This window comes from Colius striatus, chromosome 3 (genome assembly GCF_028858725.1).
Source record: "Colius striatus isolate bColStr4 chromosome 3, bColStr4.1.hap1, whole genome shotgun sequence".
NCBI classification, from domain to species: Eukaryota; Metazoa; Chordata; class Aves; order Coliiformes; family Coliidae; genus Colius; species Colius striatus.
This window is the reverse complement of record NC_084761.1, coordinates 93,866,464-93,995,945: the sequence shown is the minus strand read 5'-3', so window position 1 is coordinate 93,995,945 and position 129,482 is coordinate 93,866,464. Positions and strand designations below refer to the sequence as shown.

The window sequence follows — 129,482 nt, the reverse complement described above, 5'->3', positions numbered from 1 at the left end:
TTTCCTTCAGCAGCACTAAGGTGACAGAGTTTTGCTTTAGGCAACTGTAGCATATTTAAGCTTTTATTTAGAGAGGAAATTGCTGCTGCTCTGAGCAGTTCCCACTTCTCCAAACGAAGCTCTTTGGAAGTTAATCGTGCAATTCACTCAATTAAAGAGAGCCTCAGGCTCTGCCCTGGGATTCTTGCTGGCAGCTGAAGGATTCATTTTCCTCCACTAATTAATCTCCAGTGAAAATGGTGCCAAATCTCCCACTCATTAAGTCAGCACAAAACTAGCAGTTGCTGGACACCAGTACTTCCTATCACTTCAGGAGCACACTGGTTGTCTTTTAAACTACTCTGCAGCACCAAAAATCAAATGTCCTTATGAACTGGGACCAGCCTCCCTTACACCACAACAGCCCTGAGCTTCCCCTTCCAGCTCACAGCATTTCTTAGTGTGGGTGAAGGCTTGAGGAGGGGACAGAAGGCACAGACAAGCTTAAAACAAGGAAGACAACCACTACCCTTGTTCTAATTAGCGTAATAATTGATTAGCAGTGTACTTAAAGCAAGCCTTTCTACTGGCTGAATTGCTGGCAGCTCCTTCACTAGCGGGAAGGGGCTTTAGGGAGGCTTTGCAGCCTGCGCTGGGAGGTCCCTGGCTCCACACCAAGGCTGCTAAACGAGCTGCTCAGCAGCCATAAACTAACTGCCTTCTTGTTCCTTTCACCTCAGAGGTAAATCAAAACCTTTTCTCCCTCTAGGCATGTGAATGGGAAGCCCGATACAAAACCCAGGAGCCCGAACAGACACAGATAAACATCTGCAGCTTCTGGATCATCCTCTGGGAGCTGTCACTGCCTAAGCCCATCACCCATGTTACCTGTAAAGCTACTTCCCAGGCACTGTACCCCAACAAATCTGCAAAGACAAGCTGGAGCAGAGACACAGAGCAGCAAGCAGGCTGCACACTGAAGCTCCTTCAAGGCCAGGCTGCATGGGGCTTGGAGCAACCCAGTCTGGAGGAAGGTGTCCCTGCCAATGGCAGGGGGTTGGAACAAGGTGAGCTTTAAGGTCCCTTCCAACCCAAACCATTCAGTGACTGTGAGGTTTCCAAACTAATTCCCGAGGCCAAACACCATCTCTGTTCCCCCTTGACAGAGCTCTGTGGTTCAGGCAAAAAGAAACAGCTCAGCCCTGATGCTGATGTGTATCAGTGACAAGCTGATGAGAAATGAGGTCATCAGCTGGATCTTTGCTCAGGGAGGGTGTCATTTCTTTCCAAAAGGCAGCCAAATTTGAATTTGCCATGATATGACTTCAAAACCAGTGTGGCACTTGACACACCTTCCCTATGTGGAGCCACAGAGTCTTCTTGTTTCATCAGATGTAACACGAGGCTGCACTGAGACGGTAAACACAGATTAAAAGGCCTTCTTAGGTTTTCACAGACCTGGGGACTAAGGTTTACTGTCACCCTCTTGCTGTGCTCGTTCTGCTGCTAGCCCCACTTCCACCAATGTCAGCAGGAGTTTTGCCTGGGGAAGGAAGGTGGGGTTTTCTTTCTTCATGGATGAAACAGTGGAGTGGTAAACAACCAAAAAAGGTGTCTCTGTCACTTGCTTTGTTAAGCAGGACTTTTAGCACACTGACTTGGGACAAGGGGTGATGGGATGAAGCTGGAACACAGAAAGTTCCACTTAAACATAAGAAAATACTATTTCACTGTTGAGGTGAGGGAGCCCTGGCACAGGCTGCCCAGAGGGGTTGTGGAGGCTCCTTCCTTGGAGGTCTTCAAGACCCACCTGGACATGTTCCTGTGTGACCTGATCTAGATGACCCTACTTCTGCAGGGGGGTTGGACTAGATGATCTCTAAAGGTCCCTTCCAACCCTACCATTCTGTGATTCTATGTTGATTGGCTACAATGAGCTCTGGTTTTTCAGCTCTGTATTTGATGTCAGTATTTGTGCCACACTTGCAAATAAAGAACTGAGAAAACAAATAAACCAACATTCCCAGTCAAAGTGACATCTGATTCTTTGTTTCAGTTGCTAGCCTCAGAAAAGCTAAAATCCTTTGTGAAGATAATAAATGAGGGCTTGAGGACGCTTTGGGTAAGCAAAAAGCCAGTGATTTCTATGCCAGCCTGAGCTTTAGGATACCAGAGCTGAGCTTTCCACAGCCTACTACACCCTAGAAGTATTTTCCCAATGGATTTGCCAGATGGGCACCATAACACTCTCCCCTCCTGCCAGGGAGATGCTACTGAGGCAGGTGAGAGAAAGAGGTGCTCAGGTATTCTTGCCAAGGGGCTGATAAAAACCTGGAGGGGGGATGGGGGGGGCAGGGGAAAGGATGAAAGAAACCCTTTGCCAAGTCTCCTCCTCTGCAAACAAGCTGAGGACAGAAACTGAGGGAGAAACAGAGTTCTTCCCAACTTCTTTTTTGTGATACTTAACAACAACCACAGTGAGGGACTGGATGAGCAGATCCAGACAGCAGCAGGCAGATACTCAACAGCAGCTACATGTATCTATAGATGCCATAAAGAAAACAAACAACTGGAAAGCATTAACACTGAATCAGCTAGGATTTCACAGACTTTAAGGAACACTAAGACACACTCAGTGTATCAAGGGTGACCTCCTTCAACGCCCTGGTGTGAAGCTGGGGAGAAGTGAGGGTCCCTGCACACCCGCAGTGCCCACTGCAGTCAGCCTCTGACATACAGCTGCAGTTTGACAACATGAAACAGCTTGGTGAGGAGATCTGCTTCTATGCAGCCCAGGTCCATCCTTCAGCCTCATTTTTCATGTGTTTTGGTTATGTAGATCAGTCCACTCTCATCCCACAGTCAGCTCTAATCACGTGGATGAAAAGCTCAAACCTTTTTACTCTCTCCTCTGAGCATGATGTTTATGATTAGCTTGTCCAGAGCCTCTTGGTGACTTAGTCTGAGCTAAAAGCTTTACTTACAAAGCCTTAACTCACAAAGCATTTCTGCAGAACAATTTACAAGAGGCAGGAATATCTCTAAGTCACTGGCAGCATTCTCTACAGCTCTCTCCTCAGCGTTCTCCAGCTTACTCTGGGTTTTCACACCACACCACGCTCCTGCAACCCAGGCTGTCAGGCAATGCTCCTCCTGGTCTGGTACTAAACCCCAAACCTAAATCCTCTTCCGAGAGGCTGTCTTCACACTCCCACGGTGATGTTCCCCTCCCACCCCAGCTCTGGTAAGTGGTTTTCTAGAAAGAGGTGACATGATCTGACCCCATAAATCCATTTTTGCTTCCCTACAAAAGGCCACATTTACCATGAGAAGCATTTCCTTGAAAATGCCCTTTCTCCAGCACAGTAGCTGCATGTGGCATATGACACACACCCAGATTAAATACATAACTGTTAAGCACTCATCAGAAAACCCAGGAGAAGTGTTTTTCTGCATTTCACTCCCTGTAAGCTCTGCTGTTCTTTCAAATCAAATTATTATTTCATGATCCACAGCTTCAATGTTTTGTTTCTCATTCTACTGCTGTGAGAGCCCACAGAGGTCAAAAAAAACCACCCCAGGATGTGAGCATTCAAAATCAAAAAGCATTTCAACAAGATGAACACATGTACAACAAATTCCTCACTACAGAACCTGCATGGAATCCTAATGCAGGAGAAACAGAGCAAAATATCACCCAAGCAATGTAAAATACATATATTTGGGCATGACTGACTAGTGAATTTACTAATAGCAATGCTCCACTGTGCAGTGCTGCACTAAGACCCTGGTCCTGCAGTGAGCTCAATGCAAAGCCCTCCTGACACTGCAGGTGAATCCCTACAGCACTGACAGTGGCAATTACCATCCTGAGTACAGCACAAACTCTACTGCACAGTGGAGGGTACTGATTTTGGGCCTGTAGCCACTGATCTCTTCTAAGTCCAATGGCAAAGCAGGAGGGCTTTGGGATGCCTCCTGCCTCCCTCTCCACACTCTTCATGCTGAACCTCCAACCCTCGTGCTACAGATCACCATTCCCATAGCACCTGGGCTACACCCTGCTCAACACAACCCCTGGGAGCCAGTGAGCACCCAGGAACGGCAAACCCAGAGAAATACCATCACACAACTGCCTGCAGTAACTCCCATCTGCTGGTTCAAGCTCTGCTTCCACTGCCAGGTGCCTCAAAAGAAACCAAAGGGGAAACCTCACATTTGATGATAATTGGGAGACTTTGTTCCTAAAGTCCTGAACCTGGGAAGCTCCCAGCAGGTTCAACAACCCCAAGAAAGGACTGATTGCAATATTGGTGTCTGCAGAGCACATGCCCTCTTTAGAGGGCATGTCTCACAGAAAAGGAAAGTCTAGGTTAATGAACACATTACAAATTCTGCTGCCTGCCAATTTCTGGGCACTGTCATCAGAGCTGTGAGCTGAGGGCATGGCTTTTCACTGGCTCTAGTCAAGCTATTAAAACTGCATGACTGTTCCTGAACTCTATTAGCAGCTTTCAGCTTCTTACTTGCCATCAGCCAGGCATCATCTTCAATTCCTTATCTTTGTTCATGTCTTTGCATCTCTTTAAAACACAGATCTCGGTGGTTTCTGGTTCTGATTCTTAGATCTGTAGAGGAGCAAAGGGATGTATCACCCAGACTGCATATTAAGCTTGGCTGCAAGCTGCATACCAAGTATCAGTAGAAATATAACACCACTCTAACAGATAACATGGCTTAGCATAAAGGTACTAAGGAATTAAAAGCATATCCAGCTCTCCACTTGCTGACTGTGACACGGATGCTACATGTTCATGGATTGGGATACTCACAGGCTGAAAATTGTTCACCTGCCTCTTCTTACATGGGCTGTTCTATTTGTGAACCCCTGCAATTTAGGTAAGTTTTAAAAACACACCAAACGCACTGGACTGAACTGCTCTGGTTCAGCATTTCCAATCCAGCCAGTAAAATCACCCTGCAGAAGGTCAGAGGAGACAGAAGGAGGCAGCCTGGGGCATGCACCAGAATGAGCACTTACTCTTCTTTAAGCACTGCTCTGAGTTTCACATTAAATACTCTCAAAATGAGGAACACCTCCAGGGCAGACACAGCCCTGAGAAGTTTGCTTCAAAACACAAGTTTCCCCAAGACACCTCCTGCACCTTCCAGCATTGACATGGCATAGCTCCTCAGAGTAAGACCTACACACAGTCCTGTTCATCTTCCAGTTCAGCTGTAGCCAGCACTGCCCCTCAGGTTTAAACCTATTAAAAACCCTCAGCAAGGCCTGTTAAGTTTTCCACTCACATGTAGGGCTGAGGAACAATATTCTTTATAATCAGCTTAATAAAACCTGGATCTTCTTCACATTTACCTGGCACTCCCCTACTGATAAGCTACCAAAGCTGTCAGGCTAACACAAAGCAGCTGGGAGTTGACACTTCATGGTGGAAAGAGTAAGTGCTGATTTACAGTTCAAGCATAACCTCAAGTAATAAAGAAAAAAGGGTGTAAGACAGTCACTGAAAGCCCTGTGAAGCTGAGGGAGGCATCAGATGCCCCCACAACACTGAGCAGCAGCAGCACCTGTTGCCCACTTGCTGTGAAATATTTTCTGAGGGATAAAGCATTCTGATGTGTTCCAGATAACTAATACAGCCAAGATCACCCTACAAGATCCAGTAACTGGATTAGTCAATTGAAGTCACTTTGTCTGTCCAAGCCAGTACTTGACAGGTGACCTGTCACCACGAAGGCACCCAAGTTCAGCCCCAACTCCTCAGACCAACACCGTGCTGCACCTTGGGCAAGTGCTTGGAAATCACCCACAGAAACCACCCCATTGCTGCTGTTTCTGCAGCATTCAGGACAGACAAGCAGAAGAAGATGAGTAAAGAATCACAGATATCTCTGGAAGAACAGTAAAGAGACAGTGAAATATGAATGACCTTCCTGTAACTAGGTTTCTTCCTTCTGATTAATCTGAAATGAGATCTGTTTGACATGCAGGGTCAGCACAACCCATCCATCATTGGGTTCCCATCCCCTGATGTGCTGAATAAATGGAGTACACACATTTGCTTCTGTCATGGGACACCTATCACATCTGCTGGAGTTCCACATTCTTGGAAACCTCATGTGTAATTTAGAAACCCTGGAAAATACTGGAATTGACTCTCAGTTCTGAGGGGAGAAAAAGTCAAAGTCAGACAAGATAGCTGTGTGTGCATATTTTGTTCTTCTACATACAAACCACAGAATGGTGGAGGCTGGAAGTGACCTCCAGAGATCTTCCAGTCCAAGCCCCTGCTAAAGCAGGTTCCCCTCGCTCAGGAGGCAGAGGAATGTGTCCAGGTGGGTTTGGAAACCTCCAGAAGAGCCTCCACACCCTCCCTGGGCAGCCTGGGCCAGGGTTCCCTCACCTCAACAGCAAAGAAGTTTCTCCTCATGTTCCAGTGGAACTTTGTGTTGCAGCGTATGCCTGTTACCCCTTGTTCTGTCACTGAGCACTGCAGAAAAAAAGACTGGCCTCATCCTCTGTACAGCCATCCTTTGGGTATTTATAACATATATATATTTACAACATGAGGTGGGACAGTATTTCTTTTTATCAAGCCACTGTAGCTCTCATCTGTCTTATGGATGATGTTCGAGATTTGAACTGAGACGCTATTTGCATCCTGCCCATTCCTTTTGTTTCTTTAGCCAAAGCAACAGAAAACCCACAGCCATAACCTAACACTTAGGAAAAAGAAAGAAACCAACAGCAGTGTCATTGAGTCTGAAAATAAACCTGAGGCAGAGGAAATGAAGGAGTAAGGGGACAACCACGTCAAAGGCTGAGCTGTGCTCACTCCAGGCCTGGGCACAGCACCCAGCAGCTTCAGTGCCTTGCCCCAGCCTGCACTGCAACTGTAATCTTTGGCCACAGTCAAAATAACCTTCTAGAATGGGGAAAATCCTTAGTTCTAAGGTGGAACAGGAACTAGACAACAGGACTGAGGCTTTTGCATTTGAATACACAGGTTCAGCTGCCCTAGAAGATCTCCTGTAAGTTAGTGTGCTCTGAAAACAGCAGTTCCTGCACATAGGCCTGGCAGGATTCAGCAAGGGCTTGGAGCAAGCTGTAAACAACTCCAGTTTCCCTACAGAACTGCTCATTTAATGCAAACATGAAGTCAAAGGATATTAAGTCATTCTTCTCTTACTTATGTACACATTTTTGCAAATCACTCTTCTGTTGTACATAGTAGGGTTCAAATGAAACTCTGAATAGTAATGTAATGCTCTGTTACAGCTTTACTCCTACAGACCATTCCTGCCACTCTTATTTTGTTGTTGTTCTCAAAGCACCTTTCCCTACACTATAGTCTTCTACTCACAAAAGTGTAAGAGCTGGGATAGATTAACAAGTGTGAATTTCCCCCCCCTCTTAGAGACAAGTCAACCTCTGCAGCAATCAGCACAGAAAGGAAAACAGTATCTTGCAGTAGCCAAACTTCACAAGGAAAATCTAGTTTACTGTGTTAATCTCTGAGTGATTATAAATAGTTTCAACCTTAAATTGTAGCAGCAGCCATCCTGTGAAAATCTGAGGAAGAATGAATGTAACAGGATGGAGACAGGTGTAAGTGAATGAGGCCCTGAAGCTCTAACTCAGTACAACAAGCAGCTCTCACTGCAGCTTCTCCACACGTTAATTAACCTGACTTACAGATAAAAGATTGAGATCAATACAGTATGTTTCAGAGGAGAAACAGTAATTTTTAGCCATGTGTACTTGCAATGGGTAGTGCTGAAGCCACTTCAGGAAAAGACCTTCCTTAACAAACAAGTACTTCACAGAGCAGCCACTCCCAGCAACCATACCAGGAGGTGAGGGCACGAGCTTTGTGTTAATGACAGTCCCAGTCCTATCAAAATGAGTGACTGAGCGATACTTTTTCATGATCAAAAAGGCTATGTACTGCTTTCATTGCCTACTATGTATCTTTAACATTTGATTGTTTTCTACCACAAATCAAATTTGAACCCCCCTCCCAAGATACATTTCCTACTGAAGACATTCCCTGAACTCCAAACCCCATTAATAACCAAGGAAGCAACACTAAAAAGCCACTGCTATGGAAATTGGATTTATAACCATCCATTATTTTCAGAACATCTATAAGCTAAATCTTTTATACAAGCACGGTGAAAAAAGTCTTGGCTTGGCTTAAGGCACATCTGCATCACGTGCTGGTGCCCTTTGCTGCTGCTCAGCTGCTGCTATGCCATGTTTTACAAAGGAGGAGGAAGTATCAGTTGCAAGCCCAGTACAGCACAGGCAGAAATGATGCCATGATCTCGATATAGGTGCACATGTGCTGAGCCTCTTCAATTTTGATATGCAGCAATCTCATTAAATGGCATTTGCTGCACAAAGGGATGAGTTAAAGGCTTCAAAGTCTGGTCCAAAAGTGTAACCTCAGATACCACTGCAGCTTTAAAATCAGATACTTATTTTACTGTAGATAGTCTCAAATCTTGTTAGAGAAAATCACAGAATCTTAAGAGTTGAAAGGGACCTTAAAAGATCCTCTAGTCCCATCCCACTGCCAGAGCAGGACCACCTACAGTAGGTCACACAGGAACTCATCCAGGTGGGTTTTGAATGTCTCCAGGGAAGCAGAAAATACATGTCTATGAGGTGTTAACTATATTCCAGGTATGAAAACTTTAAATCTCAAGGTATTATTCACTTTTCCCTGTACAAGCCGCTTTCTCTAATAACCAGAAGCATATCAGACAGTAGTAGCAGACAACTTGCATCACCTCCAAGGGCAAACTGCATGGCTGCAACGACCCAAACGTAGACGTTTCACGGCACCCACCACGACATCCCACTACTGGGAGCATACAAGCATCCTCCGTTGACTGCGAGCATCACCTGGTGGTGGAGCTGCAAAACTGCAAGCAATTCTTTTTAAACAGACTGTAAACTAGGAAAAGAACTGCATTTTTCCTGGTGAAAACAGGTGAGTTTTTTCAATTAGCTATGGATCTAAAGCGAAAACACGATCACTCCGTGTTAAAAACATTCCAACATGTAAGGTGACTGTGTAACCCCTTGTCATTTAATAACTGTGCCATCCCTGTACTCTAGGCAACTGCATTAGAGGCACTTCCTAGTGTTGACAGCAATGCCAAAACATCAGGAGAACAGCAGAGAAAAGATGCAGCACTTACACCTCAGGGTGGGGGTTTTCAGGTCTTTGTTATTATTGGTTTCTTTTAAATACTTCAGATACCACTTTGTATGAATCCAAAAGCATCAAGCAGTTCCACTCCAAAGGAAAGGTTAAAAAAAGAACTCAAACTTCAGCACGACCAGGAAACCTAGATGGAAAAGAATATCCTCACCCGTTTATTGTTGATGTTACCACTCGGTAACGTGGTTGGTTTGGACTCAGTGTGAATACAGTTGGAAGCTCTGCAGAAAAAGAACTCAAATAAAACTCACACACCTGTGTTTTTCACATGTATCAAACACATCCAAAAGTTTAGCATTTGTGTGTGCCTTGACTCGCTCTCCTCTCAAGGTCTCTTCAGGGAGGCCCCGTGTCCCAGACGTGACCAGAGTCCAACTCCCGTCTCTCGTCAGGCGACGTACAGATTCCAAAGGTGGAGGTTTCTCAAAAGCCAGTCTTCTCTGTAGTGCATTGTGCTAGTGCAGTCAACCAGTGTGTCAGTATTCAAACATAGAAGCTTGGGGCTTGGTTTGGGTTTTAACTCCACAATACAGAAATAGAATGGTACATGTAGCTCTGCATGCCTTACGGCTGCTTGCCCTACTATAGGACACTGCAATAAATACAAAGATATGCACACTAGAAAAGATTTCACTGCCATGACCTACAGCTCGTTTAGGAGTACAAATTTACCTAGTCAACAATCTGACAGATTCAGCAGGAAAAAAAGAAGAGAAAGAAATGGCAGTGGCAGTAATATTCTACTACAAAAACAAGGCTAGAAGCAAAGTGTTCAAGCTACAGAAAACTTGCTACCTCTTAATATATGATGTAGGGCCCAGTTCTGCCAAGTGCAGAGTTGTGATCAGTAGATTGCACCAGAACATGCTTTTTTTCCCCATTTCACAATGAATACTTCTACAATTTATTTGGTTTGGATAACTGTTTATAAATAGCACACTATCATGACTATTAAACGATACAGCAACATGACATTTATAGCCTAATCCTGAATACAAAGTTCAAAGAACGTGACTACAAAGGCCAGAGAGCAAATGGCATCGACTAAAAGCATTTCCACTTCAGAATTTATTGAATGTTCTCTTACACAAAACACTTCTTGATGGTGAAACCAAAGGAACAGGATTTCCTACTCATTCTCTGCTCCGGTATTAATTTAGCCACGCATCACCCTTATAAATTAGTGATGGATTTTAACAGGTAGCCCCTTGGGGCTATATATTTTATATACTTTATATATATGCACATTTACTTTGAATTCTATGTAAAAGTTGAACAAAAATGTTGGAAAGAAGAACTCAGATTATATCACAGCTTCTTCAGCCAAAAAAATACAAATCAGTTTTATAACCACTATTCAATTTATCAAACTTTGTGTGTGTGTGATGTAGTTACCTTTAATTATGTACACATTACAGGAAATAAAACCTCTTCCACAAACATTCTCTAAGGTGACAGTTATTGATAGAATGATGGGAGTAATAGCAGGAAGAATATGAAACAAATGGGGGTGATCGAGTTCTGCTTTTAAAAAGTAAAAAGTCACCATAGAATTAAGTACAAAAACCTGCATTGAATGACAACTGCTGGTGTAGTAACTTGATCAGGTATGGAGACCAAGAGTATAGTAAAGCCCTATGGTAATAATATTTCTGTAGCATTTCCACTTGGTATGTATCTACTAAATGTTGGCAAAGTTTCTGTAGCATTAGCTTATACAAACACAGGAGTCCTCAGTCTGCTGCATAAAACGGAACAAGTGTGGTTTTTAATTCTCCTGAAATGCACCTGAAATCCAGAGTGTCACTTACAAACTGCATAATGAAACTCTTCTTCAGAAAAATATCTGTTTGGCATCTCCAGGGCTCTGTTCCATCGGACAATAGGGGCATTTTAATCTGGGGACAAAGACAACGTGTTAAAATCGTGGCAACGTGCAACAACTGAAAGCATTGAGTGGGCAGTGATAATCCTTCCTCTTCTTTCCCCTGTAGTGTGAAACAAATGCACTCTGAAGATGTAATGCTTTGCTCTACTCAAAGTCACCTTTAGAAGAGAGAACTTACGATGCTTTTTCTTCTCATTATATTCCTTCTGGCCTTTCACCCACACCCTCCTGAATTATTGATTACCAAGAACTTACTCTTCATGATTCATTTGTTCTTTCTACTTGTGGATAACTTTGTTGCATTTTAGCCATTTTAAACAGGCTGGCAGCTTTCACTTTGACTTCCTCAGCATCCAGCACATTTTACTGTCTGGTGCCCAAATGCTGTGGTTTTTATAACCCACTTAGATCAGCTCCTGCAGGCTATGACTAAAGAGGTCAGCCTGGCCTCCCTGCTGAGGTCTCCACTGATATAATTCCACTTGCCTACAATATTTCTTCTAGCATTGATCCATTTTCCCCATCTCTAAGTTCAGGCCTTTACACCCTGACCTGAGTCCATCCCATCGGAGCTGCGCTGTCACTAAAGCTGATCAATGGAATCGGTGATCTGGGACAGCAATAACACAGCAGCAAGTTTGCTGGCTTAAACTGTCTGAAGCCACTCGTGAGGGCTCACCTCCAGGCTCTCCCAACAGGGCTGAGAATGCAAACATCCCTCAGCAGTCCCAGCCACAGCTGAAACAGTCACTTCTTTTCACACCTCATTTCGCAAAGCAACTCACAGCTCTGAGTTAAGCTGTCGGTCTCCACCAAAGCTGCACATGTTCAATTCAAACTACCACTGGCTCTTCCTCAAGGAAACCTGTGTAGCTTGCTCTCTCCTATTTCCTCCTTCCCAAAAGCCTGTAGGCACCCCACTGATGTCTCAAGAGGAATATTTCCACAGTGGTAATTCAGCTTCCTGCTCAATTACGAAGACGTGTTTCCCCAGAGGTTTCATTTTCTTTCCAAAGGGACGCTTCGTGCATTACTAACCTCACTCCCAACGAAAACCTGTGTGTGTAAAAGCCTTTATTTTGAATTTCAGACAACAGAATGGCACTTACAATTCAGAAAATTACTCTGCTCATTGCATTCCTTCATGTAATCTCACTTTCTACAACATCAGAGGCTATACTAAGCTTTTCTCTGGCACATCAACCTGGGATTATCTGGCTTTTAAGTCACTCCCCAAGATTAACAAGCTTCCACCAATTATGTAATTATGGACTCAGTTTTCCCAAATCCCAGTATTCTGGTCTTAAGATTTGTTCCTGTCTGTACATTGCTTTAAATAAAGGAATGGTACTTACTTGCTGCCATTAAACATTTTATTCAAAGCATCTCTTGATATAATATGACCACAGACTAATTTCATAGGTGGGTTGTTATCTGTTGTTTGCTGACGAAGAATGGGGCAGGCAAATATGGAATGATACCAACACTTTTTACCAAGGTCCACTTCAATCTGTGAAAGAAATTAACATAACCATTTATCATGAGAAACTGCATTTCCAGATCATTATCCTTCTAGGTCACGACCCTTACTTACTTAAGGGATTTCACAAGTCAGAGATGAAGGCAGCAAAATCCATTGTGTGGAAGCCTGACAATTTCCCAGCCAAAAATACTTAATCATGACCTTAAAATAGTGATTCATATTGTTTCTCTCCATCCCCAAACAAAGCAGGGTATTCTGCCAAAGGGACAAGTGCATATTTTAGTGCAGATCTATGCCCTGGCAGGAAAACTGAATCGGTGACCTAAGATGATTTTATTTGCTAGCCAATGACTTCCAAAGGGGTTTAGATGACAGATCTAATAGATGACAGATCTAATAGATGACAGATCTAATAGATGACAGATGAAACAAAACCAAAAAAACCCAAGGAGAAAACCCCTTGGATTATGTTATAGTTCCACAGCTTCTGAAAAGACTCTCCCAGCACCTACGTGTCATATCAATAATGAAACTAATCAGAATCATAGAAGGCACTGGTACAGCATAACTCCAGCTATAAGGACAAAATGATTTCAGGCAGTGACATCTGGCAGAAAAGAATGGGTCTGTTACTTCAGGAATTGATTGAGAACTGCAAAAAAAATCAACAGCTTCTGTACCTGAAGCTCTTGGCTCTGACCAGTCTTCAGTTCTATCAATGTAATCTTTTTATGCTACTTAACCTCTGTCTTTACACAATGAAAACACGGCTTCCCCTCTCAATACTGCCTAAACAGCACATGTTAGAGACTCTCAGGTACAGAAAAATGCAGGGAGGCATATATGTATTATTAACTGAACTGCATCTGACAGCAATCTTTTCCCAAATGCTCCCTAGCTAAGTAGTCCTATCTCAACAGCAGGGCATGAACCTGTCACTCTTGAAGGTTACGCTCTCAGTGTTGCAGAAAACACGGCTGGGAGAAAGCCAACACAAAATACTTCCACTAGACATGAGCCTTCCAGCCACAGACTACCTCAGCTCATGTCCAGTTTGCACTAAATAGGTTTTCTTTCTAAATCAGGAGCAGGCCACTGGAGAACTGCACACACCCAGTAAGAGCTATAAAGGGAAATTGGGGTTTCATAACAACCGAACTTCAATTCAGCTGATATAAGTGAGTTGTGCTGGAAGCATAATGCACCCAATCCCAAAGCAGTTCCCCACTTCAGTAGCACTAATTCTTTCATCTCCTGTCTGCCTGATAAAGAGTCAGTACAAAGCAACTTCTGGACAGAGCTCAAGCCTAACTAGGGGACATGAATGTGTTTCAGTGGGGTGCACTTCCCAGTTTTCACAGAAACATCTCACTTGTTCAGTGTAAGGCTAAGTGGAAGGTGAGAGCACTGTTTTATTAAGGTCATTTGACCAAGGACTTTTTCAATGTGAAAGGGGATAACAAGAGAACAGGGGAGCAACTAAACTGAGATACACAGACATGATGAAGACAGTAACAAGAAGCAACCTTGTCAGTCATACTAATGGACAGACCATCAAGAAAATGCAACCAAACAGGTAAGAATGGAGACCCAAGGGTCTCAGAGGAGAGGGGAGAATCAGGAGGACTGTGACCAGGGGAGACTGGAGAGGAATACAGGGGTATAAAAGGGGCCAGAAAGGCCATGCCAGTATGTAAAGGTCCCTGAAGGTGCATTTGATTGTGAATCTGGAGTGGTTCATATGTGCCTACACCAGTGAATCTCAGTCTCTATCAGCCAAAGAGGAGGAAAGTATCTTGGCTGTCTATGCTTTTGTTTTATGCCAAGTCCTGCACGTGGCTGCTGCTGCAGGCAGCGTGTCCATGGCAGCCTGTGTAGCTGGTCGAAGGGGGGCCCTTTGTGTGTGTATCTGCCAGTCACACTCAGCTTGGCTACTGGCTGAAACCCACAGGAAAGCAGCAGGTACAGGGGCCATCAGGGCTCTGCACAGTAGGAAGCCCTAAGCCTGAGAGGTCATGTGTAACACCCTTTAACATTCAGCACAAAAACAACCTGAAAACAGCATCCCCCATGAGAAACCTGCCCTGGGATGGCTCTGCATCAACTCACCGGCAGCTCATCCTTCTGGTTCCAAACGCCTGTGCACTGCCTTTGTTCAATAACTGCCTTGATGTTGATTAGAGCTGGTAACGCTACACAACCTGCTGAAAAACTGCAGCAAAAGGAAACATTAATATAGGGTGCAAGTGAGGAGAGCAGCACTGTTCATATTGCTACTTTATAGATTAGCTGGGAGACAAGAGTACTGTACTGCTTCATTCAGTTCCTCCTCCTCCCTTCAAGTATAACAAGCATCATATCAGTATATCAGTTGACCTGCATCTTAGGCTGAGGCCCTCATGTGCTATATTCTAGGCTGAAAACAACAGTTACTCCTGCTCTGAGTCCTATAATGAATCCATTTTCTATACCACCTACTTTGATTTTGAGCTGTACAGGAGGAAAACATTGTGTTAGCTTATATAAGTAGTTGTTTTCTGAACTATGGAAGCATGCATGGAGTCTAAGAGTTTCCACACAACCCACATGTACACACAACTCATAATCCTTTCATTATATGTAATTACCATATAAAGAAACATGTCTTTCCACCTTCACCTTAAATCAAGAAAACAACCATGAAAAAAAGCATGGAAAGGCAAGTGAAGGAAGGAAAGCACAGCCTGTAACAGGAATGGCAGTGTCAAACTGACCAAAGGCAGTGTCCCAATCGTTGAGCTTGCTCTGGGAATTACCCATTACCAGAACTTACCACACTATTTTGAAATAGCTCATGATGTTACAAAACAAAGTATGACACAGAGTTTCCACAAATTAACAGCTGATTTGATGGATTTCAGTCTAATGACAGTACTATAGGCCTGGAAATCAACAGCAACAGAAACAGGATTTGACCTTGGTATCAGCCTGCTTTGTTTCTTTGGCAGATTTTTTTGGACTATTTGTGCAAGTTTTATTGTCTACAAAGTCATGACCTTCCTCTCCACTCTGCCCCTCCAGACACTTGCTTTTATGTTTCTGCAGGAACATACTGGCTAGTTTACTTGGGAGGGATGTGACTAAAATGCCCTATAGGTCTCACAAAAATCATATCCCTCACCTCCATCTGGTCATTTTAATCCTTTATGCTTTGGGTTTTGGTTATTTCAGCCCTGAGATAACTTGTGTTCACCCCATGGAAAGTTTAGACAAGAAGTATTTGTAGAAAGAAAAGCATTACTGTACAATAACATCTTGGGAAGAGCCCTTTAAGTGTACAAGTTAAGTAGTAAATTCAAACGGTGTCCTGTAGTTCTTCAAGATGCTGAACCACAACCTCCTTCAGAAGGAAAACAACAGCTTTCCTACTGACTCCACAGAGTAAAGTGGGACCATCAGGAATGTACTGGATTAGATAAACAGCAGAGAAACCCATCAGCCTTAAAAAAAAAGGTGACCACTATTTTCCAGCAGGGATTTAACTTCAAGCTGGTTTAATTTCTAAAGGATTTGCAGTACTCAAAGGTCAGGTCAGTTTAGAACAGTCTTGTTTATGACAAGAATATCAATACCACCTGTACAGTAATCACATTGTGGGGCAATCCATTTCACACCAGACACAAAGCAAATGTCCAAACAATCCAGACAGCAATAACAAGGATTTTCCACTTCCACTTCATGGAAAATCCCCTTCTTGGCCCTTTGCACTGAAAATCACATTACAGCATCAGTGTATGAGCAATTAAAATGTAAAAAGACTGCTGTTAACAGCAACAGGAAAGAGATGAAAACCAAAAGCCAGGGACAGAAGTTTTAGATATCTATAAGATACACAAACTGGATCTCACCACATTTATTGTAGGAAGACAAATAATCTGAAAGTGTTCCCTTTGTTGCTTGTGTTGTGTTTTGTGACCAGAGGTGCAAACAGGAGAAGTAGGAGGCTGGGTCATTTTAAGAGCTCTAAACCTCTGTGCTTACACAGAGGTCTAATAATAGTAACATGCAAACAATGGGGGGGAGGGGGGAAGGCAAAAGGTAGTAAAGCTTTTGCTAAATAGCAAATCTATTCCAGAAAGACACATATAATTTCCTTTCTATTTAACAGCCCAAATGAAAATGAGAACATCAGGGGAGTCTATCAGGGGAATTGACATCCAAAGGCTAAATAGAGGCTAATCTGTTTTATCTTCAGAAAAGCTAGAGGGAGATTAGGTTGGGTTTTCTTCACATTTCCAACAGCCTCCTACAGATTTGCATTTTGTTAGATTAGCTACTGAGCTTGAAAAGTGCCTCTTTCTTCTTTGCAAATGAGGTCCAGCAAACAATTTAGCAGTTGAAACCACAACATAACTCTTAAGCATTCTTCTGAGGAGAAGATGGGTAAAGTCACACATGACCTAAGAACTAAGATAATCAAATGCTGAGAGGATCATGGGCATAGTTTTGGAGGATTTTGCAGTTAAGCAGTAGGGACAGTTTTCACACATTTGCTGTGGGAATAATTGGCCAACCGCCATCCGCATCTTTCTGACTGATGTCTAAACTACAGAAGCCAAATTCCATCCATGAAAGCTTCCTCCTGAGCTGTAAGGGTGCAGGGTAAACTAACCTTTGCAAATCTTGTATGAGCTAGTTGTAACCCCACTCCTCCTTTAACACCCCCTAGATCAGACTGCATCTCAAAAGTTGTTTCCTCTTTCCTCGACAAGAAATAGAAACTAAAACACTGTGTACTTGGTCTTAAAAGCAAATGAAAACCAGCATACCTAACACTGAGAGGTGATTCCACTGAGAGGCCCAGAAGAGCACAAGCATCCCTTGTGAAGATGTCACAGATGTCTGCCCACTGGTTAGCATCTAATAGATGAACGTACGGAGAGTTCTCTATTCCTTGCCGCAGATACACCAGGCTGCCCATCAAAACCTGAATATCTGAGAGGGATCAGCAACAGTTACACTTATTGTATGCTACAAATAAAAGCCAGTGTCTACAGTTGTAGGTTTTACATGGAAAACAGGTAAGACACACACCAAATCATACCCAGCCTCACCTCTAGAAAACACAATTACAGCCATCACCAAACACACACCTACAGCTACCAGAGCTCCAGCCCACTACGGATGGCAGGGGACTGTCTGCTCCTCTATGAGCACGACATGCTGCCCATCAATTTCCTTCAAACAGCTTTACTTTTTTTGTGGGATGACACACAGAATACCCTAAAAGTGAGTTCAGTTTGAGATGGTTCATTTAACTCACACACTCATTTTTCAAAAGTTTCATTTCTCTTTGTAATCCCCCACGCAGCAGAAAATAGCAGATGACTATTCCAAGAACATTTCTGTGCATTTTTAACACTTTACCCTGGCACCAAGCCTATTCTAGATGTAATCTACATGTTATTTAGAGAGTCAAAAACCTTCCATTTAAGCAAATGTGCCAACATATTAAAATATCAGTTTGTGCCCTCTTTAAATCAAATTAAAAAGAGGAATTAATCCCAACTGTAAGGATTTGGGTTATACATGTTAAATACAGAAAAGAAATGGAAAGCCTCCTTCAAAATGAAAATAATGGAATCAAACATGTTTGGAGCTTTATGTTTTACTACAAGGTGCCACATCCAAGTGCTTTAAATCCCTTGAATGTGACCAAAAGCTTACCTTTCTGATGATTCAGGGCGAAGGGCTGGAAGTTTTTTGCATACTGAAGTGCTTCTCTTTGATTAGCTGTTCCACCCATCAATAAACTAATGAAGTATAATCTGTGCAGTTTAAATTCCAACGAGCTATTCTGTGCCATAAGCATTTCTCTGTTGGATACCGCCCACCTAGAAGAAACAAGGAGGTACAATGGGACACGTCACAAGGGTAATTAAGTGTCAGCCTACACCATATGAAATTATTACCATTATCAAACATCTATTTCAAGGAGAAAAATGACTGTTCCCTGAACTTCTGCAAGTTATCCAGAGCACAGAAAGTGACAGGACCCTTTACAAGCACAGAGCTACACAGAGCACACAACACATGAAGAATGGTACTTTTGGTGCTGCTGGACAGCTTAAAACCTCTCCAAAATTCAACACTCACTGGTTGGAAGACAAGACTGAATTAGGCACAATATAGGGTAGAAATAACAAGAATCTACCATATTTGGATTAAAACCACTCTGAATCTTAAGAGTCACAGGCAATCTTCAGCTGCACGTCGAAGAAGTTTGGCCAAGCCTTTTGAGAACATATTTTCCAACTTCCTCATTCCCCAAACATTTCCTCTAAGCCACCACCTGTGTGGATGTTGCCCTGGAGGGGGGAAGCACGCCTATGGGGGGCCTTGAAGATGGGGCTTTATTAAGACTTTGCCATGGGTGATACAGAGGAGGGAAATCTGTTTAAATATCACACTTTACCCTGATTAAACTTTGCTTTCTGTGTTATTTTTAACTTGGAATCACTTCTGGGTCTTATCCACCGTAACAGCACTAATGCTGGTTTGTTGTTTCAGTGAGGTTTGCTTCTTTAATTCAGTTTAGTCAGGCCTAAATAAATTCAGTCTTACTCTTATAACTTCAAGTTTCAATGTTCTTCAGGACATCTGTTTCTCATTAGTGTTAATTAGTTATACTATTTGCACTGTGGGGCCCCCATTAAGCAAAGAGCTTTTCACTTTTCAGCAAGGAAGTGAAGTAGTCTCTGTTCCTTAAAAAGAAGGGGTATGTGAGGCTTCTGTTCTTCTCAATCAGTACTAAAATAAGAGCATTAAGCATTCTTACAGCGCTGGCAAAGCCTTCAATGCAAGTTAGGCTTCTGCATTAAGATGGAGTGTTAACAAGCAAGTATCTACTTTCAATTTGTTGTGGTAAAAATGTCAGGAGCCTGACTTTATTAGCAAGTCTTTGTAATGACAGCATTAACCTTTCAGTGGTGAAAAATGTAGCCTTTGAACTAAGAATAAGTCCTAGTGTCCCCCATTCAAGCACTTTCAGAAGACTGTCAAGTCCATAAACTCCATCAAGAGGGCAGGGCACACTCACTAACCATGGGCTGAGTGGTTTGTGTGGGGTTTTTGTTTAGTTGGTTGGTCTGGGTTTTGTTTTTGTTGGGTTGTTTTTTTATGATCATTGTCCACGGTTTAAATGAGATGTAGTGGCAACAAAGCTCACTCCCAACAGAGAAAACAAGAGCCTGAAGGTAACAAACAGACCAATAAGTAGCTGAATGACAACAAAAACTACTGTCAATAAACAAGATGACTAGTCCCCAGTCCCATTAATGAGATATCAATCTCTATTGCATCAAAAGAGCCAATATTCACAACCACATGATATGGCACTTCATCTTGGAAAGATGGAGCCTATTTTTCCAAATTAGCTTTCAGGCAGGCTTTCCATTTTTAGCTCTTTGAGTGGCAGCACAGACTTGTATCAGAAGAAAGCAGCCACAGAAGTGAGGCCTGAGGTGTTTGGTCTAGGATGTGCTGTTCCTGTTTCCAATGGAAAGACAAAAAACTAACAAGTGAGGTTTAAAACATCTGACCTACATACTCTGTCGCCATCCAAAATCATTAGTAATCACAACATCTCTCTCAAAATGATGCTTTCAGAGTCTCTGCACTTCTGAGACTCAAGTCCATCTGATTTTTTTTTAAGTTTATAGTATACAGTATATTATTCAAGCCACAAGTACACAGAGCTCTCTTTTAGCTCTCACATAGGATTTAGTTAAAATGAGTTTCACAAAGCCTAGCAAAGAGGAGATTAAGTTTAAACTATACCCCAAAGGTCCCAGCAAATACCAGGACCTATGCACCTTGCTGCTTTACAGACAGAAGACAATATCTCTTCCCCAGGAGACTACAGCCAAAAGCTTTGAACCTGCAAGTCGTTCCTACCAGACCTTCACATGGAGATTCACCAGACAGAGCTCAGATGGGCTAGAATCCATCCAGAAAGAACCTATGGATTTCCCTTCCCATCACCAAATTACAATGAGAGAAGTCACTGGAAATTAATGGGATCCTGTGGAGGTACAGAGATGACAGGCTTAGGGTGTAGGGCCAGACTGGGCATCTAGAAAGTCAAGTAGCACACCCCACAAAAAGAAAAGTGTTCTGGCCAGCAGTGTTCTGTACATGGAATTCTGAAGCTCAGCCTTTTTAAATGTTGGAACTTGTATTAGTAAGAAAATCTAACAAAACTACAGTTAGGGTCTTTTTAAAATCAGATACAAATATTAACTTCTTTTTATCACCATATGATAAAACAGGGCTTTGAAAGTCTTTTCCCAAGACTTGTTGATGTGACACCACCAGGGATCAGGAGCCACCCTTGTGTTTGCCTCAGTTCCAACAGCCAGTTAAGCCAAGCACCAACTGCAGAGCACTGGCAGAGCCAGAGAGACTGGTTATTGCTTTCATCCCAGCCTTCTGGAATTTTGCATGGGTAAACTCCCCTTCCTGCTTCATGATACTGTAATTAGTTCTCCTTGCTTCAACCTCACTGTCAGTAGCCACTTTGAGACTGTGGGTTTATGTCCCTAAAGCCGTATTTACTGATGCTAATTTTAGCCATTTATCAGCTTTTTGCCCAAAGAGAAGTGCTACCCATTAAAGCTTCTCTCATATACAGACTGCCCCTCCAGGAGTGGTTCCTCTCAAATACATGTGTCTGCTGGGAGATAACATGGGAGGTACCTTCACTAGCATCAGCAGTTCCGTAGAACTACCCAGCATTTAAATGTATCAGTTACCATCTAAACTGTACAGTTTTGTCACATTTTGATCAGCCTCACTACCAGCCACGTTTTTTACATAAGCATTGCTATAAATAAAGATTCTCTTTGTCCAGCAGCAGGCAAAGAGAAGCACTGAAGAGTTTAAACAGAATAAACATTATAAACAAAAATGAGACAGGGTGGGGGAGGGAGGGCAGCATACAAACTGTGCTGACAATACACCCTATTCTCTGTCCATTCAGCTGTCTTTGGAATAAGAGCTCTTTGGAAGAAGGACTATGCCTTCTCCTTTGTTGGAAAAATATTTAAACACATTGCAGGAACTACAAGACACGACAAAGTAGCAACGAGTAAGGCAGAAGGCCTAGCAAACCGGGGCTAGAATGACTTTAGGGACTTGAAATGAATGGATACAACAGCAAGCTACTGTTCCTCAGAGAGTATCCTTCACAATAGCTATGTTTCTACTTGAACTACAAGAAATAAGTGGTGTAGCTGACAGTAAAACCTGTTTCAGTTGTAACACCAAGCATTTCAGTGTTGCTTCCCTTTGATTAGCCAACTCCATAGTGATAAACCACCTGAGCTCTCCACCTGTGTCACTATATCCAAACACCAGCTATTTAGGTCGAACTTTGCATGACCCAGAGGCATAATCCAGGATTTAGTTTATGAACACAATGGTTGATATATCAGAGCATCCCTGTGCTTTGCTTAGATGACAATGAACTGTGAGGTAGCATATGTCTGTTGGTTCATGTGAAGGGAAAGGAAAATGTTTGTTAATATGAAAATGTAAATAACTACCATGATGCAAAAAAGGTATCTGAAGTATATGAATTATACTCTGGAATGAAACACAGAAATGTTGAATTAGCTTTTGTTTTACTGATTCTATTTTTAAAAACTCACTTCAAAGTTGTTCTGGGATTTTTTGTTTGGTTTTAGTTGCTTTTTGGCAAGGGAGTGGGGAAGTGAACAGTGGGGGTTTTCCCCCCCCTTACTTCCAAGACCAGTCTAAGCTTATCAAAGCTCTCTCAACTTAAAAAGAACAATAGGTTGAAGGTTTGGGTAGGGTTTCTTATTTTTAAAATACAAGCTACTCTGCAATGGTACTGTGCAGTTACATATCCACTACTGTAAATGATACAACAGGAGACAATGAGATACTTCATCACCTTTTCCTTCTCACTGTCACTTTTAGCACCAGCTTACAGGTCTAATGGTTGTAAAGTCTACTAAGGTCATGAAAACATCCTGGGTCTAAGGTGAACTGACAGACTTCAGATACTCCCAGGCCTGGTTTGCATCTGAAAGTTCAGCATTATCCACTGACTCCCATTAACTGGTCAGAAGAAATCTCACTAACAGATCTCACTATCAGTCCTGGCTCTCACCTGGTGTTAAATCAGCACCTCCCTGGCAGCAGCAGACTGCAAAGCACACTACTACCCTTCCACTTCCTCTTCCCACCCTACAGTCCCTTATCTGAGTGACTTGAGGAAAGAACTTTGATCCCAAGACAAGTTCTGATCAGCCCAAAGGCTCAGTGAAGGCAAAAATATTTAGTGGCCCTCAACACCTTTAATGAGTCCTGGTAGCCTTCATAACTAGACCTTTAGAAATAAGGTTCACTAATGACTGAGTATAAGGCTAAGTGCTACCATGCCAGACAACTCTTCAAGTGATATTTCTTCCCAAAATCTTAGATCACAATCACCAATGACTCAAGTTAATCCTTTGTCTAAGACAGAGAGCCTTAGTTAAGCAATGTCCATGGGGAGGGATGCAGAGGGGACAAAAGCAGAAAGAGCTTCCCCCAGTAACTAGATGTCTCACAGGACAAAACAGACACACACCAAAATACACTAAAACCAATATTTAAAGTGAAAAACTAAGGATTTGTTAAAAGCATTCAAAAAAAAGGGGAGAAAAGAACTGAGCAGACTCACTCTAGTGCAGGTCTCAAAACTCTAACTTTTAATGCTTCCAATATTCGATTTAACTCCACAAATGGTTCTTTTTGACTTTGATCTATCGATAGACCAGATTCCTGAAAAAAACAAAGGCAGTTTTTTAGCTAAAGCATTAAAAAAAAAGCCAATGGAATTCAACTGCTGTTTGTCTGATAGTTTAAATGTTCATCTGGAACGTTCAGAGCAGGACACTGGCACAGTTGGTACCATTCGACACCCACACTTAGCATTACCTGACAAAGTTCCTCGGCTACATCCAACATGCCCTGCCGAAAGAAGTGCTCCACCATCACCTCGTTGAGGATCCTCTGGCTGTCAGCCTGCCAGCACCCATCTATCCCCACGCTGCTGATGTCAGAGTCAAAATTCTGAAACAGGCAAATTAACAGTTAATAAGCTGGAAAAAAAAATACACAATCACCCCATGTGAATTTTACTTTAATTATGCTGGACACCTGTCTCCACTCCAATGCCACCTGCCTCTTCCTCAAGTCGGCCCTCAACTACCTCCTGTTCAAAGTCATATATATCTGTAATGTGTTTCTTTATCTCCTGTGTACAGAAGAAGTTCTTTGGCTTGCTTGTTCCAAGTCTGAATATTATCCCCTAGAAGGAATTACACTGACAAATTGTGGAGGCTCCTTCCTTGGAGGTCTTCAAGACCAGCCTGGACATATTCCTATGCAACCTGATCTAGGTGGGACCTGCTTTGGCAGAGGGTTGGACTAGATGATCTCTAAAGGTCCCTTTCAACCCCTACCATTCCATGATTCTATGAAATTACCAGTCTAACCAGCAAATTAGAAATCCAGTTAACTAATCAAGGAGTTTCCAGACCTCGATGTAGTTTTGAAGGAAGAATCTGCAGAAAAGGCTTTTTCCACACGTAAAAATTGAAAACGCGCAGAGAACAGAAAACAAAATCGCCTACACTAGGATCAAAACAGCATTATCAGTGCATCACTGTCACTACAGCCCACCCAATTAGAAGTCTTAACTAACTCAAGAGGGTTTTTTTTACATAGCTGGGGGTTAGACAATGCTGAAAAAGGAAAATGTCACTTCTCTCCACCCCCAAACAACAATGAAATTCAAATCTCTGAAGACTTCAACATCCCAGCAACAGGATAAGCTTTGAAGTTCTGAGAGATCTTTTATAGATCTAACCTCACTGATCCTTCTGCCATGTATTTTTAGGCCAGTGGCCTATGGACACATTCCAGGAATAAGTAAAAATCTTGTCACAGGGACTCTTTAGCGACACTTGGAACCGCTTGGCACTGTGCCTCTTGGCACCAGGAGAGCAACACGTATTCTCATCCAAGACATAAAGCAGGATTTGAACCGATAACATGTTTTATGATTGGGGCAAGCAGGTTAATTGGAATAAAAACCCTCAGCCATTACATAAAACAAAACTCTTGGAAAAGAAACCAGAGTCTAGAAGTAAGTTCTTACTGTCTGATCCAGTGACTACAGCCAGAGTTTGGTGAACACAGTAGTGCTTCGGCTGTGACTCTCTGACCATCAACAGTCCTGTACAATTTGGGGCCACTGAGCTATCACAAGCATATAATTCTGGCAAAGAGCCACAGCATATAACACCAAGTTGGTAAGAGCCATCTTCCAGCTTTGCACTGCCTCTTCCTTCTCTTTGCCACCTATTAATTTCCTTCATCAAGACACCTCCACATCTCCTTTGATGCTGTTCTGTCACTATGAGAAAGGGACAGCCTCCTCATCTCAGCGTGCATGGCTTGAAAAGTACCACCCTGGTCAGGTCTCTCAGGAGACTTTCAGTGGCACATTAACCTTAGGCTAGCAAGTCATCTCTTCCATCTTTCAGAGATGGCTAAGCAAGGTGAGCAACTAAATAAGAATCATAGAATGGTAGGGGTTGGAAGGGACCTTTAGAGATCATCTAGTCCAATCCTCCTGCAGAAGCAGGGTCACCTAGATCAGGTCACACAAGAACATGTCCAGGCGGGTCTTGAAGATCTCCAAGGAAGGAGCCTCCACAATCCCTCTGGGCAGCCTGTGCCAGGGCTCCCTCACATCAAGAGTGAAATAGTTTTTTCTTATGTTTAAGTGGAACTTTTTGTGTTCCAGCTTCATCCCATCACCCCTTGTCCTGTTGCTAGCTACTATAGAAAAAACGGGATTATTGTCATTCATTGAAGGCTCACATTTAAAAACATTTTCACTTGGGTGTCTTAACCTGTGAGCTTCTTGTCACACTCTACTCAGCTTTAAACGGTATCTTGAAACAACTTAAGCCTCCTGAAGACTAAATACTGTTGTTCTTTGTGCCAACCCTTTGAAACCTTTAAGGCTCACCACCATTACTGATTTTGGTATTGCTGTCCAAACACCACTAGCAGATAACAAATCCATGGACAATATATTATCAGAGGCAGTATTGAGAATACAGAAGCTTGCTTTTGTTACTTAGATTCTGAGGAAGGGAGCATCAGTAATCTAAAAATAATTAAGTTGAAGTTATTCTTCTGCAATTTCAAGTTCTAGGAATGTACAATCTCGAGAAGCAGCTGTAAACTTCTGGGCAGTTACCAGCCATTAGAGCTGAAATAATGCTTTAAACATCATCACATCCTTTTCATTGCCCGGGGGCAGAGGAGGTTGAGCCACTTACTTCAGCTCCTTCACAAAATCCACATTTTTCTTCTGAAACGCCAAACCTATGAGCCTTGAAAACCTTTTCAAAACCCCATTGTAAATGTGATGTTTTAAATCCCAGAAAAGATGGCAACAATAAGTCATATAAATTTCTAGAGGTGCTGTAGATTCAAAGTTACACTATATAACCTGAGGATCTCCATTTTTTTCTTCCCCTTGATCTATTCCCTTATCAACCCAGTCTTGACCAGGTTCATTCAGTAACTTTTGGGGGTTTCAAAACAATTTCTGAGGTCTTTATTATATGTGGGATTCTATGGCTCTGCCTCCTCTGGGTCCTGAGGAGCTTCAGGAACTGACTGTACATATCACAGTGAGTGACTGTCACATGTCAGAGTAAATTACTGCTTGCCTCTGGCTTACTTATTTCATAACTGTCATGCATGCATGATACACTGGTGACTACACATCTCAGTTTTGTTTTCTAAATGCTAGCAGTATGCTAACTGATAGCGTGGGGGGTTGAACAAGATTTCAAAAGTTGAAATCCATTCTCTAAGTTCCAAGCTCCAGAAAGGTTGTTTTGTGCTTCTCTGTTTTCAATGTTAGAAGGGTGTCAGTTAATGTTGACAAGATACAAGCCTTGTTTTAAGAGATGACTATTTACGTGCTAAACACACCAATGATAACAATGTAAAGCACTTTGCTGATAATTGCTGAAATGTGAGGACTTTGAGACCTGCAGCACACAAGATGGACCATTTTAACTAACATAAAACCTTCCATGTTATTAGTAACAACCTGCTATGAACAAGGATGATGATTAAAGACAGTTTTATTCCTCAGTTTCTCAGCTGAGATTATTTTGTGCATTCCTTCTTCTGGACTCTAACCCAAAATACAAATAAAATACATTTGTTTACCCCATCTGTTCAGTTTGTTGGTAGAAAAGTTCAGCTTTCAGACTTTGTGTTTATCTTGCCATGCTCTTCACAGCAATGGAATTACATGTTGATCAGCAAAGGTTTTTAGTTTGGTTCTATACAAGTTTTTACAAGAAAGGAAGACTAACTTGGGTAAAAGTTTGCTTTCCCTAAACAAAGATTGGATTGAGATGTTGGGCCTTTAAAAACAGGCTTAACATTCAGGGAAAACCATGGAAGAAGCCATCATTTACTCCTCTTACTTTCCTGAATGAAGGCATTTAGCCACTACTCAGACAGACTGCTGTTAGAGGAGTAAATATTTAGTAGCCCTGTCAAACATGCTTAGAGATGAATTAAAATCATTCCAGGAGAATGACTGATTTTCTAGGAGATTGATGAGTGAGATACCTGGTAACAACCTGAACAAGGACATGAGGAGTTCTGGAAGCAGAGCAAATGCCAGTACAATAAAGGAAAAAATGGATGCAAACATTTCCTTTCAAAAGAGAAAATGCTCTTTGGAAGAAAGGGTAACTCTTCCTGATCAGAAGCAAGGAATCCATGGAGAACTACTGTGAAAAAAGGCTTCAGCTTATTAGATGAACTTTCCAGGAAGCATTCCCTAAAAAGCAACACACAAAGTTTTGGCATTTCAGACTTCATATTTGGCATTTCATGGTTCATATTTGATGCCAAATTTTAACTCTTTTGTTTTTCAGATGCTTAGGAGCTTCTGTTCTCGGAGTGAATCGTGCAGGCAGACAAATCTAGTTCCCATCCAAGTTCATCAGGAATAACTACACTATCTTAGCCACCAATCAGACTAAACTTTGCATACAGGTATAACCCTGCCTCAACACTGGAAGAAACAAATTTAACATAAAATTTGCCATAAGCAGATTAATACAAGTTCTTTTAAAACCAAAGCTCGTTAAGTCAGAGGTTTGTTGATTCTACATGTAACAACAGCTGTCATTTGGATGTGTCACATGTAATTTGCACCGGTATTAGCATGTTTCCCAATCTCAAATCAGGCAGTATAAAATAATGAGCTACATTTATCTGTGCCTCAGCACATAGAGCTAGGAAGACCATCAGCAGTGTTCCAGAGATGTTAATCTGTCTATAAAATAAATGAGGATCAAGGCAAGGGCTGTGCTGTTTTAAATTGTAACCAGCAGTTTAGTTAGGAAGCAGTAGTAATTCACCCAAAATGTGTTGGGAATGAATTCACTACATGCATTACACTTAATCACTTCTATTGGTTTAAGCTTATTATGAGGGCAATTTCAATAGGTTACGGGATGCCAGCAAAGACTTTGTTGGCAGATTTCAACCATATTTTCAGTCAGCAGAGGAGAATTGCATTAAGTACATATGGAAGATCTGCTTCAAATGGCACTGTCCAGGGAAGCATTAAATACCACCAGGATTTAAACATCACACAGTCATCTGATAAACAGGCCAAGGCTTCAAGGCACATTTTCAAGTAGTTCCCTTAAGATACTACACTCAGGGAAAACTAATAAAGTCCAAACTACTTGCATTAAAAAGTGTCAAACAAAGTTCATATTTAAGGAAACAATCATAACTGATGCTCTGAACTTCATAAAAATGCACCCCTCATTACCAGCACCAGTTCCCACTGTTTCTATTCTTTTAATGTAACCACCACAGACATTAAGCAAGACTGAAAACATAGAGGAATGAGCACACTGAATCCAGCAAGTTTTTTAACACCTCACTGTAATAGCCCTTCTGACACTCAACAGGCACTGAGCAGATTATCCTTTCCACTCTTTTACAAAGCCACACACTTGCTATTGTTTAAATGCTTTTATTTACAGTTACCTTTTTTCAGACACATAGAATAGATACATTTATAAGAGCAGGACAGAAACAACACTGGGAAAACTATGCACATAACTGAAGCAGCAATTTGGAGATTAGACTCACACCTAAACTTTATTAAGCTAAGAAATATCCAATCACCAATTTCTATTGAATATTCACATCCTCTATATACAACCCAGGGCTGCTCTATCTCAGTATTTAAATGAAAAAGATATACTCAAAGCTGGAAGTCTGTTTGAACAAAGTCCCCTTGCTAAACCAGAATAGGAAAGTTTCAAACTTAGGGCAAGATTACACAGATTTAATTCAAGCTTCAAGCCAGTAATAAGGATGGAATTTTACTCTAGTTAATTGGTTTAGATACAGCAGCAAGGATTAGAGACAGATGCATCCTTAAGCTTTGGATAACAGTGACGTTTGCATGAAAGCTATTAGGAGCAGGGTTTGAGTTCTCCATGATGATCAGTCATAGATATAAGCAAAAAAAAAATATAACAGTTGCACAGACATTCTGCCCAATAATGCAGAATCACATCCTTTGTTTCTTCACTGCACTACTATTACATTATGCTTTAACAGAGTGCTGTTACTAATAAGGATGAATGAGTATTCTCTAATGCTGCAAAAGTCTTTGTCTAGATGAAAAGATTCATTTACTAGCACCTTCCTTAGCAGGATTATAAAGTGCACCTCAACCCAAAGGTTTAAGCCCTATCAGCATAAGCACGTTCCAATATGAAACTGTGACATGATAATGTCCAAAAAAAGAAGCAGAGACAAGACACCTTTCATATAAAACAATTCTTACATGAAAGTGCACACAGATGGAGAAAAGCACAGCCTGAAAGTTCCCATATAGCACCATTTATCACAAAAAAGGAAGTTTAGTATCATTTCAAAGAATTAATATCTACCTATGAAAATATATCCAGATCTCATTTATTCTTGAACCTGAAATTCATATGAGAATACCTTATATGCAAAACCTTCAAAGATAAACTGCCTGACCTTATTATTCCTTATGGCACAGACACTGATACTATGAGAAGTGGAAACTACTCACATGAAGAACACTGTGTGTTAGCAAACTGAGCCCTAAGAACCACTGATGCACCCAAAACACAAACAAACTTTCTTTAAAAGTTGCCTTCTAGAACAAAATGCCACTTTTTAATTATTTGCTTCTGAGAATTAACTAGAGATTATGTATATACATATAAACACTATTTCTCATTGAGACAGATTCTGAAGCAAACATTTTGCTAAACTGATAACACATGCTATTTCTAAGTCTAATAATATCAGCAGGGAATGTTTTGTCAGAAGTGATTTGAGCTGTGCCAGACGGAATACTCTGTGCACAATGAGTTCTGAAAGCAGGTACTGTGCACCCCACTGTCTTGCACTGCCCTGAGCCCACGCTTCTGTAATTGACAGGAAGATTTAATTAAGATTAATTGCAACATAAATCCAAAGTTTGTAAAGCAGAGTACACATCACAGAATACAATACAATCAAAACCCAATATAAATACCTTATCAATGGCTTTTCCAACTCGGGATACACTGCTGTGAATGTCTTTATGATCAGAGGCCAGTTTTTGAACTGTGTCTTTTATTCTTTTACAACATTGGGTCATAACAAGTGAAATTGTCCCTGACAAGTCTCCATCTTGATCTAGGCAAAAAAGAGAGGAAAATTACTGACTTTGTTACAAGCAAATGGTATTACAAAATCTCTCAATAAGCAACAACACATAAAGACAACAAATGGCAGTAAAGAAAGAAATGCAATCTAGAGAGTATTTGGAAAGCAAGATCAGTGTAAATGAAGGGAGATGTGCAGAACAGAGCTCCCTCGTGGAATCAGGAATCCATCCGGGTGCACAATAACACTGAGCAAGTGCAACAGTTTAAAAAATTCATGTAAAGATCTCATGTGTCACAGTCACAGTAGATTAATAAACACATCTCAAAGTAACACCCCAATCCACAAATCTCATAGGATATAATAGGAAGCCACCAAACAGGATCAGTTCTCTTTCAGACAGTTCCCTGAAGATACAAGGTGCAAGCAAAATTTGGATTAACAAAGGCCCAGTTCACTCCTGCTCCACAAGCTACCAAATTCTATCAGATTCTGTTGGTGTTTGAGCTGTAAGAATCTTTTGCTTTCCAACTTCTGGAAATGACTCTTAACAGTTCAGCCAACTGGTCTCACATTCTCCTCCATGGATGAGAAACGACCTGTAAAGGACCCGACTGAACATCAAGTTCACATTTTGTTAGAAGATTTATTGTCTAGAAACTGGGATCTTTTTAAACTGCTGTCCAACCAACAGGTCCAATGCTGTATCACCCATTCTGTGATCAAAACAATAAATGCAAAAGGTTTACAAGCTCCTGACCACATCACTGCACTGAAGAGTTTACACTCCTCTTGCCTCAACTCAAACAAAACTCTATAGCTCTCATTGGGAAAAAAAATATACTCATTTGTGCTTTACTTCAGCCTCAGCTTTTGATTTCAAAATTACTAGGAGAATCTCTTCTCCTGTCTTACCTCTGAGGGTTTCTCCTTCCTCAAAGTTCATTCTACATGAAGAGATTTTCCTTCAGGGACACAGACTTTGCAGACTTTAAGTGCATGGGAAGGCTAATTTAAGCAGGATAGCAGCCCAGAAACGCATCCCTAACATTCCAGATCTAAACCCTTCATGTGAAAAAACAAAACCCCCAAAATATCTCTTCAGAAGAAAGATGTTAGAAGCAATTATGTTCTCCATAAAGCTTGTTCCTTTCTCATTTCCCATTTTAACATGCCTTTGTTTTCAGCAGCACGAGTTCCGGTACTGCATGGAAAGCAAAATGCAGGTGCATTGAACTGCTGCTGCTGCTGCAAGACTGACAATCCAAGAACAGAAACAAACTCTTAACAGTACACTCCATACACAAATGAAATCCAGACAAAAAAAGAGCTGTAGTCAGGGAGTAGGTAATAATTTACCAGCCACTTATTCTAGATACCTTCCTCTATGTATCCTAACTCTCAACCCCACTGCTGACATCAGCAGTGAAAACAACCTTCTGTTGTTCCGCATTGAAACTAGCTCATCTCTAGAAAATCACTGTTGTTCATCCTCACAAGCCCCACCTGAGGAAGCTTTAATAGTATTTTTGTAAAAGTCATAGCTTTTAGGAAAATAAAGAAAAGGCTTTAACTGGTTTTCTGCCTCCAGTCCCCTGAAGTTAACCATCACCTCCCAGGCAATCATGGCTCTGTATTTTCCCCAGTGAATGAGTGGGGAGTAACAGCATCAAAACAGTCTCTTCAGTGCATGATCACTAAGTTGACTTTATGCATCCTGAAAGAAAAGGTAAAATTTCACTCAACTCTTAAATGATGCTCATCTCCTAAAAATTAATTCAAGAATAATGATTATTTCTTAGCTGCTATTTAATTTTTATGATAGACATTTTTTAAAGGATCACATGAAGGCTCTCCAATAACTCTCTCGTGACTTTTGCCAAGACAAAACGATCACTCAGATTATGCAAGAAGCAAAATGGAAATACTCATTAGCCAAGAAAGACAGAGGTTAAAATACACTCTCGTAATAGCTGGGTTTTGGCAAGAAAAGCCATTAAGATAAAACCCAAACGACTTACATGTCTGTTTCTACCCCAAGCCAATAAGTGAATTATTGGCTCCTAACTCTTACTGCAGCAGAAAGAAACTACAGTGAAAATGTCTACACAGGAAAAGCCCTCAGAGCATTAAGAGAAAAGATTTCCCCCCTGCACTTCTCCCTTTCAGCTTTAATTAAACTATGCTACTCCTAATAAATCAGCAGAAGAAAGCCTGCAGACAGTCATACCAGCAGTCCAGCATTCACAGAGCACTACAGACTGACAGCCTCTTTCTATATTGGCTTCATACAGTCACATTTCTTAAAAAAACACCACATTAGTGAGCAGACATCAGGCACAGAGTAGAGTCCAAAGCCAAGTTTACTCAGCCAGACACATTTGTATCATTCAAGAACTCACAATCCTGCCTCAGCTACTCCAGAAAACGAGATATATTAGGGGAAGAGAGAAGAAAAACAAACTTTGTCCTCCTGTTCACAGGCCTTAGCACAGGGCTGTTCTGTGCTTAGGCTTTAACAGGAAAACAGCTACAGAAATTTAAGAGACTGTATGAGTGGGGAAAAGAAAAACAGTTCAGTTTTGAACAGTTTCTCTCCACCCATTTCCTTTTTACATCCACTGCCTATTTAAGGCCTTTTCATACATCTCTGCTCCCAAACCTTGTCCTACAGCATTATCTCTTTCTTTAGCAATGAGTGTTTTCTTTCCTTTTTACTTATTTCCTTTGACATTGTATGCAAAAATGTGTTTCTGCAGATCACACCCCTGAATGATAAAGCTCCACATTACAATGCTTGGCTGCTTCCACTTCATTCACTTTCAAAAACATAAAGGCAGCATACCCTCAGATGTCAAAAGTGAACTCCAGAGGTTTTAGGGTGCACTAACAACATATTGGTTTCATTCTAGGGTACTTACTGAAAGAAAGATAAATTTGGGACGTACACTGCTGAGACAGCATCACCCACTTATTTGGCAAGTGCTGAAAACACAACCAGGGCCTTCACAGGACAATCCCAAAAACTCTTAATCCCAGTTCAGATGGAAAACCAAATGAGGGCCCTGAAGAAATTGCATGCTGGAACCTTTTAACTGTATCATGAAGGGACAAAAAAGCTCTGGACCGGCAACAGAATTCTCACAGACAAATCTTTACAGCCCCAAAGAGTCCTAGAAAAACTAATACAAGCCTAAGGGTCAGGCCACACAGCTTTCTGGGCAAGGTAGGAGTCTCACTTTGTAAAGATATGTATTTTATCAACTCTCCTTAATGCAAAAGCCCAAACTGCTTCAGATAGCACAAAATACATCTATTGAAACATCATTCAAAACAATGCCAAAAAGACCAAAATTTATTTCATTGCGAATAAATGCCTCAGAACTGGAGCTGCACGTTTGCTCTGCATGGAAATTGCTGTGTACACACAGCAGCTCTAATACACGGGCTTTTATGTTCCTGAAATTATACACTTTGAGCTTTGCACCTGTATTTGTACAATACCACAGCAAACACTTTTTTTTTTTTCTCTGAGCCAAACAAAAACAGGTTCCAAAAAACCAGTGAAATAGCACAGTTTGCTCTCAAGCCTCAGGAGGCTGCAAGTTCCCATTTTTAATCCCTGAGCCATCGCTGGCTTCCTGCATGGCCTTGGGAAAATCACTTCAGCAGCCTCAGCGTCCCCTCCCACTCCATCAATAAACACTGCATTACCTCCATCTCGGCTATTTCGCAAGGTTTAAATGCCTGGTGTTTACAGCGTGCTTTGGCCATCCCGCCCGCCTGCGCGAGTGCTCAACATCAGCTGTAAAACACAGACAAGACTGAGGCGGCCGTGTTTACTTCCAGATAAAGAGTGGCTTTACCCTAAACGCTTCTAAACCGAGTCACGTCAAATGAAAACAAGTTAGTGACTTTGCAGGAAAAAAAAATAATAACCATCAAAAGATAAAAGAGAAGGGGGAGAAAACAGGGCAGCCCTGTTGTGTATTTCCCCTGTGGGTGACTAACCTCATCATAACTTAACATAAAGGCGCAGAAGGTATGAAACACGCTGACCGGGGTCACGCCGTACCTGCTGATCAGGAATAAACCCTCCTGTTCAGCAGCACGCAGGAGGCAGACGAGGCCCGGGAGGGTCGATACCTCTCGCTACCTTTAAGTTTTCCCTTAACATCCCTCCCCAGCAGAGACCTTTCCTGCTCCCTGGGCCGGCCCGTAAGCGGGGCAGAAAGCCCCCGGAACGGGAGACGGCGATACAGACCCGAGGGGTGGGGAGAGCTCTCTGGAGGGGTTCCCCCAGCCCACAGAGGCCCAAAGTTTGGGGCCTTTTAGCCCAAAAAGAAGGAGCCTGGCGCGGTCTCTTCAGGGAAAGGGTTGAGGGGCAACCAAGAGGAGGGAGGGTCTCCACATACTCTCAGTCTGGAGGATCTCCCGGCGCAGCCCGCCCGCGTACTGGATGAGCTCTTCCAGGCTGCGTTCGCAGAGCTGTCCGTAGCCCGAGAACTTCTGCAGCACCTTCTCCAGCTCCCGCTCCACCGTCACGCACTGGTCCATAGCGGCCGGCACCGGGCCGCGCTCCTCTTCTTCCTCCTCCTCCTCCTCTTGTGCCGCCGGGCCGCCCTGTCTGCCCGGGTGCCGGTGCCTGCCCAGCCCGGCCTCCGCCAGCACGGTCCTGGCGGCGCGGCCCAGCTCGGCGCAGCCCGGCCCGGAGCGCCGCTCCTTCACAACTTCCCCGTCTCCTCAGGCTGCAGCACTTGTACGCAGGCAGCGCCGCGGGCAGCCGGGGGCCTCGAGGCGCTCGGAACAGGCAGCGCCGCGGCCGCCTCAGCCGGGGTCCTCGCTTCAGGCCGCGCAGGGAGGGGCGGCGATGCTGGCTCAGGCAGCGCGCCGGGCAGCCCCGGCCTCGCCTTACCGGCCTCGCCGCCCGAGGCGGCCGCGGAGCTGGCGGCGGCGATGGGCTCTCGGCTTTTCGGCCGAGTGCGGGTGGCCCCTGTGGCAGGCGGTAGGAGATCAGCTTGGGGAGAGGGGATCGCTGAGGTGTTACGGCTCAGGCAGGAAGGGAGGCAGCTCAGAGCAGGGGCGCTGTTGCCATGGCGACATGGCGGCCTGCGGGATTGCGCGGGGAGGCGGCGGGGCCGGGGCCGGACTGGCAGCTCCGCAGGCTGCCGCAGCCTCGGAGGAAGCACAGACGCCTTTTCCCGCGGCCAGGCTGGGAGACCTCCTGGGCCGGCGCCAGGCAGCTGTGAGGCGGCAGGCCGAAGCCTGCGCTGGGCCCGCTGGGGTGGGTGTAGTGTCAGCGCTGAGGTAAAGCCAGGAGCGGCGAGGGGCTCAGCGCGGTACTGTGGCACCAGGGGCAGACGGGGAGTCGATGCCTGCCAAGCCGTAGGTAACGCAGCTCGCGGCTGCCCCAAACATTTCACAAGTCCATAACGAAGGGCAGCTTTAAACAGAGTCAGGGCTGCGTTAAGAAGCCTGGCGTGCCGCAAACAGCACCTCTAATCTCTCATTAGGTTGTTAACTTGGTCAGTAAACTTCCTCTTGGGCTTTATGTTGACTTCAAGACTGAACTCATCTGGCTGGCATCTTGTAAAAATGAGCTCAAAAGAAAAGTCTCTGCTCGGGGCACTGGCACAGGCTGCCCAGGGAGGATGTGGAGTCTCCTCTGGAGGTTTTCAAAACCCACTTGAACGCAGTCCTCTGCCCCCTAATCGAAGGGAACATGCTTTAGCAGGACTGGATGATTTCTAGAGGTCTCTACAATTCTGTGAATACCACTTGCTTACCATACTCCAACTTTGCTGTTTGGAAACAGCAGCACAAGCCAGATAGGACCACATGTTATCTGTAGCACCGTACAACCAAAGCTCCTAATAAACTTGGACAAAGCTGACTGCAAAACCAGCATTTGGTCTGAGTCTGGGACAATGTTGCCCATACTGCCAGAACAGGACAAGAAAATCAACAAATTTGTATTCTCATTAGAATACATGACTTGTGTAGGTGTTGAGAGTTCACTGTCACTCTGTCAGATTTAGGCCCAAACTGCTGGATTTGTTCTATATGTAATCACAGATGATTTTTGCACATATCTTTTCATTTCTTAGGTCATTAGCACAGTGGCTTAGTTTAATTTCTTTACTGCTCTGGTATTCTCAGCACACTCAGGCAAGGTCTCATTTGTTCTTTTCAAGGGAGACATTGAACAGAGCCTACCTCTGAGGAGGGGCTGAGGGAACTGGTGGTGTTCAGCCTGGAAAAAAAAGAGGCTGAAGGGAGACCTCTCTCTCTACAGCTACCTGACAGGAGGCTGTGGTAAGGTGGGAGTCAGTCTCTTCACTCAAGTAACAAGTGACAGGACAAGAAGAAATGACATCAAGTTCTGCAGGGAAGGTTTAGATTGGATAGTAGGAAAAAATTCTTCATCAGAAGGGTTGTCAAACATTGGAACAGGCTGCCCAGGGTTGTCACCATCCCCAGAGACATTCAAAAAAAACATAGCTGAGGTGCTGAGGGACATGGGTTAGTTCAGTGGTGGGCTTGGCAGTGTGAGGTGAGTGGTTGGACTTAATGATCTTAAAGGTCTTTTCCAACTGTAATGATTCTGTGATTCTATGTGATTTTGTCTTCTCCAGGGAGCAATAAATAGTTCTTCACTGTTAAATAAAAGAAAGTACCAACTGCCTAGGAAAAAAATGTCTTAGATTTCAAGCTTTAACCAATGTATTCTGCACCTGTAAGTTTGCTTGGCCTTAACTGATGTATGTTTCTCTGATGCTGACCACTGCAAGGAAAACTGCCACAGGAGAAGAGGTGATGATCGAATAATACTGCAGACTGCATAAGCCCTGAGCAACCTGCTCTGTTGTCTCAGCTGACTCTGAGTTGAGTAAGAGGCTGGACTTCATCACCTCCTGAGGTCCTGTCCAACCTGCATTACTGTGTGAATCATGACAAGACTACATCAGGATTGCCTCACCCAAACAGCTGGTGCTTCAGCTGAGGTGTCAAATATTGGCCATAGTATTACAGAATAACATCTATCTATTAAATCTACTTCCCATTGGCCACTTGTAGATAGTAGGAAATATCTTCTGGTGTAAAATTCCTCTACATACAACGAAATGTGTCCGGGCTGCTGTCGTCTTGCTTGGAGGCTCTCATACAGGCTTGGTGGTTTATTTAATACAATGACAAGCACACATAAATTCACAGCACACATAAAATTGTGTTGCGATGCACTTAGGTTGTTAAAGAAGTACATCAAGAGACTCTCTATGTTAGTGAACTCCTAACCACTGTATTTACAGAGTTGTCTGGCTCTTAGGAAAACTGGGTTTAAGGTAGTTTAAATATTAGTTTGCTGAGATTTATCTTCACATATGGCAACATTAAAACTGTCCAGAAAAAAAAACCCAAGTATGATAATATTTTAACACAGTAAGGGAATGAATTAAGAGTTTCAATCTTCGGTTTTACTGACTTTAAAGTGATAACACTTAATGTTCCCCATAGAAGGCTGGAAAGTGGATTATTGTCTGTATTCCCAGGCTGCACAGTCAGCAACTGCTCATAGGAGAGGATGGGGGAGGAGAGGGAATCCTTGCCATTTATCAACGGGCAGCAGAGACTTCAGATTTGGCTGGCTGACAAGAAAAGATGGCTGGCCCAGTTCTCAGCATTTGGTCTCATTCTCTCATAAATCAGAGTAAAAATATTTTTGCTGCCAAAATCGTCTCAAAGCAGATCCCTGCTTTGGGTTTTTTTGTTTAAAGGTGGAATCTTTATTCCTCATGCTCTTCACATTTGTAATATTTTCTCTGTGAGTAAAAGACTGGCTGACTGATGACTGTTTAATGTTGTTAATTAGGTAGAGTTAGCCCTGGGCTCTTTAAAAATGTCATCATGTGTCATCTTTGTCTTCAGCTCCAATTCATTTTAATTCCTTGTTAAGATATTTCGATTTTCCAGGTAATCAAAACTTGCTGAGAAATTGTTTGCAGGTGACAAGTCAAAGATGTGCTGACTTGCAGCTGGAAAACAACCAAAGTATGTAGGAAACACAACACTTTCTGGTAGGGTCAGCTTAGTAAATCAGAGCTGTCAGGGTAGGAAGGAAAGAGAGAACCAGAGAGCCTGGGAGAAGAAACAAATCTGCTTAGGTTTGTTTTTTTCCCGACATGCCTTTGGTCAACTTGTCACCTGCACTTTTTGGTTGTCCCCATCTCTGCTTTTTGCAGCTCTGCCTCTGTCCCATCCCGTTGCCTGGCTGCTTCTGTGTCGGTAGCTGCTTTGCTTTCAGTTGTTCTGGGAGGTTGGAAATATCATTTTTACTTTCTTGAAACCACTCCAGGCTTTTGAGTTTTGGCAGATGATGAGCTTCATGTCTGCAGGGGACTCGTCACCAGTTACCACTGGGGAATGTTAAAAATTGATTTAACTCAGACCATGAGCATTAGGAAATGACATATCGGTGACAGCCTCCCTGGCAGTTGCTGTTGCAAATAGTTCAGCTGTGAGCGTAGACTCATAGTTGTTGCTAGGTGCTTTCCTGCCAGAGGAAGCCAGGGCACCCCCGACATGACTTGCAGGGGAGAAACACGAGGACTGAGTGGAGAGGGGTCTGTGGTACTCCTTAAAAACAAACAAACCACCACCAGCAACAAAAACAGTGACACATTTTCTAACTAAAGTTCAGTATACACGCCTCCTCTTCAAACACTGACTCCCATCTCCTTACTCACAACACCCTTCACCTCCCTCGAGCTGCTCACTGAAAGAAAAGGTAAAGAAATCAGGTGACTTCTTGTGTGCCCGACTAAAGAAATGAGACTTCACAAAGCTTTGGAAAAAGACCTGTGCTCCTGGGCTGTGTTTTCAGTCTTTGCAGGGCTCAGGGAGAGCCGGCCTCTGGCTGATGTTCATAGTGTGTGTTCCTGGGAGTTCCTGGACTCTGCCAGCGGCGAGAACAAAGCTGCTCTCAGGTTTTGCCGAGGGGAAAGGGTTTGTCTCACAGTTGCTTTGCCACTTTCTCATGAGGGAGTTGAGCTCCAGCTCAGCTGAAGGGGCAGTTTACTGCGCTGTGCAGGCTTGGAAGGAGACAGTGGCACTTCATCCCAGCCTCCCAAGAGCTCCTTCACTGCTGTGTTTCCACGATGTCGTGTCCCAGCTGCATCTCCCACTCAAGGCTCACCACAATCCCAACTGAGCAGCTCAAATCCCTTTGCATTTAATCAAGCAGCTGCAGCTGAGATAGGGTTTGCTATCCACCTCTGATTTTTACCACACATAAGTTCTGAAGATTAAGGTTTTACACGGCTGCCAGCAAGAGGCATGGCATTTCCCAGCCCACTAGGGCTTAGTTTGTGAGCAGCTACTTCTGCAGCCCCTCCACTCTTCCTTCACTTTCAGGAAACAAAATGAGCCCATTGCTGAAGAAAAGTGACATGATCATCCTTTTTGGAGAGGCCACAGTGGCTGTGTGACAGAGTGGGCTGAAACAGGGAGGGGGGTTCACCTTTATAAACCCTATCAGCTTCCACAGGTCAACATAGTGTGTCTTTTTGAAACTCGATAGTAGACAATTACTTCAGCCTGTACACTCTGGGGGGTTGCCAGTGTTTTTAAAATGAAGCTGTGCTATTTTCGTGCTCATCTGTGTGAGCTGGCAACTTTCATGCAAATTATGGATTCTAAAAATAACTAAACATAGCTAAGAAATGTTGAGTTTCCTCTGGAGAGAGCCTTGGTGTCAAAAGATGAAGCTTGGGTTTAGTATGTTTTTGTTGTAGCAGACCAAGTCATCTCTTTGGAGCCTAACACCTCTCATGTAGCCAGTGATGATTATTACTGGAGCCACTTAAACCAGGACCCGCGCTGCACTCCAGATGGGACAAAGAGACCCGTTTTAAGCCTTTGTCAGTCCCATTTACCATGGGTTTATCACGACCAGCCCCAGGTGCCCGAGTGCCGAGGCAAAGCTGCCGAACCCCTCTTTCAGCAGCCGGGTTCCACTGTAGGGATTTAGCTCAGCGGGATGGGGGCTCACCCTCACCCCCCACACGACGTCAAATAAAGTGTCTCAACTGAATCCTGGCCGCGGAAGGATTTTTCTTGTCCCGTAAAGCGTCGCTCGGGGGCTCTGCCCGCCCCGGTAAGCGAGATCCGAGATATCGATGTTTTGGGTTGGGTTTTCTTTCTGTAGCCACCGAGTCGCAAGTCGCTGCCGGGAGCCGGGCCGCGGCTGACAGCCCCGCGCGGGGCTGCGGGGTCGCGCTGAGGTGCTGAATCACGGCGGGAAGGGACGGGGGGAGGAGGCGGCGGCCGGCGGGACAGCACCGGGCGCCCCCCGCTCCGCCCCGCGCCGCCCCGCGCCGCGCCGGCCGCCGGCCCCGCTGCAACGTCACTTGTTATGAGGCCGGCGGCCGCGGCTCCGCCGGGGCGGGGACAGCGGCGAGAGGGAGGCAGAGGGGCCGCGGCCCCGTGGCGCTGACAGCCCCCCCCCCCGCCTTCCCTTTTTTCCCTTCCCCTCTTCGCCCCGCCCCGCCCCGCGGCAGCCCGGCCTCCGGCTCGGCTCTCCGCGGCCCCTCGGCGGGCAGCCCCCGGCGGGAAGATGTGGGTGAAGCTGTGCTGTTTGCTGCTTTACTTCCTGGCGCTCTTCGTCCTGGCCAGGGTGTTCGAGGCCGTGGCGTGGTACGAGAGCGGTTTCCTCGCCACGCAGCTGGTGGACCCCGTGGCTCTGAGCTTCAGGAAACTGCGGACCATCCTGGAGTGCCGGGGGCTGGGGCACTCGGGGCTGCCCGAGAAGAAGGATGTGCGGGAGCTGGTGGAGAAGTCAGGTACGCGGGGCTCTCCCGTCACCCACGCGTGGGCAGGGAAGGAGGGAGGCCCCCGGCGACCCGCGTGTGGCGAAGGGAGGCCGGTCCCCGCCACCCCCGCGTGAGGGGCGACGATCGCCGCCGAGCCCCGCGTGGGCTCCCGCCGCCCTTGGGACGGAGACCCGCGCGCTGCGTCCCACGCCCGTGGGCCGCCGCCTTCGCAGGGCCAACCTGGGCGGCGAGCTGGTTTCCCCGACCAAGGACCGAGGCGCCGGAGCGGTTAAATGGAGGAAGGCAGGGGGGAAAACTCGGGGGTGGTGACGTTAAAGCCCTCGGCGGCGTTTCCAGCCCCAGCAGGCTGCGTGGAGGGAAGGCCTTGGTCAGCCGGGTCAGCGGGAAATGGTTCTCGCCGATGAGTTGCAGCGGGTTGCTGCGGGCCCTTGGGGTCAGGATGGCGAGGTGGCGGCCGCACAAATGAGAGCAAATGTTGTCTGCCGTGAAAAACGAGGAGGAAAGAGTGTAAATCTCTGCCGTGGGTTACTGTTTATGGCTGAGACCAGCTCTTTTCCCTGTGTTCCTTTCCCTACCCGTTTGCTGATGTTATTACAGGTATTGCTGTCAAGATGGGTACCGAGGAGAGCAGCGATTTTATAACCGAGGAGTAGAAGGGATAGATACCGAGGGATGTGATGGTTTCATAGAGGAGGAGCAGAAGGAGATTCTGTGTACAAATAATGACTTGGGAAGAGGCAGGAAGGTGCTTTGCCAGTAGGGAAAACCAAGCGAAAGAGGTGGACTTTCGGAGGATGGTGAATAGCGAAGGGTGAAGAACGATGGGTATGTAAGGAATGGCACAAGTGCCTTGAAAGTAAGGATGCTGGCCTGGAACTGGTCAGAGGGAGCTGGCCCCAAGGACCGGGAGATAGGGCTGATGTAATAGCTGTAGTGCCAGCCAAGCAGGAAAATGTGAGTAGCTGCTTTTAAATCAATGATCGAAGGACTGCTGATCCAGGAGAGGGAGAAATCCCAGCGATGGGGATAGGCAGCAAGGGACTCAGCTGTCTGGACAGAGAAAGAGAAGGATTTGGATGAAACAGCGAGTGCCATAACCTTACGAATGCAAACTGGTTTAAATAATTGATATTAATGCTGGGCATTTAAATCTAATTTGCTTTTACTGTTCATTGTTTATTGATGTTGTTCATTCGCTTTGCTGCTGCAACAGTAAAAAGCATTAGGCGATTTCACTTTTCTTTCCAATCACTTTCACTCCTGGGCTGTCAGGTACTTTAATGATGTCATGATGTTTGGGTTGCAAATGCTGCAGGGAAGTGTTTAACTCCAAACAAACTGTATTAACCGACTTCTCCAAATGTCATGGAAACACCTCTCATACCAACAGGCTTTGCAGCATTTTTCCACTTTGGTTTGGGTTTTGAGTTGTTTTTTTCTAAATTCTAGAAATACTTTTGGAAACCCCTCAAGGGTTTCAGCTGTAACACTTCTTTTAATTATATATTTTGAAGGAAACAGCCTTTTTGGACAGGTCTTAATTTCTTCAAGCTTAATAAATTAGTTACTAGAATGCTAATTGTCATCGTCAGCATTTGTAACGATTGGGAAACAAAACGTGAGAAGGAAATGAGATGACAAAGGAAACATTACCACATGATTTTACTGTGAGCTCTTTACAACACTAGGATTGGAACTCATAGGAGCTTTTTCCCAACTGTGCAAACAGAAGCCAGCAGCTAAATTATTCTACCTGAGATTTTTCCTTGTAATGAGATGAGCAACACGTTTCTTTTGGTACAAAATTATTGATTGCAGTTTTGGAAATCTGATTGAATTACCAGTGTTTAGAAGCTGGTTGCTGCAAGCTTACTATTTTGTGAAAGGAAAGCAAAGATACCTCAATTAAAATTGCTCCCAGCCACTGAATATCCCTCTCTTCAGTGAAGCTTAGGTGTTGTTCATTTATTCATTTGCCTGCTGGGTTGCACATGTGGTACATCTGGGTAGTCAGCAGCACAGCATTCACGTCTTTGGTGGCCTGACAGCCGAAATCAAATTCTTCATAGTCATGGCACTGTAGATAGAATTATAGCAACTTTAAAGTTTAACTGCCTTTGTACTCATAAGGTTCTTTGAGCAACCATGCAAAATACAATGAGTTAAACTGTTACCACATTTTATGAGGTGATCTTTCTCAAGTACCGTTTTAATTACATTTCTCTCAATTGTCTCTTTTTCAGGAGACCTCATGGAAGGAGAGCTTTATTCTGCTCTCAAGGAGGAAGAGGCCTCTGAATCAGTTTCCAGTACAAACTTTAGTGGTGAAATGCACTTCTACGAGCTTGTAGAAGACACAAAAGATGGGATCTGGCTGGTACAGGTATAGAAATGTGATGATTCATTTTTACATTTTTATCACATCCAAAGTGTGTTTCAAAGAAGGAGTTTGTGAGGGCAGTTAACTAGTAGTAAAGGTGGATAACAGAGAGGTAATGGCAAAGATACAGTACATCAGGGTCATCATAAGGAAGATATATGTTAAAAAAAACCAAAGAGAGGCTGGAAATGAGAGAGTTCCTATACAGACAGGGAGAAAAAAACCCTGTTATTCTGTGGATTGCTTTTTGAAAAACAGGCACTTTAGAACCAGAAAACAAGCAAAGTGGCACACACTTAAGTACACAGATGATGCAAGTACTTGGCCCTGGTATTGTGAGAGCTTGTGTCATGTGTGAAGTAGGTGCATTAAGTATAGGTGCTCCCAGCTGGCACAGGAGAGGTGCTTCTGTTGTTGTTCTTACATGTGGCTGTACTACACACTCAGACCCAACCAGTTTAATTTTCTGTTTATTTAAGGGACTTAGAGCACTGTTAAAATCTCTGTTGCCACTTCACAAAAGGAAGATCTCTGTGTGCTACTTCCCAGGCTAGTAGCCGCTTCTACAACTTAGCTTAAAATTAATCTTCCCCCAAACCATGTGGGCCCACTGATTTCTGAGTGTGCTTCCCTGGGGCTGCTTGAGAACAAGAGAACATAAGCAAACATAAAGCAAAGAGAGCAAGAAAGATTTTTGCAAGTAGGATTCTCAAACAGCTCATCACTGGTCTTGCAAACATAAGCAACCTAGAGCAAAATGTAAACATGCTTTCTGCATCAATTTCTTTTTTGATAAGAGTTTTTTTTAAGGTATAAATTCCTTGCCAGCAGCCACATTAGGCAATCAAAATTCTCCACCAGCCAATTAGCTGTTCAGTTGACAGCTTTCCTGCCTGGTTTGTCCAGTCTTCTCACTTCATGTTTTCTCTAGAAATAGATTATCAAGATTTAATGGCTTCTTGTTATTAAGCCTGCACTATCACCACATCAGATCTCGCCCTAAAATAGACAATGAGTGGACAGAGTCCCTTCAGAGTCAAATGGCATTTGTGTTTTGGGAAAGATGTATTTGGAGTTTATTGAATCTAAGTTTCAGGTTTAAATCACATAGAAGGGTGCTCTTGAAGCAGAGAGTGTCAAAAGGAGGCTTAGACATCTCCAGGCTAGTTGATAAATACTAACATGAATATACTGTGAAAAGCCTTCTTTCCTTCCCATGCAGCTCAAAAGAGTAAAATATGGTGGTTCTCTGTTGTCTGTTGCTTGCAGAGTTTGAGTGGTGCTATATTTTCAGCGAGCTTTGTAATAACAGATTGGATGGGCTGTGCTCTGATATCGCTGCGTGATGGATGTTGTCATCATTCTCGGAATATTTGCACAGCCATTCAGTTGGTCACAATAGCTGTGGGAAAAAAAATCAGTGGAATTTACAGAATAATTTACTTGCTGAGCACTATTTGTCTGTTTCTCCACAATAAAAACCACCAGACATGTCAAACTTCTTTTCATTCGAGCTTTTTTGACTTTTCATCACTTTGAGTTTTCATTTGCTCCCTTCCCCACCATAACTCCTGTCTGGATGACTCCTGGGCTGGATTCTTCCTCTCTTCTGACAGTTTTTCCCATGCTCTCTTCCTAGACCTCATCCCTGCAGAGCCTGCTTTTTTATCATCACTTCCATGTCCTAATTCTTGATTACCCTCCCTTGTCATTCTCCTGTGGAAACTTTACAGCTAATTAACCAGCTGGATGCTTCGGCAGGGGACAGCAGAAGAGTGAGGATGCTTCACTGAGGGGATCAGGAACTGCAGAGAAGGTTGGAGCAGTCCTCTGCTCTGTTCTGGCTACTGGCTGGGGAGAGGAAAGGAATCTGTGTTGGGGAAGGAGGGAGGGAGCTGCTGGGAAGCAGTGGAGGGAGAGGAGCAGTTCTGGCTCAGCTTGCAGGCTGGCTGTGGATTGAGTTGGGCTTGGAACACTTTATGATAGATGTCTGGGAGGCCGGTAAAGATGACTTTTACTTTCCAATGCATGTAAATGAAGTTTCTGAGGTGGCACAGGCTGGTAATGTGGTAACCATCACTGTGTGCAGAGAATCAAGGGGGAAAAAAAAGAGACAATTATTTCTCAGAAGGATGAGTTCCTTGAAGAAAGGGAAAGTCTATCCACAAGGAAACTAGTAACAGGACAAGGGGTAATGGGATGAAGCTGGAACACAAAAATGTCCATTTATACATAAGGAAAAACTATTTCATTGTTGAGGTGTGGGAGCCCTGGCACAGGCTGCCCAGAGGGGTTGAGGAGTCTCCTTCCTTGGAGGTCCTCAAGACCCACCTGGACATGTTCCTGTGTGACCTGATCTAGGTGGACCTGCCTGAGCAGGGGGATTGGACTAGATGATCTCTAAAGGTCCCTTCCAACCCCTACCAGTCTATGAAACAGTGATTTGTGCTTTGTTTCTTTATTTTCTGGAAACCCATCTGAAAAAGCATCCAGGGTCAGTGATGATATGTTTACCAGTGTAGCTGTTCACAGGTGCCTTCTGCTCCCGTGTGGAGCTTCCACAGAGCCACCACAACAGCATATTCTTTCTCCTGTTAGCTCATGATCTCATCACCTTTCCTTTTATGCCTTTCTTCTGGCTTGCTGGTTACTGGTGTGCACTTCTGTGGCTGGCAAGGAGGATGGGTGGTAGTTTCTAGAGCTGCTTCTCAGTAGAGTACTCTGCTATGGCTTGTGCTCTCTGGTTACTCTCTAGAAGCCTGTCACGTCCAACAATATCATGGTCATTAAGACTTTTTCAGTACAGACAGTAAATGATTTTAAATCTAAATTAATGTATAGTTTTGTTTTCAAAGTCTCTAACATAGTGTTAGAGAGAAATAAAGAAGACTTTATTCCTAGTGTTGAAGCAGGAGGGCAAACATTTTGATCATGTCTGGTAGAGGCAGAAAGGATACTGTTGTGAGTATGAAGTGCTGCAGTCTGTTCTGCATCCCAGCTTCTTGTTCAAGTGCTGTAGTCACAGAGCAAAGGATGTGCCTAAAGGATTTTGGTGGTAGTTTGTTCATTCCTTCTTTTTTTTTCCTTGCATGTGGGATGAGTAATTTTCATATTTGCCTTTATAATTGTGCCAGGTGATCAGTTGTTCTCACTCCAAAGAAATTAAGCAGAAACACACAATTCTTTTAAAACCCATCGTTCAGGCTTTCCCAGTAGCATGTCAGGATCACTTACAGTAATCCTACCTGATTTTAACTTTCAGTAACGTCCTTGAGAGTCTTCATGTCCAGTCAAGGGTGCAGAATACCATCAGCTAGAAAGTAATCGTTCTCATTACCTGCATATCTCTGTTAATTCATTACAGATGCTCATTTGTTCTCAACTCCTGACTTAACTGACGGCTTAACTGAGCTGTTCAGATTGGTGCATAGATCACCTCACCTCTCTTGAGAAACTACATGTAATTTTTAGGTGGTTAATTTTTGCATCCTGTGATGGATGTAGTCTTCTGTCTTTGCCTGTTTGGCTCTCATTTCTCATGGTTTCTTTGTCAGCAAAGCACAAAAATCTCCATCTTTAATCCATATGGACAGATTCTGAACCAGTTAGGAGTTCTTAGGAAAGAGCAACTATGTGGAAATTCAGTTTCATCAGCACAAAGACAAATTGAAAATAGAGTGAGAGGTCTCAGAATTACTAGAAGTACAGAGAGTCATCTAGAAACTTATTGATGTTAACTGGAATAAATGAGCTTTTCTTTCCCATGCTTCTAATAAATAACTCATCAGCCCATTTATAATTAATTGTGTTTATAGATGAGCATTATCCAAATATTTTGGCTTGTTTTTAGCTAAGGGAGGATAGTTTGCAACATAGGTGTTGAATATCAGGGGTTCTATGAGGAAGTAATATCAGGCTTCCTTTGCTCACTTACCCTCTGCAGGTACTGTGGAAGAGCTCATGGACCTCCAGGTGTCTGGATATGTCAAACTGGAAGCTGCCAAACCAGACAGAGTTCCCACATATGTACAACATTACCAGGTCATTAAAGAAGTCAGAGATCAGTTTTGCCTCTGACAAAATAAATGTCTCTGTTTTTTTCCGATGCCAGTGTCTGTACTCCTTCCTGCAGAGCCTGACCTTCAGAGGGCCAGGACTGACCACTCCTGGGAGAACCATCTGGACGTCTGTGTGTGCAGCAGGAAATGGTGGCTCTTATTTAATAGCTTTTGTTCTTCCTGATGATTTAGAGCCTGTCACAGTGTCCTAGTGCACAGAGTCTATGAGCGTTTGGAGATGCTGTCTTGTGGCTAAGCTGAGCAAACAAGTTTTGACTGTTGATGTGTATTCAAGGTTGTGTGCTCTTGGTATAAGGAGGTATCCCTGACACCTGATATCCTGGTTAAAATGATGAGAGTTGAAACACCATGAAGTGTTTGTTCTGCATTTGGCCATCTCTGACTCACCCTTGTGCCTTGTGATATTTGAACATTTTTAGTTGTGAGTGAGATTCAAAAGTTACTGAGGCCAAATCTTGTTCCCATGACCTGCTTTCAAATCTCTACATACCTGTCTAAATGAGATGGAACAAGATGTGATTTAAATGTACAGAAAATGGGAGATTGCTCAAGTGAGGCTACTGTCATATTGCGCTTAAAGTGCTGCAGGGATACCAGATGAGGAGTCTGTCTTTGCAGATCACATTGCTACAGCAAACTCTTCAACAGCAGCAGTGTTTCCTTGGGCCTCTTTGACTTCTGTCATATCTGGTACTGGCATTTTCAGAATGTATGTTTCATAAAATATATACTTTTTTGTTTAAATCCTTAATGTTAACTAGAAATTAAGGAGCAACTGCAGTGATGACAGTGATGAAGTAGTTATTGCAATGTCAGTGCATCTACCCAAGACACTTTTGGTTTGGATTAGGCATGAGGCAAACTGTCTTGCTGACATTGTCCTATTTTTGTAACTGTTTTTGTATCTTTCTGTCTTCAGGGTATTTGCTCTTATAGCCTGTTTGCTTCTTTAATGTCATAACTATGTCTATTTTATCATACAGATCAAAATGATTCTAGTCTTTACGTTTGTGATTGGCCTCTTTTGAGACAGTTTTGTTTAATTCAAAGTCGGGACAGCTCTTCCAGTGCAAAAGCTACCTATTCAACTGCCTGTTGAAATCACTCAGGGTTTCAGTTATTTCAGTCTTGTATATCCCTAGATGAATTCTACTTTCAGTTTGATTTCTGTGATATCTGGAAGCCACCTTCTGAGGTATTTATAGAAACTAAACAAAAAAACCCCTCAATCAGAACGTGCAAAAATAAAGGAGGTTTCCAAACCTCCATCTTTCCATTCTTACTTTGCACGTCTTGGTGCCATAACTTACCTCAGTATTTTATGGTTGTTGGTTGAGAATCCCTTGACCTTTTGGGATATGGTGTGGTCCTGCCCAATTCACAGATGGAATATCAAGAAACTTGTGCCTGAGGCTTCAGAGGAGGTTTGTGGGTGGGTGCTCAGTGAGGGCCCAGCCTTCTTTACAGTATCTTCTTCCACCAAAGCCAGTAACTAATACAGAAGGCTGGTAATTCAAACCCTGCCATCAGAGCCAGTCCTCTCTTGCCTGGGTTAGGTGTAGGTCTAGATGAGGATCTCATTAATATTTACAAATATCTAAATGGTGGGTGTCAGCAGGTTGGGACATCCCTTTTTTCTATGGTATCTAGCAACAGGACAAGGGGTAATGGGTTGAAGCTGGAACACAAAAAGTTCCATTGAAACATAAGGAAAACCTATTTCACTGTTGAGGTGAGGGAGCCCTGGCACAGGCTGCCCAGGGAGGGTCTGGAGTCTCCTTCCTTGGAGGTCTTCAAGACCCACCTGGACATGTTCCTGTGTGACCTGATCTAGGTGGACCTGCCTGAGCAGGGGAGTTGGACTAGATGATCTCTAAAGGTCCCTGTCAACCCCTGCCATTCTATGATTGTATGATTTCATGGTTGTTGGTTGAGAATCCCCTGACCTTTTGGGATATGATGTGGTCCTGCCCAGTTCACAGATGGCATATGAAGAAGCTTGTGCCTGAGGACCAGAGGAGGTTTGTGGGTGGGTGCTCAGTGAGGGCCCAGCCTTCTTTACAGCATCTTCTTCCACTGAAGAAGCCAGTAACTAATACACAGGGCTGGTAATTCAAGTCCTGCCATCAGAGCCAGTTCTCTTGACTGGGTTAGGTGTAGATTGAGGCTCTAATCCATGATGTGAGGTTGTTAAATGGCAGGGTTACATTGATGCTATTGGATTCTCTTAGCCCATGATCATGGACTGAGTTATCTCTGTTGTCGCAGTTGTCACTTTTGACATACAATATTTTGCAGATTGTGAACGTGGCTAACAATAAGAAAAGCTTGAAGCAAAGGTTTGTGCTCCTCGACGTGTCGTTTTGTTTCCCAGCTGTGCCAGCAGATCTCATGAAAGATACCTCTCCCATGAGCTTCATCATTACCTCTTTCAAATGAAACAGAGCATGTGACTGGGGTGAGCGTGCCCAGCTCACTGCTACACTGTGGAATATGTGTTTATAAAACACCTTGCTCACTCTCTTAAATCACAAGTTGTCCCAGTGTAATGCTCCTATTGACTCTTCTCTCCTTGGAAACGCGTGTCTGACTTCTGACAAGTGTGTTCATGGCTAATTTGTTCCTACGGCACTTAAATTGCTATCGCCCTTTAGTTCCACCGACTCCTGATGTCTACCCCACTTCTCCCAGTACGTGACAGCAATCAACCACTTGGTTTCATTGGGTATAACATATCCTAGGCGTTGCTCGTTTTGCAGCCAGTTAATATTGATGGCTGATAGTTCCCCTTGGATCAGCTAATAGACCCAAGCTTTTCTTCCCAGCGCTGTTTCTAACCGATGAACTCCCCGAGTGTCCCGTTCGTTATTGAATTCAATTTCATTCCTGACACTGTGCATTACAAGATTTGTGCAGCCCTTCCTCGATGGTCTTATAATCCTCTTTTGCACATAGATGTACTTCCCAATATTTATGTCATCTACAAATGGCTTTGGGAGACTTAAAGTTTCTGCAGGAAGGGCATGAATAGGAATATGAGCTGAACTGAGACCTAAGGTAAATCTCTTAGGGAGTCTGTGAGCACCTTCCTGGCATTTTGATGTTTTCTTGTCTTGGCCAATTTCTTACTCAGTTTAAAACTTATTTTTTCTTTACTTGCCATAAAAGCTTATCCCCAATTCTCATAACAATCTTCCATGACACTAAACCAAACTACAGATGAGGAACTACTTTCTCTTTCTCTTGAAACTGTTCTTTTCCTCTGGGAAAAGATGGATTTTTAACAATTAGGAATAACAATCCTGATTAGTAATTGCAGCCTGGAAAGGGATATCTCTGCACCTTCAGAATTTCGTAGAATCATGGAATGGTAGAGCTTGGAAGGGACCTGTAGAGATCATCTAGTCCACCCCCCCTGCAGAAGCAGGGTCACCTAGATCAGGTCACACAGGAACATGTCCAGGCGGGACTTGAAGAGCTCCAAGGAAGGAGCCTCCACAACCCCTCTGGGCAGCCTGTGCCAGGGCTCCCTCACCTCACAGTGAAATCGTTTTTTCTTATGTTTAAGTGGAGCTTTTTGTGTTCCAGTTTCATCCCATCACCCCTTGTCCTGTTGTTAGATACCATAGAAAAAAGTGCTGCCCCAACCTCCTGACACCCACCCTTTAGATATTTATAAATGTTAATATAAATGTTTATAAATTTGTTCTACAAACTGCTGACACCAAACTGGTGGGATATATTTTTCATTTAAATATAGTTACTAATTTGTAATTCTTCTGTCAAAATATGAATTAATGTGACAGAGCTTTTGTAAGAAAAGCTCACAAGCTCATTTATGATTTTGTATGCTTCGGTTATGGTTGTGGGGTGGAGATGACCTGCTTGCCCTGATTTAAGTGTGTTATTTGCATCTTCAGGTGATACAGCCTCTTCCCATAACTCACTAACCCATCCACAGTGAGCCATTAATTTCATTTTTAAAAGAAAATCATCTTACATTTCTATCCTATCTCTATTGTATGGTGATCGTGCTGCTCCTCCCCCCCACCCCATTCTGTTCTTACCCATATGCCTGAAAAACCTTTTGGTGCAGCCCATAATATATTTCATGCAGTCAAACTCAAATTGCTCAATTTTCCCTACAGTTGTTTTTTTTTAAGTTATTATTTCTGGCCTATCTTTTTTTGGCTAGCTCTTCCTTTTGACCTTTTTTCATTCCCTGTAGATTCTCAAACTATTTCTAACATCTTTTTGGAAGTTCTTGCTAGGAAGAAGTGCAGGACTTGACAGCTTTTTTTTCCCTTTACTTGAAATACAACATCCTGATAGCTTTAACACCTTAGACTTGAAAAATCTCCAGGCCCTTTCCATATTTAAATCCTTGGTCTCCTCAGTCACAGGGTTCTAAGCTAAATTTCTTAGCTTATCAAAATTCACACTTCTTAAAATCTGTTCCAAGTGTTTGCATGTTATCTTTTATTTAAACTGAATTACTTTGTGATTGCTTAACCTGCAAGATCTCCTCAGACTCCCTCATCCACAGAGATGATGATTACTTTCCAAAATACAAACTCTTGCCTCTGTAGTGAACTCCCAATGTTGTAAGTGGGTGTTGTCTGTAAGGAGCAGCTGGAAGGGACGTGTTTATTTGAGCTATTTCTTTTTGCCATAATGACATCATAAAAGCATGAGCCCAAGGAATTTTACAAAGCTTCAGGGTGCAAAACCATCATGGGGTTCTCTCTGTCTAGTTACAAAACAGAAAGTTCTGTCATTGTTTTTTCACATAAGACAAAGTCTTGAAGGAAGTTACTTAGGAATGGAATTAAATTGGTATTATAAAATCTGCCAATATAAACAGCCAGATGACACTAAAAGACACTGGTGACCATGGACAAATGTCCTTCCCTTGACACTTACAGTGAAGATTGTAATGTCACAGAATCACAGAATGTTAAGGGTTGGAAGGGATCTCGAAAGAGCATCCAGTGTAACCCCCCTGCCAGAGCAGGACCTCCTAGAGTAGGTCACACAGGAACTTGTCCAGGTGGGTTTGGAATGTTTCCAGAGAAGGAGACTCCACAACCCTCCTGGGCAGCCCTTTCCAGTGCTCCCTCACCTCAACAGGGAAGAGGCTTTTCCTTGTATTTCTTTGGAACCTCATGTGTTCCAGCATGTACCCATTGCCCCCTTGTCCTTTCATTGGCCATCATTGAGAAGAGCCTGGCTCCATCCTCCTGAAACTCACCTTTATGTATTTATAAACATGAATGAGGTCACCTCTCAGTCTCCTCCAAGCTAAAGAGCCCCAGCTCCCTCAGTCTTTCACCATAAAGGAGATGCTGCAGTCAGAAGAAACAGCTGATTAGGATCTGTCCTCCTGCACCTACCACAAGCATACTCTAGGCAGCCCTGCTAGGCTTTTTCAAAACATGCACACAGAATTGTGGAAGAAATGCATCTGTGAGTAACTGTACCAAAGAGTAATGCTTACTAATAAAATGTAGTGACTCCTTACTATGTTGGAAGCATTTATCATGAGGCAGCAGCTCGGAGGATATATGGGCATTAAGATGTCTTTAGGAACATGGTCTCTTCTAGTTGAAATAGTTGAAGTTTAAAATACCCAAAGTAATTGCTTCAGTTAGAGTGGGTGAGTTAAGAAGCCACAACAATACAATCGATTTCCCCATCTGGTTGTCTCGGTTCTTGAAGGTTATGTTTAGCTAATCAGAAAGGCTTTTCTGAGATGTGTGTGTTTTGAGAATAACTTGAAGGATTCTTATCTCTGTGTTCACCTCTGGTTTTATTTAAACATCTGGGGCTCAGTGGAATGGCAGCAGTGTAGTCTGGAACTTCAGCTTTGTTTCCTCACATACAACTTTTCTGCTTAGTGAATTCTCTTCAGGTTTTGAGGGGATGCTACTTACCACAAAGCATTTGAGTCTCAAATATGCTTTCCAGGCCTGTATCTCGGCCTGTACATACACAACTGTTAATTATGATGAAAACCAAATCATAGAATCACAGAATCATTTAGGTTGGAAAAGACCTTTAAGATAATCGAGTCCAACCACTCAGCTTCCAGGGGAAAAGCTGACATTTGCACTTATGAAGTCAGAAAATGACTGGGAGAAGTTTAATGGCAGGTAAACAAATACCTAAGGAATGGAAGATTCAAAACTTCATTTCAAAAGTATTTGAAGTGGTTGCCAGTGAGCCTGCAGAAGCACGTGAGGCACTTCTAAAATAGGAGCTGCGACGGCTCATGGAATAATGCATGATCAGTCATGTCATTCAAAATTACCTGTTAACTGTAGGCAGGCAGAGGTTTCTTTTCCTTTGGGGTTTTTTTCTTCCCCTTTCCCTGTGCAGTTTTAAGTCAGAGGATGAGCTCTTTGTCATTTCTGTCTGCAGAAGCTTTCATCTAGATAACCTGAAATCCTGCTTTAATATACTGGTTAGAACAAATTAGACCTTGGGATCTCTCACAGGGAATTATCACCCTGAAGTGGCAGGTGGGACATGGGAGTTGGTGGATCAGTCGTGTCAAGTTACAGAGTGAGTCACTGGCAAAGCTGGAAGGAGTCAGGATTTCTAGGCATTATCTGGGAGTTTAATCACTAGTTTCCACTGCTTAGGAATGGTTGCTGATGGCCTAATCTGGTACCAGGTACATCCAGTCCAACTCACTTCTCCAAAACAACGTTTCTTAGATATCTTGGAACTTTTCATGGAAAACTGTAATAAAATAATGATATTTTTAACTGCAAAGAAGAGGAACCTGCTGCACCTTCTTTCTTTCTCCCTAGCTATGAACTGGTTAATGATAGTTGTGTGATTTTTGTTAACTACCACTGACTTTGCTATCTGAACAGGTACTTAAAGTGATGATGCCCTGTTGTCTGTCCACAGAAACTATATTTCTGTCTTAACGTTTCCTCTCAAAGACATGTTGTGTGATAACTGATTATATATACCTACTCCATAGCCTAAGAGACGAAGAAAACCGTATCAAAGGTGACTAGATCTCTGTTTTCAGGAAGCAAACTTACTGTGATAACTAAATGATTATTTCCTTTTGGCAATAGGTCATAGCAAATGACAGAAGCCCGCTGGTGGGTAAAGTCCACTGGGAGAAAATGGTGAAGAAAGTGTCAAGATTCGGCATACGTACTGGCACTTTCAACTGTTCCAGTGACCCCAGGTATATTCTTATAGGATTATTTAAATCCCACAGACTCAGCTGTGTCCTGGCAGCGATGCTTGTTGTGTTGTAAAAGTAGCTGTGACAGAAGGTGGTTTTGTTCATGTTTTTATCTCTGCTTAAGTCTGTTTAGAATTCTTTACGTTATTTATCAGCATCCTGAACCCAGATCTCTGGCTTCCTAAAGCATCATGTGAGAAACACATGATCAGACTATGCAGAGTGTGATACAGCAACGAAACAAATGAATAGAGAAGTCTGGCTTTAGAGTCCAGGCACTTGGGGACAAGAACTGACTTAGGACAAAGCCAAATATATATATATATATGTATATAGCCTGCGTAAGAGAACTCTTACATGGTTGTAGAGTTGTTGTATTGCCATCTGGAAAGGAGAAACACAGGTTAGCATGAACCTTGCAAGCAGTGCTTGCCTCTCTGGATCACTGACAAATCCTGTTCCCTGGCAAATGTGTATTTATTTATACGTAAACCTGCACACACCCTTAGACAACATACAGCATCCTGTGCAAGACTCGGGGTTGTTTGCATATGATTTGGAACAAAAAAGAAGTGCAAAGCCAAAGAAGCTATTAGTAATTCTGCACTGCTGTAAAGAGAAGTAAGTCTTTAACATTTTGTTTGAAGGATTTACTTCACATGATGGGAAACTTTGTCTAGAATTCCAGTGGAGTGTATAGATATATATGTACAGGGCTCCCACAGCATAAGTCCCTAATGTTTACAGAAATCTCAAAGTTCATTGAAACATTAACTTGTTAGACTTTGCAGTGCTTATGCAAAATGGTCTTGTATAATTGAAACACTGGTATTATAATTGAAACATGTTACATTCAGATTCTTGAGACAGAATGAGCTGGAATTGTTTACATATATGCTGATTGACCAAAACCAGAGAGGCTGCAGGCAAGATGGCTAGCGAATGACGCTGCTGGCTCCTATATCAGTGTGCAGGGCTCTCAGAGAGGGTTTGCATGCCTGTTGGCTGTGTACTGTTTGGACTGTTGAAACTTGCCAGACCTTTCTTAAAAGGACTAGATAAATTGGATGGCACAGTGATGCTGGTGGGAAAGAGAAGGGATCTTCTGAATCGTCACTTTTCTCATAGTTACTGGGGTCTGGAGTGTGACTCAGGCTTCAGCGTTGAAGAGCCTCTTCCTTTAGGTATGGATTTGGTGTTAATCCATCTCTGCACTCTGTTCACCAGCCAGTGTGGGTATTCTTTTAGCCTAGGTCATCCAGTATGTGTCTGCTTCCTCCTCCACTGGTTTTGTGGCCAGCTCCTCTCACCACACCTCTTAGCTTGGCTGCACGCTTCCAAAATGGCCCAAGTAGCAAGTGGACACTTGTCAGCTTCATGAAAGCAACTGCAAACAGACCAGTATCTCATTAAAGTCACCCCACAGCTGCCTGCCAAAGGATGGAAGGAAGCTTGGGAAAGCTGTGGGACGTTGGGTCACACTGTAGTGGTTATCTGTTTGGATGGAAGACCAAGGGCAAAATAACTTGTAACACTAAAGCTTTGTAGTGACAAGGGAAGGGTCAGCTTGCATGTTTTTCAAACCCAATTACAAAGCCTTGTCTACTATAATGACCCATGAAAATTAACACTCTCCTCCTTTGAGTTTTATGGGTGTGTATCTCTTCACAACATTTCAATAGGTTGGATAACAAATGTAAGAATAAATACACTTTACCAGAGAGTATTGGGTGCTTGTATTTCCTACTAGCCAATGCCAACGTTCCCAGGTGCTCATAACAGGAACTGGAGGACAGCAGCTGAGAGGTTATGAAACTCTGCAATCTAACCTGCCATATTTTCCTTGTAGATACTGCAAGAGGAGGGGTTGGCTGAAATCCACCCTCATCATGTCGGTCCCACAAACCAGTACCTCCAAAGGAAAAGTGATGCTGAAGGAATACAGCGGGCGCAGGATTGAAGTGGAGCACATTTTCAAATGGATCACGGCCCACGCTGCTTCTCGGATCAAAACCATCTACAACTCCGACCACTTGAAAGAAGAGTGGAACAAAAGTGACCAGTACCGGGTGAAAATCTACCTGTTTGCCAACCTCGACCAGCCCCCTGCCTTCTTCTCTGCTCTCAGTGTGAAGTTTACTGGAAGAGTAGAGTTTATTTTCGTCAACGTGGAAAACTGGGACAACAAAAGTTACATGGCAGAAATTGGCGTCTACAAGACACCGTCGTACATACTTAGGACTCCGGAGGGGATTTACAGATATGGGAACAACACGGGTGAATTTATATCCCTCCGTGCCATGGAGACCTTCTTGCGCTCCTTACAACCAGAAGTCAACGATCTGTTTGTTTTGAGCTTAGTTTTGGTTAATCTGATGGCTTGGATGGACCTGTTTATCACACAAGGAGCTACAATAAAGCGTTTTGTGGTTCTCATAAGCACTTTAGGGACGTATAATTCGTTGTTAATTATTTCCTGGCTACCCGTGTTAGGTTTTTTGCAGCTACCCTACTTAGACAGCTTTTATGAGTACAGTTTAAAACTCTTCAGGTACTCTAACACGACTACTTTGGCTTCTTGGGTAAGAGCCGACTGGATGTTCTACTCTTCGCATCCAGCCCTCTTCCTCAGCACCTACCTTGGTCACGGTTTGCTCATCGACTACTTTGAGAAGAAGAGAAGACGCAATAACAACGCCGATGAGGTCAACGCTAACAATCTGGAGTGGCTGTCCAGCCTGTGGGACTGGTACACCAGCTACTTGTTTCATCCTATCGCCTCCTTTCAACACTTCCCTTTTGACTCGGATTGGGATGAGGACCCGGATTTGTTCTTGGAGCGGCTGGCCTTCCCCGATCTCTGGCTTCACCCTCTCATACCAACCGATTACATAAAGAACTTGCCCATGTGGAGGTTTAAATGCCTCGGCGGCCACTCCGATGAGGAAACGCTGGAAACCTTCCAAGACAGTGAAAGTGACTCTGACAGTGAAAACAGAGAGGCCTTCAGCAGCGAGAAGGACGTCTCGGAGGACGACGAGCTGAACGCGTTTCAGAGGCGCAGCGAAGGACCTCGGTGCGGTGCCGAGACCTGCTCCTGCACCAACAAATACTGTCCTCACGGGCCGTACGGACGGCAAGCGAGATCATACGGCTCGTCCGGCACCGCTGGCGACCTGGAGCCGGATTGGTCCTCTTGGCCCTCCCAGATGTTGCACTGTACGGAATGCGTGGTGTGTCTAGAGAATTTTGCCAGCGGTTGCCTGCTCATGGGCTTGCCCTGCGGCCACGTGTTCCACCAGAATTGCATCGTGATGTGGCTGGCGGGAGGGCGACACTGCTGCCCCGTCTGCAGGTGGGCTTCCTACAAAAAAAAGCAGCCATACACGCACCCGCAGCCTTGGGCGAGCGATACCCCGTCGTAGCTGTGTGTGCCCGTGTCCTTCGTAAGCTTTCAGGATATTACTGCTTGCCTTTTCAATGTTAGTCACTTCAAAGATTACATGGTTTGAAGTTTTAGTTTAAATGTTAGTGCAGTGAACTAAAATATACACGACGCTACCGTTAACGACAGAATCATTTGGTTGCCTTGTATGTTGAACTGAACACGTACTTACAACAACTTCTTTCCAACACCTTAGGAAGTGGATGCTGTTTTTGTAAGCACAAAACCTCAAGCCTACAAACAGAAGAGTTATCCCAGCAAACGCAGGGTGTGGGTGAAATTGAAATTCTAATTGGAGGCAATTGCTTAATTTTAAGTGTTTCTTATTTTAGAGTCCGTTCAGCACACCTTTGTTGAATAATGTATGTGGTAAGGCAGTGCCCTTTCAAAGCAAAACCAGTTAAATAAATTATTTTAAAAGGAGATTTGTAATGTTAATTGTTTCGAGGACTATTTTGTGTGTACGGTTATGGATGTCTTGGTGGTCTGATTTCTCTGTGAAGACAATAAAAACAGACGTAACGCAACTTTTGTGACTACTAAATCATCTCGTAGCGATGCAGGAAGGCACTGCTCCAGTGTTAGCCACTGCCCAAGCAGAAGGCGATGGTGTTTCACTGGGAGCTACCTCCTTCATCAATCCCCTGCTTTGAGGCGCTTCTCTGCCTGACCTGTTGTTTCCCAACTGACTACAAACTGCTTTTTTCAGACAGAGACCCTCTTCTCCCAGCCGTCTCTCCAGCAGCCTCATCTGCAGACATCTAGGAAGACTTTAGGGCAGCCTCTCTGCAGCTTCAAAGTGAATGTCCATGAAGTCACACACTGTTGGCATGCAGTGACAAACGTGGCTTGTAAAGGTCAGCATTGCCAGATTCCAGCTGCTGCTGTTCTGAAGTGATTTCTGATTCCTTGGAGGCCGTGAAAAATCGAGCCTGTTCTTTATATTTCAATATGAAGCTGTAGTTTTAGTCATAACTTTGAGAAATTGAGCTGAAAATCCAGGGAGATGATGTTTGGAAAGAAAAAGGGGAGAAAGAAAAGCATTGGATGATGTAAGCAGAAGGCTAAACTAGAAAGGTGTTTGCAAGTGTTTTATGTGCTACTACAGAAGCAACAGCATCATTGTTTCCATTCTTTCCTAGTTCTCAACCTTCCTTTCTTTCCTAGTTCTCGACCCCGTGGCATAAAGGGATAATTGAATGAAGATAACAGGAAAGGTAAGCACAGGTCTCTCTCACAGTGATGATCCCTCTCTCTATGCCTTTAGAGAGTTCACAAAGCCATCTGGCATTGTCTTATCTGGCTGGGGTTACCTGGGCACTATCTTTTATAATGAGGAATGTTTTGTGCCTCCAAGTCACCAGGTGTCGCCCCCACAGGGCATTCTTGTTATAACTGTAAGGGCTGGTTTTAATTGTGAGTGCCTTTCCCTCCTGTTTCCTTTTCTTCCTCTTGCCATACTGAAGCAGGGAGGCAGAAGGAGCATCACATCCTCAACTCTCCTGTGGTCCAGACAGTCATTTTTATTCCAGCCAAGGCCTGGCAGTACACGCCCCTTGACTGCCATTACAGCCACAGTAGAGCAGTGCAGAGGTGGAACGAAGGTGTTTCTGTGGTGCTGTGACACTCAGAAGGTCTGTGTGCTCCATAGAAGCAGCTGGGGCTGAAATCCACATTGTTTACTGTCTTGAAACCTGCACTGAACAGAGGCCTTGGCATCTCCAGAGGGGTTCTAGAGAACTGCTGTGAACATAAATAAGGCTGGAGTTGATGCACTGAGGCACTGAAGCAAAGTGCTGCATCACAGCCCAGCGCAGCCTTCTGCCGGTGCCTCGGCATTTCACCAGCAGCAAGCTCAAGCGATGCCACGTCCTCAGGGCACTGTGTGCTGCTGCTGCCCAGTGCCGACCTCCTCCTGCAAACCCTGAGCAGCTCTGCTCCTGTGCACAGCTTCTGCCTTATTTGCAAACCACTGTGCACACCTGTTTCAGATGAAGACTTGCTTTAATGACCCGAGTTGCTCTACTAGTGCAGTTCTTTTGATGAATGACACAAACTGTTGTTTAATTAGCAGGAGAGCCACAGAGGGCACATCCATGTGAGCAGATAATGATGACCAGCAGATAGCTGTGACTGAAGATTCAGTCCCCTCATGTCCTTTACCCTGGGTTACATAAATTGTTGTGATTGAGTTCCTGGTGATGCATCTGTTTCCAAACCTACAGCAGCTGCTGTAGTGTATTGGGAGTCTCAGCAGGAAAGAAAAAGCAGTTGGATGTATTTATTTTTATGAAGTGCTCCTGTCAAGAGCAACAGAAGCATGCAAAGAGGGTTGTTTTCTACAGAGTGCAGCGTCTCAGACAGCCCTTACCCAATGCGTTGGCAGTTTAAAATCCAGAGAATAGAGCAAAGGCTGCCTGTAACAAGGTCGGCAGTTTTCGCTGCTCACTTGTTTTGCCTCGCTGGCCTGAGCTGTGCTGGTATTTGTAAAGTGTCTTGAGTTAACTGAGACACTAAACATTCCTGAAGTAGTGTTTTATTCCCTGACGTCTCGTGCCTGAAAGCTGGCGCTCAGCCGTAAACAGAGAATGTCAAATGACTGATGGGAAGTTACTTATTTCAGTCGGTTTAATGAGGGCAATGGGTGTTTGCTGCTGCTGTGAAGAAAGAGACAATTTAGATAATCTCTGAAAGCCTTTGGTCTCAGTTTTTACTGGTTTGTTAGGCTGGCTTTCCCACTGCTGGTACCCAGTGCAAGACGAGAGCTGTCCTTTCCAAAGTGTATTTAGATCTGTCTTCATTCTGCAATAGGTTTTGGAAGGAAAAAAAGGTGAACTGTAAACTTTTTTAACAGAATCACAGAATGGTGGGGGGTTGGAAGTGACCTCCAGAGCTCATCCAGCCCAACTCCCTGCTAAAGCAGGTTCCCCTCAATCAGGGGGCACAGGAACGTGTCCAGGTGTGTTTGGAAACCTCCAGAGAAGGAGCCTGCACAACCTCGCTGGGCAGCCTGGGCCAGGGCTCCCTCACCTCCATAGCAAAGAAGTTTCTCCTTGTGTTTAAGTGGAACTTTCTGTGTTCCAGCTTACATCCCTTACCTTTAGTCCTGTCACTGGACACTACAGAAAAATAGGTCACCTCATCCTCCTGACACCCACCCTTTAGGTACTTGTAAGTCTCCTCAGTCTTCTCCAGGGTAAAACTGAAGATGTAACTCTTGAGATGTCTTTCTCTGGGAGTTAAATAATGTGGGTAAGTATAATTTTAAGGTATTAAACTAGTGACACCTTTTTCCTTCCCAAGCTTTTGCACTTTCTGTGCATCAGTGATTATTTCTAGTCTTCTGTGCCTCAGCTTGTGCATTAGGGCATGAGGACATGGCGTGACTTGCTGGAGCTAACCCTGCAGCACCCTGCAGAGTGCCTCCAAGCTGTTCACTAATTTTGGCCAGGTTACCCGCCCTTGGCTGTGGAGAGGATGGCAGAGGATGGAGATGAGCCAAGCTTTGCTGGTGAGGCAGCTCTGAAGGAGCCCTGGCAGCTGAAGGTGAGTCAGGAAACATCTTCTGTGGTAGCAGCTCCTTCTGTTTTTCAGGTTTCCTGCAGTCTTCCTCGGGCTGCAAGGGAAAGAGACATAGTTTGAGCCACCTCTTAGAATGCCACAGGAAAAGTGGTTTTCCATGAACCATGATTGAAGGATAAGCATCTCATTTATTTCTCAGGATTGCAGCAGTAGGTACCTCATCTTCCATGAGCTATTAATGAGTCTAGTTCTTATATTTCTGACAGCTGCAACCACAGAATCACTTTGGTTGGAAAAGACCTTTGAGTCCAACCCCTGTCCCCACACAGCCAAGCCCATCACTGACCCACGTCCCTCAGCACCTCATCTATGTGTCTTTGAAGTATCTCCAGGGCTGGGGCCTCTCCTACCTCCCTGGGCAGCCTGGGGCGGTGTGTGACAACCCTCTCAGGCAGAAAGTTCTCCCTCGTCTCCAATCTAAACCTCCTCGGTGCACCTTGAGCCCATTGCCTCGTGTCCTGTCACTCATTATATAACTCCACCGTGCTCTCCCGCTCTGGCAGCGGCTGTAGCCGCTCTTTAGCGCGCCATCACCCCGCACCGCCGCCGCCCTCCGCCATGCCCCTGCGCCGCCCCGGGGCCGCGTCCCGCCGCGGGCCGTGCGCAGCGGGGCGGGGCCGTGCGCAGCGGGGCGGGGCCGTGCGCAGCGGGGCGGGGCCGTGCGCAGCGGGGCGGGGCCGTGCGCAGCGGGGCGGGGCCGTGCGCAGCGGGGCGGGGCCGTGCGCAGCGGGGCGGGGCCGTGCGCAGCGGGGCGGGGCCGTGCGCAGCGGGGCGGGGCCGTGCGCAGCGGGGCGGGGCCGTGCGCAGCGGCGGGGCCGTCCCCTGCGAGGGGCGGGGCCGCGCGCGCGCGCGCGGGGCGGGGCCGCCAACCCGGAAGAGGCGGGCGGCGCGAGGCCGGGGCCGCCATGGGCCTCTTCGGGAAGACCCCCGAGAAGCCGCCCAAGGAGCTGGTGAGGCCCCGGCGGCAGCCAGCGGCGCCCTGGGGGAAGGCCGGGAAGCGGCCCTGGGGGCACGGCGCTGCGGGCACGGCGTTGCTGTGCGGCCGGGCAGGGGCTGCGGGAGGGGCGGGCCTTGTCCTGGGCTGAGGGGGAGAAGAGGCCGCGGGGGAAGGTTCGGAGCGGGCGGGGTGTCCCCGGCGCCGAGATCGGGAATAAACTTGTTAACACCGAGGCAGCGGTAAGAAGCAGGCGTTCCTTTGTTGCGGCGCGTTTATTGGTTTCGGCTGGTCTCCCCGCGTCCCTCCAGCATGTGCCAGACACGGCTGTGTGACGGATCTCCTTGGTCGCATTGTTGTTTGAGGCCCCTTACGGCGAGCCCTGTCCCGGGCTGTGGCTGCGGCAGCTGGGCCTCAACTGAGGAGCCGGCACACGCCCTCCCCAAAGGTCCCCGTGCTTGGGGACCTCGTTTCTTCTGCAGTGCAGCAGTCTCGTAACTCCCCCAGCCCGCTGTCCCGGTGCTTCTGCACCCTGGGGGTGTGCAGAGACTTGACAGGGGCTCCCAGGGCACCAGGAGCATTAGCCAGAGGAACGATGCAGCCTGGGTGGTGTGTTCTGGGGAGGCTTAGTCAACACCTCCTGGGTTTTTTAGCTTGCTGGTAGTTATCTTCCATAGCTCTAGCTCTCCAGCTTTGTTCTAGTTCCTGTTGCAGGTTCTAGTTCCTGTTGCAATGACTGTCTTAAAAATATGAATAGCTGAAATACTGAGACTTGGAGGTTTTTAATCTGCAGGTTAACTGTGCAAACCTCACATCTACCCACAGTTTTCTGATGTCACAGTGAAATGAAATTAGATGCTGATGGACTTCACTGTTGCCTTTCATAAATCACTAGTAGTGCATTAATAAAAAACCCTGCTACTTGGTGGGGAGAAGATCAAATATATGAGAAGTAAAAAGCAGCAGGGAGAAGGTGACAGGCACCTTGAAGGCTTAGAAGAGCTGCAATGTCCCAGGTATTCCCTGCTGCTTTGTAGCAACTGAGTCCCAAGGGAGCAGGTTATTGTTGTTACTTGCTGGGTGATAGTGTTAGATGAGGAATACATAGTGTACTTTCCCTTTCTCCTCTACCTGTGTTGGACCACCACACAGCTTGGTTATAGTTTCCTCCATTCATGAGCACTGTTGGAAGATACCACAAAAAGAACTGGCTTTTCACAGAATTATAGAATGGTAGGGGTTGGAAGGGACCTCTAAAGATCATCCAGTCCAACCCCCCTGCTCAAGCAAGTCTGCCTAGGTCATGTCACACAGGAACATGTCCAGGCGGGTTTAGAAAACCTTCAGAGCAGGAGCCTCCACACCCTCCCTGGGCAGCCTGTGCCAGGGCTCCCTCACCTGAGCAGTAAAGAAGTTTATCCTTAAAGTTGAACTTTCTGTGTTCCAGCTGTTATCCATTACCCCTTGTTCTGTCACTGCACACTACAGAAGAAAGTGGTGTGCCATCCTCTTGACAAATGCCTTTCAAATACTTGTGTTAATAAGACTCCCCCCTCAGTCTCCTCCAGATCAAACAGCTCCAGATCCCACAGCCTTTCCTGCTCCAGTCCTCTGATCATCTTGGTGACCCTGCACTGGACTCTCTCCAGCACTTCCCTGTCCCTCTTGAGCTGGGGAGCCCAGAACTGGACACAGGACTCCAGATGAGGCCTCATTAGGGCAGAGGAGAGGGGGACCAGAACCTCCCTCGACCTGCTGCCCACACTCTTCTTGATGCATCCCAGGATGCCATTGGCCTTCTTGCCCACGAGGGCACATTGCTGGCTCAGGGTTAGTTTACTATCAACCAGTACTCCCAGGTCTCTCTCTGCAGAGCTGCTCCCCAGCCTGTATGTGTTTGTTCCTCCTCAGGTGCAGGACTCTGCACTTGCCCCTTGTAAGGGTTTTGGAGATGGCTGCTGTCAACAGAGGGTTAAGGAGCACACAGCCATGTAACCCTCACAGTGTGGTTACGCTGCGCTGATGAGTTCCTGTTGCTTCATGTCTGATGCCTGCTCTTTCCCCTTCTGTAGCTGACAAGCTTGCCATGTTTTCCAGTGACACAGCATGTGTGTCTGTGGGTCATCTTGGAGCTGTTTGAAGAAAAGCTTGCAGAGGCACTGGAAAAGAGGGAGCTCTGAGCCATGGCTCCTCTTTCTGGGTGGCAGGCCGGCATGATGACTTCACAGGCTGTAACAGCAAAATTGAGAAACCCATTAATAGTAAGAAATGTCTTTCCTCCCGTGCCTAACTGCAGCTTTGGAAGGAAACAGGACTTACTTCTGCTTCCTAGATGATGAAGCAACAGCATCACTTGCCTGGTGTGAGTCTGCCAGCAGCACTGTCCCCAAGCAGGGCTTGGAAAAGCAACCCAAACCCTGCAGGAGGTGGCTGATGATGGGAAGAGGGTGACATTTTTGTGACAGTCGTGATTCACCCTGGGTTCATTTGTGTCTTCTACTCTGTTGAGGGGAGAGAATTTCTTATGAAGGATACAAGGCAAGCATCTTCAGAGCTTGTGAGGAGCTAGTGATGCATTTTGGCCTGCCTAAAGCTGGCTGTCTTCTGTACATTTAATGTTACTTCAGTGCTCAGCAGGTTGCCATGTCTCTTGTCACTGGAAGCGTACAGCAGTCAAGGTGAGAGTCAATGGGATTTCCTCCTCCTCTTGTACATAAACCAGGTGATGAGCTTTGGGGAGGCCAGGGAATGTAGAAGCACCCAGCTCTGCTTTTAGGAGGACAGTTGTGTGAAGCAGTTTCTGCCCAGGCAGTGCCAGAGGTGAGCTGTCAGAGAGGGTCCCGCTGTCAGCAGGGACTGATGCTGACTTGTGGCCAGTCGTGGTGTAATGGTTGTAGAGCGAGTCTCTGGCAGATGTCATCTTTGAGACATGGCAGTTAGCCAGACAGAGTTCAACCATGTTTTACCTCAGTCTCCCTTTTCCCCCTCTCATGTTGGCACACTCAAAAGAGGGCTTCTTCAGGGATGAGGTCCTGAGCAACCTGTCTGCGCTCTGAACTTGGTCAGCCTGCTGAGTAGGAGGCTGGCTTGGAGACCCAGGGTTCCTTCTGACTGAAAAGCACTCTTGATACTTCCTGGGCCAGAGTTTGTACCCTCTGCTGAAATCCTCTGTGGCAAGGTTCCTCTGCACAGCAACGTCACCCAGGCAACAAATGTTTCTGACTCACAAGCTGCGTCCTCCTTAACTCCTTCTCTGAAGTGCAGTCATTGGTGGTGTCTCTGCAACATTGGGGTTTTTTTATTTGAATAATGAAATACTGAAACATCATTCCTAACCTCAAGCTTGTGTATTTTGAAGTGCTCCTTTTGACACTGAGCAGTTAAGGGATATGAAAGTATCAAAGTGGAGTTTTAACGTTGGAATTTCAAGTAACTCTCACTTTCTCTTTTTAAGGTCAACGAATGGTCCTTGAAGATAAGGAAAGAAATGAGAGTGATTGATAGACAGATCAGAGGTTTGTACTTATGCCTCAGTTTTTGTTTTTCCTTCCCCTGTCTGCCTTCAAGGGCTTTTTGCTTTAACTGGAGGAGGCTGTGAAGTCTCATAACCTGATGTGCTCTGTCATGTCTGGGATAAAGGAAGATGAATGTGATCCTGGGACCAGACCTAGTCTGTGTTACAAAATGATGCTGCAGTGAAGTTCTTCAAGTAAAATTTTCACATGATTGTAAATATTGCATGCTTCCAATGAGACATAATGCCCTTCAATCCCATTTGCTAAGGTGAATCAGGAATAGTGTTACTGTGGTATGTAACTCCATGTGTAGAAGGTTCTGTGGGGATGTACTGGTGTGAAATGCACATGTTAAACACAAGTAGCTTGATGTCAGCTTTGGGAAATTACAAACAGAAGAGGGAGAAAAACCCCTCACCCTATTCTCAGTGGGTGTTTTGCTATTATGAACATTAAACTTTTGAAGGTATCTTGAGAAGCAGAGGAGTTGCCTAGTACTACCCTGCCACCAGTTCAATGTCTTGTTCTCTCTTCTCCCTGCCTTCTCAGAACCTGAAAATAGCTTTGGGGCAGGTTGTGTTTTCCCCTTTTTGTCTTCTGCCTTGCCCCCAGAGTTGGTGTGTGGGATGTGCTGGCAAAGGATGTTTTGTGTCAGCATCTGTTCTTTTTGGCACACGCCTGTTCCAAGTGACTCAAGGAGTGTGTTCTCCTTCCCCTTTTATCCCCAGCCCCACAGTTTTGGAGTAAGCTGGCAGGGTTCATGTATTCTCCCACCGTTAGATTTGTGTGAGCTGGTTGGAGGGAAGATGCTTGTGCAGTACAAAGTTCCTCATCTATAAAATAAGGAACAGGGTTTATACTTCTTTGAGGGAAATCAGTGCACAGTGTTCATCATGCCTGTGATTTGTTTGGCATTCTCCAAGGTACTTTGTGTGGCATTCTCCAAGGTACTTTGTGTGGCTGTTTAGAGCACAGAGCATCTGAAACATGGCTCCTCTTGTTTACAAAGTATGTTTTGGGAGTTTCCACCTTCCAGAGGAGCAACTACCCACATGGCTTCTTGGCATCTTGGTTTTCTCTCTACTTTGTGTGTGCCATAATACTTCCATTGGCCTACAGAAATACTGGGTTATGTGGTAGTCTGATGTTTTGACATGGATGTAAATCTAATTATTGTATCAGCTCTAAATGTGTCTGTATAAGTATTGCAGAGTGTTACATGCAAAGAAATACAGTTTAGTATGCAAGAGCTGAGACTAACCACCAACCATGTGCTATCCTGATCATTCCCATTCAAAATAAAGCACAGAATGTCTTTGTCATGCCCATACTGTGCCAGGATTTCATATATTACCAAGTGTCAGCCTGTGGTTTTGCTGGACACTTCAGGCCAGCAAGCTGCTGCTAAAAAATGTCAGTCACATCCCACTAAAGGTATTTTTGTTTCCAGAACTGACCTGTAGCTGGACTCTACCATGCTCTTAATCATTTCAGTTGAGACTTACAGAGGAAATGGCTGCAATCTCTGAGTTAAAGGTGCTGGGCTGTGACCTGTCTTCCTTTCCCTGGGAAAGGCTGTGTTGGATGGGCTTTGCTATGACAACACTCTGGTCCACCTGGGCTGAGGAATGGGCTTGGCTCGCTCAAAGGCTGGGCTCACCCACTCAGTGCAGTTATTAATTAGAGCAAGATGCTGTTTCAGACCATCTGTTGTTGGACTCTTGCTGTTTTAATTTCTGTCTGGTGTGGGTTGCTTTGGAGGGCGTGGAAAGGCTTTGGAAGAAATGAAAGATATCCTTGTGACTTCAGAATGGAAGTTTTTGAGTTAATATAGCTGGAGTAATACAGTACCTTGTGCTTTCCTGGGCTGGCAGATCCCTCCTGGAGGTGCTCTGCACTGCTCTGTGCCTCTGTGCTTGGCAGAGGGAGTGATTCTGGCTCACTGGCTACAAGCTGGCATTGACCTTCAGAGGTGGAACTGACCATTCTGGCATATTTTATGCCACTAATCTCCCATCCAGCAGTTCTCGTGCCAGTGAAAGCATTCACTGGAACAGGGACCCTGCTACCCTGGTTTGGGTGTAGGAACACCATACCTGTGCTTGGTTTTAGCCAGACAAAGTGAGGTGCTGGAGTCCTTCAGGTGCTTTCTGGTTTCTGCTGCAGCATTTCAGCTGTTCCTTACCTGTTCTGATCTGCTGGGACTTGGCTCACCCCCGTGTCTGTCATCCAGCTCCCTTCAAGCTTGGCTTCTGCAAAGGATAGTGGGGAAGCAGCAGGGAGTGTCTTCCTGATTAGGATCTTGCAGATTTCTGAAAGACTCATCTCAAGTTGTTTACTTTAGGATCATTTTCTTTGCAGACTTTGAGCCACATTTCTTCAGTAGCTAATTTATTGTTGAAGCTGGAAAAGGGAGTTGATGTAGCCCCTGCTGGTTCCTGCATTTCTTACTCTGAGCTTTTTGAGGTACCTGCCTTCTGCTGCACACAGCCAGGGTTCCCTGACAAGGCAGATGTAGGAACAGTCACATCAGGTTGGCTGGAGAAACCCACATTACTGAAGGAAGCCTGTTTAACTGTGCAGTGTTCCAAACCCAACTGTTTGGTGCTCACTTAGTACAGGCTTAGTTCTGTGTTCCTGCTCTAGCAGGCTCTTGTAAAAAGCTGTTGAACAAAGCTGGAGATCAGGAGAGTCTGAACAGGACGTTTTAGGTTACATCTAATGATTTACCAGCATACTGGGTGGTGCTGATCAATTGCCCCTAGCTTTGACACCAGCCAGCTTATAAATTGAATGTGCCAGTTGATATGGACACCTAACACATAGAAACTCAAAACCTTAACTCCTTAAGTACAAGCACATTTTAATGTTTGTTCCTGAGCAGTTTGAATGTGTACCCAGTAGCTGTGTCCTTGTGGAGCTTGGCTTCAACAGGATCTGTAACATGAGGTTTACTTCCTTCAGGAGAATCCCCTTCATCTTGGAAATTATTGTTTCTCTAGCAAGAGTCTCAACACTTACAAGGTCCAAAATGGAGATGAGGAGATGATTCCCTTGATATGGGAGGTACAGACTTGACTGAGTATCTGATTGAGGCTTGGTGAGTTGTGCCTGACAGGGAAATTAAGTCTATCTGCAAGGATGAAGGCTCTGTTTGGCAGCAATTAGTAAGTCTGTGGTTCTGAGTAACTCTTAAAGTTGTGGACACACCCTTAGATATTGACTATCTATGTGGTTATGCTTTTTTAAAGGCAGCATGTATCTAAAAGTTTGTAGCTTCTATGAGATCAGCCTGCTACAATTATTCTGAGTCTATTTTTGTCAGAAAAACACAGTTCTAACACAAACAGTGAGGGCAATTTTGGCCACAAGAGCCCTCAGATTCCCTTGAAGCTGGGCATATGGGTTAAGCTTTGAGCAGAGTCTGCCAGGGAAGTGTTTTTGCTAGTAAAATGCCTTCTGAGGCTTGCTAGTTTTGAACTCTGGAGACAACTTGGTTCCTTCCTGGTGAAGTGAGACTATCTGGTGATGATCAAGGAAGAGGTGATCTTGTAAGCAGCAAAGCAGTGCAGTAGCCTTACACTCTGTGTGTGTGTGTACACACACACACATTTATATCAGGCCAGTTTAATCATCAGGCAGTTATTCTGAAGTTGTAAGTCAAGCAGTCATCTGAGAGTGCTTTGTTCTTACTGGACCGTTTTTGCTGCTCAAGAATAAGCCTTTAGTCAGCTCAGCTTCATGCAGCCACGTTCCTGGACAGTCCTTTACAGTGCTCTTAACTGCAAAGGAGTTTAGAGCTGCATGTTTAGTAATGAGAATTTTCCTATTAAGATTTCGTTAATCAGCTAAATCATCCTAGCAAAAGGTCTTTGAGTAACAGAGTGTCATGGTTTAGGCCCATCAGGGAACAAAGACCACAATTAGCCTCAAGTACCGAAGAGGCTGAGAATTGCCCAAGGGCAGGGAGAGCTCCATTGCTGCTGAAGGTTCAGGACAAAACAGCCCAGGCTGCTGGGCTTGGGGAGGGAAACAGAGGATCATTTAATGCAGCATCAACTAAAACACAACCTTAAACCCAAAACATAACCAAAATAAACCAACACAGAGCAGTACAACAATGAAGAGTCCGACCAGCCCTTTCAGAACACCTTTTGCCACACCTTCCTGAGCTCACAGCCCTGATCCCGGGGTTTTTACCTCCTCCCCCTGAACGGCCCAGGGGAGCAGGCAGTGGGGGTTTCAGTCAGTCTATTCCCAATGGCTTCTGCCCTCTGTCCCTCCTCAGGACAGGTGGGCTCTGCACCCATCCTCCCTGCAAGTCCATGGGGTACCTCACACATACACAGCCCTGCCCGGGCTGCTCCAATGTGCATTTATCCCAAAGGCTGCAGCTCCTCTCTGCCTCTCGTGTGGGGCTGCTCTGGGCCCGCAGGCTCCAGCACGGCCTGGGCCATGGCCCCTCCCCACACAGTCCCTCGCCCGTCCGGGCTCACTCACACGGAGCTGCTGGTAACTCTCAGTCCTGCCATGGCCCTGCAGGGGTTGCAGGGGTACAGCTGCATTCTCACCACGGCTTGCAGAGGGGTCTCTGGTCTAGTGCTTCTCCTTCCGTCCTCCTCTGAAGGGTCCATGAGGTCACCATCTTGTAACACCTCCTGCCAGCACTTCAAATTCCCCTCCCCAAATAGTGCTGGCAGAGGCGCCAGATTGGCCCAGCCGGGCTGGAGGTGGGTGTGAACCCAGGAGCCAGGGGAGAGTCCACAAACTCTTTACCGGGTCTTCACTGCAACCTGCTCCCCCTGTTACCAAGCAAAAGCTGCTCCTTGCTAAACCAGGACACAGAGGGAGCCTGAAATCAGGCAGGAATGGTTCTTCACGCTGCAAACACACCCTGCTCTCTCTTCCAGATCCTTAGCAGCTTGTCACCATTGGCTGTGGGTGTTTTTCTGTCCTCCAGATATCCAGCGAGAAGAGGAGAAGGTGAAGCGGTCCATAAAGGACGCTGCCAAAAAGGGGCAGAAGGACGTGTGTGTGATCCTGGCGAAGGAGCTGATCCGCTCACGGAGGGCTGTAAGCAAACTCTATGCATCCAAAGCTCACATGAACTCTGTTCTCATGGGGATGAAGAACCAGCTCGGTAAGAACAACTGCTGAGAAGATCTAAGCTTTAGAGGTGAGGTCTGGGGTTCCATTTTCAGGGCAAATGCAGGCGAGGCTTGAAGGTGGAAGCAGCCCTGCTCAGCAGGCTTCAGAACCAGGGAGGTTCCTTTCATACAGGCCCAGAGGTGTGAGGCTGCCACAGTCCCCACAGCCAGCCAGGCCCAGCACTGTTCCCAGGAGGCCCTGGTCTGCCTCTTCAGCTGGTCAGGACCGAGGTCTCCAACCAGAACATAGCAGTGTGCACATACATAGTGTGGGAGTTGTTGCAGTAGCTGCTCTCAGGCACTCAGCTAAGCTGGCTGCCTGTCCAGTACCTGCCCCATGTCTCCTTTGCCTGAGCTGCTGGTACCTGGGCCTGTAGGCCCCTGAAGTCTGTGTGTTCCCTGGTCTACCTCAGTCCCTCTCATTCTGTACCCTTGATTGTTCCCCTAAACATGCCCACAGTGAGTTTCTCAGGTTCAGTCACATTCCTGAAATCTCCTTTAAAAATCCCTCATGTGCTCTTTGCCCTCTATGCATCCCATAAGGAATTCTAGATCCTGTAGGCCAAGCCCCCTCTCACAATTCAACATCTTCTGCAGGATGTTCTGGAGGCTGTTTGCCCACTGCTCAGTCTGGATGAGTTTCCCACTCTGGGCTCTGACGTGGTCGGGGAGCTCCCAGGGAGCTTCCTGGAGTTCCCACCCCTTGTCATTCCCTAGAGCTCTGTCTCTCTGTGTCCCCTCTGATGAGCTGCTCAACAGAGACCCTTAACACCTCCCCTCCAAGCTTGAGGGCTGCAGTGACATGAAAAATCGTGTGCTCTGAAACAGCTCTCTTCCAGTAATCCAGGACACACTTTTGATGCGTGTTCCCAAACAGCCTGAACGTGTGCCCGGTATCCCCCTGTCCTTCTGGAGCCTCTTGTTACTGACTCCAACAGGATCTGTAACATCAGGTTTATTTCCTTCAGTAGAGTCCCTTTCAGCTTGGAAATTACTCTTCCTCTAGTGAGTGTCTTAACACTTACAAGGTCCCAAATGGAGATGGGAAAGCAGTCTTTGGTTGCCTTGATGTTGATGAATTCATTCACTCTGTGGCTAATTCAGCTACCTCCCTGTAAACCCTACCTTGTCCTTCGTACTCCCCCACTACTGGCATGTTGCCCTGCTTCCTTATCCATGTCCCAAAACCAGTATAAGATGCTCCCTGCAGTATTTCCCATACCTTAGGGCATTTCAGCCTGTAACAAGAGCACAGTAGACAGGGAAAGACCTGGTGGGGGCTAATGTGCTCCTGAAATGTCAGTGTTGCCACCCCAGTGTTACCTGAGCTAAGTGCTAGGAGATTTTAACAGCAGACATGTGATAAGAGTCCAAATGTGAACCTTAAATGTAATCTCAGTCAATCTTGGATTGTAAGACTGGGAACTGGAGGTGTTCAGCCTGGAGAAGGGGAGGCTGAGGAGAGACATGAGCACTCTCTGCAGCTCCCTGACAGGACCTTCTCTTGAGGTGGAGGTCGGTCTCTGCTCCCAAATCACAAACAACAAGACAAGAGGAAACAGCCTCAAGTTGCTCCAGGGGAGTTTTAGGTTGGAGATGAGGAATAATTTCTTCCCCCAAAGGATTGCCAAGCCGTGGCACAAGCTGCCAGGGCAGTGGTGGAGTCCCCATGCCTGGAGGGGCTGAGGGATGTGGGGTAGTGGTGGCTGTGGCAGTGCTGGGGAAACAGATGGGCACAAGGAGCTCAAAAGTCTTTTCCAAACTAAAACCATCCTGTGACTGTGGCTCCCAAGGTTCCTGGTTCAGGGAAGGGAAGCAGGGGCTGTCCTTGCAGCATGAGGTGTCCTGTAAGAGAAGATCCTCAAAGCAGCCTCGTCATCAGCACTACCAGCACCTGCATCTTCCTGAGGCCATTCTGAGAGCAGCTCAGTCTGGGGCCTGCATTGCCATCCTTCAACTGGGCAAGTGTCTGCCAAAGGCCAGGGCTCTCTCAGGTTGTTAACATTACACTTGTTCTTAAATCAATGAAGTACTAACATGAAAAATAATGTGTGCTGTACCTTCGTTCTGCTTCGTTAAGGAGTGACCGTTTCATATGCCAGCAGGTAAGTTCTCCACGAGTGGCTAACACGAGATGGCACAGGTCAAGAGCCTCACAGTACCCTGAATTGTTACAGTTCAGGCTTGCTCTGTGCACATCTGTGAGAAGAGATTACAAGCTGTGAGAGTAGCCTTCAGAAAGAGCTGAAACTACCCTTATTTCCCTTTTCTCTGCTCCAGTATTCATTTCCTAGCCTGCTGTTTGGTGTGGGACCCCTGCAGCCTGCCAGGGTTAGGTCCTGCTGCCCCGTGTCAGGCAGGAGGTCACTGCTTTGCACACAGTCATAGTGGAGCTGGGCTGTAGCTCAGCTGGTGAAAGCCCCAGCAAAACCCTCTGGCTGCTGAGGAGCAGAGCTCCACAGGCATCTCTCCTCATGAACTGGAGCACAAGGGGGTTGAAATCTCTCTGCAGACAACCTGGATTGCTCCAGGTAATTCTACAGGACCACTGGCTTTGCTAGAAACAGGTTTTTTTATGATGTGGGCAGGAGTTAAGCTTGTTCAGGAAGACAGACAAGAATGGAGTAGCAGGATGTGCATTTCATTTTCTGCCTAAATAGAAACAAATGTCTGTCCATGTAGGGAGGAGGTGATTTGTCTGCCATGGGGGTGCAGGGATCGTTCAAGCTCTTCCTGCCTTTCTTCCACAGCTGTCCTGAGAGTAGCAGGTTCATTGCAGAAGAGCACAGAAGTCATGAAGGCTATGCAAAATCTAGTAAAAATCCCTGAAATCCAAGCAACAATGAGGGAGTTGTCCAAAGAGATGATGAAGGTAGGCTCTGTAACAGAAACAAGACGTGGTTGGACAAGAGGTGGTGGTTGTGGCTGCTTTGTCGGTGGCTGCCATGAGCTCTGACAGAGAAATGAGAGCAGCATGGCAGTAGTTGGGGGCTTTCTAGCAAGTTGCTGTGTGTGGGGCAGACCCTGGCTCAGTATTACCTGCAACACACTTGGTGTAAAGCTCAAAGCCACAAAAAGCTGAGTTTGGGAGGAGGAAGGTCTGTCCCTGTGGCCTGGTTGTCCTCAGCCAGGGCTGGGGCAGACGAGGCTCGCAGCAGGACCCCTGCCTCTGCCCAGTGACCACCTCTGGCCCAGGGGAAGCTGCATTTCCTGCTCTCAGGGATGAAAGTGTTCATGGAGACAGAGCCTCTGTGGGAAGCTGAGCTAGATGGCTGCTCTGATCCTGGGCCTAAAGCATCCAGCTTTGTGTCTCTGTGGGGACACTGCCCACACTTTAATGCACATTCATTCTCCGTTGTGGCTACCATCAGCTACCAAAGTTGTTTTGCTTTTTCCCCTCTTACCACTCCAGACTGTTTAGTTCAAACCAGTTTATTTCTTACTGCTGTTACTGTTGTGCACCAGAACCACTTGGCCCAGCATGGGCCCTGCAAAGGAATGTTTTCAAACCCAACAGAAGAAGGGGAACCCCCACCAAACACTGACACACAGCACCAGTTTTCAGCCCTCTTTTCCTGTGTGCCCTTGTGCAGATCTGTGTGTAAGCTGTGGGCAGAGCCTGAGCTGGAAAGGGAAGTGAGAGCAGCAGCCAGGGGTTGGTAGATGCTTGGCCAGGTGTAACCTGAGTTCTAGAGCACCAGTGTGTCATCCCTTTCTCTGCTGTTTGCATCACATCCTGCCTTGTTTCCTGCTAGGCTGGTATCATAGAGGAGATGCTGGAAGACACCTTTGAGGGCCTGGAGGATCAGGAGGAGATGGAAGAGGAAGCTGAGATGGAAATCGACAAAATCCTTTTTGAGATTACAGCAGGTGAGTTTGGGCCATTGGCCTGGGCAGGGACACAGCCACTTACAGCCCAGCCTGCCCTGGCCTGAGCTGCTGTGGGGTCCTGGAGCCCGGGAATGGGTGGCTGTGGGATCCTGGAGCCCAGGGGTGGGTGGCTGTGGGATCCTGGAGCCCAGGGATGGGCGGCTGTGGGATCCTGGAGCCCAGGGAAGGGCGGCTGTGGGATCCTGGAGCCCAGGGATGGGCGGCTGTGGGATCCTGGAGCCCAGGGAAGGGCGACTGTGGGATCCTGGAGCCCAGGGAAGGGCGACTGTGGGATCCTGGAGCCCAGGGAAGGGCGACTGTGGGATCCTGGAGCCCAGGGATGGGCGGCTGTGGGATCCTGGAGCCCAGGGATGGGCGGCTGTGGGATCCTGGAGCCCGGGGAAGGGTGGCTGTGGGATCCTGGAGCCCAGGGATGGGTGGCTGTGGGATCCTGGAGCCCAGGGATGGGTGGCTGTGGGATCCTGGAGCCCGGGGAAGGGTGGCTGTGGGATCCTGGAGCCTGGGGATGGGTGGCTGTGGGATCCTGGAGCCCGTGAGGTGCTGTGCCTGATGGAAGCTGTGCCACACCGAAGGCACAGCCCCACTGGTCCCTGCTGTCCCTCACAGCTGCTTTTCCCACGCCATGGCTGTGCCTCCCCTCTGCAGGGGGCCACGGGAGGCTCAGGGGTCTGGCAAGTCAGCCAGCAGCCCGGGGCAAGCCCAACAGCTCTTGGGTGTGACCTCTAGCGGTTGCATTACTGCAGCTAAGCCACTAGTGATGAAATCAAGCCCTAAGGCACTAAGGAGCCTGTCTGTCGTTTGCAGGAGCCTTGGGTAAAGCCCCAAGCAAAGTCACAGACGCCCTGCCCGAGCCCGAGCCCGCAGGGGCAGCGGCAGCGGCCGAGGAGGAGGAGGAGGACGACATCGAGGCCATGCAGTCCCGGCTGGCCACGCTGCGCAGCTGAGGGGCAGCCCCGGGCTCCCCTTTGCCTTGGGGCTGTTGCAATGGGATGTTTCCTGCCCTGCCTTCAAAATGGAATATGTGAGAACCCTTTATGTAATATATCTATATTATTTTGGGGCCTGGGGATTGTGTTCTCCCAGAAACTACTGTAATATACTTCTTGGGGAGTGCAGGCTGCAGAGATGCTCTTACCCTTTTCTGTCGGGCTGCAGTGAAATGGTGGCGGAACGTTATGGATTTGGGGGTATTAAGTCCTGAAGTACGTTCATAGCTTCAAGTAGCATCTTTCCTTAAAAAGCACTTTGGCTTCATCTGCTGCCCAGAACCTCCTGTGGTTAAGATCTCTGGTTTTCTGACTCACTACAGATTTTATTAAAGCTGCTTTTACCAGTTGCTGCCGTGCATCAGCTCAGTTTGCATTGCTTCAGCCTCTCTGCACAGACAGTATCAGCCTCTAACGGCTCCCTCCTGGTTTTCTGACACCTTTTGGGCTTGTTCTTTAGCACATTTAGGGCCAGCTTTTCAGTCACAGCTGCTGTTAACCAGTGGCTCTGTTCCAGCTTTGTCCAACCTTGGCATGTTCACGGAGAGCTGTCTTTAGAGGTGGTGTTGGAGTGCCGAGCAGGCACGTGGCAGAGGCAGGATGGTGTTAAATAAGTTGCCCGGGGGCAGGGGCCAGGCAGCTGGTGGGTCTGGGACTTGCCCTGACCCTGCACCTGCTCCCAGCCAAGGTCAAGGTTTACACAAGTTAAACCTGGTACTCAGCAGCCTTTGAATCCTCTGTTCAGTGTTGGGCCCCTCACTGCAAGAGAGACACTGAGGGGCTGGAGCGTGTCCAGAGGTGGGCACCAGAGCTGGGGAAGGGGCTGGAGCACAAGTCTGATGAGGAGTGGCTGAGGTGAGGGAGCTGGGGGGGTTCAGCCTCGAGGAGGCTGAGGGGAGACATGAGCACTCCCTGACAGGAGGCTGCAGTGAGGTGGGGGTCTGTCACTTCTCTCAAGTAAGTGACAGGACCAGAGGAAACCGCCTCAGGTGACATCAGGGGAGGTTTAGACTGGAGATGAGGAAGAACTCCTTCCCCAAAAGTGTTGCTGAACCCTAGTACAGGCTGCCCAGGGCTGTGGTGGAAGCCTCAGCTCTGGAGAGATGCCAGCCCATGTGGGGCTGAGGGACGTGGGTCAGTGGTGGCTGTGGCCCAAGCTGGGTGTTTCTGTGTGGGACAGCACAGCAGCAGTGGGGGCTTTTGTTAACCACCACTCACCTGCAAACCCCATAAGGGAATACAGGGGCTGGAGGCAGGCAGCAGCCAGAGCTGAACAGCTGCTGCTCCCTCTGCCAGCAGAAGGGCAGCTCCCTGCATGGCACAGACCCAGCAGAGTAACCCCCCATGGCTGTGGCAGAGCTGGGCAGGCCCCCTGTCCCATCACCACCCTCACTCCACACCCACAGGGCATTTGGTTCTTGTGGGCCTAGGAATCCCAACTGCTAGAGCAGTGGAAGAGGTGGTGAGGGGGCAGGTCACAGCTGTGACACACGGGGAAGAAAGTCCAAAATCCATCTTCAGCAAGAGGCCCTGGGCCTCCCTCCAGCAGCTGGGAAACGTCTCTACTGACACTTCACTCCTTCAAGCAGGAAATGCCAAGGCAGATATCTGCATGGTTTGCTGCTTCAGTTGTTTCCAGGACTTTGGGCTCAGTTGTGAGAGGAGGCAGCAGATGTGCCCTGTTGGAGCACAGAAACAGCCCACTTGATTCTAACCTCCCCCCAGGGAAGAGTCCCTGCACATCACTGCAGGCTCTGCTCCACTTCAGCTGCTGCAGGAGGGGTAAGAGGAAGCTGCTCTGAAGAAAAAGCATCCTGTCACCTGTGTGACTCAGAGCAGTGCAGGTGGGGCAGGGCAGGGAGGGGAACTGGCCCAGAGCTGCTCAGTGTGTTCAGAGGGCAGAAGAGGGACTTCCCTGGAGCGTCCCCTCCTACCTGGTTCCTTCCCCCCAGCCTGCACAGGACAGAAAGGTCTGGTTTGCCTCAGTGTTAGGTAAGAGGCTTCTGCCTGGTTTAAGATATTTTCAGTCTTTCTCCACCTATTTTTGGAGCATTGTGTGAGCCATTTCAGACCAAAGCTGCAAAACTCATTTGCCACAGACCACAGAGCCACCCTTGGCAGGGGCTGAGCCCAGCCACCAAACAAACCCTGTAACCAGATCCACCCCTAAATTCAGTCCCGTGAGCCTTCAGATACTTCAGAAGGCAGTATCAACACTGGGACAGCTTTCTCTTGCATTTCAAAGCACTGCAGCCAATGAATTACATGTCAGAGCCAACTGAAGAAGCCAGGCAAGGACCAATCTCTGAAATAGAAGAATTTTATGTAGACCATTCAGTGTTAAAAACCAGAGCATCAAACATCAGTTCAAATTAAAGGGCAGTTCCAAACAGAAGACATTTGATTAAAAGTTTCTTTTTAACATTTAGAAATTTAAATACATTTACCTAAAGATGGTGAAGCCCCATCTCTATGTTACTATACAATAGCTTAAAGCTACTTTTCAATGCTAGTTCTATGTTACTGTGAAACCCCAGAACTGCATTCTCACCTTTCCCTACGTCGGGGATGAAACGGGGCGACTCCCAACTTCCTCCCACCCCAAAGCCAGAGTTTAAAACTCAGAGCTTGACACTCTCTTGAATACTCTTTTGTGGGTGGGTTTTTTTTGTCATCTGAGCCATCTGCCATAGTTCCCAGTTCCTACAGGAGGTATTTTGTACACTTTGGAGAGCAACTCCATATAAAGTTCTATTGCAACTGAGCATTCACAGTATGCCGCAGTCCGTACGTATTACTACATATACATCTCAGCTTTGTAAACATTGGAAGAATACACAGAACTTAGTACCACGGCCCCTCTGGTACTGCCGAAAGGAAGATGAGGTAACATTCAGAGAATCTCCAAAAAGTCCACAGAGGTCCTGACTGAGGAGTTCAAAGAGCTGCCAAGGCTTCTGTTCCGCCGGGCGGGGTTAAGGCGTTCGTTCCGCGTCACGGTCTGCTGAGGCTGGACTCGTTCGCTCGCAGGATCCCCACCGCGTCCTTCACCGCGTGGTAGATGACGTTCTTCACCTGGGAGGGAGGGAGGGAGGGCAGGGTGAGGGGCGAGGGGCAGGGGGAAGCTCGGAGACACACACGGCGCCTGCGGCGCTTCCCGCGGCACCCGCTGCGGCGCTCCCGGGCTGGGCGCGCTCCGCGGCGCCACCTTCAGCTCATCGCCAGCGCGGGAAGGTGAGGCCGGGATGCCAGGGGCACGGAAACTAGCCCTGCAGCCCGAGGGGAGTATTGCAGGCTCGGCCGGAGGCAAGTCAGAAGAAAGGGAAGAAGAAAACATTGCAGGAGAAGCTTCGGAAGGCTCCCTCAAAGCCTGTATAAAACAGCTCCAACCCCCGTGGAAACTGCTCGCGGTGTGTGGCCACAGCCCTCGTGGGCTGGGTGAGGGCTGCTTGGCCAGCGCTTTGGGAAGGGTGAAGAGGGGCAGGGGGTCACCCTGAGCACCTGGCCCTTACCTGCAATTTATCTTCGTGGTTCGTATGCGTATGCGACAGATACCTAAATTCCTGAGTGAGCCAGAAGCAGTGTTTGACATGCTCTGGCGATACAAAGTCTTCTGCAACTTTAATACAACTGTACAAGTTATGAACCTGCAGAGAAGGAACAAGCATTAGGCGGGCTCCCTTGCTGGCGCCAGCCCCAGCACGGCCCCTCGCCTCTCTCCTCACCCCAGCCCGGCCGTCCCCTCTCTCCCTTCCCCAGCCCGGCCGTCCCCTCTCTCCCTTCCTCAGCCCGGCCGTCCCCTCTCTCCCTTCCCCAGCCCGGCCGTCCCCTCTCTCCCTTCCTCAGCCCGGCCGTCCCCTCTCTCCCTTCCCCAGCCCGGCCGTCCCCTCTCTCCCTTCCTCAGCCCGGCCGTCCCCTCTCTCCCTTCCCCAGCCCGGCCGTCCCCTCTCTCCCTTCCTCAGCCCGGCCGTCCCCTCTCTCCCTTCCCCAGCCCGGCCGTCCCCTCTCTCCCTTCCTCAGCCCGGCCGTCCCCTCTCTCCCTTCCTCAGCCCGGCCATCCCCTCTCTCCCCGCCCCAGCCCGGCTGTCCCCTCTCTCCCTTCCCCAGCCCGGCCCTTCCCCAGCCCGGCCGTCCCCTCTCTCCCCGCCCCAGCCCGGCCCCTTGCCTGGTGTGGAGCTCCAGCTGGAATGAAAACTACGTCTCCTAGAAACTGTACAATAGCCCAGCCCTGAACTCCGTACTCCTGGTGAAGGCGTTTCCTTAGTGCTCGGTCCAAGTACCAACTCTGGTCGTGAATGGGATCGTGATCTACGGGGTTGTCTTGGCCCTGTTCTTCAGCCACCTGGAAGGGCGCAGAGCAGAGGCGTGACCCGGGGCTGCCCTGCTGCAGGCTCTGGAGTGCCACAGGGGACCCAGGGCTCCCACACTGCTGCGGCCCAGGGGCCAGCACCACTCAGGCCAAACCAGAGAAACAAACTGGGTTCCCAGGAGGCACAAGGCTGGGAGGCACAAGCTGTGGGGAGAGAACTTCTGCCAAAAGCTGCAGTATCAATCCAATTGGTTGTGGCAATCATTGACCCCCAGGCCCACAGCCCAGAAACTCATCTGGGAGGAGATGAAGAGCTTGGCAGGCTGCTGAGAGCCCCAGGCCTGCAGGCCAGCACACTGCGAGGGACCAAGAGGTGCGAGACACTATCAGACCCCAAAATGCCAACTCTTACCTAACTCAGTACCAGGTTTTATCTAGAGTAAGATTTCTCCTTTGTTATGTGAGAGGAAGCTGCTGTGGCCTCTCAGCCTGTGCCCCAGACAGCAGTCAGGCTGACAGGGCCACACTTCTTCAGGTCATCCCATGTGTCCTTCTGAACACCTGCATGTTTCACCTTTCCACTTTTAGAGGGCCACAGACATCACCCAGAATACCTCCTGCTTTTCCCTTAATCCAAACCTCCTCAAGGTAAGAAGAAGAGGTAGGAAGAGGGAGAGAAAAACAGAACTTTATTGCTCTGCCATCTCCCAAGAACACCTCCCCTGGGTGCCTTTCAGAAGGATTTAGTTTAACATTAAACTGTAGTTTGGTTTAAATCTTGGCTTATTTCCTGACCTCCTTCCTTGTGCTGTAGGAGGGTGGCCAAAGGCAGCCCATCTACATCCAGAGTAACTCCCAACTCTCTCCCTTCTCAGCCCCTCCAAGACCCACGGCACACCCCAAGTTCCCCCCTGGGTACAGCCTTTGTTCTGGGACAGGAAGGAGGAGCTGAGTCCCAGGAGAGCTGTTTGCCAGCCCTACAGCAGCAGCACAGGAGGTTTTTGGGCAGTGAGGACTTACCTTTTTGAGGAACTCCCGGATCTTCTCGGTGTCTTTGGCAGCGTAGATGTGCCACAGAGCTCCGGGCTTCTCTCGACTTTCAGTAAAGCGCTTAATTGTCAGTTCATCAGAATCACCATCCTGGATGGTTTTGAGCACTTCTGTTGAGAGGAAACGTGAGGAGTTATGCTGAGGGAGCTTCCCCCCAAGGAAGGGAGCCCCAGACACAGCCCAGAACTGAAGGGAGACGTTACCTTCCTCCTGGTCAGCCTGGCCTTTGGGGATGCCCACGTAAACCATCACGTTTGCTGCATCAGACACATCCAAGTGGAGGTTTGTTGTGCCATATTTTCTGTCCTCTGGTGTTATTAAACCTGAAAAAGAAATATATGAAAAATAAAAAGACTTAGCAGGTGCATTAGCAAGATGAAAAGAAACCTCATGCAGCAGCTCTGCTTGAAGGGCTTTGTCTTTTATCAGCAAGTGCTTCCAGTACAGCATGAACTCAGTGCCCAGGTCACAGAAACACAGAATCTTAAGGGTTGGAAGGGACCTTGAAAGCTCATCCAGTGCAACCCCCCTGCCAGAGCAGGGCCACCTAGGGTAGGTCACACAGGAACTTGTCCAGGTGGGGTTTGAATGTCTCTAGAGAAGGAGACTCCACAGTCCATCTGGGCAGCCCCTGCCAGTGCTCCCTCACCTCAACAGGGAAGAAGCTTTTCCTTGTGTTTCTTTGGAACCTCTAGTGTTCCACCTTATACCCACTGCCCCTTGTCCTATCATTGGCCATCACCGAGAACAGCCTGGCTTCAGCCTCCTGACACACACCCTTTATGGATTTGTAAACACTAATGCCCTGGACACCACTGTACATGAGCCAGAGTGACATTTTCAGCTGAATGTGGCCAATGAAGTGGGCTGTGGTGAAGGTGCCCCTAAGCAGGACAGCAGCCCCTTACCGTAGGCGTTGTACATCTTGGGGCCCAGATCCGGGCGCACGAAGTAGTTGGGAAGGCGAGAGGCAAGGTTGAGCTTCCCACCCCTCCTCGTGTACTCTGGCAGTGGGATATTCTTCATCAAATCATCAAACCTAAAAGCAACACAGCACAAGTCAGCGTTAGGAACTGATAAAAAATAGAGTAGCCATTAGAACCAAAGCTTTCTCCAGTTCAGGAACTGCACTCCTTTGCCCAGGGGGCTCGCTGGACCCCATGAAAACACACAAGGCACAAGAATAAAGCAGATAAACTTAACTGCTCTGCAATAATGCTGTTTCCTTGGGTAATCATCTCACCTACCATCACACAGAGTAGGTCAGAAGAATACCTTAAATCATTTGGCACTAAGCTTCAGCTGAAGTTTAGATTTGAAAATGACTGTGGCTTTTAGGAAGCTCCCAGAGTTCAGTCAATGAACAGTGGGTTTAGGTACCCACTCTACAGCAGCCAACACAATGAGCTACACAAACATTCATCATGACACGTGTCTAGTGTTCCCAGCTCAGTCGGGCAGCCCTGAGAAACACAACAGCTGGCACATGACCAACAGCTCCCCAAAGCTGAAGGAGGTATCAGAACAGTTACTCCCAGGCTCTTGTCTTGGGGGTGCAGCACACAAATGATGAGCAGGTGCTTTGTGGGTTCTTACCGAGAAGGCATCATGTCTCTGAAGTCTTCTCCTGGGGGCCAGTCTTTAAGCTTCAACACCATTGGCTCTCCTTCTTCTGTTCTCAGGCGACCTAGTGCCAGATGTTAACAAGTCTTAAACAGCTGTACGACTCAAAACCCAAAGAATGGAGAAGAAATCCTTATCTTAGTTGAAAATCACGTTGGTGCCACAGTTATTTCTGTAGAATCAAGGGCACAAGTTCCTCTGACACCATAGGTGGGCATTATTGCCATGGGAAGTGTGTTCCAAGAGGAGATCCCAGCGTAAGCAAGTAGCCTTTACCAGCTCTCCCACCCAGGCAGGCACTTCCTACAGTTTAGCTGATGCAGCTGGTTTGTGTTTGAGGCTGGAGGAGCTCATGCTACAGCCAAATCTTTTCAAAGATCAAGTAAGAGAGGAGAGAGGTGTAAGTGAGCCTTCCAGCTCCCACTCTTCTTGCCCCAAGTACCAAATTCCCCCAGGTTTACATCACACAGACAGAGGAAGCAGAACTCCAGCTGCCATGGCAAGTTTCTTTCCACCTAGAAGTGAGAATGATGCCTCCCCTGAACTCATTTTTATACAAAACAACTTTAGTTCCTTAGGAACAAACGGCACCTCCAAGTTAAAACAGCAGAACTCAACGACCTTGTGAGCACCAACCCTACACCTGCTCTTTTGTGTTCCACTCAACCTGGCAAAAGAGCTGAGAGGTGAATCTGCTCACTAGGAAGACCCCAGACTTTCTCAGAACACTTCTTCAAAAGGCTAAAAATCAGCCAAACATTCTCCTGCAGGGAAAGCCTCCATGAGGTGACAGTTTCTACCCAGCCCACCATCCTGCCAGCATCCTCAGGGAGCACACATTGCAGTCAGGGATGAAGCAGCAGCCTGCAACATCTTTTATGCTGCTTCAAGGTGACAAATTTATGCTGGATCAAAGTTATCACAGCTTAATATTTCACCCATTGGAACAAAACTTCACACTGCTTACTTGAAATATCTTCAAATCCATCCCAGAAGTCTCCCACAGTAGCTCCAGTGATGATTTCATTGGTCCTGCAGTTAACCAGATCTACCTCCTGTTGGCCGAATTCCTTCCTGAAGGACTCTGGTCTCCAGAGCTCTGCGTTGAGTTTGTGATGCACTCCTGACACCATGACAGGCTGGGAAGAAGGAGGATATATTCTTAAGAATTACTAAATGCCAAAAACTCTAATTGCAAACTGAGGTGAGTAATGCAGAACATGTACTGGGCATTCAGACACTTTCATAGAATCATAGAATGGAGGGGTTGGAAGGGACCTTTAGAGATCATCCAGTCCAACCGCCTGCAGAAGCAGGGTCACCTAGATCAGGTCACACAGGAACGTGTCCAGGCGGGTCTTGAAGCCCTCCAAGGAAGGAGCCTCCACCCCCTCCCTGGGCAGCCTGTGCCAGGGCTCCCTCACCTCACACTGAAATAGTTTTTTCTTATGTTTGAATGGAACTTTTTGTGTTGCAGATTCATCCCATCACCCCTTGTCCTGGACACTTCGCAAACACTTTATTTGCCAGGCTAACAGAAGCACACAGTGTGTTTAATCATTCCTTATTTCCAGCCCTGAGGCAGCTGTTCATACAGAGCCAGAAGCCCAGCAGCATGTTTAGAACTGACTTCCATCAGAATAACCCATCCTCTCGTCCAAAGACCTGCTGGTGTTCCTGTGACCCATCTTTATGAAGGTTTGGTGCTGTCTGTCACTGTAGAAAGTTTGGGCCTGCACTTCAATTCAAGGGCAAAGCACTGAAAAAGGAACAAGCCCAAAAGCTGAAATACCTGCCCCTGCTTCCAGCACTCCCTGAAGACATTCCAGTTACTTTCATTGTTGGGATCTTGAAGACACAGGAGGCGGTTATCACACAGCCAGTAGTGGGGTGTATCGAAGCCCATGATTGTGGGCTTTATAGTCAGTCCTTGAGGTTTCTTAGGCAAGTCTGTGATGGTTCTGTTTTGCACCAGGGAAGCAAAGATGTCATCAAGGATTTTGGGTGTACTCTTGAGTCCATTGTCTGTCTGATAAAGAAGAACCAAAAAAGAAGCAGATGTGCTTTTCTGTTGCCTTGTCCTGCAGACTTTTAACAAGGTATTTGCCACTTCCAAAGTTCTTCACTTGAGCTCAAAGAGAAACAAAAACCTGCACAACTTTGCTGTCTAGAAACTCACAGTCACTAAATGCCAACATCCTTTCTGTCCCTTTGTTTATAGCATTCTGGCATCAGAAGTTCTGCTCTGATTTATATTTCAGCAGTGCTACACAAAACCACGAAATGCAGCCTGGAGCAGGACTCTCTTTAGATCAAAGAGCACAAGTGCAGGTTCAACAAGGAACTTTCAAGGCCAATATTTTACCCCTCCATTTTGAAGTGCTATCTGTGAGAGCAAACAAAGCCCAGGAATGTCTGAAGTGAACCAGTCTGCAAACAAGGTATGAGAGTCACCCACCACAGCTGCAAGGTCCTTCATGCTGCTTTATTTCAGTCTAATGGAGCTGCCAATGAATGCACCTGCCAGATACTCACTTAAGGAAATTCAGCACAGCATCTTAAGGGTTGGAAGGGGCCTTGAAAGCTCATCCAGTGCAATCCCCCTGCCAGAGCAGGACCACCTAGAGTAGGTCACACAGGAACTCATCCTGGTGGGTTTGGAATGTCTCCAGAGAAGGAGCCTCAACAACCCATCTGGGCAGCCTTATCACTCAGTTCCCAATCCTTCACCAAGCAAGACTTGCTGATAGTACCACTAAGCTACTACCCTAACCAGAGCACTGCACCACAGACATGAATTCAGTCCCTTTTTCCCCAAATGAAGACAATTTTGCCTACTGGGACTAATGTCTATGGTAGCTGTTCACAGATTTAGAACCACAGCCTAAGCCTGGTATCAACTCAGACCTGTAAGCCCAAGTTTATCACATACCTTCCCTCCAGAAGAGTTGAGCAGGTTCCGCAGGAAGCCTGTGTTGTTGTTGCTCACAGGTGTTAGTATTGCACTGTTGAATGTCTGCAGGGCTGCAGTGGGCTTAGCTAAGCTGGGGAGTGTCTGAAGGGGTTTATTTTCATTCTTTGAAATAGGTAAAAGGAGTTTATCTGAAATGAAGAAATAAAACCCAGCACATCTGAGAATGAAGCCAGGATGAATGCTCTGAGCCATGAGGTGGATATGCTTTGGAGTTTTACTTTTGAAGATGCTCCCACATGCACATGTGGATGAAGGTACACACATATCTAAACTTCCTCTCAACACATGCAGACAAGACCCTCCATTCACTTAACTACCTTCAATACTCCAAGGTTGTTAAACATCACACATTCTAAATGCATTCTTAGATTGAATCTTCAATGGGATATTATAGAATCATAAAATCATTTTGTCTGGAAGAGCTCTTTAAGCTCATGGAGTGCAGCCTCTGTCCCAGCCCTATCAACCACGAGATCATTCCCCCCAGTGCAACATCCACCCAGCTCTGAAACCGCTCCAGGGACAGTGACTCCAGCACCTCCCTGGGCAGCCCCTTCCAATGCCTGACAACCTTTGCAGCAAAGAAATTCCTCCTCACATCCAGCCTGAACCTGCCCTGGTGCAACTTGAGGCTGTTTCCTCATGTTCTCTTGCTCATCATTAGGGAGAACAGACTGACCCCTTAGGCTTGTCAGGACCAGTTTAGCAGCACAGGCACTGAACACATCCCAGCAGGCAGGTCGTATGATTCTACAATTCTCAACACAAAGTGCTGCTGAGTCTGATCTATACTCTTCTGACAGTCACTCAGGAGGGGTTTTCTCTTTGCTCTGCACATACCTTTGTTTTCTTTATTCACGTTTCCACTTGTTAGATTCGATAACCAGCTTAACGAAGGAGAAATATTTACTGAAGCAGTTTGTTTACTCCCAATTGCTGACTTCACAGGAGGATCGTGTGTAGCAACCTGTGGGCTCAGGACAAAGCTGTTATGCTGAAGGTTGGTCCTCTCTCCAGGTACCAGGTTCTGAAAAAAACGAAGTGAGAGCTTGATGAGACACGAACACGTTCTATTCAGAAGAGGAAAGCAAACAAATGGTTTGGCCCTTCAAAAAAATACCTGATCTCCACGAGAGGTCAGCATTGCACCTCAGTATCAGCAGAGATGGTGAGCCAGAAGATTTGGGATGCCTGACTTTTAAGAGCAAGCAGAGCCCAGCACCCCTCAAGCCAGCCCAGCTTCCCAGATGAATTTTCTGGGGTTGCTTTTCTGCAGCACTCCCACAATTCTAGTGACAGCTGATGCTCAGGCCAGGGCTAAGCTGGAGCTCATGTTCAGCAGACTAAAACATGTAGGGCTCCTTTTATCTTAAGAAGACAGAAGTCCCCTCCTCTGCCAGGTGTGAGCTACACCTGCATCTGAGCATGGCACTGGCCTGGCCAGTACCAGCCCAAGCACAGGACTCCTGTACATCTCCCCTGCAGCTGATTTATCTACTTGTTTCAAGATTCTAGGTAACAGACTAACCAGATCTACTGCTTTGGCCCAGGATTCCTGCATGACTTGCTACATTTCTTCTATCTGCTCAAACAGTTTCCAGTCCACAGGTTATTCTGCAGTGTCTGCCTATTGCTACGTGCTTTGTTTCACCTCTTACTGAGTGCTGATGTTTGGTAAGGATTCCAAACGTGACATCATATAAAATGCTTCCATTTTTAACAAGCTTATTCTCACACAACCAGCACAGTACCTAATTTTACAGAAAGAGGGGTAGAGATAAATTTCAATGCAGCTGTTTGTCCAGGGTCACAGGGGAAATCTCAGGAAACAGAAGACTGAAGCTAGGTCAGTTGTAGACTAACACTGGCATCACATAACCATCTGCCTTGCTTTTAACACTTCACAGTATCTTTTTCCATCTCTTCTATTTATTACCAACACCAAAATCAAGTTCAGCCTGTTTCTTACACTTTAGATAACACATTTATTCTCAAAATAAGTTTATGAATAAGCATGCAACAAAACTGAAACTAATCCTGCTGGTTTCTTGCAAGATGCTGCAAAACTAAGCCATTAATTTACACTCTAAATATAAATGATACACAAATCATATATATACTACATCCCTTTACAAACAGACATATGGTGGAGGACTGTTTGTTTTTAATGTAATGAGCAGCAAACATTCTACTGGGATTCCCAGAGAAATCAGTGCTTCTCCATACTGCTCTAGCCCTCACAGTTTTATTCAAGTTTAGTTCTTTATGAATTCCAACATTCTTCCATCTTACTTATTCTTTCAGATGCTGCATCTTGAAGACCCAAGGGATAGCCTACATTTCCCAGCCATTCCCACTGGTCTGTTTTTAAGACTTCTCTCAGTCTCATCCTATTTTTGCCCTAAAAATCCTCACTGAGCATCTGTCAAGGCTGGGTCACTGACTGAGGTATCAGTATGTCAGAGGCACAGGAGATTTTCCCCAAAGCTTAACAAAAAAAAAAGAGCTGAACCAAAAGGATGAATACTGAGTACAAATTTTGAACAAAAAACACATGGTGGGGTTATCAGCAGTGGTGAGGACTGGTACACCCACATAATCACCATTGGCTTCAAAGAGGGGTAGCAGACTTATATTACACAGACATGGAGTGAGACAGCAGCAAATACCTGTTTTGAGTCCTCCTTTAAAGTTGGTTTTGATAGTGCCTTGAACTGCTTATTTGCACAAGGACAATTGGCCTTTATTCCCCATTTTGTTCTCACAGAGTGAACAATATCACCAACATCATAGAGAGCTGAAGGGAGAGAGTCATCAGTGAGCTCACATGGAATTAGAGCATGCAGCATTCAGTATGATTTTTAGGAGCTGTGTATGCTGTGCAGATTAACAGTAGCACACACACACAGAGTTCATCATTAAATGACAAGTTTTACTACTTCTTTACAAAGGTCAAAGATATTAAACCAGTACTAATTACACAGGCTTTGCACAATAAATACTGAACTAGCTTTATTCCTAACAAAAAACCCCCCTTGCTCAGTACAGTATCAACAGCACACAAGAGGCAGCAAAAGCCTACAGCAGTTTTTCATCCCAATCAAAGATCTGAAATACCTTTTCCAGGAATTATTTGTGTAGGCATTAGATTCTCTGGTTCATGTTCCTGTCCCTTCACACATTTAAACCAGGAGAAAGTATCTGACTCATCATCTGTAAAACAAAACCATTAAGCTGCTTGATTAGTGCATCCTCCATCCTCCTCTGAAAAGCTTCATATTTTACTACCATTGACACACCAAGATTGTTATTCACTTCCAAGCTCAAAACACAGCCTCCTCTTTCTCCTCTCCCCCCTTTGTTTAAAGCAGCCATAGGCACTCTCACCTTCATGCAGGCCTTTTTTCCTCATCCTGTAACAATCCACACAGACACCAAAGCCACACTTGGAGCAGACCCAGTGAAGGTTGAAGATGGTGGTGTCACAGACATCACACATCTCTCGCACTCCACGCACCGCACGCTTCCAGGCTACCTGTCCTGGGGGAATTGGCAAGTGGAGCAAAGCATTAGTTTAAACAAAAGAGATTTGCATGCTAAATATAACAACATTAAAACACTTCTGTGATCTCAGACTTGGGTTTGAATGGAACTCCAAAACAAAGCTTCTGCTGTTATAGATTCAGGAGAGCAGATCCAGAACAGTCAAAGCAATCCAGACCATTTGCTTTCTCCTGTGCAGCACCAACTACATGTCTTCCTCCTGACCTGTACTTGCCCAAGTTCTCATACACACTGCTGCCATTCTCTTATGTGGAAACTGCACAGTTAGCATAGAAAAAAGACCCCTCAGTTACTCCTAGCAAGCTAAGCTTAACATCTGGCTTGCCACAACCAGCCTGCCCACGTACTCTATTCAGTACTACAGTGGGCAAGTAGTTCTCTTCCTTTCAGGAGGATATTTAGAGGTGTATCAGACCTCTGCTGCTGAGTTGTTCTTCTCTGAAGAATTGACTGCTACTATTTAGGTTTCTCATGCACCCAATATATTCCAGCCCTTCCTCACCTCAAATCCCTTCATCAGTTCACCCAAACCCTATCAAACATTGACAGCAGCTTCCTAAAAATTCCAAGTCTGTCCAGGGCTGCCTTACACACAGATGATTTCAGCCTGTTCTTCATTTCACTATGTTGTCAGCTAGAAAACTAGACCAGACAAGAAGTACACATCTGCCTCCTCCTACCTTCTTCCACACTTGTAACTCCTCTGAAACTTTCCTGCCCACACCATTTCTTTATTTTAAAAGCAAAGTTATGAGAGGCCATGTCCTAACATATGCTAAAAACCCCCATGCCAGGATCCAAGGCATCTGTTGCTTTTCTTCTGTGTAATGCCCATTAACTATGTATGGAACAAAACTAGAATAGCTTGGCACAATTTGTTCTTAAGCAGGAGGTAAAAATGGTTTCACTACTTGCTGGAAGAATTCTTCCAGGAGACAGAGGTCTAAATAGCACCAGGTCCATTCTTCTCTGTCTTTTAAAAACCATGCCCTATATTTCCACTTAGACTTAAGGAAACTAAAGTTCCACTTAAAGTTAAGGATAAACTTCTTTACTGCTGAGGTGAAGGAGCCCTGGCACAGGCTGCCCAGGGAGGTTTGAAAACCTTCTTGGGAGGTTTTCAAGGTTTCAACCCCTTGGGAGGTTTGAAAACCTTCTTGGGAGGTTTTCAGTCCTGGACACATTCCTGTGTGACCTGATCTAGGTGGACCTGCCTGAGCAGGGGGTTTGGACTGGATGATCTTTCGAGGTCCCTTCCAACTCCTACCATTCTATGATTTACCCTTTTCTAGGCCAGTCCTCCAATTTCCCCAAACCATGTTGGTTTTCCTATTCTTTAATATCATTCCATATCTCATTTCTCTGAATTTTGTCCTTTCTGACTGCTCCCAATCTTTTGTAGCCTCTCTCTAGTTGGATTCTCTCATCTCTTTCTGTAGGTTTCCTTTTGGCACTTGCTGGCCAAGGAACACTCTGACCTACCCAGTTGTTCTTTCTGTACTGATCAAGCTTTTCCTATACAGGGATAATTTGGAGGATTTTCTACTAATTCTTTAAGGAATTCTTTTTAAGGAAGCTCTCTCAAATAATTTTCTCCCTCACAATTGTATGTCTTGTGGCTCTGCCTACCTGTGTGGTAAGGGACTGGTTAAAAAAGAGAAGGGCTGACCTCCAGACATACTGAGGAGGGTAAAAACATTCAAATGTAAATGATCCCCTCAAGTGCAGTACCTGAACAAAATACTCTGGCATTTTAGAACTGTTATGAAAGAGGTATCATTTCAACTGAACTCTGCCAAGTAAAGCTTACTATCACTTCAAATCATGACAAATCTACTTTCTTCTTGTGCCCCCTGAGCTGTTCAAAGAACCTGAACTGTAAATGTCTTCTTTCCTACTCACAACATTAAAACTAGCCTCCATTTTAATGAAATTCAGTTCCCTTACTCTCACAGGCTCCACAGGCCTGAATAATTCAGGCTCAAGTGAAAAATCAGAGCTTGCAGACTCCAAGTAGTCCAGGGTAAGAGCTTAGGACAAGCATTTCTGAAACCTCTCCCAATCTTGCCTCACCTCTGATGGGCATTCAAGCCTGTTCAGTTTCTTCTTCTATTCAAAACCTTGGAGTGACTGGTAACCTGATATAATCTTTACACAATGTTAGTCCCACTCCAACAAAGGAGACATTAGGTAGACAGTCTCTTCAACTGCATCTCAGTCAGGTACTTATAATCCAAAAACCAAATATGGTTTTAAGGAGTAATTCTACTCTGAGAAGTGATTATGCAAGATCATGGCCTTCCCCCTCTATCTGCACAGGTTTGTGACAGGAAGGTTCTGATGTGGGCAAAAGCCTGTGTTGAAGAGGGCGAGGTTTGCCCTGTCTGTACAGATGAAGATCTGCAGTCAGGTATTCCAGTAATAGCACCTCGGGCCTGTAGGGCCACTCAGACAGACATAGAATGGTAGAGGTTGGAAGGGACATTTAGAGATCATGGAGTCCAACTCTCTGCCAAAGCAGGTCCACCTAAGTCAGGTCACACAGGAACAGATCCAGGTGGGTTTTGAAATCTCCAGAGAAGGAGCCTCCACACTGTCCCTGGGCAGCCTGTGGCAGGGCTCCCTCACCTCAACAGTGAAATAGCTTCTCCTTCTGATCAAACGTAAGTTTGTGTTCCAGCTTTTGTCCATTACCCCTGGTCTTGGCATCAGATACAACAAAAAAAAGTGATGCCCCAAACTCCTGCCACCCACCATTTAGGTATTAGTAAATAAAGGCACTTGGAACAGTCCTGCTGGAAACTTTCAGATGGAGGAAAAAAAGATTGCTTTACTGACTTGACAGGCAGCATTAGGTCCATTATGCAAGAATAACAAACACAGACCCAAAGCAATCTAACAGGATCTGTGAAGTCAAAATGAAAGCTTTTATTTCATTTACATGCTAAGAATAGATTGTTGTCAGCTGCCTGATGGTTTATTTCTTTTTTTCACACTTGGTTTCATAACAGAGTTAGGCTCCCTGCACCAGGAAAAGTCATTTGATAAATTGAGAAAAGTCTTCTGACAAAGAAGGGTAGAATTACTCTTCCTCCTCTTGCCACCAAGCAGAGTTGTGACACTAGTTCCCACTGGATCCTGGAAACACTGAAGTCTTAGATGACATTTGCAAAGGCACATAATACAGTCACACAGGTCAGAAGCATAAAGTTTCATGTAAAGCTATTAACATACAGATTGTAATTAAAAGGGATCTTACTGTGTGGTTCAATGGTAGACATAACTTCCTTTTCAGATATCACTAGCTGACAAAAGTGGTCTCCAATGTTGGCTAGGATGTACTTGGCTGTGTCGAGGTCTAGACCCACAACATTTTTTGATAAAGGCAGCCACAAGCTAATAGCCTCAGGGTCATATTTATTTGGAGTTAAGAAGCCTTCCTCACGCAGGATTCCATGCTTATTAAACTGCAACCTGTGGAAAGGAAGGGGGAAAGGAGAAAACCCCATTATCTCCAATGTTTTATTCATTCCAATGGGTCGATGCCCAAAGTGTAATTAACAGTTACAACAGTCATGGGGAAACATCCTGGTCATTAGTGTGAAGCACAGTGTGCTTAAAAAGTGACTCAAAACATTTCTTCCTAGTAAGGTACATTTCCTAACTGAAGATTTTTTTCATTCCCACATTAGCAGATCAGGTTAATGTCATTTTTTTTAATGTATTTTGATTATTTTAAGGCATTCAGGATCACAGCCAGGGGAGGTAACACAATCAACTGTGTACAACTCACAAGAGAATTGAGAACACCTTAAACAGAGTTCAATAACAACTAATTTGGAAGTAGATGTCAAAGTCAAGCGAAGTTTGAGTAAGATATTCTTGACTGATTCTGAGTAGGTGGAAAGAATGAGATTCATACTGTCAGTAGTTTATTAAATGAAAAACATCAAAGAGTTCTGCTCATGTGTTCAGGAACCCATTTCATAAGTGCTCTAGAGGGAAGTTGACTTCTGGTGACAGCACGTGCTCACTGTAGTGTTACATGTGGCAGGAAAACAGGTGCTGGCAACTGATCTCACCAGACAAACACCATCTTCAGACTTTGGAGATTCCATATTCAATAGAAAGGGAAAGTTCTACCTCTTTCGAGTTCTAAACTAAAGGACTCATTTGCTGAACTGCTCTAAGTCTGGATTTTTGCCCTGATGAGATGAATTGGCATAGTCTGCTGTTATTCTGGCCTCACACATTTTTGAACAATTCCATTAATGGCAAGTTATCCCAAGATTTACTATAGCAACATCTCTAACTCAAGGTTAAACAAAATCTTCTTTATACCTTCAGCTACAAAATTTGCAAGAGGGGCAGTGTTGCAGGAGAAAAAGAATAAACCTCAAGACACAAATGAGAGAGGGGAAGAGTATTTTTTTTTCCATGATCTTTGTAACCTTTCTGCTTTCAGATTTCTCTCTTCAAAATGTCTTCAGGTCTACAGCTTTTTTATTCTACCTAAAGACTCAAGAGAGAGTAATTCCTCTGAAAAAATCAAAGCTGAGAATAAACAAGTTTCCCATTTCCCTTTTGAGACCTAGTATTTTTTGCTTTTCCTCTCTAACATCACAAGCATTACCTTCTTCCAGACAGTCCACAGCTCAAAGCCCAAAAAGGTCAGGGAGAAATAAGAAACATGCAACAACATCTGGACATGAGATCAAGTAGTTCATGGAAAAAACTGTACACAACTTGAAAACACGTTAAAAACCAGCCAGACATTAGTTTGACAACATCCAGCCTGGGCTTACAGAGAGTCTTCAAAGAACAGATGTCTTAAGAACTAAAGAGACAAACCATTAAAAGACTTTTGACCACCCAGCTCAACAATCAGGCTCGAGGCGGGTGCAGGTAAAAAATCTGAAGCTGCAGATGAGGTTTGGAATTAGGTTTGCCACCACCTGGCAGTCACTGGATTTCCCTTAGAAGTTCCCTTGGTGACCCTCTCCATCTGCCCTCCTGAAACTCAGCCAGGGTACCGATTAAGTGTTTGAGGCAAGCTTAAAGAAGTGGCACAAACTCTTCAGTGCCAAAAGGAACAGAGAACTGAGCAACATAATCTAAATTATTTTGCCCATCACTAGTCCATGAGTCCAGCAGCTGCTGATGTACATCTAACACTTCTCACATCCAGCTGCTAAACTTTGGGATGGATGTATGGAATCTGCCCTCTCACTAGTATCTCCAACACTGCTGAGCTGTAGCACTCAACTCATGTTATCCAGTTGGCACTGTGCCCAGAACAGCAAAATAAAGAGCTCAAAGTCCTGCCAAAATATTTTTGACTCAAGCAGTTATAAAATTTCTAAGGGCTAAAGAAACACAGGCAACTTCTCATGAGGTGTATTAACCTCACAGCTTAGCAGCTACATGCTGATATTTAGCAGCTTGGAATCAAAGACTTAAATGAAACCACTTTGACCAAGTAACTGTTTTTTCATCTGTCCTGGAAGATGAAGTCCATGTTAGAGCTAACAGTGAGCACTCATCAGCCTTCAGAAAAGGAGAGAACATAAGGCATGTTATTCACTTTTTAAAGATATCAAGATCTACACAGAGTGGGAATTGTTGTTACCTTCTGAAATGAAAGAACCGACAGAAGACAGTGGAGTCTCTTTGCTCTTTGTTCTTCCGGTAACTGTCCAAGCGACACTCGCGGCACTTATGCAAGTGAGGGGCGATGTTATTGCAGGACCCATCCTGGACAAATGCTTCTCCACTTTGCTGCAGCTTCTTCACTTTAGAAGCGTCTGCTAAAATTGACTTGCGAACAATGACTGCAGGGAAGAGCAGTGGAGATTAGTCAAGCTTCAGTTTCTCATGTAAAGGTGCGAGTAAATGTCTTTTAGTCAAAGATCTGTGTTAACTCCTCCCACAAGTTTCACATGACATTGAGACCAAGTTAAGCTAAAACACTTGCAGATGGCAGAAGCCTCTTCTACTGTCAACAGAAGCTCTCTCAAGCTATAGTTCCACTGTAGGCATAGGCTGTGGACCCAAGGTTAACAACTCCTTTTGCTCCTCCACAGAGAAGTATTTTGAAGGAGTATGTGCTTTTAATGGAAGTTCTTCAGCTGCAGCACCTGAGTAGACCAGGGCATGAAGCAACCACATTTCACAAGTAATGAAAACAGAATTACAACCTGTCCATTTCTCAGTCCTCTTTTCGCCCTTCACAATGCAACAGCTTTCAGCACCTTACTGTAACAGATGCCAAACATCTTTCCTCCCACATTATGGGTGCGGTCTAGCAGGGCACAGCAGTCCCTGCCTTGCAGTCCGAGTACACGTGTTCACTGAGCAACAGCACATGGTAATCCCAGACCAAGTAACATGAGACTGGAAAGAAAAAGGTGGGTGTGTAGGGAGATTCCCAGGACCCTGAATGATCAGCTGTACCACCTGATGCACAGCACAGTATGGAACTGCAGGAGTAAAGCTCCTTACACAACCACAGCCTTTGCCATTCTGTCCCCATTTCTGGGAAAAACTTGAAGAGCTCACCAAGTGAAATGAGCTCCAGAAAACAAGGTGGGTTGTTTTGGGGTTAGGTGGTTTGAGGGGTTTTTTCAGGTGGTTTACAGAACAGTTGTTAAATGAAAGCCTCTCTTGAACAAAGCTTTGTCAAAAGCAATGTTCATCTCTCACTATGCTTGGAAAATTTAGGGCCATGGCTAAAAAAGCAGTGTCATTATGCCATCAGCATCTGCCTTCCAAACAGAACCTGGTTTTTGTAACCCATTTTGCCATTCTGTTCTTACATATATTGTTACAACTTATTTCTAGAAACTGGTGATCAGTCCTTTTCCAGGAAAGGGTGTTTTCACAAGTTTATTGCATTCCCCTTGTAAAAGAACCCACAAATGACTCAAATTCCAGATTCACTCACACAGTTTAAATGACTAACTTGGCATATATTACAAAGCACCTACTTTGTGTGTAGTTACACAGACACTGCAAAGACTTGCTTTAGAAATACTTACTGTTATCCTGCACCTTGGCATTTCCAGTCCAAAAACTTTCACTTTCATTTCTGTCATAAAGAACCTCGCTGGAATTTCTTCTAATAAAAAACTCCATGTCTGCAAGTTCATCAAGCTTGTTCCCTTTGTGGCTGTTCTGGCTATTACAACCACTTTGTGATTTAACTCCAGACTCGGTAAAAGAATGAAGATGAGCGTCTGAGGTTGAGGGCCTGCAATCTAAAGTCCTCTGCAGTTCAGCAGCACTGCTGACTCTGGGTATTGCTATGGAAGAGTTAAAGTGTTGCAACTGTTTGACAGAAATACATTCTTTTGGAAAGTTTGTTGCAGGCTTCACAAGAGGTTCATTTGGTTTTTTCAGGTTGGTTCCTTTTTCGTTAGCTGAATCAGTCAGAGATGAAGACCTCGAGGTTGTCAAAGGGTTGTATTTACCATTTTGATCATTAAGACTCTGTGTTTGTTCTTTAGATATAAAACCCACTTTGGGAAAGGCCGACAGATCTTCCTTCAATGGTTTAACTCCAGTATTAAGACAAGAAGGATGAGTTTCTGGTAAGCTTCTTCTACATGTGCTGGAACACATGACAGGCAATAATTAGACCAAGAAAATGGGGTCAAACAAATCAGGGCATCAGGTGCCTGATTTACTCACATTTAAAGCCTGAGAGAAGAAATTTAATTATGTGCTTTTAATCCTGACATTCACAGACATTAAGTTTCATGTGAGATTAAATAGGCTGTGTTTTTCAGGTGTGTGCTTGAATTATGTTTTTTGGGAGGGGCAAGGGAACAGTGTTTGCTTGGTTGGGGTTTTTTAAGACTTGGAGAGAAAGACAAAGCTGTACAAATCTTGTAGGCACACACACATTCACAAGTTTAGGTTTTGCAGTTACTCCACTACCTTCTCTCACAATTTAACAGTCATTTTTTTCCATGCCACATACTTGCCACATTGTATGTATGTGTGAAGATCTATTCACAGAATCTTAAGGGCTGGAAAGGACCTTGAAAGATCATCCCCTGCAATCATCCTTGCCAGAGTAGGACCACCTAGAGTAGGGCACACAGGAACTCATCCAGGTGGGTTTGGAATGTCTCCAGAGAAGGAGACTCAACAACACACCTGGACAGCCTCTTCCAGTGCTCCCTCACACTCACAGGGAATAAGTTCTTCCTTGTGTTTCTTTGGAACCTCTGATGTTCCAGCTTGTACCCATTGCCCCTTGTCCTATCATTGGCCATCACTGAGAACAGCCTGGCTCCAATACTCAAGGAGCTTGGCACTAGAAGTCTATACTGGAGATAGAAAAAGCACTCTCACACAAAAGACTCAAATTTAAAAAGTCATCTTTCTGTATGTATCATGTGAGAGAAATACACAACTAAGTGGAAAAAATCCTCTGCCACTTCTACAAAAACTAATAAACAAAACTTGAATTTTCTTGACAGTATTTCTACCATTATGTTCACTTCTGTAACAGAATTGGAAGAAGCAAAGGTCTATAAAGCCACTGGTGTTAAGCATAAATATAATTCAGGAGCTGTACCTGAACCTGCAAGAAGTCTGTGTACAGGGCACCTGCCTGAATGTGTTCTGTTTCTCTTGGAGATGGTGAAGGAATGCATTTGACTAAAAGCAAGCATCACACCCAAGTATAATCCACTAGTTTACAGATGTAAATAAGTCTGTATAGGCATTCCTTACCCCTGAGGAGTTTCTGCACCAAGATTGGGTGGTGAGTTAGCTGGCAAGGGCAGGCCTTGATGCCTTTGGTCTTTATTAGCAGGAGTACATCCCAGCAATGCTTCACCCAATACAGTTGGTACTGACTGTACATGTCCCTGACTGGGAGAAACCTGTAAGGCAGACTAACAGTTAGGAAAACACAGGATGACAGAAATATTGCCTTGTAGGCTCAGCTTAAAAAAGAAAAACACATTAATGCCCTTCCCACCACATTTCATCAAGCTCATTGAAGACCATTCCTTACTCAGTCTGCAAGATGAAAGATTCCTTTTAGATGTTATTGGTTTCATGAAATAGTGGTCATGTTAATTCATTTTCCCCCAACCAACAACAAACTTCAGCAGGGGGGAAGGAAGGTGTGTTAAGAAAGTGGAAAGAAAGAGAGAGCTCTTCATAACTGCCAGTACAAGGATCTAAAAAATAACAGTGATCAGAATTCAGGAACAGTTTTCAGAGCTCATCTGAAAGTCACAGAGAAACGCAAAACTGTGAAGTTAGTCTGGCAATATTGACAAAAATCTAGATGTGAACTTCCTTGTAGTGAGAAAATCTTTGTACCAGGCTTCTGGAAAGTGTTAAGTAAAGAAATCCTGTGATGATTAAATCACCAGCCTCACAAATCTACAATTCTTTTAGAAATACAACAGGCCTACCAAATTAGCAAGTGTATTTAAAAACAGTGGGGTTCTGTGGGGCCTCTTCTCATATCTAACATCCATATTCCACTCCCACAAGCTCAGCTTACAGCTGGAAGTTACACTGCAGACTCATTACCACCAACTCCAAAATATTTCCTTTCTGCTTTGATATAATACAGCTGTCAGGCATCAAGACAAACTCTGAGGAAAACACTGCAATAATTAGCTTCGTATTAGAAGGCAGAGCACTAGCATACACAAAGTGAACAAAAAAAATATGGCTTCAGCTTATCACTCTCATATATTCCCATCCACACAAGTCAGGGAAACAAGCAGAGTTTTTGTTTTCCTTATTAGAAAGTAACAATTTTGAGAAAACAGTTGGAAGACATTCCCCAAAGAGTACAAAGAGTGATAAAGGATTCAGTCCTTTTAAGGAAGGAAGACTAGAAAATTCTAAGTAAATAATTTGACTGCTTTAAGGAAAAACAGTGGTGAAACAAGCTATGAATTTGGATCATAACACTTCTGTAGGACATTTAGAATCTGCAATGAAGATTAGCTCTGAGTGTATCAAGCAGGCTACTCCATGGCTGAACACATAGACAGCTGAAGAATGGCCAACAGAGCACTCGAAAGATGCTACAAGTACTGAAGCATGAGCTATAGAAACAACATAAGCAGAGTATGACTGTCAGGCACTAGCTACTTGATGATGATTTGTTGCCAATTCTTCCTCAGCAGTAAATACAAGATTGGCTGCTCCTTTCACTGAGGAACCTTATCCTGTACTTGCTACCTCATGCTGTATCTTTGTGAAGCTACAAAAAACTTCCAATAATGACATCCAGTCATTAGCCAGATCTACACAGTTGACTTGGCACAGGACAGACTGCACAGAAGCCAAGAACAAAAAGACCAAAAAAAACTGAAACAGAAATCCAACCTTCTCATCTCATCACACCTCTAGAGCTTCTAGAAGGCTACTCCTGCCTAAAAGGCAGTTTTTTGGTCTGAAACACTGGGGCAAAATGATAGGGCAACTCTGAAGTACTGTTGCCAAGGCAAGTCATTATTTTCCATATGCATTTCTACACTTACATTCCCCAGCTCATCTTTACACTTTTGAGACAGCTTTCTTATATCTCAGTGATATTTGGTAGGTCACTCAAGAGAAATAAACATAAACATGGAACATATTGCCTTCTACTGAAACATTCCCCTAGACTGCTGCCTGTGCAGCTTGAAACCTCAAAGCATGCAAACACAGCTGAAAGCTTGGGATTTAAGTACAAAACAGTTAGAGAACATGAGAAGTAAAGGTTATAATCTTGAGAACTGCTTTGTGTTTTCTCCCACTACAGCATACATGACCAGGCAGGCTAACTCCTAGGCAGAAGAAGGGGGCAAAAAAAAAAGAACAGTTAAAAACAAACCTTCAAGGCTCAGTAACTTTTTCTCTGGTTATCACAATGCAAGATGTTTTACCCATGTCTAGACACGTCTGAAAACACAACACACCCTCCCAGGGACTATATTTATTATTCCATTTTCCTATCTGCTTATTTAAGAATGTTCTGAAAAATGACACAACCATTATATAACAGTCATATATAACACAGTAATACATTACCTCAGGAGAAGATTTTGTGTGTTTAGCATCAACATTTGCAGTGTTCTCAGATGACTTCCTTTTCACACCTCCAATTCTTTTTGATTTATCTGGAAGAGGAAATGATCAAGATTAGCCTATTTATCACAAACAGCTTACTTAGTGTTTGAAGGACAAACAATAAAAGGTCTTACCACATTTTCCATTGTTGTCATATATGATTTCAACATGAATTAACTCTGGATCAAGAGTTTTTAAAGCTGGAATCTTGGAAAGGAACAAAACCACAGAAGCAGCCATTAGGTGAAGTTACTGTCTGCATACATTTATCTTAGATGTTGTGGAATAGACTAAGCTCAGATGCTTCACTTCTAGCTGCTCAAAATACCAAGATGAACTTAACAACATATTGTTGCAACAGTGTCTCTGTATGAAGACACATTTCAGAGCAGCCTACACAGCACAGAATGCTAGAAAAACAGGATCATACCCTTGCCTCACTCAAAAACTCCAGGTCTCCTCCATTCTGTGTAGGGGGCCATTTGTTATTTGTTACTTCTACCAGCAGCAGACAGAAACACTTGGGGATCATAGAGTACTCTGTATGACACCAATCCCCACTTCTTAAGCTTATTAGAGTGAGGATGGAATTTAAAATGGTACTGGTGGGGATATAAATAAAAGTTCTCACCCATTCCCCGTCTCCACTACTAAATCCACAGCTGCTGGTTCTTACCTCCTGACAGTTGACTTCTAGGGTTCTTGTGGCTGGGTTACCGTTGACAACAACTGCTGTGAACCACTGAGTAGATGGATCCAGGCTATAAATTCTAATTTTTGAACCAATGATATTTTTTCCACCTTAAATATTGAAAAATACAAGGAAATGGAGCATGAAGATCATCACAGTTACCAACATGAATTTGCCAACAGTACTGCATGCAAGATTCAAGTAAGTAAAATAAACTGAACCTCAATACATCTTGCACATAGCTGGGGGGTGGGGGCAGGAGGGAGCAGGGAAAGGCATGATAAAGTGATGTTCCAGCTGCCTCCTTGCTGGAATAATCTAATGAAGTTTTCTGGAGGTTAAGACATGCAGCAGAGACCAGACTGCCCTCCAGATTTCAGATAGTGAAACAGAATCACAGAATCTTAAGGGTTGGAAGGAACCTCAAAAGCTCATCCAGTCCAATCCCCCTGCCAGAGTAGTACCAGCTAGAGTAAGGCACACAGGAACTTGTCCAGGTGGGTTTGGAATGTCTCCAGAGAAGGAGACTCCAGAGCCCATCTGGGCAGCCCTTTCCAGTGCTCTCTTACCTGAACAGTGAAGAAATTTGTCCTTATATTTCTTTGGAACCTCTTATGTTCCAGTTTATACCCCTTGTCCTATCATTGGCCATAATTGAGAAGAGCCTGGTTCCATCCTCCTGACAGGACAATCAGTGGACACAGAAATGACACTCTATGATTAGATGTGAATTCTTCCTCTCCACAGTATCAGACATGACAACTCTTAAGTTGCAATATTTACCTTTCCACAAGGGGAAAGCTTTTCTTGCATATACCAGCACATGACTACACATGCTTCTGTGAGCCAGTCATTATTTGAAGCTGGCAAAACTAAAAATAACAATTTTAGCTTGACTAAAAAAAGTAGACTAAATATTTTTATAAACAAGTTACAGACTGAAGAAGCACTAGATGTAACAATAAGGAGCTCCACAAAACTTCAGTGAGAATTGCTACAAACTCGATATCTTTCACAAGCATCAGGCCATCTATGTGTGTCTAAGTTACCCATCCAGTCTTACAAAGGAAATACTTAAACTCACATCTATAATCCTTCACCTTTTGCATTCACTGTTATGAGAGAAAGTGGAATCTGTATTTTTAAAAAAGCTTTTACGCCTCAAGTTTTCCACCACAGAGTACATTTGTACCTTGTACCAAGCGTGTTTCATCTAGGTGTTTCTTAACCAAAGCTTGAATTTCTTCATTAACATTTTGATCATCCTTAAGAGGAAGCCTGGAACTCTCCACATCCTATGTAAGGAAAAAAGTTGGTGTAAGTTGGTTGATAATGCTTTTGAGTAATAAAAAACTCCATCACACTTAGAAACAAAATGGCAGCAAATCATACAAGTCCAAGAAGTTTCTCATTACTCTGTCTTCCTTTAGCTGCAAGCATATTGTGTTCATTGAGGCAGACATTTCCTTACCATTAATCTGAATCAACCATCTGCAAGCCAGACTGAAGTGAGCTCACCAGATCCACTTTGATATTGTTCTGAAAACAATCTGGCTTTGTTTTACTACATTGCTGAGGAGCACTATGTTTAATTGAACCATCCATGTCTTAACTTAGGATTTAAAGTTCTCAGAAACAGCAACTTCTAAGTAGTCCTGAGCAGATATAAATGCACATACAATAAGTTTTATGTTTCTATTTATGATAGCACCAAGATCCAGTCCATCAAGACACCATTATAGATCATTCATATGAATGAAACCAGTCAGCTATATCTAAATAACTCCTAACTGTTCTGCATCATGTACTTATTCAGGTTTTTCTTTCTCTATTCTGATCTAAAACAAGCTACTTGACAACATTTAGAATTGATTCTGAAAGGTTAGAGGGTTTTTTTAACCAATGGTTCAGAGTGTTAATAAAAGAGAGGTTTTGTGAGTTTTTGGCCCAAGCACTGCTCTGTTATCTATAGGAAGCAGAAGGCTCTGTTATCTATAGGGAGCTAAGTAGTCAAGAAACTCTTATTCAAAATGCCAGAAAAGCAATCTTCTCCACGGCAGTATTGAGATAAGGCTTCTATATGAAGAAATCTCTACCCTGTTATTGAGCCAACACAGGCAAGACAACAATCTACAACTCAAATTTAAGTGATTCTTCTGTTCATTGACCAAGAGAAGTTTTCTATTTGCTGAGTGTTAATAAGTCAAAGTAGAACACTAAGGATGGCACAACTAGTAATCTCAACATGGGCCATCTATTACCAGTTTTATTCAAACTGTTGATAGGTCTGAGAGTAGTTTCCTGAAAAGGTTAAATCCTTTATCATTAGCAGATAGTGCTCTTCAAAATGCCTGACCAAGCAGTTACATGGGGCAACTAATTCAACCCAAGGTCTCTATATAATTTTCACTAACAAACTTTCCTCCTGGAGCTCAGTAAAAGGATTCAAATTCAACTGTCTCATTTACATCCTGCCCAATTGCTCATTTGTTTAGGATTAGAAGTAACGTGTTTCTATTAAATAGCAAGATTTGTTCCAGACACCCCGGCAACTCCTTTCATAGGAATGACAGTCACGTTCACAAGAACAAGGGGAAACTATCCCGCATTATCCCCATCATCAACACGATGAAATTGGTGTACCTGAGCTGAAGAACTGTCCTAGTACAACCCCTGACCCAGTTCTCTTAATTGACCATGCCCTGAATCAGCTTCAGAAGGTCTTTAATCAACAGACATTACATTCAGAACTGATTATTTACAAGTTATAGCAATGAACACCTACTCTAAGTTTTCTACTCATCTGAAGTTTCAAAGATTACATGAACTTGCTGTATCTTAAATACCAAGATAAAAGATTCATCTTCCACCTTTACAATGCCATACAAGGTTACCTGAATGGGTGTCAAAAGGTCTTTAGAAAGAAAAACACATCTCTCTTCACCAAGATAGCGTATTGAAACCATTGATCCCAAACCAGCTTTGTCCACCAAGGATTTGTAAGTCTGTAAAAGCAATAAACATTTTCTTAGGAACAGAGTAAGAAGGTCTCATCATCTCTCATATGCACTTACAAAGTTATTTTAATTTTGCTTTTATTTCTCTCAAGATATCACATCTACATGCAACTCTTGAAACAAAGCAAGTCTCCAACAAAACTTCTAACAAAGGAGTTACTAGACTGCACTTGAAATCAATTTATTCAAATGAGTCAGGAATTCAGTCCAGGTGGCTGTCACTAACATCATTAATCAGTCCTCTCAATATGAAAGAATTTACTAATATTAAGAGTTCTAATTGTAGATATGTTAATGAAAAGCCCTCCTTATGGCAGCCTGAGGGAATAACTTGCAAATCAGTGAATGCCTGATGCATGGCTTAAAGTTCCCAAAGCTCATGCAACACTGATAATACACTGAAGCCTTAGTTTAGGTGTATATGAGGACTTGGGTAGCCTCACAGTTGTTACATCATTGCAGTAGAATGACAAAGTTGTGTTCAAACACAGCAAAGGCCTTAAAGAACAGATGAGAAAAAAAAATCCTTTAAAAGCTTCTGAACTCTTTTGTAATAAGCTCAAGGTGAAATGAAGGCTAGTCCTGCTCTAACAGCTCTGATCAGGCAGGTACCAGGAGCCTCGAACATCAGAAGTGGCAAGGACAACCTCTCCCTACGTGAAAGGCATGTTTGGGCCCCATTTAATAGAAAAACATATCGATATAGTATGTGTTTGGGTTTCTGATCAAGCAAAGGCTTTCCTCATCTTTGTTGTTTTACTTTATGACAGCATTGTCAAAGGGGCAGTACCACCAGAAGAGGAACAAGAGTCTCTCCAGGAGAGACCAGGCAGTACAAGAGTTGTGCAAAGCTATTCCATTTGTCAGAAACACTCTTCCATAGTCTTGAATCAATGCTGTGACTGAGACTTAAATAAATTCATCTATACATCTCTTCTGGGATCCCTTCTCTCCTGTCTTGTGTGGTGGTAAAGGAAGAAAAACCCTTTTTGCCAAGGCAAGCTCCAGTATTGTGCTTTACTTTATCCTACATCATTCCTCTGCTAAATGAGCTTTGGAACATCTACACTGCATGAACTGGCACATCAAACACATCATGAGAAAAACCTTCTGCATAAACTGAAGACAAGTATCCAATAAGAACTTTTCAGGAAAGGGACAACAGCTAAGTTTAAATAAGAGAGTTTTGAGAACATTGTATCAGCAAAGTCTCCTATTGAGATTAATGCACAGGTCAGGAAAGAAAATTCAGGATTCATCCTTACACTTCCTCTCCCATTCTCTTTGGCTCTGCTTCCAATAAATATCTGCTTAGACTAGCTTTGCTTAAGAAAAACCTCAGCTAAAATACAGCAATATGAATTACACTGCATACTTCTTGCCTAGCCAAGTTAACAGCATTAAAACACAGACTACAACTTCAATATAATTAACATTGTGAAATAAAGGAAGATGTAAACTTGCTGTACTACTTTTATGAGTTGCAATACCCAAAGTAGTCAAGTAAAACTATACTGGCTGAATACATTAAGAAATGTTCCCTCTTCACTTCTACTGGCAAATTTGCACTGGCAGCCACACACAGCAGTTACAGAAAGCTTAGTTCTCTGGCTTGTACAGTGTAGCTCAGGTTTTTATAGGCAGAAAATCCAGATCTCGCAAGTCATCTGTGCCAGGCAGACATCACTTAAGAGGCAATCAAATTATTTTTGCCTCAGATCAAGAATCACTGAAGAATTAACAGTACTTGACGCAGAGTAAATCAAGAATTTGAGATAAAAACATCAGCTATCCTTTGAAACACACTATTAACCCATTTTCTCTCTATTCTTAACTGCAATTTCATGAAAAGAAAGAACATGAGAGACTAGAGGTAGAAGGAATTACTGATGGGTAGAACAGCGGTTTGAGAGGGATGTAAAGTCACAGAAGTACCAACTCCAAATGCTTACAAGCTCCACCTAGCTCTAGGGGTACAAAGAGATTTAGTCTCCCATCAGATCACACATAAGGGTACAGAAATGAAGCTGTACTTGAGAAATTCAGACATAACAGTAACATCGCTAGAGGACGGAACTGCAGACTCAAAGTGTGTCAAGCTAAGCATATACTTGCCATTGCAGGCCACTGGACAGGAGACATGGAAGTGCCTTGAGATTTTCTTTCAGCCAGTACCAGCTTTTGCTCCACAAGGAACACTTGCATTTTATGGCTGTAGACTTCTATCCATCTTCTCTTCTCCCATGACTCATCATCAAATTCTACACAAATCTACAGAAAGGAAACAAAGTGAAGGAGTGATTAACCATAACATTCAGACACATGTAACATGAAAAAGGATAAATGCCAATCTCCTCCAAAAAAAAGAAAATCATTAAAAGTACTTGTAATGCAATCAGGACTATTGCCTTTCTGTCACACAACCAAGCAATCACTGAAGCATCCCAGGCTAGTATTTTTTTAAGTGATAGTCAACCTTAACTGGCTTGTCATCATTACTGTCACTGAAACCATTGATATTCCTATTTAACTCTACAACCTTCACATTTCAAAGAGATCTTTGCTGCTCAAGGACAGTTTAATGTGTTAACTCTGACCACTGGTGTTTACAATCAGGGAATAATACACACAATCCCCTAAAAACTCTACAGGTCTGAATACAGCAGCAGCACATTCATTTTCCACAAACTCTAGAGCACCTGAAGAAAACATTTCTGGAGAAACAGCTTAAGAGTGACTGAAGTTATTCTTAGGGACTCTTACTGAAAGCACAAATGCCAGGACTCAAAGGTGATCGACTAATATAATGTAAAGAAGGCCATTTGCTTCCTGGTTTTACTGGTGTTTATCTTCACAGATCTCTGAAGCATCTATACTAAGAGCAAAGCAGTTGTCTCTTCATGCCAAAAATCCAGTAACTACTGATTTCTCTGAGATGGCATTACCCTTCCTTCAAAGGCAACAGGGAGAGATCCATAAATGATTGGGAAGGACCATAAACATAACTTTGGCGAAAAACAAGAACTGAAATGTCCTGGTAGAGATGACCACTCAGAAAAATCACTCTCTCTACTCATAAAATATAACCATGAAGTCTAAATACACTTAACTAATTTCTCCTAACAGCAGAGAAGCCTCAGTTGAGTAAACCTTAGAAACATTCCCTTGTGTTTACCTTCCCTCTAAGGGCAAAGGCAAGTAAAAGCAGGCACACAGAAGAGCATTACCATAGACAGGAGTCATAAAACTAATGGGTGCAGAAATGAATTTAGTCATTTCTGAAGTTCACAGAAACAATAAAAGAGATAAGCAAATAACACAAGTACCAGAACTAGAATGGCTTGTTTTGTCTGCAGGATCAAGACTGCACAAACAGGAAATTACAGTTAAGAAAATAAATTGACAGCTCTTCCCTTCTGCAGCTTGCTCCTGGATACTATACAAGAAGATTAAGCATTTACTTTTACTGGAGAATTAAGACACTTGCAGCGGCATAAAAAGGCTCAAAATGAAGTCCCCAAAGGCACTTACTCCTTCTTCCTTTAAGTCTCAGAGAAAGTCTTTAGAAGAAAGAGCTTTCTGCAGCAGTAACATTCTCCTCCTCCTTCCAAGTCCAGCAAGGGCACAGCCCCACCAGCCGAAGATGGAAAAAGCTCCACCCCCGCCACAGATCCACAATAAGCTCTTACACTTCATAAAAAGTTGACACTTTCAAACAAGACACCAAAACACCTACAACTCCTTCTCGTTTGACCAGCAGGTGCTGCTTCAGTTAATCAGAGGTCACTCAACTCTTCCCATTAAAAAAAAAGGCAAAGAAAGGGTTTTAATTGAAAGATAGTACTGTTCTTGCCACTAAAGTCCCTTAGAGAAACAAGTCAGAGGTCCACCTAACAAGATGCCAGTACTGCAAAGGACCTTTTCTTTCTTAGCAACGACTTTGTATACTATAGTAATTGCCCAGACATGGTTGAATAGTTTTACTGACTACAGTTGCCAAAATGCCCCTTAAGGACCTCACAGTGAAGGTCATTTGACTTCCACCAGAAATACATAGTTAACCAGTTACACTAAGCTTGCAATAATTGATTGTGTGCTCAAAAATCCCACTGGTAATTCCATCAGTGAGAAGTGAACACCACGCAAGAAGAGTCTGAGAAACCTCCAACACCACACATGAACTTGGTACATCTTTCAAGACAGTAGAATTACTTGTTCACTACCAGTCATCAATCCTAACGACATCATAGTGTTTTGGTTTTACCTCTAGGAAACAAAACAAAAAAAAATCATTCACAACTGACAAGATCTTAAGTTATATGTAGGAAATACATAGAAATAAAAGCTAGGCACAGCAGGTGCAATAAAATTCTCAAGTTTTCAAAATGCTGGTGGAAGAAAGTAAGTTTACAGTTAGAGGTAATTTCCAGCATTAGTGCCAGTTAATTGCGGGCTTTAGCCAGAAGTGCACGTGTTTTCAAGCATATTACCCAGGCCTCTCTCCCCCAACACCAGCACGTGTATACATATGCACCCACACGAAGTTTCCAGGTCACAAGTAAACACTCGGTTTAGAAGGTCTCTTTGTAAGTTCTCGGTTACCTTCAGGTCCTGTTTGGATATGTCCGTGTGTGAAACCGCTCGGATCCTGCCTGACTTCCAGGGCCATTCCGAGATGCGATTGGTGTCCCACGACCTGTCGTCTTCCTCCGACAGACTGAGGAACCTCTTCCCCACGAGTAGCGACCAGCTCCCCTCGAGCCTCAGCACCATTTTAACTCATCGGGAGGCCTCCACGGAAGAAATTGACGGGAAGGAGAAAACAAAACAAAGCTCAAGAGCCGAAGCGGGCAGCCAGCAGGCAGACTGCGCTCCGAGGGCTCGCCCCCCGCCCGCTTCACCACTCGGGGAGCCGCGGGGGCCAAGGCTGGCGGGAGCAGCGCTGCTTCCTTCTTCCTCTCCCCGTCCTCCCCCCACCCCCTCCCTCGCTTCTCGAGCGGCTTCAGCCGAGCCCTCAGACACCCACAGGACGCCTCCTTGCCCATGATCCTGTTAATCATTGCCTCAGTGGGGGCGGCTGGAAAGGAATACCAGAAGCTGCTGCAGTGCAGCTCCCAGCGCTTTCCACCTCGGCCGGCCGCCACCCTGCCTCCTCTGCCCGGCCTCCGCCGCCTCTTTGTTCCCTCCCTCCGAGGAACCCAAGCGGGAGGCGGCAGCTGAAGAGGAGGCACAGAAGAAGGCGTCGGGGCCAAGCTGCTTCCGGGACGCCTGACCGGCAGCTCCCCCCCTCCCGCACGCTGCCCGCCCGGGCAACCCGCCAGCCTTGCCCTCTACCCTCACCTGCTTTCCCCCCGGCCCCTGCCGCCGGTTTCCCCCCCCCCGGCGCACCCCGCGCTCACACGGCGCCCAGGCTGCGGGCTCCGCTATGGCAGGACTTCCCTCCGCCCCCCTCAACAGCCGCTGCGGCGACCGATACTCCTCGGCCCCGCGCTCGCTCACACACCCCCTCAGCCCCGCGCCCAGCCCCCGCCCCGGCCCGCGGCCGCCCCCCGCCGCTCCATCCCCGCCTCCCATTGGCTGCTCCGCACCAGCGGGGCGGGGCTCGCCGCAAGCCTCCCGCTGCGATTGGCCCGGAGGGGCGGCGCCCGCTCCCCTGGCCACGCCTCAAACCGTTGCTCAGCAGATGGCGGATTAAAAAAAAAAACCCGTATCCTTCCGCCAACCTTCGAATGAAGGAGTCCGCCAGCCCGCCCACGTCCATGAAAAGCCCAAAGTCCACGAAGCCCGGGCGGAAAAACAAACACGTTTGAGGCCGTAGCGCGCCTTGGCGCTCCTGCTTCCGCCTCAGGCGAGCTGAGCCTTAAGCCTCAAAAGAGCCGCCTCTCGTGCCAGCGGAAGGATCTGAGGGGAGGCTGGAGGTGTGAAACGGCCGCTTATACGTGCGGTTCGCGGCGTACTCAGATATAGCACAGGGGGAGGGGGCACTCGCGCGGCGCTGCTGCGCATGCGCGCACCGCCAAAGTGCACCTGCGGGGGCGCTGCGGGCGGCCTCTGCGCACGCGCAGCTGCGGCCGGGTCCCGGCACCTGCTGGCGGCGCCGCGCCCGCGCCTGCGCGCTCCGGGGCGAGGCGGAAGTGTCCCTCAGGCCGCCATCTTGTGTTGCTCCGTTGGAGGCCATGGGAGGTTGGGGGCGGTAGGCCTCGGGGTGACCAAAAATGCTGGGGGGCCAAAAATGATATGTGCTAGAGGTTCCTTGGGAGGATGTGAGGCTCTAGAGACAGTCTAGTTGTGGTTGGGCTGAGTTCTGTGGTGTTATCTACAAGCAAATGTCTTCTCTTGCCTCAGATGCCTCGTTCTTTCAGTGCGAGACCTGTGTGGTCTTAGGAAAAGCTGTATCCAGTATCATAAGATAACCGAGCAGTTGAAGTGAGGATGTGGTAACAAGCTAGCTGGTCATATTCAGCAGTGACCTCAGGAGACCTGCACACTCACCTTTTACTACAACACTTTCCTACCAGACTTTGTGGAAGGCAGGCTGCCAATAATGAGAGAGGTACCGAAGGCCGAGAACCTGTTGAGTCATCTGGTTTGCTGGAAAACAGTGATGTCAGTGTATGCTTTCTCTGGGGTTTCTCCCATTACAAGAGATGTCTTGAGCTTCAAAAGTCTCCATCAAACAGCAGTGGGGATTGAGCTGCAGGTGGGATATTTCTACCATTTTCTGGTCATGTCTTCCATTTCTCGAAACCAGTTCCCCACTTGTGTTAAATGTGTTTTCCAAGCTTTTCCCACTAATTTGTTCCAGGACTGTCCACTGACCAGTTGTTTACTGTTACATCCAAACAAATGCATTTCATGTATGAAGTCAAATAGCACAAAAAATTTCACATGCACTATGGTGAGGGCCCGTGGAAATCAGGCAGCCCAAGTTCCTTGAAAACTTAAGGTCTCTTCAGTGAATATGAGCAATGGGATGAACTTTGTAATCTCTGGCATTTTCAGCAGGGGAAACAAGTTAGTAAGTAATAGAAAGTAAGTCAAATATATCAGCAACTGCATGTAGCCTGAAGGAATACTCATCATCAGACACTGAAATGAAAAACAGGTATGTTTGCTTCTCAGATTTAAATATTTAATATAAAGACCAGACCTACAAAATGGAATTTGTCATAAGATATTGAACAAAGGAAGCTATACTTGAAACTACCAAATACTTGGGTCATTCTAGGTATTAGGCTTTTGTCACAGCAGCTGTACAATATATACATCATGCAATGTAGATGTTGTATGCCCTTGTTATATATAGCTGGTAGTTTTTATGCATGGACAACACATTGTCTCAAAGACTAGTTGTCAATACATACAGAAGAATGAAGGAAGGGAGCTAGGGCTCTTTAGCTTGGAGAAGAGGGGTTATCTCAATGTTTACAAATACATAAAGGGTGAGTTTCAGGAGGATGGAACCAGGCTGTTCTCAGTGATGGCCGATGATAGGACAAGGGGCAATGGGTACAAGCTGGAGCATAAGAGGTTCCAGAGAAATACAAGATAAAACTTCTTCCCCGTTGAGGTGAGGGAGCACTGGAAGGGGCTGCCGAGATGGGTTGTGGAGACTCCTTCTCTGGAGACATTCAAAACTCACCTGGATGAGTTCCTGTGTGACCTACTCTAGGTGGCCCTGCACTGGCAGAGGGGTTGGACTGGGTCATCTTTTGAGGTTCCTTCCAACCCCTAAGATTCTGTGATTCTGTGATGTTAGGCAATAAGGAAACAATATTAGTTGATAAAATAAACTGTTGGTGGCCCTCATTTTGCCTAATGGGATTATATATTTTTTTTTTTTTGCATTACAAGCATAAAGGAAAGCTTTAAGGAGAGATTTGAAGGACAATAACATGGGTTTTGTGAATGAGCAGCTCCCACAATCAGAGCAGCACGAAGATTGATCAAAGGTGGTTTAAAATGTAATGGTTTGCCTGGATACTTGCCTAGAGGGTTGAGAGCAAGAGAGCAAGCAGAAGGTGATAGCTGCAGTGACACAGTCCATGAATGACCTCGAAAACATATATATATATATAGGAGATTATACTGAAGGAGTCATATGATCAAAATGCAACATTCTGGATGTAAAGTAAACCAAATTAGTAGAGACCAGAAGAGAAGATGTTGAAGTAAGCAGGGTCTAAGTTGATAGGTGCCTGGAGAAACATCAAATATTCAAAGTACCTACAAGCTTTCAGTCTTGAAAGAGTAGAAGTATTTAAAACCCAGAGGCTAGAAGTTGAAGCAAGACAACTTCAGATTTTTTTACATTATTTTTAAGTAGGGAGGATAATTAGCTAATTGCTTCCCTTCCCTAGGATTAGAATCATAGAATGGTTGGGGTTGGAAGGATCCTTTAGAGATCATTTAGTCCACTCCTCCCATGGAAGCAGGGTCACCTAGATCAGGTCGCGTAGGAATCAGATGGATCTTGAAGACCTCCAAGGAATGAGCCTCCACACCCTCCTTGGGCAGCCTGTGCCAGGGCTTCATCACCTGAACAGTAAAATAGTTTTTTCCTATATTTAAATAGAACTTTTTGTGCTTCAGCTTCATCCCATTACCCCTTGTCCTGTTGCTAGATACCACAGAAAAAGGATTCTTCATTCCTTGAAGAAGTTAGATCACAACCAAACATCTTTCTCAAATTACCTAGCTTCTTTAACAGTTATAAATTTGAAATAAGCAGTGAAGCCCTGGGCCAAAAGTCAAAGATATAAATTTCTACATTGTGACTATAAACATGTCTGAATTTGTTATAGTTTTAGAATGTATTTCTCAAGATTTAACCACAGAATACGGAAAAATAAATGCTATTCTTTTTCTTACGTGTTTATTTTATCACCACTCAGAATAGCCTGCAGAAAAACTAATGTCTACTAGAAAAACTGTGCATATATATGCCCACCCTCCCTTACATACAGTGTTTCAATAGAAATATCAAAGTGTTCAGAAATAACTTTCAAACCAACAGTGTGATGATGGCCCAGAAGCAGCTGTATCTCTCAGCAACCAAATGCCATTTGAAGTACCTGCAGAACAAACTAATGCAGTCAATATGTAGAACTGCATTATACAAACTACCACACAGCAGACTTCAACCTGTTCTTCTGCCTGCAAGAAGCCTGATTGAGCTGCTAATAGGTAAGCCTTTAGCTCCGATGTAAGAAAGGAGGAATCTCTGCAAACAGGTGCTCTTTAAACAATAACTTCAGGACACATTTGAATACCTTCTTTATTTCAGCCACTAGTAAGTTGCAGTTCTTTTCTCTTGTACGTGGTGTCACTGGGAAGAAAATGAAGAAACTTAGGGCAAAGAGAATTTTGAATTTAACAGGATATGCAGTAAAACTCAGCAGTAATTTTTATAACTAGCAATGCCTAAAAAAATCCACATTCAGGCATTTGAGCCTACTTCTCTGCATATAAAATCTAGATGTGCTATACAAATATTTGTGCTTTACAGTTGATCTCCTACTATCTAGAAGTACTTTCTATTAGCAACTACAGACACTTTGCAAGAAAGGGCTGAGTGGGCAGAGTAAGGCCAGTGACCGACATTAACTGTCATGGCACTATGTTCTCAGATGATGCTTTCTCTGATAAGTGGGGGCAAATTGTTTGTCAGGGCTTTTCTCCTGCATTTCCATGGTAAGCTTACAAGTTTGTGTGCAGTTATAACAAACAGAGATCAGTGCAAGGTCTTGTGGATACTGTGTTTTAAAGTCTTTACTGATGCAACACTGAAATTCCTTATTCTCAATCAAAGCCCCTTTGGCTAGGAGGCTGTACAAGCACAGAAAAGGAATATCAAGTGCTTTGTCTTCTAATGATTAATGACGAAGGTGTAAGGACGTGTAATTAAAGTTGACAGTGCCTATGGTCAGAGGACAAAAATACCAGCCATGCTAATTGGGAATAAGGCTTTGGGAGATACTGAACAGGTTGGTTTCTCCAGTATGTCTTGAGTGAGACATGATGCTAAAGAATGAGTGATAACAGGCTACCAGAAGCTTTCTTATTCACTAGCACCAAACTGATGTAGTTTAATTACTCCTTAAATAGCTAAAGTAAGTCAGTTACTACTCCTATTCGATCTAGCTCCAGTTACAGCATGAAAAGACAAAAGCCTGTATAAGCTCTTTTCTCAGGTACAGTCATGTTACTTCAGTGCACCACCCATGGATCAGCTTTGCAAGACTAGCAGGACTAGTTCCTTCTCCTTTTTCCATGCTTATCTCTCTACCATAAGTTTAAATAAAATCACTTGTGGCTTACATTAATTATTCCTGTTTCCCTGTCTAGAGCTAAAGGAAGTATTTTGATAGAAAGTGCATTATAGTGCTTTACAATTAAGTTTATTCACTGAAGGAAAAATTCCATGAGAAGTGAACTTACTCTTTTCTACCCCCACACATATCCTACAATGAGGACTAATTTGCTTTTCTTTTGTTAACTGTGAGTTAGTAGGACTTAGATTTGCTATCACAACTGCAGGAACAGGAAATTCTGAGAGCTTTAGGATCATAAATCAGGATTAACTATTACATTTTAATTGACTATTAATTACCATTTAATTATTTAATTGGATGTGAAGTATTGTCTGGGGATTGGATATTAAATTTTTGAGATAAATTCTAAAGTTAAACAGGTATTTATAGAGTGATGCAATAACATTTAAAGAATAACCACAAACAAACATTAGACATAAAGTGTGGTTAGTAATTACAGGCTGATTTTGATTTTTCTTGGCTGCTCCAGGTGGAGAAGGTCTGCTTTGGAGGAAAAAAGCCTTTTCCCTTCAGGTCTCAATACACTATCAGTTAACAATTGAAGGAGTTTGGGGTATCATTCTTTAATAAAAGAATGCAATTCAGTATTCAAGGGTTGGACTAGATAATCTCTAAAGGTCCCTTCCAACCCCTACCATTCTATAATTCTATGATTCTGTTGATGGATATAGTTGAATATAGGGAAATAACTCAAGACTGCACCTCAAGTGCTTGGTTTAGTTTTGGGCCCCCTCACTACAAGAGGGATTTTGAGGTGCTGGAATGTGTCCAGATACAGGCAACGAATCTGGGGAAGTGTCTGGAGCACAAGTCTGATGAGGAGCAGCTGGGGAAGCTGGAGTAGAGGAGACATGATCACTCTCTACAACTACCTGAAAGGAGGTTGTGGTGAGATGGGGTCAGTCTCTTCTCCCAAGTTACAAGTAATAAGAAGAAATGACCTCAAGTTGCACCAGGAGGGGTTTAGATTGGACAGTAGGAAAAATTTATTTCCCAAAAGTGTTGCCAACCCTGTGCCAGGCTGCCCAGGGAGGTGATGGAGTCCCCATCCCTGGAGGGATTCAAAAGCCTTGTAGGTGTGGTGCTGCTGGATGTGGCTTATTGATGGCCATGGCAGTGCTGGGGGAACAGTTGGACTTGTTCTTAAAGGTCTTTTAGAACTGAAATGATTATGTCACTATGAAAATTAATTCTTAGAGATAGCCAGCACAGCAGGAACATCTTGGTGATGTTGCTACCCATGAACAAAAGGCGCCACTGAAAGTTAGGTAAAACTACACAGTGAACTTCAAGCAACATTATTTAATGAATGGAGGAAAATTGTTCTTGTTAAATAGCTTTACTTCCAAAAGCTTCACGACAAACTGAAAGGACAAAATGTTATCCATATTCTGCTGTTTAATCATGCCTAGGCTCTTTCATCCTTGAAATGACACAACCTGTATCTGGCCAAGACCAGTTAGCAATTACACCATTCCCTACTAGTGCAAGAGAGGATTTTGAAGTTTTTTAGAAGGGCTTCCTGCTCTTTCCTTTAAACGAATCTGTCTTGTGATTGAGCTTCTTCCCTTGGGAGAAACGTTACATGTGTAGGTGTCAGGTCAGTCAATCCTAGACTGGGTGGAAGAATTTTTTCTAGTATTGAAGTGGTCTGTGGTCTGCTAAATGCTTTTCTAGGATCATTTGGACAAAATTCACAGTGCTGCTTTGATTTTTCAAAACTACATGGGTATTCTCTTGAAAGTACTTGGTACACTTTAAACCTCAGTAATTTAATGTCTTTTATGAGAAATTGGTGAATATGGGGAAAAGTAGTGATTGTTGACAGTTAGGAGTATGTGCCATTTGAACAAGAGCTTTGGTTGTTCTTTAATGTGTATATGCTTAAAAAGGAGGCTCAGCCTTTTGGCTCAAATGTGAAGGAAGTGCTTGAGGGGGATCTTAATAGGTAGGTTGTAGGTGCTTGAGTCTTGCCTAATGCATTGCAAATCTTCCACTCCCCACAGAGAACGCTGCCATTCCCAATTTCACTCCTTTTGTCCAACAATGGCTGTTTAACAGACACATTGGATCTTTTACCTGCTAGTGAAGTAACTGTTTCCAGCAGGAAAAAAAGAGTATCTTTTCATGTCAGGCAGGGATCAATTGAGAAATATACTGCTTTTTTCTGTCCCATTTTGGGGGAAATTCTGCATATTGTGTTGATACAATGTTAGCAAACTAATGTTCACTGTCACTGTAGCTTTAAAAAAAAGAGAGAGTGAAAGGTTAGGCTGAAAGGTAAGGAACCCAGGTGTTGGTGGCTGAAGAAGTGGGAATTTGGAAAAACTTGTCCGTTGCTAAATGTGACCTAGTCGGTGTAGCACAGAACTGGGAGCCAGATCTGGGACCTAACACTAAGTGTGCCATTAGGCAGATAATTTAATTCACCTAATTTCTCCATAAGATGGGGATAACAATAACCATTCTTATGAGTTGCTTTGTGTTGTACACCTAAAAGATGATGAGTGTTATAGCTACTAATTAAACATTGTTTTAATCTTCATATTTCCTTTTCCTTTTACACTTTAAGAAGAGTTTACACTCCCTAATGCCAGGAAGGACAAAGGCAAGATCATGAAGCAGCTGCTAATAATTTTTTTCCCAGAAGATATTTCATATTGAATTGGGATTGAGTCAGCTCTTTTAGATAAAAGAATAATGTGATAAATAATGAGTGGGAGTAGAGATTTTGAGCAAGTATATTGATGTCAAAATCAAAGCTACTCACCCACCTGTGCTCTCAAACTGGTTCCTACCTTCCCTGTACTCTCAGTCCAGAAACTGGAAATAGTCATTGTGATTTCTCTACAGCTTAATTAGAGGCAGCACGAATGCAACAGTATTGCTTAATAAAAAATTATGTACAGCTGCAAGTTACAGATTGTCACTGCTGCTCTTCCAGCCTCAGCTCTCCTGCTGTGTGCTGAAGCCTCTTGCTCTGTGCCACCAGCCAGCCCAGCTAAGGGGAACCCTGCAGAGTCATAAGGCCACCAGGACAGCAACTGAATTTCAAGCTGAAGGCTGTGGTGCAGCTGAGCATTGCTACTAGCACTGGTAATTATCATATGCTCCACTGTATTTATCATTGTAAAGCACTTAGTAATTTCCAAGTCTTCTCTGTAAAGCTCTCCAAGTCAGCTACATGTCTGAGAAACTTAATATTGTCTGTTCCCTAACCATCTCTCTTCATAGTTGTCAGAGACTAATGGTAGTTCTCCAAGCCTTAGACTTTGGCAGAAGAGGTCTGTGTCTAAAATTAAAACAATACTTCTAAAACAAATTCGTGACTCCAGCGAAACCAGAAATTTCATGCACTGATTTTTGCAGAGATCATATGTCAGTCTTGTCCTCTCATAAAAGGAAGACTGCAATCTATCTTGTCGCTCATCTCTTCTAAAAAGCATAAGAGGGCAAAATGGATCTTTTCTTGCTTCCCAGTATCTAATGCGCAAAACAGCATAATTATCTAACTGCAGTTGTCCAAAAAATGGAAATGGCATTTTGCAGTTCCTTTTGCAGAGGAACTTGTGCTGCAGCTGAGGTTTCTGGTGCTGCTCTTACTCTTTATTTCCTCTGCACAAACGATCACAGGATAAAATGTACAGCTGCAGTTTTCTAATGAGAATATTTGACACACTGTCAAGATACTCCAGGCTGTCCCTCTGTTGTCTTAACAAATATGGACACATAAACAATGAGGAGTCGCTTAAAACTAGTATCTCTACCTTGGCATTGCTGGAGATGGATTAGTTTCAAAAGCAAGAAGTATTTCAGGTGGTTGAAGTAATTGGCAAAGCTGAAAGGTATTTTACTAATGCAATGTTTGAATAAGAAATTCAGCAGATCATGGGAAGATTTTGAATTTTAGAAGGCATGATTGTATGTCAGGTATTGATTTCCCTGACTCACACCACTGAGACGATTACCATGGTGCCTCTGGTTGCAGCAGAGGTAGGATGCATCTCACTTTGTCTGGCATGTAGGTCATAGAATCATAGAATGGTACAATGGAAAAAAAAATGTTTAATGAACTTCATGCACCAACAGGCATCTCCTTGTCTAGGCTGACTCTGCAGGGAACAGAGACAGGCATCTCCAGAAGGAGATTCATACTAAAATAGGTGTCTAGAATAAATGGGACAAATTATCCCTCAGAGATGTCTATCTTCCTCCTTTGCTCTGGGAGTCCCTGATTATTGGCCCATGTGGCACCCTTTCTTGTAGAATAAGTGCTGAACTGGAGAGAACCACAAAGTAGGATGATGTCTGTGCTACTCTCTGATTTATGCATCATTGCCCAAATTAGTTAGGCATTACATTGGTGGTTTTTTTCCTTTATCAAAAGCTACTGCAAGTGAATGTTTAGTATGAGGCACTAATGAGCTAATAAGCAGTACAGTATATGTTCAGGGTTCACAGGTTTCCAGTGATACAAATGACCTCAGAACATTCAAAGAATAATATCTAAAGACAGAAATCACAGGAACTGGTTGTGGCCATAAAGGATCTTTTAAAGTGAGGGGGAAGAAAGGTTTTTGCTTGAAACACGTCTATTGTTTGCACACAAGGAATGCAAAATAACCATTTATGAACCTTATGTTGTAAGGTATAAAAGATGTGGTTCTGAATGCTTGCATGTGGAGTACTGTGTCCAGTTCTGGGCTCCTCAGCTCAAGAGGGACAGGGAAGTGCTGGAGAGAGTCCAGCGCAGGGCCACCAAGATGATCAAGGGTATAGAACATCTTTCATACGAGGAAAGGCTGCGGGAACTGGGGCTGTTTAGTCTGGAGAAGAGGAGATTGAGGGGTGATCTTATTAACATTTATAAATAAAGGGTGGGTGTCAGAAGGTTGGGACATCCCTCTTTTCTATAGTAGACAGTAGCAGGACAAGGGGGAATGGGATGAAGCTGGAACACAAAAAGTTCCACTTAAACATAAGAAAAAACCATTTCACTGTGAGGTGAGGGAGCCCTGGCACAGGCTGCCCAGAGGGGTTGTGGAGTCTCCTTCCTTGGAGGTCTTCAAGACCCACCTGGACATGTTCCTATGCGACCTGATCTAGGTGAATCTGCTTCTGCAGGGGGGTTGGACTAGATAATCTCTAAAGGTCCCTTCCAACCCCTACCATTCAATGATTCTATGTGACTGTTCCATAGCACAGTATGTTAGATGTGCTACAGTACCTTTGCTAGGTTTGCCATTGGAACTTGTAGGGTTCTCACTCAAATATACTTTGTGTAGACTCTTTCAAAGTTAGCAAAAAGGCAGTAGTGAAAATGGAGGCTTAACTAGCAATAGGAATGTTGCTCTGTAAGCAGACTGTTAATGTAAGAAACCGGGATGTGCTGTGATTATTAGGGCTTTATAAGCAGGTCACATTAACCCATGGCTTAAGAAATGCTGGGTTAGACCAGGAGTCTGGGGATATCACTACTGGTTCATTGTGTGCAACTGGCATTATTACTTAACCTCTTTGCACTTACATTTTCCTCTCTGGGATTAACAAATATTTACCCACCTTTAAAAAGTACCTTCTGTTCTTCAGAGAAGTGCTGAATAAATAGAGAGTAGTGTTACCATTAGCAGCAGGTAATCCTGTTAATCTAACATGCATCTTATGGGTATGTTGAATATGTTCCATACCACTTGATCATTGTGGTTAGATTAACAAAGGATATTACAGGGATTAACTCTTCAGTAATGGCTACAGCTGCCGACCATGTGGGTTTACTATAGCCCCAAATCAGGGTTTGAAATCCTCATGCTCATAGTGAATAGAAGGATGCTTGATTTCTGCAGAAGCTGTTTTCTATTCAAAACAAAAATGTCTTGACCTAGTCATTACTGGTAAACTCTAATAGCTGCTGTGCTGCTGGCACCAGGGAAGATGACTTCAGTGCTAAGACACCTTCAGGTCTCTGCTTACCACATCAGTTCTGCAGAGCTGTTGTAAGGTTAAAACTATCTCATGTCTTACTATGCTGTAATAGCTGCAGCTCACAAAGTCCTGTCTAGACTACTTTATAAAACATTAGCTGGGGACAAGGTCCTCCTCAGCATCATACAACTTCAAAGCTGGCCCTGCTTTGAGCTAGAGGTTGGGCCTGGTGACCTCCATAGGTTGCTTGCAACCTAAATTATTCAGTTGTTCTACAAAGTCAGGTGTAGCCTCAGTGGCATGGAGCTCAGCATGAATTGAAAATTACCCCCTGGCTACTGAGGACATACTTGTGTAGCTGTCTCAGAGTGCACTCTGTTGCTACAGCAACACCTTTATCAGTGCCCTAACTGGTTGCAGGGTAGTTCTGGGAAGACTATGATTTGCTGACACACACTTCTCATGGGATATAGTTATTCCTTCAAAACCCTGTTGTTGGCAGTGCTATTCACTGGCTGCATTTTGTCCATTTCATTTCAGTAGCACTTGGAGACTCTCTGAGCTGCAATAGGTGTTGAAAGTATTTTCATCAGAAGATGGCTAAAATGGGATCTGAGGGAGAAAAGAGTATGGAAAACACTCTATCACCTGCATACCTTGCAATTAAGAGTCTCTTACTGGATTGTAGAGGGAGGGAGAACATGGGCTTGCAAATGCCTCTTTTAGCAGCTTGAGAGGTTGGAACTTGCAATTTTCTGGCTGGAGACTGATTTGGAAAATGGAGATTGAGCACAAAGGCTTTTAATTTTTTTTCCTTAGCAGTTGTCTGTTGTCTTTTTTCTCTTCATTACCTTTATAGGGTAGTTTGTAGTATTGAAATACAGACTTCTAGGAGTCTGAATTGCCATTTTCAGCTGTAGCATTTTCAAAGTGTGTGCTAAGCAGTCAGGCTGGATCATTATTTTTTGGGGAAAAAACCCTACTGCCACTTTCCTCCTTCAGAAATATGTTAGAATATTATTTCCAGTACCAGATGTTGGGAGTGCTCTACAGGCTGTTGCTGCACCATTTACACTGACCTTTGTCAGCTGTAAGCAGATACTAGCCAAGAAACTGTTATCTGGTCTCATTAATAATGGCATTCAAGTGAGTTATTGTAAGGCTTCAAACGGGAACAATGCTTATAGGGGTGGAGTCCTCTATAAATAGCCTATGGAAGGTAACTTGAAAACTTATCACAGTGGGTATATTTTCCCTTTATTGATTCTTGTTCTCATTGTCACATAATGAGAGAGAGAATCAGGACAGTACTGCAAGGTTTTCATATACCTTGATTGCAGAGGAAAAAAAGTAGTTATATAACTTGTCCATATAAAGAAGTGTATTTTCCCTGACATCCTTTTTACATTTTTCAGAATTAAATAGAACCAATTTAGTGTAGTGGAATTTCATTTTCATCACTATACATAGTATGAGAGTCAGTGTCTTTAATATGCCCGGTGCTTTGACACTCAGCATTTGTCTTTGCATTTTAAACTGAGGAGAAAGCAGTTATAAAGCAGTGAGAGGAACAGAACAAGACACACATGAGAGAGGCAGGTGTATTTTTGGAGTGAGTTCAAAGGATGTCATGAAGATGATTAGAGGGTTGGAGCATCTCTTCTGTGGACACAGGCTGACAGTCTTGGAGCTGTTCAGCCTGGAGAAAAGAAGGCTGTGCAGAGACCTTCTAGCAGCCTTCCAGTACCTAAAGGGGCTGACAAGAAAGGTGGAGAGTGTCTTTTTACAAGGGTATATAGTGATAAGATAAGGGATCATGGCTTTAAACTGAAAGAGGGTAGATTTTGGTTAGGTATTCAGAAGTTCTTCACTGGGAAGGTGTTGAGGCACTGGAACAGGTTGCCCAGAGAGGCTGTGGATGCCTCATCCCTGAAAGTGTTCAAGGCCATGTTGGGTGGGTCCTGGAGCAGCACTGATCTAGTTGGGAAGTATCCCTGCTCATAGAGGGCTGGAACTAGATGATCTTTAGGATCAAAGAATGACAGAATCTCAAGGGCTGGAAGGAACCTTGAAAGATTATTTAGTCCAACCCCCTTGCCAGAGCAGGACCACCCAGAGTAGGTCACACAGGAACTCAGGTGGGTTTTGAATGTCTCCAGAGAAGGAGACTCAACAACTCTCCTGGGCAGCCTGTTCCAGTGCTACCTCACCCTCACACCCTCTTCCTTGTATTTCTTTGGAACCTCCAAAGCCCCGCACGGGCTACTCCGACGTGCATTTATCACAAAAGCTGCAGCTCCTCTCTGCCTCCCCAGTGTGGGGCTGCTCTGGGCCCGCAGGCTCCAGCACGGCCTGGGCCTTGGCCCCTCCCCACACAGTCCCTCGCCCGTCTGGGCTCACTCACACAGAGCTGCTGGTAACTCTCAGTCCTGCCATGGCCCTGCAGGGGTTGCAGGGGTACAGCTGCATTCTCGCCATGGCTTGCAGAGGGGTCTCTGGTCTAGTGCTTCTCCTTCCTTCCTCCTTCTCTGGCTGTAGGGTCCGCATAGTCACCATCTTGTATCACTCTGACACCTCCTGCCAGCACTTCAGATTCCCCTCCCCAAATAGTGCTGGCAGAGGCGCCAGATTGGCCCAGCCGGGCTGGAGGTGGGTGTGAACCCAGGAGCCAGGGGAGAGTCCACAAACTCTTTACCAGGTTTTCACTGCAACCTGCTCCCCCTGTTACCAAGCAAAAGCTGCTCCTTGCTAAACCATCACAGATGTCCAATGATAGGACAAGGGTCAATGAGTACAAACTGGAGCATTGTGTGTGAGGTACCCCACGGACTTGCAGGGAGGATGGGTGCAGAGCCCACCTGTCCTGAGGAGAGACAAATGGCAGAAGCTATTGGGAATAGATTGACTGAAACCCCCACTCCCTGTGCCCCTGGGCCGTTCAGGGTGGGAGGAGGTAAAAACACCAGGATCAGGGCTCTGAGCCCAGGAAGAGCGGAGATGTGGCAAGAAGGTGTTCTTAAAGGGCTGGTCGGACTCTTCATTGTTGTACCACTCTGTGTTGTATTATTTTGGTTATGTTTTGGGGTTTTATGGTTATGCTTTAGTTGGTATTGCACCCCTCAGTCTCCTCTTCTCCAAGCTAAAGAGCCCCAGCTCCCTCAACTTTTTATCACAAGGGAGATGCTCCACTCCATCATCTTTGTGGTCCTGCATTGAACTCTCTCCAGCAGCTCCTTGTCCCTCTTGAACTGAGGGGCCCAGAACTGGACACAATATTCCAGATGTGGTCTCACAAGGGCAGAGTAGAGGGGGAGGAGAACCTCTCTCATTCTACTGTCCACACACCTTCTAATACACCCCAGAATGCCATTGGCCTTCTTGGCCACAAGGGCACATTGCTGGCTCATGCTCATCCTGCTGTCCACCAGTACCCCCAGGTCCCTTTCCTCTGTCTTACTCTCTAACAGTTCATTCCCCACTGATACCTGGGGTTCTTTCCCAGATTCAAGACTCTACACTTGCCCTTGTTGAAGTTCATTAGATTTCTCCCTGACCAACCCTCAATCCTGTCCAGGTCTCATTGAATGGCAGCACAGCCTTCTGGTGTGTCAGCCACTCCCTCCAGTTTAGTATCATCAGCAAACTTGCTGACAGTGCCCTCTGTTCCCTCATAAAGATCACTAATGAATAGATGGAACAGTACTGGTCCCAGCACCAACCCCTGAGGGACTCTGCTAGACACAGGCCTCCAACTAGACCATGCTCCATTGATCACAACTCTCTGCCTTCTTCCCTTCAACCAATTCACAATCCACCTCCCTACCTGATCATCCAGCCCACACTTTCTCAGTTTTGCTGCCAGGATGCTGTGGGAGATGGTGTCAGATGCTTTACTGAAATCCAGATAAACCAGATCCAGTGCACTACCATCATCTATCCACCTGGTTACATCTTCATGAAAGGCTGTCAAGTTGGTCAAACGTGATTTCCCTTTGGTAAAGCCATGTTGACTGCACCTAATGACCCTCTTGTCCTTTAAATGCCTGGAGACAGCACCCAGGATAAGTTGTTCCATCATCTTTCCAGAGATGTAGGTGAGGCTGACTGGTCTGTAGTTACCTGGCTCCTCCTTCGTATCCTTTTGAAGAGTGGAGTATCATTTGCCTTCCTCCAGTCCTCAGGCACCGCCCCTGTTCTCCATGGCTTTGCTGAAGATGCTGGAGAGTGGTTTAGCAATGACTTCTGCCAGCTCCCTTAGCACCCACGGGTGCACCCCATTGGGGCTCATGGATTTATGCACATCCAGACTGCTCATTTGGTCCCTAACCCAGCCCTCATCGACAAAGAAAACTCCTCCTTTAACCTGTCTTCCTCTGGAGTCTGGGGTTCATAAATCCCTTCTATGATTAGATGATTATGGCATAAGAGGGAGGAGGATACTCCTGGTAGAAATATGACAAAACCCTTGGAGAAATGAGTGCTCTCACAGGGAGGTTGCTGCTCACCTACTGGCACTTCTGAGCAGCTCCTAGGGGAAGGCATCTTTGCCAGGTGTGCCAGTGCAGCTCTTTCCTTCTGCCTCCCATGGGGCTCCACACTAAATTGAAATATGTAGTTGCCACATCCTGGTTTGTGCTGGGATTTAAATTGATCTTGGAGGTCAAGAGCAGCTCTTTATTAAAACTTACCATGAAGTAGCATTTATATAGTTATTTAAAGCATGTTCTTAAAAAGCCATTGTAGCCTAATAATTGCTTAGTGATTCAACCTATGTAGAGGATACTGCTGCACTAGGGGATACTGCTGAGCAGAGCAGTGCCTGTGACACCAAATTGGTTAAAGGTGATTTAGCAAAGGATTGTGAAGAACCCCACTTTATTTTGCTGTCTGATTGCCATCTATTTTTATTACATCATTCTTGAAGACAGCCTGTCTCTAGAAACCGCTAAGACCAGTCTCCAGTGCTCCTTTCACTTTCCACTAACATCATTAGGTCTATCAATAGATTCCACCCTATTCCTTCTCTGTTTCCTTGAAGGAAACCTTCTCTCTTCTGCCTATGAGAGAGACCCATTATTTACAGCTTCTTGTTGTCTTTTATATTCCCATCTGCACGGCGCCTCAGTGACACCTCAAGGCTATGCACTGACCATATTTCTTTCAACATCCCTCTTTACCAAATGTGTTCACAGTTGCACTTAATTACCATCTTCTTTTATCTCTGTGGCTGCTTTGAGGACAGGAATATGGTCAACTCGTCCTTCAGTACATTTACTAGTACATTGAAGTCATTGTTAAACTACAAGCAATCGTAGAATCATAGAATGGAATCACAGAATGGTGGGGGTTGGAAAGGATCTTTAGAGATCGTCTAGTCCAACTTCCCTGCTCAAGCAGATCCACCTAGATCAGGTCACACAGGAACACATCCAGGCAACTTATGAAAACCTTCAGAGAAGGAGCCTCCACACCCTCCCTGGGCAGCCTGTGCCAGGGCTCCCTCACCTGAGCAGTAAAGAAGTTTATCCTTAAATTTAAGTGGAACTTTCTGTGTTCCAGTTTTTGCTCATTACCCCTTCTTCTGTCACTGGACCCTGCAGAAAAAAGTGTTTCCCCGTCCTCTTGACAAACACCTTTCAAATACTTGTGTTAATGAGATCCCCCCTCAGTCTCCTCTTCTCCAGACTAAACAGCCCCAGTTACCGCAGCCTTTCCTCGTATGAAGGATGTTCCAGCCCCCTGATCATCTTGGTGGCCCTATGCTGGCCTCTCTCCAGCACTTCCCTGTCCCTCTTGAGCTGAGAAGCCCAGAACTGGACACAGTACTGCAGATGAGGCCTCACCAGGCAGAGTAGAGGGGGAGCAGAACCTCCCTTAACCTGCTGGCCACTCTCCTTGATGTATCCTAGAATGCCATTAGCCTTTTTCGCCATGAGGGCACATTGCTGGCTCATGGTTAATTTATTGTCAACCAGGATTCAGTGGTGTATGGGGTTATTTCACCTTACCCTGCCCCTTAATTTTCACCCACAAGCATTCAGCCAGCCCCTCCTCCCCACCCAGGCAGAGCTCAATGCACTCTAATTGCTCTCTCACATAGAGAGCAACTCTACCTCCTCACCTCGTTGGCCTGTCTTTCCTAAGCAATACAGAGCCAATAAAATTCAGAAAGAGCCCATCCTTCCAGTCCAGGAATATAAGAACAGATACAGTAGATCAGAGCAAAGCTCTGTGGGTCTTAGTATCTCCTTCCTTGTGACAGCTAATAATTACAGCCCAGAAAGGCATGTACACTGGCAAATTTGTAGAGTAACCGTCCCCTGGGCTTGACTCGGCATGCATTGTCTACAGCAGTTTGCCCAGGAGGTCTCCTTTTTCCTTTCTCAGAATTATTAAATGTCCTGGTTTAAAGCTAGAATGGGCTTGGCCTTGCTGCTGGTTACCAGCCTTGGAAGTATGTTTTGTCATTAGAAATCACTCTTGTGGTTCTTTTAGAAGTTTCCTTTCCTTAACAGAGCCATCTCTGTGATGCTTGCCTTCTCAGTCCAGCAGACATTCAGAGAGCTAGTGTTCATGAGGAAGAAATACCTCAGGTGGAAGATGATGAGGATATGAACCTGCTGTGTGGAAATCCCAAACTGACATTCTTTCAGCATCCAACCAAGAGCAACACATCTTCCTCTTTGTTTGTAGTCTTTACCAAATACATGAGCAGGTTCTTCTCTGACAGGGACAGGGGGGAAAAGTGCTTCAAAAAAACTAAGGGAGCTGTATGTCACATCCCTAAAAGGAGGCCATGTCTCTTCTTACCTACTATACCAGGAGACTGTACAATTTGATCCAGAAGATTTATCTTCCAACAATCTGTTTTCCCATCACCTTCTTTTTCTTTTTTGCTCATATGTAATTTTTTAAATTGAATTATTTTCTTTCTTTTTACATTTCTGTTGTAAGCTGCCCATAGCAGGGTGTTTAGGACATAAACAGTGACAGCTCATTTGAAGATGTGGAGTAGACTTGATGGTTGTGCATGATTAGGCTGAGGAAAGACAAGTAACAAAGGACAAGAAAACTAATCTGAGTGTCAGAAGTATTTCTAGTGGTTATTTGTTAATGTCTTTATTGGCTTTTATGGCTGAAAAAGTATGTTCTAGTCTCAGATACAGTCCTTCTTTCATCAATTTATAAAACGCTGTAATGTAAGCATTTTCTTCACTCTGAGATAGTGGAACAGAAAACACACTGAACTAGGATAACTTTCCGTGGAGCTGGAGAGTCTGCAGGTGTCTCACAGCCACCAATGAATTTCATCTAAGTCATGGATTTATACCAAGGCAGAGGCATCTTGGATCAAGTAAGTTATAGAAGAGGAAGCAAAGAGGAGACTTCTCAGAAGAGACTTTTGATGTACAACTTGAAGGATTCAGAGCTTAATATTTGGTGATAATATAGTATCAGTGCTTGATCTCTGTGCTAGAGAGCTTTGTATTACAATATTTGAGGCTAAGCTACCCCATTTTGGTTTCATATAGCCAAATGATTCAAGTTTTCACCAAACTCTTGTAGTGAGTCATTAAGAATGAAGAGACCTTTTCAGCAGTCACAGTTCCCGGCTCAAATGCCAGACCACACCACTTCTGAGTCAAAATTAGGCATTTCTTAATCTCTCTTTCCTAATGGCCACAGCTCTGAAGAGAGTAATTCAATAATGAAGATGGAAATGGCAGCCAGGAAATGTTGTCTCCACATGCTTTAACAATACCCCATAGAGTAGGATTAACATTTTCCTGTCTGATCATTCCTAGCTGTCATTAAAGGTGTAGTTTTAAGAATGGGCATTTTGCATCACTGTATTCAGGAGCTGCATTCTGCTTAGATTTTTGCTCCAAATGTCCACGTTATTCTTTTAGATTTTTGCTTTTTTTTCCCTTTTGCTTCCCAAGCAGAAGTTAGGAGATAAAAGCAGGAGATCACCCATTTTCTTCCAGTGGGTGGAAGACCAAACATTTTCCTTCCAAGAGGCTGAGCATGGGTATCTATGTGTGTATGTGTGTCTACGTTCCTTGATAAGATGTAGAATATCTATTTCCTGATCAGATTCTTTTCCTCCTCCTGATAATTTTAGGTACTTTAACAATACTATACAATGTATGTCTGCTCTGTTGCTATTGCATGTGTGGTTTATTTATTTTAATACTCATATTGTTGATTTGTTTTCTCCACATGAACGTCAGCACCTAAGCATCACCACAGGTTTCCTGTCTGACGTTTTTCTCTATACCTGGAGGCATTTCCTAGCTAGGTTGTCTCTTCTTCTCAAGCTGTTCTGAAATGCCTCTCATGGAGGTTTGATCCATTGGAAGACATGCATTTTTGATAAGACTTGCCTGCACTTGCTACTTCCTGATCATTTCTAGATTTGGTGACAGAGTGCTCTGTGCATAGATTTCAGCCACTTTTCTTGTTTTAAGAAGTCTTGCCTTGG

The 129,482-nt window shown here is 44.8% G+C and overlaps 4 protein-coding genes across 9 annotated transcripts; 2 read left to right on the top strand and 2 right to left on the bottom strand.

Moving 5' to 3' along the window:
* Positions 1 to 9,365: 9,365 nt before the first annotated feature.
* RMND5A (required for meiotic nuclear division 5 homolog A) lies at positions 9,366 to 35,188 on the bottom strand. 2 transcript variants are annotated; one of them, XM_061993655.1, is made up of 10 exons: positions 34,837 to 34,924; positions 34,136 to 34,226; positions 30,309 to 30,451; positions 23,591 to 23,725; positions 23,334 to 23,434; positions 18,311 to 18,477; positions 17,413 to 17,578; positions 14,714 to 14,816; positions 12,477 to 12,631; positions 9,366 to 11,131 (listed from the first exon to the last, which is right to left on the bottom strand). In XM_061993655.1, exons 3-10 carry the CDS (start codon positions 30,411 to 30,413, stop codon positions 11,068 to 11,070), a joined length of 996 nt encoding a protein of 331 aa, XP_061849639.1. In that variant the 5' UTR covers positions 30,414 to 30,451; positions 34,136 to 34,226; positions 34,837 to 34,924; the 3' UTR covers positions 9,366 to 11,067. The 2 variants fall into 2 exon arrangements, with proteins under 2 accessions (XP_061849639.1, XP_061849638.1); XM_061993654.1 differs by lacking the exon at positions 34,136 to 34,226 and having other exon boundaries at positions 34,837 to 35,188.
* Positions 35,189 to 40,890: 5,702 nt separating this feature from the next.
* On the top strand, positions 40,891 to 58,876 carry RNF103 (ring finger protein 103). Of its 2 annotated transcripts, XM_061994249.1 has the most exons (4): positions 40,910 to 41,259; positions 43,494 to 43,633; positions 54,804 to 54,919; positions 56,769 to 58,876. In XM_061994249.1, the coding sequence occupies exons 1-4, from the start codon at positions 41,034 to 41,036 to the stop codon at positions 58,342 to 58,344; spliced, it is 2,058 nt and encodes a 685-aa protein (XP_061850233.1). In that variant the 5' UTR covers positions 40,910 to 41,033; the 3' UTR covers positions 58,345 to 58,876. The 2 variants fall into 2 exon arrangements, with proteins under 2 accessions (XP_061850234.1, XP_061850233.1); XM_061994250.1 differs by lacking the exons at positions 54,804 to 54,919; positions 56,769 to 58,876 and adding an exon at positions 44,900 to 45,282 and having other exon boundaries at positions 40,891 to 41,259.
* A 3,920-nt stretch (positions 58,877 to 62,796) lies between these two features.
* Positions 62,797 to 76,778, top strand: CHMP3 (charged multivesicular body protein 3). Its single transcript, XM_061994251.1, has 6 exons — positions 62,797 to 62,896; positions 66,335 to 66,395; positions 71,356 to 71,535; positions 74,293 to 74,414; positions 75,298 to 75,412; positions 76,238 to 76,778. The coding sequence occupies exons 1-6, from the start codon at positions 62,852 to 62,854 to the stop codon at positions 76,375 to 76,377; spliced, it is 663 nt and encodes a 220-aa protein (XP_061850235.1). The 5' UTR covers positions 62,797 to 62,851; the 3' UTR covers positions 76,378 to 76,778.
* A 1,945-nt stretch (positions 76,779 to 78,723) lies between these two features.
* Positions 78,724 to 110,220, bottom strand: KDM3A (lysine demethylase 3A). 4 transcript variants are annotated; one of them, XM_061994245.1, is made up of 26 exons: positions 110,141 to 110,220; positions 109,344 to 109,532; positions 106,857 to 107,012; positions 104,619 to 104,729; positions 102,917 to 103,019; positions 101,710 to 101,834; positions 101,168 to 101,240; positions 100,995 to 101,083; positions 98,682 to 98,833; positions 96,977 to 97,548; positions 95,569 to 95,770; positions 93,199 to 93,413; positions 89,763 to 89,915; positions 89,493 to 89,588; positions 89,045 to 89,172; positions 87,216 to 87,402; positions 86,334 to 86,503; positions 85,194 to 85,430; positions 84,369 to 84,540; positions 83,375 to 83,465; positions 82,687 to 82,817; positions 81,982 to 82,101; positions 81,749 to 81,888; positions 80,585 to 80,761; positions 79,932 to 80,066; positions 78,724 to 79,494 (listed from the first exon to the last, which is right to left on the bottom strand). In XM_061994245.1, exons 2-26 carry the CDS (start codon positions 109,512 to 109,514, stop codon positions 79,414 to 79,416), a joined length of 3,987 nt encoding a protein of 1,328 aa, XP_061850229.1. In that variant the 5' UTR covers positions 109,515 to 109,532; positions 110,141 to 110,220; the 3' UTR covers positions 78,724 to 79,413. The 4 variants fall into 4 exon arrangements, with proteins under 4 accessions (XP_061850229.1, XP_061850230.1, XP_061850228.1 ...); XM_061994246.1 differs by lacking the exon at positions 110,141 to 110,220 and adding an exon at positions 110,082 to 110,110; XM_061994244.1 differs by lacking the exon at positions 110,141 to 110,220 and adding an exon at positions 109,768 to 109,942.
* Between the last annotated feature and the right edge of the window lie 19,262 nt (positions 110,221 to 129,482).

Excerpts from the sequence above, each read along its gene's own strand:
- RMND5A (XM_061993654.1), bottom strand. The coding sequence starts at position 34,978 with ATGGACCAGTGCGTGACGGTGGAGCGGGAGCTGGAGAAGGTGCTGCAG. Across the intron at positions 30,452-34,836 it reads GGAGATCCTCCAGACTGAGA|ATCAAGATGGAGACTTGTCA; the intron begins GTATGTGGAGAC and ends TTTTTTGCCTAG. Across the intron at positions 17,579-18,310 it reads CGCCCTGAATCATCAGAAAG|ATATTCAGGTTTTGATGGGC; the intron begins GTAAGCTTTTGG and ends GATCCCTCTCAG.
- RNF103 (XM_061994249.1), top strand. The coding sequence starts at position 41,034 with ATGTGGGTGAAGCTGTGCTGTTTGCTGCTTTACTTCCTGGCGCTCTTC. Across the intron at positions 41,260-43,493 it reads GGAGCTGGTGGAGAAGTCAG|GAGACCTCATGGAAGGAGAG; the intron begins GTACGCGGGGCT and ends TCTCTTTTTCAG. Across the intron at positions 43,634-54,803 it reads ATGGGATCTGGCTGGTACAG|GTCATAGCAAATGACAGAAG; the intron begins GTATAGAAATGT and ends TTTTGGCAATAG.
- CHMP3 (XM_061994251.1), top strand. The coding sequence starts at position 62,852 with ATGGGCCTCTTCGGGAAGACCCCCGAGAAGCCGCCCAAGGAGCTG. Across the intron at positions 62,897-66,334 it reads AGAAGCCGCCCAAGGAGCTG|GTCAACGAATGGTCCTTGAA; the intron begins GTGAGGCCCCGG and ends TCTCTTTTTAAG. Across the intron at positions 74,415-75,297 it reads TGTCCAAAGAGATGATGAAG|GCTGGTATCATAGAGGAGAT; the intron begins GTAGGCTCTGTA and ends GTTTCCTGCTAG.
- KDM3A (XM_061994245.1), bottom strand. The coding sequence starts at position 109,514 with ATGGTGCTGAGGCTCGAGGGGAGCTGGTCGCTACTCGTGGGGAAGAGG. Across the intron at positions 93,414-95,568 it reads CGGTTCTTTCATTTCAGAAG|GTTGCAGTTTAATAAGCATG; the intron begins GTAACAACAATT and ends TCCTTTCCACAG. Across the intron at positions 89,173-89,492 it reads ACAAATAATTCCTGGAAAAG|CTCTCTATGATGTTGGTGAT; the intron begins GTATTTCAGATC and ends CTCTCCCTTCAG.